The following is a 139,009-nucleotide window of genomic DNA, read 5'->3' on the forward strand; positions in this document are numbered from 1 at the left end:
CGTCAGAAAAGTTTTAATAGAGTTTATAAAATAAGAAGCACTTTGGTTGACTGAATAGGAAAAGATTATTCTTTCAGGTTGGGTAGCTGGTGATAAGCAGTCATCAATTTAAAATTATCATTAAGAATGAGGAGAAAGGTTAGGAGAAACATGTTTACACTGAGGAATATGGAATGAGTGGCATCCAATCGGCTGCCCGTTAAACACTGCTTTGTTTCCCTCTACATTGACTTCAATGGTCGAATCAATTTTCTCATTTGATACCCCCACCAAGTTGAACGTTCTGGTGAATGTTTTGCCACAAGGAATGGTTGAGGCACAGGCAGCTGCTTCCTTTCACAGACTATTGGATATTGGCAAAGAAATGGCTTTTGCGTGGATACAAGATACAAAGAGAGTGTACACAGTGGAGTTAATATGGTGCTGCTCTGGTGAAGAGTTGGCGCAGATATCTCTGTGCTGTCATACAATCATGAAATCATACAGCGCAGAAGAGGCCCTTCAGCCCATCGAGTCCACACTGACACACAAGAAACATCTGAACTCCCACCTAATCCCAACTGCCAGCACTTGGCCCATAGCCCTGAATGTTATGATGTGCCAAGTGCTCATCCAGATACTTTTTAAAGGATGCGAGGCAACTTGCCTCTACCACTCTCACAGGCAGCGCATTCCAGACCATCACCACCCTCTGGGTAAAAAAGCTTTTCCTCACATCCTCCCTAAACCTGCTGCCCCTCACTTTGAACCTATGTCCCCTCATGACTGACCCTTCAACTAAGGGAACAGCTGCTCCTTATCCACTCTGTCCATGTGTCTCATAATCTTATACATCTCGATCATGTTGCCCCTCAATCTTCTCTGCTCCAATGAAAATAACCCAAGCCTATCCAACGTCTCTTCATGACTTGAATGTTCCATTCTAGGCAGCATCCTGGTGAATCTCCTCTGCACCCCCTCCAGTGCAATCACATCCTTCCACTAATGTGGTGACCAGAACTGCACACAGTACTCTAGCTATTGCCTCACCAAAGTTCTGTACAACTCCAACATGACTTCCCTGCTTTTGTAATCTGTGCCTCGAGTGATAAAAGCAAGTGTCCCAAATGCCTTTTTCAGCACCCTACTAACATGCCCTTTCAGAGATCTGTGGACAAACACGCCAAGGTCCGTTTGTTCCACAGAACTTCCTAGTGTCCTACCATTCATTGAGTACTTTCTTGTCAAATTACTCCTTCCAATATGCACCACCACACACGTTTTAGGGTTAAATTCCATCTGCCATTTACCTGCCCATTTGACCATTCCATCTATATCTTCTTGTAGCCCAAGACACTCCGCCTCACTGCTAACCACCCGGCCAATCTTTGTGTCATCCGCAAACTTACTAATCCTACCCCCCATATAGTCATCAATGTCATTTATATAATTGACGAACAATAGGGTGCCCAACACAGATTCCTGTGGTATGCATTGGACACTGGCTTCCAGTCACTAAAGCAGCTTTCTGTCATCATCCTAGCGCTCCGAAAGCTTATGGTATTTGCTACCAAATAAACCTGTTGGACTTTAACCTGGTGTTGTGAGACTTCTTACTGTCCTACAACTGAGCCAATTTTGAATCCACTTTATCAAATTACCCTGTATCCCATGTGAATTAACCTTCTTTTCAGTCTCCCATGTCAAAGTCTTTGTTGAAATCCATATTAACTCCATCGACTGCAATACCCTCGCCTACATACCTGGTCACCTCCTCAAAAAATTCAATCAAATTTGTTCGGCATGACCTCCCTCCGACGAAGCCATGCTGACTATCCCCGATCAAGCTTTGCCTCTCCAAGTGGAGATAGATGCTCTCCTTCAGAAGCTTCTCTAATAGTTTCCCTGTCAACATGTATAATTCCATACATCTATAGTTAAATTTCAATATCCTATTAATGCCATTTAAAATCAGTTCCGGCTGTTAGCAGCTATCCAGATGCAAAGTGCATCTTATCTGTTGGCATTTTTAGCAATGGATTGTTGTCAGTGGAGATAAGTGTCTGTCGGTAATTTTGTGGCTGCTTCTGGCCACTAACATCACTTTTGGATGATAATGGTTTGTTTGGAGCAGGATTTTGGCACAATGCCTTTTATTTTTCTGCTACCACCAGCAACCATACAACCCCCTCACCCCACCCGCACAAGTTGCCCACTGCAGCCCACCTGAAATTGGGCAAGAAAACTGAGTAAAATCTGAATACCAGTTCCTCACCAGATTGTGACGTCTGTTGAGTTTTACTGTCAATGAATTCTGCTGTGTAAAGCAATGATATTTTCCTCCCTCTGACAGTACAGTGACGCGGAGGACAAAAAAAATCCCTTCACACGTGGCTGGAAAAAGAACTTTTTCAACATGTTGTGTGGTCGCATTGCGCCAAGGTGAGTTTATCAATGTGAAAATTTAAGAATGGTTTATCTTTTATACTGACAATATCTGCACAGCCTCTCTGCTGCTTTTCCCTATTGCTTCCACAAGCCTCCTGCCAGAATTACAGTAAGAGACTGATTAAACTATCGGGGAATTCCAAAGTTAGCGTTATGTCACAGGGTCTGCGCAATATGACATAATACCAGTCAGTGCTTTACAATAAACGCCAACCGCCTGACTTCATTCACATTGAGAGGAAGACCCTGATTACAGTCCCGAGATCTCCTAGAGTGGAAAGTTAAATGTGTCTTCAGTGGCTGCCATGGTTTACATTTTGACAGCTGAACAATGGTTATATAGGATCACCGTTCTTGAACTGTCCCCTGCAATTTAAATGGATGGTGGAAGGGGGAGTGGTGCAAGTTGGCAGTGGTGGGGATGCAAGGTGGTGGCGGCAGGGCAGGGTGAGGGTGGTGGCAATGGGAGGCTCTTGCAAGGGGAGACAGTTAGGTGAACAAAGAAAGGTGCCATGTTTGGTGGCAGGACTTTGGATTTCAGGCACCTTCTGCCATTTTCATGACAGCGGAGAGGCTGTCCATTGTTGTGAGAATCTAAATCTAACTTAAACTGGTTCACTGGAGATTTTGGAATGAAAGCAATCTAAAAAGTGATGCTGTACATATCATTACATGTTGACTTTGAATCTCTCCATTTATTTAATGTGCTGCAGATAATGATCAACATTAGATAAACAGGAAGGTGCTCTCAAGATTTGCTTGATTAACCCTGGAAGCATTGAAGCCAAATCTCTAGTGAACCAGTTTAACTTTGGTTTGGATCTTCACAACAGAGAGCCTCTCTGTCACTGCGAAAATGGCAGAAGAAACCTGAATCCCAAAGTCCCGCCACCCAACACGGCACCTACCATTTTCACAGGCACGGGAATGGGCTTGGATCAGGATTCACACATTTGATGGAGGCAGCTGCCCATAGAAATCAGTTTCACCCATGTGTGATTTTGGTGTGAGAGATATCTGAAAGCAGGCATGTGCAGATTAGACCTGGTAGGAGCAGGTCTGTACTTCATTTGTTTCAATAGCCATGGCCATGGTGCGTCTTTGTAGAGACGAGCTACCCCTTTGGATATGACACCTTTGGGGAATATCAGGTGTCCTTTGGGATTTCTCAAAGTAGGTATGAATGTGTGTGTAAATAATGCATAAACTCGTTGCGACTGTGAAGTTCATTGGAACTATCAAAATAATTGTCAAAAGTGTCAAGATGATCTGTCAAAGGGAGATGTCAAGCTTTCAAGGAATTTAAAACTCCTGCCCTTTAACTCTTTGAGAAATTGTCGGGAGCATAAGAAACTGTCAGTTGACCAAAGTCTTAGGGTTATCTTTACTGGGTTAGCGCTGCAAGATTGATTTGACAACTGTCAATTATCACAGTAGGGTGCATGCCATTTCATGGTTTGATTCAAGTGGTTATGGACTCTTAAAAGTGGGATTGTGAATTTCAGCGCTTGATTTTATAAAGGATTATGCAATTGAATGAAATGTTTGTTGTTATAAGGGATAATGTTATTGAAGGAACATAATATAGCAAATGGATTTTTATGAATTAGAGTGTTTTTTAAAAAATAAAGTCTGCGTTAGACATTTGGAACTTTATTTTATTTAATCTCAGCATGGATCCTGAGGTCTACCCATGGGAATTGGGTGAGAGACATAAGTTGGCATGGAGTGTGTGAGAGGCCTTGGGAGTAGAAGAGGGGGATAGTTGGCATGGTGTATATAAGAAGCTATGGGGGTTGGTGGATGGGCATGGATTGACATGGATGGGGCATAGAGAATGTGTGGGTGTTGATAAGTGCAAAGGATGAGGCCTGGGGGACTGTTTCATGATTTTCTTCTTTTTAAACTTTGATGTAGTGCCAGTGCAGCCGCGAGGGCCTTCCACCCAGCCCGTCACCACACCCAGAATCTTCCGCACTTATCCTGGGGTCACCTGCACTGACCTCCAGGGAATGCTGCCACCCCAGAATGCCAATCACTTTCTCCTGGGTTGGGTTTGCAGACCCAGGGAAAGTCCTGACTCTGCACTCCCGGCCCTGGAACGAATATCCAGGTCTGATAATCCAACATCATTCAATCTAGATCAGTTTTAGTCCACAGATGATGTATTTTATGGTGAAAGAACAAAATTTATAAATGGCGATTTTTAACCCTACTTATTGAGTATAAACTGGATGGGCAAGCAGTTTAAATCAGCCTTGCTATTCACCTGCTGACATCCCATCTGTCAACGTCCAAACTGATGTGGCCAAGCTCAATTTCAAACACATGCTGGAAACCAGCAGGCTCCTTCATTAACAATGCAGGCTCGGCCCCAATTATATTATTGGGACCCGAGCGTTACTTTAACCAGTGGACTTGGATTTATTTATTATATATATCGTGCTGGATCTGCGGTGCCGGTAAGATCGTGAGAGGTGAGAAACCGGGCATGAGCCTGATTTCTCGGCTCTCTCACGATCTTACTGGCTCACCCCGCCCATCGACTGGCGGGACACAATGGTAAGATCGCCCCCACTAACCTAAGATGTTTCTAGTGCCTGTGTTGCTGTTAAGTGTATCAGAGTTCCAGCATCACAGTGGATGAGCTGAAACTGTACAAATCAATAGACCTGGAGGAAGACGAGTTTCTAAGCATTGTGGTTTTCAAAAGATTAAAGAGGTTGAAATGTTTTTAATTTGGCAAAGTTAAGGAGGATTGTGGAACACAATGGATGATACTGCACTCCAGCCTAGTCTGGAGGAGCTGTCATTTACTTGGTTATTCTGTGATCCAATCTTTCAGATACCTTGGATCACTCGACAAGCTGGAAACAAAAAGGATATCAAGGAAAAGAGATGTACAGCAGGTTAGTGAAAACTCATACACATATTCTGCAGTATGTAGCGGGGGGATTTCCCATTGATTCCACGCCACCTCACCGGGAAACTCATGGCAGGGGAGTGCTGTCGGCGGAACCAGAAGATCCCACCGGCATGAAGAGCTGGAAAATCTCGTCATACGTTTCTATTTATAAAGCCCAAGATCCCATATACCTTTTCAATTACTTTCTCAATCTGCCCTACTATCTTCAACAATTTATGCATCGATACCCTCAGATCTCTCTGTTCTTGCAGTCCTTTTAGAATTGTACCTTTTATATTATAGTGTCTCTCCTCATTCTTCCTACCACAATGTATCACTTCACACTTCTTTACATTAAATTTCATCTGTCACATGACCACCCATTCCACCAACCTATGTCTTCTTGAAGTCTAACAGTATCCTACTTGCAGTTCACAATGCTTCCAGGTTTTGTGTCATCTGAAAATTTTGAAATTGTTCCCTGTACACCCAACTCAATCTGGGTCACTAATATAAAGATAGACAGATTTTTAATCAGTAAGGGAATCAAGGGCTATGGGGATAAGGCAGGAAACTGGAGTTTCATATTAGGATTATCAGATCAGATCAGTCATGATCTCATTGAATGGTGGAGCAATCTTGATGGGCTAAATGGCCTACTTATGTTCCCACGTCTTATGATCTTATTGTCTTATAAATCATGAAAAGTGGTCCAATGACGATCCCAGGGGAATTCCACAGTATGTCTTCCTCCAGCCCAAAGTACAACTATTCACCACTATTCTCTGTTTGCCAGCACTTAACCAAATACATATACATGCTGCCAGTGTCCCTTTTATTGCATGGGCTTTCATTTTGTGTTGGCAAATCTATTATATGGCGCTTCACCAAACTTGCTTCAGAAGTCCATATAGACCACATAAACTGCATTACCCTCATTGGCCCTCTCTATTACCTCTATATGGATGTCGTCTATATGGATTTCAGTACGGCATTTGATCAAGTCCCTCATGGCAGGTTGGTTAAGAAGGTTAAGGCTCATGGGATACAAGGAGAGGTGGCTAGATGGGTAGAAAACTGGCTTGGCCACAGGAGACAGAGGGTAACAGTCGAAGGGTCTTTCTCTGGCTGGAGGTCTGTAACCAGTGGTGTTCCGCAGGGCTCTGTACTGGGACCTCTGCTATTTGTGATATATATAAATGATTTGGAAGAAGGTGTAACTGGTGTTATCAGCAAGTTTGCGGATGACACGAAAATGGCTGGACTTGCGGATAGCGATGAACATTTTCGGACAATACAGCAGGATATAGATAGGCTGGAAAATTGGGCGGAGAAATGGCAGATGGAATTTAATCCAGATAAATGCGAAGTGATGCATTTTGGAAGAACTAATGTAGGGGGGAGTTATACAATAAATGGCAGAGCCATCAAGAGTATAGAAACACAGAGGGACCTAGGTGTGCAAGTCCACAAATCCTTGAAGGTGGCAGCACAGGTGGAGAAGGTGGTGAAGAAGGCATATGGTATGCTTGCCTTTATAGGACGGGGTATAGAGTATAAAAGCTGGAGTCTGATGTTGCAGCTGTATAGAACGCTGGTTAGGCCACATTTGGAGTACTGCGTCCAGTTCTGGTCGCCGCACTACCAGAAGGACGTGGAGGCTTTGGAGAGAGTGCAGAGAAGGTTTACCAGGATGTTGCCTGGTATGGAGGGTCTTAGCTATGAGGAGAGATTGGGTAAACTGGGCTTGTTCTTCCTGGAAAGACGGAGAATGAGGGGAGACCTAATAGAGGTGAACAAAATTATGAAGGGTATAGATAGGGTGAACAGTGGGGAGCTTTTTCCCAGGTCGGAGGTGACGATCACGAGGGGTCATGGGCTCAAGGTGAGAGGGGCGAGGTATAACTCAGATATCAGAGGGACGTTTTTTACGCAGAGGGTGGTAGGGGCCTGGAATGCGCTGCCAAGTAGGGTGGTGGAGGCAGACACGCTGGCATCGTTTAAGACTTACCTGGATAGTCACATGAGCAGTCTGGGAATGGAGGGATACAAATGAATGGTCTAGTTGGACCAATGAGCGGCACAGGCTTGGAGGGCCGAAGGGCCTGTTTCCTGTGCTGTACTATTCTTTGGTCTTTGTTCTTTGTTCTCTGCTAAAAACTCATTCAAGTTAGTTAAACACAACTTGTCTTTAACAAATCTGTGCAGGCTTTCCGCAATTGATTCACAATTGTCCAAGTGACTGTTAATTTTGTCCTGGATTATCATTTCTAAAAAGCATTCCCACCACCGAGGCTCAACTGACTGGCCTGTGGTTACTGGTTTTATCCTTACAACTGTAGTAGAATGGTCTGGCACATATGGTCTTAATTGTGGGACTGAGTACAGTACTGCCCACACAATGATGTAAGAAGGCATATGACCTTGATCTAGGGTTGGTGTGGTTGGCCAGAAATGTGCTAAGACCTAAGATGGAGATAGCTCCATGCCTCTACCCCTTATTGTATATTTGTATATAGTTACAAGGAATTACTAAAGACTTATGGTTAACATACAGAAGACTATGAAGACATCTTTAATGGATACATTCTGCAACCAAAACATCCCTTTTTGATCAGCGTGTAACATTTTAATCAACTAGTACAGTTGTTGTTTGTGCCATCGTTGTGAGTGTGCATTAATTGCACCTTTTTTTATTTATTCATGGGACATGGGCGTTGCTGGCTGGCCAGCATTTGCCCCCCATCCCTAGTTGCCCTTGAGAAGGTGGTGGTGAGCTGCCTTCTTGAATCGCTGCAGTCCATGTGCTGTGGGTTGACCCACAATGTCATTAGAGAGGGAATTCCAGGATTTTGATCCAGCAACTGCAAAGGAATGGTCAAGATGGTGGGTGGCTTGGAGTGGAATTTGCAGGTGGTGGTGTTCCCATGTATCTGCTGCCCTTGTCCTTCTAGATGGAAGTGGTCGTGGGTTTGGAAGGTGCTGTCGAAGGATCTATTCTTTTAGTTGATAGAACTGCCCTATATCCCTTTAATTTTCTTTATATTTGTTTTCCATTGCTACTATGATCGCTATATATAGAATTATGCATAATGAGCTGACCACATTCACACCTGTATCGAACCATCGGGATGAAATTACATCATAATACTGTGACACTGATTAAATAGATTAAAAATATAAATATTGCAAACAAAAAGAGTTGAAGCTTAGCTTCCCCAGATATTTAGGCAATATTCATGTGTTCGGCAGATTTGAACTTTTAAAAGTGGTTCAGCAGAAGAGAAAAGCTTGGCACAAAGGGCACAGCACAATGGTTAGCATTTCTGCTTCACAGGGACCTGGGTTCGATTCCCAGCTTGGGTCACTGTCTGTGCGGAATCTGCACATTCTCCCCGTGTCTGCGTGGGTTTCCTCCAGAAGCTCCGGTTTCCTCCCACAGCCCGGAAGACATGCCAGCAGGTGCATTGGCCATGCTAGATTCTCCCTCAGTGTACCCAAACAGGTGCCGGAGTGTGGCGACTAGGGGATTTTCACAGTAACTTCATTGCAGTGTTAATGTAAGCCTACTTGTGGCACTAATAAATAAACTTAAACTAAAAGAGGAAACCAAGCTTCTTGAGTCAGTTTTAGGAATGGGGGAGATATGGGGCTTCCATTTCAGAACAAAGGAAATATGCCAAGCGTGTCAATCGTTGAAGCAGTAAGATTGAAGCCATTAGGAAGTGATGCCAAGAATTGAAGAGTCAAAGGGAGACATATTTTCATTGCCCCATTGATAAACATGTGTGGGTAATAATCATTTTCATTGCATTTATAGGCTGAGAGAGAAACTGACAATCTAGTTACAAATAAAAAGACAATGAGAAAGGGAGGAATCACAAAGGCAGCACAAGGTATAGTAGCATTATTTAGCACCTATTAAAAACAATGCTGTGAAATTATTGCATTACTCTTTATTCCTTTTTACCCTCAGGTTACAATGACCGATAAAGCTGCAACACCCCATAATATTTTGGGGCAGAACTTAAAAGCAATGACCAAAATGAAATGGCTCCAACATATTAAAAACTCATGGTTTAAATCCGTTTTTATCTTTCTAGGTATTAAAGCAGAAAGTTGGCTACACTGAATTGAAAGTGATTACTTTTTGTTCTGCTTACATTCTACTTGTCCCTCTCCATCATGATGTCACTTCACTGCGGTGCACAGCAGGATTTCTGAAAGAACGTCCGTCATTTTGTGTTTATTTTAAGTGCGGGCCACGAGTTTGAGCTTTCTGCTGTGACTTCTCAGAGTGGAACTCGGTGATGATGGCAGGAAGATCAGTTTTGAAGAATAAAAGCAAATTGCTGTCGCAAATGAGCCTTAAACCTTTCTTTCTATCAAGGTTCAGAATAATGAGCAAAGAACATGTTTTACCTGCTGTGGTAAACCACTGTTAGCTTATTACCTGTATATGTGACAGCAGTATTTGGGATTCGAACCTGGGCCTCCGCAGCGCATTACCCCGGGCGTCTGGGTTACTAGTCCAGCGACAAAACCACAATGCCGCCACCTTCGCAAGTAAAAGCTTCTGCGGGTCTTTTCTCCTTCCACATCTACCCACACATCATGCTTCCAGTTCCATCAGCAATGAGATGAAAAGGAAATGAAACTCATTACAGAGTCATTTTCATGGAGCTGATGGAAATCCCTTTGGTTACCACTTGTGCTGTGGCCAGGTATTTCACATCCCTTTCTTTAATAGCTCAACATCAGCAAAGATATAATGCAATAACAGTAAGAATTTTTTATGATGGCATCATATTGTGTAGCCTCGAGTTTCATACTTACAAGCCAAATACTGCTGACACCATTGCTCCTTTGTGATCACCTTACTTAGAGAAAAACAGCAAATGTAATATCAAGTGATCCTGGAATTTTCAAGTGAGCAGATATCAAGGACTTATCACAGTTAAATTCGCCGGTTTAGGTATTTCACAGGGAAGCATTCTTTGCTGTTTTAATGAAAGAGTGAACACTGCCTTATTTCCCTTTATCAACACTCTTGCCAAAAATGTCAAACAGAACGAGGGCACAATTGGGATAGGGACAGAGGTGTCATCAAAAAGAAAATTCAGTGTGAAATCTTTCTTCAGTGATGCTGCAAAACACTGTACAATTTTTTACACAGTGAAATGGTAATGTACTCAACACTCAGAGCAGAGTCGCAGAACAAGACGAAACCTTACAATTTTAAACCATATGAGCATGGCCTGGATTTTAGCCTGGAGGCAAATTCCGTTTTGTGGGGTGGGGGGTGGTGGGGTGGGGGGTGGTGGGGTGGGGGGGTGGGGGGGGGTTCCACTATAAAGTGAAAAAACTCAGAAGAATGCATTACCCAAAGGTCCTGCAGCATTAATTGCAAGGCTGCTTTAAATTAACAGGCTGGAGGCCTTCCAGGAGGGAAGCCTGTTTCACAAGGCCAAGGCTTACAAAAACGGGTAAGTGTATTGGGGGAGTGAGAAAAATTGTGAGGAGAGGGTTTCTAGATCCTGAGGGTTTCCAATTTGGGGTTGCAGAGTTGCAGAACATGGAGGGAGTGGGGGACAGTTGCGTGTATGAGGTAGACTGTTGTCTGGATTGCAGGGGACGATCCCAGTCAGAGGAGTGGGCGATATTTGGATTGCAGGAATTAGTCTCAATCATTGGGGGAGGGGGGGCGGGTACGGGGGGTGGGGGATTCCAATGTTGGTCTGGGGTGGGGTGGGGTGGGGTGGGAGAGGTGGTCCTAATTTCAGGATTTATTCATGTAGGTTGGAGTATAGTTGGGGAGTTTCAGTGGTGGTCATGGGAGAGCAGACAGGTTGCAGGAGGGGTGGGGAGGATGATTGTGGTTTACCAGGTAATGGTACTCCTGCTGTCCCACAAACAGTGCTTAAAGGAACATACCTCCCTGCATTTTCTTAGCTGTCAAGTTTCTCTTGACCTGGGAAACCTGGCGTCTGTTATTAAAAACAGAATGGCTGTTAAAACAAAGTTATGATGTGGAGATGCCGGTGTTGGACTTAGGTAAGCACAGTAAGAAGTCTCACAACACCAGGTTAAATTCCAACAGGTTTATTTGGTAGCAAAAGCCACTAGCTTTCGAAGCGTTGCTCCTTCATCAGGTGAGTGGGATTTCAGTTCACAAACAGGGCATATAAAGACACAAACTCAATTTACAAAATAATGGTTGGAATGCGAGTCTTTACAGCTAATCAAGTCTTAAAGGTACAGACTATGTGAGTGGAGAGAGGGTTAAGCACAGGTTAAAGAGATGTGTATTGTCTCCAGCCAGGATAGTTAGTGAGATTTTGCAAACCCAGGCAAGTCGTGGGGGTTACAGATAGTGTGACATGAACCCAAGATCCCGATTGAGGCCGTCCTCATGTGTGCAGAACTTGGCTATCAGTCTCTGCTCAGCGACTCTGCGCTGTCATGTGTCGTGAAGGCCGCCTTGGAGAACACTTACCCGAGAGCCACTTACAGGCCGAATGCCTGTGACCGCTGAAGTGTTCCCCAACAGGAAGAGAACAGTCTTGCCTGGTGATTGTCGAGCGGTGTTCATTCATCCATTGTCGTAGCGTCTGCATGGTCTCCCCAATGTACCATGCCTCGGGACATCCTTTCCTGCAGCGTATCAGGTAGAGAACATTGGCTGAGTTGCAAGTGTATGTACCGTGTACCTGGTGGATGGTGTTCTCACGTGAGATGATGGCATCCATGTCGATGATCCGGCATGTCTTGCAGAGGTTGCTGTGGCAGGGTTGTGTGGTGTCGTGGTCACTGTTCTCCTGAAGGCTGGGTAGTTTGCTGCGGACAATAACAAAGCCTCATTTATAATATGCAAATAATGAGTGGATTGGTCACCCTTAAAGCCAGAAAAGAGAGGGTTCAAGGCAGGCTGCTCCTCTTCCAGGATTTTTAATCTTTGACCTGAGTCCAATCCACCCATGTTAGGGAATTAAGATTCAGTTCTATGAATGTCTTTCATGATTAATAGTTTGCTTATCCCACCTTGGAATAAAGAAGAACTGTAGCCCCTTATCTTTTACAGATGTTCAGAAGGTCAATCCCAATACAGTCACGGAGGAGGACAAGATGAAGATGAATGAAAACAAGTTAACTCCAGCCATCAGTTACATCCTTAATGAGAGTCATGTTTAAATAAGCCATGTTTCAGTGAACCCCCAATCCTTACTTTCATAAACTATTTTACTCAGCAAATGTATAATATCCATATTACTACTCAGAATGCAGCCCTAGAAGCCAGCTCCGAATCATTCTTTTACCAACTATTTATCTGTAAATTATTATCCCGCCCCTGCCTTCACTGATATTGGTCCTGACTTTCAACAGTGCTTCAAAACTGACCACACCTGAAACTTCTGAGTTTTTTCTGTGAATATTGGCAAAACACTCTTTCCCAAGCCTTTTTTTAGGCCCCATTATTCAACACAGGACTTCCTGAACATGAGACCCAATTTTTCTAATAATTCAGCTACTAGGAGGTGTGTGAGAGGAGTTCAGGCGACTGTTTCATTTCTCCTGCTACACACCTTTGGGAATTTGTCTAACCGTAATGTGGCGTCGACCCAAAGCCAACAACCTTCGACCCTGTATAACTTCATGCTTCTATGGTATCACTGTTGAGAATCACAGAGGTAAATCCAAATCCTGCCAGCCGTTCTGCCAATCTGCTGTTTTGAATACATCTTGTTGCACAGATGTGTTAATATAGTCATGTGCAAAGAATAGGGTAGCGATGTTACGAGTTAACACCATTCTCTTTGCCGGTAACATTCTCCCAGATCAGCAGCAGTCACTTGTAGTTTTTATGAACTTTTACTTACCGAATTTAGTCCCGCATCATTGAAAGAGGTCAAAAACTCCTCGAAACTATGTGAAATCTGACTGATATTGCTGAACTAATTTCAACTGTTTGTTAGTTGAAATAGGGGGATATTTTGACATTCCTCCATCTGTCATCCCCCTTAAAATGAAGACGTTACCTGTAGCAAATTTGTTTTAACAATAACAGTATTACAAAACATTTTTGCAACAAAAAAAAGTGTAAAATGCGAAACTCGGCACCCAATTTGGACCAAGGTCCTGTTTGTGTGTACAGGAATTACATGAATTACTGCAAGTGGTGATTGGTGCAGGACACAAACTAGAAGGCTTCTATCACACTATCCCTCTATGTTTAGTTGGCCATGTCTGATCATTTAAAACATTCTAGATGGTTCCTCTCAGTATCCGATTTGTTTTCTTTCTGTAAAGTGTATATAATTGAGTATATGTAAAGCTGTTCAGTTGGACAAGCCCTCCCAACTCTGAAAAAATTACTTGGAATTATGATACGCACTCCTGTTTAGTGGAGATGAATTAATGAGTGAATGAATAAATGTGTTTTCCTAAATATTCTACAACCATTTCTTTTCCATTTTTGTTGGGTAACGGGTGAGATGTTAAATAAAGACTAAAACCTTCTTGTTTATTAATAATTCCTGTACACTGCTTGTTAATGTATCATTTAAAAAAACACAACTTCTAAGACCCATAAGTTTTTATAGATTCAGAATATTTCCTATGTTGATAAAAGAGAACAGTTAATATCTCACCACGTAACTCATGCACTTTTCCAACCATTTGTAATTATAGAACATAGAACATAGAACAGCACAGAACAGGCCCTTCGGCCCACGATGTTGTGCCGAGCTTTATCTGAAACCAAGGTCAAGCTATCCCACTCCCTATCATCCTGGTGTGCTCCATGTGCCTATCCAATAACCGCTTAAATGTTCCTCAAGTGTCTGACTCCACTATCACTGCAGGCAGTCCATTCCACACCCCAACCACTCTCTGCGTAAAGAACCTACCTCTGATATCCTTCCTATATCTCCCACCATGAACCCTATAATTATGTCCCCTTGTAATAGCTCCATCCACCCGAGGAAATAGTCTTTGAACGTTCACTCTATCTATCCCCTTCATCATTTTATAAACCTCTATTAAGTCTCCCCTCAGCCTCCTCCGCTCCAGAGAGAACAGCCCTAGCTCCCTCAACCTTTCCTCATAAGACCTACCCTCCAAACCAGGCAGCATCCTGGTAAATCTCCTCTGCACTCTTTCCAGAGCTTCCACATCCTTCTTATAGTGAGGTGACCAGAACTGCACACAATATTCCAAATGCGGTCTCACCAAGGTCCTGTACAGTTGCAGCATAACCCCACGGCTCTTAAACTCCAACCCCCTGTTAATAAAAGCTAACACACTATAAATTATGAAATTTAAATTGAATATGTAGCTTATTGTTAATCAACTATTTATTATTATTCACGAGACATAAAAACCCTAGTAATTGAGAGGCTTTCGAAAGGCCATTTATTCTTACTGAATGTCTCATCCTTTTTTACTATCTTCCAAAGCTTCCCGGTCTTCCCTGGTAGGGTCCGAATAGCTTTTTGCACAATACAATATGTTATCATTCCTTTTTCTGCTCTGAGAAGATTCTTGTCTCACACGATAGTTTCTTCCTCTGCCTGAGTCTGCAGGCGAGGAATGAGTAAACAGAGCCATGGTACGAAGATAATGGGCGGAATTTAAAGGCCACAATGCGGGTGAACACAGAGGCAGGCTCCCCCACTTATCTTTTCAGAGATTCCTATCGGCCCTCCAGTTTCAACAACCTGCCTGCCATCCTAACTCGGATAGCGAGTCTGCCTACTGGTTGTTAAGTTGGGGGGAAATCACAGTGTAGGTTTCTGACCCCCCCCACCATTTAACCCCAATGGCGGAGTCTGGAAACATCTGCCTAATAAATTTCAGTGGAACACCTCGGAGTAAATTCTCATGCTATATAAGCAATTTTCCTTCTTATTTTTATTGATTCACCAGAATATTAGAAAATAGCAATCACAGAATCCCTACAGTGCAGAAGGAGGCCATTCGGCTCATCGGGTCTGTACCGACTCTCCAACAGAGCATCCCATGCAGGCCCTATCCGCGTAACCGCGTGTATTTACCCTCCCCAATCCCCCCCTAACCTACACATCTTAGAATGCTAATGGACAATTCAGCATGGTCAATCCACCTAACCTGCACATCTTTGAAAAATAGATGATGGGGAGGAAGGGGTAGGGGAGAGATAGAGAGAAAGGTAGAAATGTGGGAAAGGGAGAAGAGAGTGAGATTTTCCACGGGAGAAAGAGAGAGAGCATACATTGACAGGTGCACTGCTGCCTTTCAGCGCCAGGGTCCCGGGTTCAATTCCGGCCTCAGGTCACTGTCTGTGTGGAGTTTGCACATCTTCCCGTGCCTGCATGGGTTTCCTCCGGGTGCTCCGGTTTCCTCCCACAGTCCAAAGGTGTGTGGGTTAGGTTGATTGGCCATGCTAAATTGACCCTCGTGTGAAGGGATTAGCAGGGTAAATATGTGGGTTTACGGGAATAGGGCCAGGGTGGGATAGTGGCCGGTGAAGACTCGATGGTCCGAATGGCCTCCTTCTGTTCTGTAGGGATTCTATGATTCTAGGTGGGGTGATAGATTATGCCACAGGGAGGGAACGAGAAAAGAAAGAGATAGCACCAACAAGAGAGACGGCACCACATGGTGTGAGCCAACATCATTGGGAATAAAAGAAAGCTTGTCTGTGCCATAGGGAGGCGGGGGGAAGAGAGGGAGATAGTGAGAGTGAGTGTGAAAGGGTGCGCGAGAGAGAGAGACAGCAGGACAGGAAGATGGTAAGAGAGAGAGAGATGGAAGGTGTCACTGGGAAGAAGCAGGATGACACAACCAGACAGACACAATACCTGGGAGAGAAGGCATGGAGAATGAGAGATAGTACCATGTGTTACAGCTCAGATTGCCAGCATGTGAAGGAGAGAAACTTTGAACTGTACCCCTTGTCCCCAGGGCATCTGTTTCGAGGCACAAAGTGTTTAGGATGGGTTGACTGGCTCAGAATGAATGAATTATGGCCGTTCCGTGGAAATCATGCACACACCTACATGCTGATGTTCTTGTTGGACATGAGCTGCATGTTGATGGAATGGAAGCCTTTTCAGTTCCCCACCAACCCTGGGTGATCTGACGGTGACTTGGTTGCCACATGTGTGCAATTGGTGATGCAGTGGGAAACCAGTAAGTTCATCAAGTCTGAGCGCCTGCTGATTCTGACTGGCTCCACTGCTGGCAAAGTGATTTAATATCCAGACCTGGCAACCACAGTACAAATCACCAGCGTGAAGCATTTGTAAAATTCTGTAAAAATCTCCTTCAGATTCCTGGAAAGAGCCTGAGACAAAGAAGGGTTTGACAGCCACTGGCAAAGATTGATCACCAGGTGCTTTTTTCAGCATACCTTCGTCCAGTTGACTGTAAGTGCCTATAATAACCTGATAGGACAAGCAGAGCCTGCTGAGGCATTAATGCTCAGACATGATGAAGAACTTGATCCTGCATAGAAATATTCTGTGCGACTGGTATTACTTCCTTTGCCACTGGTGTCACTTCCTCATGCGGTCTGGGTTGCATGCCACTCCAGATCCACAGTCATGTGGTTGACTCTTAAATGTCCTCTAGTATGCCAATCCGTTCAAGGGCAATTGGCAATTAGGAAAGAGCAATGAATGCTGGCCCAACCAGCAATGTCCACATTCCATGAATGAATTCTTTTAAGAATTCAGTTCCATTTACAATTCCTCAGAGAAAGAAGCCAGTATGCAGCAAGAGCTGCTGAATTCCAGGAAGAACGGGAAGCCCATGCATCCACAGTTAAATTGAACACTCCTGTTCAAATTGCTGTTCCCCCCCCCCAGTACCTTCTCCCTTTTCTCAAACCTCTGATACATTGGGTATTGCGATATCATGATGTAAAAGGCAAGATTGCCAGCATGAATAACCTCAGCTGGTACAGGAATTGAACCCAGGCTGTTAGCATTACTACACATCACAAACTAGCTATCCAGCCAACTGAGCTAAACCAGCTTTCCTGAAATGGTATAGGAGCAGAAAGATGAGCCACTGATGGAGATAATGTGGCTACAATTGGATAGCTGGAATTAAGTGACAGCAATCCCATTTTGCAGGACAGCAAATTGGATGTATTAGAAGAGGATGGTGTGGTTGAAATTTTCAAAGCTACAGAGAGGTTGAGAATGATAAGAAAGGATAGTGCACCAATTGCAAGCATTGTCATTTGTGGCTGATTTGAAAAGTATGTTAAATTCTGACTACTTTGTCACTGTGCATGTATTTGTTTTTGAAGGGGCAGGGTAATAGAGGAGATATTCATAATCGAGATAACATTGAAAATTCCATTCATTCCATTCCAGGTCCTTCACCTTGTTTAGCACAATATCAAAAAAGCATTTTGTTTGTCTCTGAGAAAATTTAAATGAATGGACTTTAAGAATTTCGACCTTACGTTTGATTTTGGTTTGATTTGTTATTGTCACATGTATTAGTATACAGTGAAAAGTATTGTTTCTTGCACGCTATACAGACAAAACATACTGAGTCCAATTCTGGGTACCTGATGCGCGATTAAATCACTCGGGAGGCTAGATTGTACCCGGGAAATAAAGGCTTTTATTACTAACAAGAATGGAGCACACTATATACAATACAATCCCAGACTAAAGGGTCACCAGGCAGTGCAGTGACCTTTATACTTCCCCAGGTAGGCGGAGCCAACTGGAGTGTACCACAGAACAATATCAACAGGTAGAACAGCCCAACCCTACCCCAACAGTGACAACAGTAACATATCTACAAATACCCATAGCGCTGACCATCCATGGCTCAGCACTCATAGTGGTAACCAACTATGGCTCACCACAGTACCATACTTGAGGAAGGATATAAAGGCATTGGAGAGAGTACAGAGGTCATTCACAAGAATGATTCCAATGATTAAAAAACTGTAGCTTAGAGGGTAGATTGAAGAGGATGGGTCTGTTTTCCTCAGAGAAAAGTAGGCTGAGAGGAAATTTGATGAAGGAATTCAAGATCATGTGGGGTTATAGACAAGGAAATAATCAGAAACTGTTCCCTCTCAGGAGTACATCAAGAACTAGAGGGCACAGATTCAAAATAATAGGCAAGAGGAGTAAAAGTGATGTGACAAAAAGACTTCACCCAGAAGGTGGTTGGTTTTCGGAACAAACCTGTAGAAAGCATGGTAGAGGCAGGTTCGATCGAGGTATTCAGAAGGTAATTGGATTGCTATCTGAAAAGAAATAAAGTGCAAATTTGCAGGGATAAGGCAAGGCAGTGGGGCTAGGGAGAATGAGAGAGCAGGCCAGACTCGATGGGCTGAATAGCCTCCTTTTACATTGATTCTTGTGAAAACTGCTGAGCGAGTTGCAGCCGCAACTGTTGTACAACTTTGTTTTGTTATGGGCCCTAAAGGGAAGCACAGGCTTGTAATTCAATTCTCCAATTTCATGGTCTGGACTCCATTAGTACGAGAAGGGGTTAATGCTCCTCAATAGGAAGACAAGGAAATTCAGAGAGAAGGACTTCTTCCGGCTACTGTTTGAGGCTTTATCTGACCAATTCTCAGCAACATTGATCACAGTTGGAGTATAGCTTGGGAAGTTCAAAGGTAAAAAGACACAGTAAAGATAAAGCCTCAAAATAAATATTTTTCTGTGAATCAGGTTTCCTTTTTAGTAGTTCTGCTGTCCAATGACCTGAACTCATGGATAAGTGTGGTTAGCAGTATTTCGAAACTGACCTCAAAGTTCTTTTTGTGTAGAAAATTAGAGTGTTTCGAAGAAATTACACCCCTTTCGTGACGACAAATCATTTTGACACCGCAGCTCATATAAACCCGTTCAGCTGTATCTGAGCTGGTTTCAGTCAATACCCTGGTTATTTGAAATCAAAATAAAAACTACAAATGTTCAAACTTGTAAATAAAAACAGAGCCTTGGAGAATGACCCTGTCATCACTGGCATCTATACAGGGAAAAGATAGGGGACAACTTTTTCTGGCTTAGAGACTAAATGATACCACCTGGAGTCTGGGATCTCTCTCATGGTGGCACAGTGGTTAGCACTGCTGCCTCACGGCTCCAGGGACCCGGTTCGATTCCCGGCTTGGGTCATTGTCTGTGCAAAGTCTGTATATTCTCCTTCGCTGGGATTTTACAACCTCGCTCAGGTGAGGCTCGTAAAATCCCGCCCGAGGCCAACGGAGAATTCCATTCTGCGATCCTCGCTTCCCCCCGATTCCAGGGTGGGCATGGCGGTAAAATTCCGGCCCTTGTGTCTGTATGGGTTTCCTCTGGGTGCTCCGGTTTCCTCCCGCAGTCCAAAAGACGTGCTGGTTAGGTGCATTGGCCATGCTAAATTCTCCCTCAGGCGCCGGAGTGTGGCGACTAGGGGATTTTCACAGTAACGTCATTACGGTATTAATGTAAGTCAACTTGTGACACAAATTAAAACTTGTTGTGGGTTATCTTGTCCTGTGTAATGATAAATGGATTGAGTGCGAGCACTCAGTGGATGAAAGAGCAGTTCAGAAGCTTGCATACCTGTTGTGTGTACTCAGCCATCCCTAGTAAGGGATTAAATGCCGTTTGTGCAGAATCTTATTTGTGATGGTGAGTTTAAGTGGCTATGACAAGTGTGTGCTGATGAACCATGTGTGGATCATGTGGGATATCCATGTGAACTCTAACCCTTGGACCACCTGGTGCCCTTATGAGCATGTGAGTTTGCAATAAGTAGAAGTTTGACTTACCCTGGTGATGCAGATGGGGTTGTTCACCCGTTTCCTGCACTGCAGGATGGTCCTTCTTTGGACCCCACAAGCATTTATCTCTCTGGCGATCGCTTCCCAGGCAGACCTTGGTGGTCTGGCAGGAGGGCCTCCTGTTCCCATGCCTTGGAAAGAGGACCTGCCACTTTTCCTAGACAGTCCAGAGGAGAATCACCTGGTTGAATCATGGGGCTAAAAGTTGTTTCCTTCTTCTGGACAACTTTTTTTTACGTGATCTAGAGCTCCTAGCCTGCAGCGAGTGAATGTCTGTCTGGGCACCATTTAAATATGGCGCTTGGAGTTTGAAGCAGTTGATTCACTGCCCGTCCGGTCATGAGATTTGAAGTGCTCCTTGCGGATGCATCATTAATGAGTTAAAAGACAGAAGGTTGGGTGTGCAGTCACCCTGCCGCCCAGCGAGAATTGTGCTGACTTTCCCATCACCACACTTGGTCTGCAAATCAGAAAATGCTGTCCTTTATCTTTTCCCTGTATAGATGCTAGTGATCGACAATATAGTTCTCCAAGGCTCTGTTTTTATTTACAACTTTGAACATTTGTAGTTTTTATTTTGATTTCAAATAACCAGGGTATTGACTGAAACCAGCTCAGATACAGCTGAACGGGTTTATATGAGCTGTGATGTCAAAATGATTTGTCATTATAAAAGTGCAGCGTAATTTCTTCAAAATACCCTCATTTTCTACACAAATAGAACTTTGAGGCCAGTTTCGAAATACTGCTAACCACACTTATCCATGAGTTCAGGTCATTGGACAGCAAAACTACTAAAAAGAAAACCTGATTCACAGAAAAATATTTACTTTGAGGCTTTATCTTTACTGTGTCTTTTTACCTTTGAACTCCCCAAGCTATACTCCAACTGTGTTTGTGATCAATGTTGCTGAGGATTGGTCAGATAAAGCCCCAAACAGCAGCCGGAAGAAGTCCTTCCTGCTGAACTTCCTTGTCTTCCTATTGAGGAGCGGATCCAGACCATGAATTGAGTTACAAGCCAGTGCCTCCTTTTTGGTCTGCACAAAACAAAACAATGTTGTACAACAATTGCGGCTGCTACTCACTAAGCGGTTTTCACAAGGATCATTACAGTGCAGAAGAAGGCGATTCGGCCCATTGAGATTGCCCTGGCTCTCTGAAAGAACATGCCACCTAGCTCCACTCCCTTGCCTTATCCCTGTAACCTTGCACATTCTTTCCTTTCAGATAGCAATTCAATTCCCTCATCTCTAACTTCCACTTGTGATTTCCTACTTTCAAACATCACAAGAGCAGCCACCTGGCCAGCCACAGCAGTCCAAGGAGGAAGAGATGGAATAGCCTCGTCACTAGATGTGACAATCACAGCCACCAGCTCAGATATTGCGCTGAACATTTTGATTTGATTTGATTTGATTTATTGTCACATGTATTAATATACAGTGAAAAGTATTGTTTCTTGCACGCTATACGGACAAAACATACCGTTCATAGAGAAGGAAACAACAGAGTGCAGAATGTACTGTTACAGTCATAGCTAGGGTGTAGAGAAAGATCAACTTAATGCAAGGTAGGTCCATTCAAAAGTCTGACAGCAGCAGGGAAGAAGCTGTTCCTGAGTCGGTTGGTACGTGACCTCAGACTTTTGTATCTTTTTCCCAAAGGAAGAAGGGGGAAGAGAGAATGTCCGGGGTGTTTGGGGTCCTTAATTATGCTGGTTGCTTTGCCGAGGCAGCGGGAAGTAAAGACAGAGTCAATGGATGAGAGTATGGTTAGCGTGATGGATTGGGCTACATTCACGACCTTTTGTAGTTCCTTGTGGTCTTGGGCAGAGCAGGAACCATACCAAGCTGTGATACAACCAAAAATAACGCTCTCTATGGTGCATCTGTAAAAGTTGGTGAGAGTCATAGCTGACATGCAAAATTTCCTTAGTCGTCTGAGTAAGTAGAGGCATTGTTGGGCTTTCTTTACTATGGTGTATGTAACATGGCAGCTAGTATAGAGCTGAGATCAGTATTTAGTGTGTCACCCGGGCGTGAATGAGCTGTAGCCAGGGGAGGGGGAAAGGATGCTTCATTTGCCAGCTCCTCAGAGGACAAGGTTGTGGATGAGTTCTACTGCAAGGACTCAGATGAGGACCTCAATGGGGCAGCACACAGGGGACCACTGATGAAGAGACACACCGAGATGCCGAGTGCATTGATCGCCCTGCCGGACATCCTGCTGTCACTATCAAGGAACATGGAGGAGTCCAACTCCAATCTGGCAGAGGGTCTTGCTCAGAACTTCCACTCCCCACAGCTTGCCCTCAATCATCTTGTCGAATTTGTTGCCTGGACCTGTTTCAGGAAGTGGGCAGAGGTGCCTCACAACCCAACAAAGAAATTCTAGGCCTCCAATACTACGCCAATGAATTCCATACCCACAATAACTGATTTAATCCTGAACCAAATCTGCACATGCAGCGTGATTTAAGTGAGGTTTTGTTATAGATGGGCAGAACCATTCGAAGGCGATCAGGATGATCAAGCCAATCTGTTAGTGATTTGATTTGCATCATTACCTTGATCATTACTTGGATCTTGACGCCTATTGTGGAATAAATCTAAAAATTCAGGTGGGTAGGAAATAAGTGACAATGACACTATTAAATTAAAACTAATTGATGTGTTCCGCTTTTTCTTTCACGTACAAGGCATCTTTGCACAAGCGAAGGAGGAAATTGTTCCTGAGAAGTTTAGTCAGTCTGAGTGCTGCCTATTTGATGCCTTAGGATGTGCTCTGAGAGTCAAAATCTAACTGCTGCAGGAGGCAAACGAGGGTTTTAATTGGGGACAATTCAAAAACGTTGAACTCAGAAGGAACATTCCATCAGTAATTACCATAGAAACACCTAGCTTTACAGCAGGAGAAGAGAGGTCATTAGCCTATCGTGCCTGTTCCAGCCTGAAGGAAGTCAAAGTGAATCACGTTGCCCCCATCTTTCTTCAGATCTGCATTGTATCCTGATTCAAATGTTTATCAAATATACTCACCTGTCTACATGAAAAAACTTTCACACTGTTCATCAGTTCCATGACGTGTGCAAATTTCTCATGCGTGAGTTAACTGGATCGCTGTGAGCAGACCAGTTTTTCCTGTATGTTGTTTTCAAGCTAGCGACAGCATGGCAACAGTGAGTGCTGCCAATCCTCCAAAATTGCTCCGGAGTTTTCAGAAATGGAAGATTAATCTCCTAGATACCGCTGTAAACAGCCTGGAGGAAAAACCAACTGGGCACTGAAGAAAATAATGCATTTTCTTTTCACTTTTTGAACACTTCCATTATCAATCACTAACATTTGTATACAAATATTGGAAATTGGGAAAAATGTCTGTTTGGCCATGCAGGGTGGTTGAAGGCAGGAGGTGCTGGGGAATTCTGAGAAATAGAATTAATCCGCTTTCGGAGAGGCAGGGATTAATCAGGAACAATCAGCATGGTTTTGTTAAGGGGAGGTCAGGTCTGACCAACTTGACTGAATTTTTCAAAGAGGTGACCAGATGTGTAGATGAGGGCAATGCATTTGACATAGTCTACTTGGACTTTAGCAAGGCTTTTGATCAGATCCCACATGAGAGACTGACAGCGAAGGTAAGAGCCCATGGGATCCAAGGAAATTTGGCAAATTGGATCCAAAATTGGCTGGGTGGCAGGAAGCAGAGGGTGATAGTCGAGGGGTGTTTTTTGGATTGGAAGACTGTGTCCAGTGGGGTCTACGGGGATCAGGATTAGGACCTTGCTGTTTGTGGTTTATATAAATGATTTTGACTTGAACGTAGGAGGGTTGATCAGTAAGTTTGCAGATGATACGAAAATTGGAGGGGTGGCAGATAGTGAGAACGATAGCATTAGATTGCAGGAGGATATAGATGGGCTGGTCAGTGGCAAATGGAATTCTGTCCAGATAAGTGTGAGGTCATAGAAATAGAGTCATAGTGATATACAGCATAGAATCAGTGATGCACTTTGGCAGGACAAAAAAGACAAGGGAATACATGATGAATGGCAGGACACTGGGAAGCACCAAGGGTCAGAGAGACTTTGCATTTGCAGAAGTCCCTTAAGGTAACAGAACAAGTGGATGAAGTGGTTAAGAAGACATATAGTATACATCCCTTTATTAGCAGAGACGTAGAGTTTAAGAGCAGGGAGGTTATGCTCTCTCCTAAGTAAGCACTACATGGCTATGATGAGCAATTATCCTGCTCTCCCAGCTTCTGAGTTGCATTCCAACCAGACATACCGATTGCCTGCAGAAAAAAGACTGAGCTTTAAAACAGTCCCCTTAACAATAAAAAATATCAATAGCACAATATCATCACACAAGTTGAATGCTCGGTTGGAGGTACTTATAATCCTGTTCTCCAATAACGGAGACTGCAACTCCTGTGTTCACCTGTATTTCAAGGGATGGCCATTCACTAGTAATTCTGCCATTATCAGGACAACTTTGTTGTAATTGTACGATTCAGTTGTAGTGTCCCTGTCTCCGGAAGAGGAGATACCTGCATGATTCGCTCAGGCACTGGCCTCAGCTTCCTTCCTAAGCAGCACGCACTTTGCCTGTTCCTGAAGCTTCACTGTGGCTGTGTCCTTTGACAGTGCTTGCAGTAATCCGTCATCAGGCAATTGTACCTTTCTAGAGAATATTCTCTAATAGTCTCAGGGATGTCGAGACTTTCAAGGTGTCCAGATCACCAACAACCTGTCCTGGTCCCTCCATGTGGATGCTATCATTAAGAAAGCCCACCATTGCCTCTACATTCTGAGGAGAATAAGGAAATTTAGCATTTCCACTACAACTCTCACCAACTTCCACAGATACATCATAGAAAGCATTCTTTCTGGTTGTATCATAGCTAGGTATGGCTTCTGCTCTGTCCAAGACCGCAATAAACTACAAAGGGCCATGAAAGAAACCCAGCCCATCACTCAAACTAGCCTCTCATCCACTGACACCGTCTACACTTCCTGCTGTCTCGGAAAAGCAGCCCAGCAAAATCAAGGACTCCACGCACCCTGGACATACTCTCTTCCACCTTCTTCCGTGGAAGAAAATGGAAGAGATACGAAAAAGATACTAAAGTCTGAGGACACGTACCAATCAATTCAAGAACAGCTTCTTGCCAGCTGCCATCAGACTTTTGAATGGACCTACCTTGCATTAAGCTGATTTTTCTCTAAACCTAGCTATGACTGTAACATTACATTCTGCTCCCTCTCCTTTCCTTCCCTATGTACAATATGCTTTGTATGTTTAATACGCAAGAAACAATATTTTTCACTCTCTACTAATACATATGACAATAATAAATCAAATCACTAGAAATACATAACTTCAGCCTTACCTATTTGATCATGGATTGAGATTGTTGGAATTTAGCACCTTGGTTGAATTTGTATAAGTCCAGCACCTTTTTGAAACCATTGTTGATTGTCAGAAAAACCCATCTGGTTCACTAATGTCCTTTAGTGAAGGAAATCTGCCATTTTTACCCAGTCTGGCCTACATGTTACTCCAGACCCATAGCAATGTGATTGATTCTTAAATGCCCTCACAATTAGGGAGGGGCAATAAATGCTGACCTCGGCACTTTAAAAAATAACTGCCTGGCACATAAACAGTCACCTGGGAAAGAGACATTAAACAGGCACTGACTTTTAGTACAGACAGCCACCTGAGATTAAAACATAAAGGACAGACAGCTATTTAAAGTTAAACATGCAGGAATCAGATCCTGCAGGAAGCCAGCCAGGGCTTGAGGCACTCTTTAGGATAAGGACAATAGGGTTGGGTAAAGAGATTAGCTACAGGTGGGATCGGGAATACATAACTGCAGGAAAACCAATTACTGTAAATTACTATATGAATAGACTGAAACTAAAACCATTGATGGCCACTGACGTAGGAAATGTATCCATTCATAGAACAATGCGATGTTAACATGCTTATGTCTGTATCTGTCTGTATTTGTCTATAACGATGTGTTAACGATCGATCACCTACTTGATTACAATGATGTGATAATGCTAGATGTCCGGTCCATTTATTGTGTAAAAGGTATAAAGATGGATTGCTCCTATTGTCTCATTGAGAAAAGGTTTGCTGCTTGTTAGTGTCTTGTCTCCACGAATCTTCGTTAAAATAAAACTGTATTCTTGAAACCTTCAAGCTTGACTCAGTGGTACATTTCCCACAACACTATAAATGAATAAAAAATAAAATGATATAAGATATCAACATTATACAGTGCATTAATGTAAATAGTTGCAAATACTTCAGAGCACAGTCTATAGACCTGTACGGGAGTATGTTTAGTCTTGCATGAGTTTGTCCTATTGTTGTATTCTATGGTATTGATGGAGTTAAAGCTATGGAATCTGGAACATACCAACACGAGCAGCTTTCAAATTCCAAGCAGTTCAGAGAGCAAAGCAATTATTAATAAACCTCTTGTGATAGCATACAAATGCTTAACAAGGTCACCTTTGCAATCCTTCCACTTAATGAAGAGAAGGTTTACTTAGCTGCATTGTAAATTCAATTCCTTTTCCATTTAGAGACATGCTTATGGCCTTTTCTTGCAAAGAAAAAGGAAATTGTGCTTATATGGCACATGCCCTGAAAATGTCCCAAAATATTTTACATCATTGAAACACAGTCACTGTTGTTCTACAGATAAATGTAATAGCCAACAGCCAAGAGGTAGGCCATTTAGGATCAAGATGAGGAGGAGTTTCTTCAGTTAGATAGTGGCAAACTTTTTGGAATTCTCTACCCCAAAGGGCTGTGAAGGCTCAGTCATTGAGTATGTTCAAAGAAAAGTCAAAAGATTTCTAGACCCAATGATATTAAGGGGTACAGAAATAGTGCAGGAAGATGGCAGTGAGGTAGAAGATCAGCCATGATCTAGTTAAATGGTGGACAAGGCTCGAGGGGGCAAATGACTGACTCCTGCTCCCATTTTCCTGTGAAAACAGCAAGGTTGCACAAACAGCAGTGAGTTAATTAGCAGTTAATGTCTTTTTATTTTACTGTTTGTTGGGACACCAGAGAACTCTCCTGCTCTTCTTCAATTAGTGGCATGGGATATTTTATGCTTCTCAGGGACCCAGGTTAACACCTCATTTGAAAAACAGAATCCCTGATACAGTGCTCCCTCAGTACACAAGACCTGGATTCTTGAGCCACGTGACGTTCTGACCCGGAGTTGAGAGTGCTACCACTGAGGCAAGCTGCCTTGGGAATTAATTTCCAGGAGAGTTTTAGCAAAAAGCCAAAGAAATGGTCTAGGTGTCACATAATTTGTTTTTTTAAAGTTGGCACAGTTCTTCTACGGGAATCATAGTGGAAGAGAGGGAGAACTCCTGTGGAAATTCACCGTGTGATTTCCTGGTGGATTGAAGGGCTTGTAGCGTGTGCAACTAGCCTCTTTCAGTTTATTGATTCCAGGATGTGGGCATTACTCATTGGACTAGTATTTATTGACCATTCTTAATTGCCCTTGAGAGGGTGGTGGTGAGCTACCTTCTTCAGTACAACTGAGTGGTAGACTAGGCCATTTCAGAGAGCAATTAAGAGTCAACCACTTAACTTTGCATCTTGAGTTGCACATAAGCCAGATTGTGTAAGGATGGCAGATTTCCTCCCCTAAAGGACATTCGTGAAACAGATTTTTTAATCAATTTGTTCCATTGTCGTAGAGTCACAGATCAATACAATATGGAAACAAGCTATTTGCCTCTATCGATCCAGGCCAACCATGGTGCCTTCCCAGCTAGTCCCAATTGCCCGCATTTCGCCCATATCCCTCCAATCCTTTCCCATTCATGTACTTATCCAAATGCTTTTTAAATGAGACTAACTTTCTTTATTTCAGAATGTTTAAAATTTAGTTAACTGAATTTAAATTTCTAGCTGCCATAATGGTCTATCGATTATCCATCCAGGCTTCTGGATTACTAATCCAGTAACATAATCATTATACTACCTATTTTATTCATAAAGCCACGTGGGCTTCCTGGCCAGCATCTGTTGCACATCAAGAATTGCCCTTGAGACGGTGTTGGTAAGCTGCCTTCTTGAACCGCTGTAGTATATAAACCAAAGTTCTGTTTAGGAGGGATTTCCAGGGTTTTGCATTTACTGTGCAATTTACTGTGCAATCAGCATTCTTCTAATTGCACAGTAGAATATTTTCTGCTGTCCAATTATCCTCCTCCGTACTGCTGGTCAAGTTCATTGTTCTTTCTGTGCGATTAGCTTTAAGTCATTTTTTTTGGCATCCTAACTCTGTTAACATTCCATGAATGAACAGCTGAGTATACCCAAGAGGCAATGTGATTTTCCTGCTCAACAACAGCAACAAGTCACGTAGCGGGCGTACTTTCAAACTTTCTAACTGGGCTAGCCATCCGACTTCATATGATAAAAACAGAACATTTTGGAAATGCCTCGGCAGGCCTTTCCAGCATTTTCTGTTTTTATTTCAGATGTCCAGCATCTGCAGTGCTTGGCTTTATAACAGGATGTGGAGATGCCGGCGTTGGACTGGGGTAAACACAGTAAGAAGTTTAACAACACCAGGTTAAAGTCCAACAGGTTTATTTGGTAGCAAAAGCCACACAAGCTTTCGGAGCTCCAAGCCCCTTCTTCAGGTGAGTGGGAATTCTGTTCACAAACAGGGCATTTAAAGACACAGACTCAATTTATATGAATAATGGTTGGAATGCGAATACTTACAGCTAATCAAGTCTTTAAGAAACAAAACAATGTGAGTGGAGAGAGCATCAAGACAGGCTAAAAAGATGTGTATTGTCTCCAGACAAGACAGCCAGTGAAACTCGACAGGTCCAGGCAACTGTGGGGGTTACAGATAGTGTGACATGAACCCAATATCCCGGTTGAGGCCGTCCTCATGTGTGCGGAACTTGGCTATCAGTTTCTGCTCAGCGACTCTGTTAGGAAAATGTTCTTGGTTAATCGGTCATTAAATTTGGGCTCTTACAGTTAATCAGTCATATTTCTTTAGCAAGGTGATATTATTGTATGGCTATTACATGCTGTCATGTTCACATGATTATCGTTATACTCTCTACAGGGTCAAATATTCTAAGTTGAGCAACCTCACGTTATTCGCATAGGAGATGTGGTTGTGTAGTGGTAATGTCACTGGGTGAGGGATCCAGAAATCCAGAAATCCAGACGGCTGCTCTAGAGACAAGGGTTCAAATCCCACCATAGCAGGTGGTTCAATGAAAATTAAAAATCTGGAATTAAAATCATCGAAAATAAAAGGAAGAATAGGCCATTCGGCCCTTGGAGCCTGCTCCGCCGTTGATTTTGATCATGGCTGATCATCAAATTCAATATCCTGATCCAGCCTCCCCCCCCAATATTCCTTGATCCCTTTAGCCCCAAGAGCTATATCTTCTTGAATTGAAAGCTAGTCTCAGTAATGAATATGAAACTACCATCTGGTTCATGAATGCCCTTGAGGGAAGGAAACCTGGCATCCTTACCTAGTCTGGCCTGCTATGTGACGCCAGACCCACATCAATGTGGGTGGTTCTTAACTACCCTCTGAAATGGCCTAGCAAGCCACTCAATTTAAGGGTAGTTAGCAATGGAAAACAAATACTGGCCTTGCCAGTGATGCCCACATCCCATGGAAAAATAAATTAAGCTCGGTTACAAAAGCTTCATACAAGATTCTTCCATAATTACTAAAAGCAAAAATTGTGTTGCTAGAAGTAAAATCCTTGCTCTCTAAGTTATTGTTGCTGGAAGAATGAAGGAGACCATTCAAGATAGTCCAGCTTTCATTCCAGTTTAATATTCTGAAAGTTATCTGGATCTTATTATTATGTCTCGCAGAAAATATCCTTGAGTTCACTAAAATAATCCAAACAGCAGATAGCTAAACCCTTTCCTATCTGTAATATAATAAAGACTGTTACAAGGTTTTAACAACAAACTAAAATCCAATTAACATTCATTCGAACACCAAATAAATGTTGTACTTTACAATGCACATTAGACACAGAAAATACATGTGATGTATATCTACCCATAGTGTAAAAAAAGGTGTGCGGATCATTTCATTCTATTGCAAAATGCATTGAAAACTCCTACGTCACCCTTTTCTTTATGGTAGATACCATTTTAATGGTGTCATCCAGGTAGCCCTGGAGGTGGTGTTTTCAATGTTAACGAAGCTGGCCTTTCACAACACCTGGCCCAGAATTTGTGGTAAAAATAATGGTGAGGTTATTAAAGGATTAATTGGACAGCAGCTTTCGATGACCAGAGTTGCATTGTTAAATGCAGAAATCAAAACCCATGTTTGTAGTTACAGTGGAAGATGAGGTGTCAGCCAGCGCCTTTGACCTTTTCCCTCTACATGGGACTCTAGACTTAGTTTTGTTTTATTTTAAGGACAGCAGTGTTAAGAAAGTCTAGCTGGCTGGAGATAAATCCAGATGCAATGGGCGATCAGCACATCTTCTGTGTCTTTGTTGAGCACTACGTATTTCACCATTGGAATTTAGATTGGTCTCATCCACTGAAATCAGTCTTTGTGTGCCAGAGGTAGGCAAATCCCTAAGATAGCAAGGTAGGAGGCCCAATAGCTATCTGTCTGAGGTCATCATAGAGCATAGAACATAGAACATAGAACAGTACAGTACAGTACAGGCCCTTCGGCCCACGACGTTGTGCCGAAATTTTTCCGAAACCAAGATCAAGCTGTCCCACTCCCTATCATTCTGGTGTGCTCCATGTGCCTATCCAATAAACGCTTGAAAGTTCCTGAAGTGTCCAACTCCACTATCACAGGCAGTCCATTCCACACCCCAACCACTCTCTGAGTAAAGAACCTACCTCGTACATCCCTCCTATATCTTCCACCATGAACCTTATAGTTATGCCCCCTAATAACAGCTACATCCACCCGAGGAAATAGTCTCTGAACGTCCACTCTATCTATCCCCCTCATCATCCTATAAACCTCTATTAAGTCACCTCTCAACCTCCTCCGCTCTAAAGAGAAAAGGCCTAGCTCCCTCAACCTTTCCTCATAAGACCTACCTTCCAAACCAGGCAGCATCCTGGTAAATCTCCTTTGCACTCTTTCCAGTGCTTCCACATCCTTCTTATGGTGAGGTGACCAGAACTGCACACAATATTCCAAATGTGGTCTCACCAAGGTCCTGTACAGTTGCAGCATAACCCCACGGCTCTTAAACTCAAACCCCCTGTTAAGAAACGCTAACACACTATAGGCCTTCCTCACTGCTCTATCCACTTGAGTGGCAACCTTCAGAGATCTGTGGATATGAACCCCAAGATCTCTCTGTTCCTCCACATTCCTCAGAACCCTACCTTTGACCCTGTAATCCGCATTCAAATTTGTCCTACCAAAATGAATCACCTCGCACTTAACAGGGTTAAACTCCATCTGCCATTTTTTGGCCCAGCTCTGCATCCTATCAATGTATCTTTGCAGCCTACAACAGCCCTCCACCTCATCCACTACTCCACCAATCTTGGTGCCATCCACAAATTTACTGATCCACCCTTCAGCCCCCTCCTCCAAGTCATTAATAAAAATCACAAATAGCAGAGGACCCAGCACTGATCCTTGTGGTACACCGTTGGTAACTGGTCTCCAGTTTGAAAATTTTCCATCCACCACCACCCTCTGTCTTCTATGAGATAGCCAGTTACTATCCAATCGGCCAAATTTCCCTCTATCCCACACCTCCTTACTTTCTTCATGAGCCGACCATGGGGGACCTTATCAAACGCCTTACTAAAATCCATGTATATGACATCAACTGCTCTACCTTCATCGACACACTTCGTTACCTCCTCAAAAAATTCAATCAAATTTGTGAGGCAAGACTTACCCTTTACGAATCCGTGTTGACTATCCTGGATTAAGCTGCTTCTTTCTAAATGGTCTTAAATCCTATTCCTCAGGACCTTTTCCATTAACTTACTGACCACCGAAGTAAAACTAACTGGCCTATAATTACCAGGGTCATTCCTATTTCCTTTCTTGAACAGAGGAACAACATTCACCACTCTCCAGTCCTCTGGCACTATCCCCGTGGACAGTGAGGACCCAAAAATCAAAGCCAAAGGCTCTGCAATCTCATCCCTTGCCTCCCAAAGAATCCTAGGATATATCTCATCTGGCCCAGGGGGCTTATCGACCTTCAGGTTTTTCAAAATTGCTAAGACATCTTCCCTCAGAACATCTGCCTCCTCCAGCCTTTCAGCCTGTATCACGCTCTCATCCTCAAAAACATGGCCCCTCTCCTTGGTGAACACTGAAAAAAAGTATTCATTCATCGCCTTTCCTATCTCTTCTGACTCCATGCACAAGTTCCCACTACTGTCCTTGACCGGCCCTAACCATCATATTCACCACAATCAGCTGCTGCTGTTCCTCTGGCACCAGCCCTGCAAGAGAGAGAACATATCAGTTACTCACCTTCCTAACATACTGCAGCTGCTTCATCAGACATCTGGCACTGCATCAAATGAGAACTAATGGATCTGGCTACACAAATTATGGAGCTGCTCCAAGTAATATCCATGGAATATTCAATACGCTTTTGCCCTCTTTCTGCTGCACACCCTTCTTGCCAACACCCACTACCTGCACTGTAGCCACACTGCTGATGTCAATGTCCTCCTCCTCCTCTGTTGATGTCAATGCTGTGGAGATGCCGGCGTTGGACTGGGGTAAACACAGTAAGAAGTCTAACAACACCAGGTTAAAGTCCAACAGGTTTATTTGGTAGCAAAAGCCACCAAAGCCTTTTGGTAGCAAAAGGCTTTTGCTACCAAATAAACCTGTTGGACTTTAACCTGGTGTTGTTCGACTCCTTACGATGTCAATGCTGCCAGGTGGGTCACTGCATCTCTGGAATGATTGTTGTTATGGGTGTTGCGTGCTCTTTTCTACTGTAGGGTGAAGATGGACCAGTGGTTAGCACTGTTGCCTCACAGTGCCAGGGACCTGGTTCGATCCCGGCTTGGGTCACTGTCTGTGCGATGTTCTCCCCGTGTCTGCATGGGTTTCCTCCGGGTGCTCCGGTTTCCTCCCACAGTCCGAAAGACGTGCTAGTTAGTTGCATTGAACATGTTAAATTCTCCCTTGGTGTACCCAAGCAGATGCCAGAGTGTGACGATGAGGGGACTTTCACTATAACCTCATTGCAGTGTTAATGTAAGCCTACTTGTGACACTAAAAAAATAAAAAATTAAACACTAAAGTTGAAGAGTTGAACAACAGTGAAACTTCCCACCTGACCATCATGAAGCACATGTTCTAATCCTGGCATTGCATAGCCATTCACTTACATTGCCATCCTCCAAAATTTACACAGATGGGAGGAGCCCTTCCCTTGGGTGAGAGGTGGGACTGGACACACAGCTCCTCAGTCTTACACACTGGCCTGAATCTTCACACAGAGGGAGGGCTTCTCCATCAGTGTGGAGGTGCCAGCTAAGGCCCAAATCCAGCAGTCCCACACCCGAACTTGGTCTTCGCCATTTTTGCAGGGGGAGGAATGGCAGCATGTTCTAAATTGCACAATAATGGTTCCTAGAGACAGTTACCCATATAAATCAACAGCTGCCTCCACTCATGTCTGACTTTGATGAGGTAAATGCAGATTTGACCAGGCAGGAACATGTCTGAGCCTTGCGAATTTGCTTGGATAGCCAGGGTACCCTTTTGGAGCCGTCTTTGGATATGGTCCCAGGAAATACTTGAGAGAGGTCACTTACCCTTTGGTTGAAATAAGGTATATTTAGGTGAGGTCAGGTGCCCTTTGGGACTATTAAATGCTGACATTAATGTGCATTTAAAAAGTGCATCAACTCATTGGAACTGTCAAGATATGAAAAAAAGCGGTCAAGATGTAAAAGAACTGTCAAAGCTGGCAAAGAACTGTAAAAACTCATTCCAACTATCAAAACACATTGGAACTGAGAAAGCAGTCAAGGGATTTATTTTAATTTTATTAAGAAATGTATGGCAGTTAAAAAAATCAGTACTGGCTATTTCACTCCATTGACTTAACACTGAGGGTTATCATTAATGTGCATTTAAAAAGTGCACCAACACATTGGAATTGTCAAGATGTGAAAGAACTTCTGAATTACGGATATTAATTGGCTGGATATTGCATTGGGTAAACCACTAACTGGTCAATTCCAGCAAAAATCAAATGGACACTGCACAACACACGTGTCTGATGTGGGAACTGGAAATGGCCCGGTACAGTGGCACAGTGGTTAGCACTGCGGCTTCACAGCGCCAGGGACTTGGGTTCATTCCAGCCTTGGATATCTGTCTCTATGGTGTTTACCCTTTTGCCCTGTGTCTGCGTGGGTTTCCTCCGGGTGCTTTGGTTTTCTCCCACATCCAAAGATGTGCAGGTTAGGGGGATTGGCCATGCTAAATTGCCCCTTAGAGTCCCAGGATATGAAGGTTAGGGGGATTGGTGGGGTAAATACGTAGGGTTGTGGGGATAGGGCAGGAGTGGGGCTTGTGTTTATTTGTGTAGAATTTATTTTGGACATGTATGTAAGTATCAGTCACCCGGGAACGGTTCTGGGTGATCTTGGTGGAATTCTCCGGTCTTGTATATTCCGCTACCGCTGCCAGCGAGAACGGAGAATTTGGTTCAGTGGGATTGGAGAATCCCAGCCGCGGGCGATGCCCGAGAATTCCGGTCCTTATCTTTCACTGGGACCAATTTTCTGACGGACAGAAAGTAGCATCATGTTTCTGCCCACTTGATATTTCTCCAAGATGTCGGGAGTTTTCTTGGAGGCTGGATGGTCAGCCTGTGCCTAAAATAGGTGCAGGCTAAAGACAGTCATTTTTTTCAGGCAGCAGGAGGTGTTCTTGCCTGCTCATTTTCCTCTTCACAGGGGCTACTCCAATGGTTGGCTTTTTTAATTCAGTTACAGTCACCAGGACCTGTCAGTGAGAATGCTTTTGCTATAGTGTGAGACCATTGAAATTACCTGCTCCACCAAATCTCTGCGTTGATCCCAGGGCTGGCATACGTCCAGCACGTGGCCAGAGGGAATGGGAAATTGGTCCAGATTGTACAATCAATACTATAAACATAAATGGTTCGCAAGATGCTTAGGATTTCAATCCCAGTTGACCTGCCATTCACAAGATCATTTCAGATGAGGAAGACCATTTTGATCCTCTTAACTTATCTATCTTGAAAGACCCTCGCAGTCCCACGTTCTATGAACATCCTCTTCAAATCCATCAGTTTTAATTTTTCCTCATTTCTTCTAATCTGTTGTCTTTAAAGTAATAGACTTGGTTATTTGCTTTAGAGATAATTGAATGCTAGATCGGGTTAAACTTATTTGTTCATGCTCACAGAATTCCATGTCAAATTGCCTGCCCACTAACTCAGCTGAAAATAAGGTGCACAGAATCGAGTGTTGGGAGGAAGAAAGAAGCATACAATTATTAAATAGTCATACATATTGCAGATGATCAAATATTTAGTCATCAATCTGGTTTTAGATTAAGTTTTTCTGTAGTTACGTGTAAGAATACAATCAGCAAATCAAACAAAACTTTGAAAACTTTGCCAGTGTTTGAGAGTTATGAGATTCCATTTCCTGTATATAGTCTGGGCCATTTGCAAAGATTAGGCCAAGATAAGCACTCTCTCAGGGTTTTCCTTTGCATCAAGTCTTGTAGCAACATGGAGAGCTGGCGGCATAGTGGCCTAGTAATCAAGAAGCACAGGTTAATGGTTTGGGGACATGAGTTCAAATCCTGGCATGGTAGCTTGCAAAATTTAAATTAAATTTTTTTTTTAATCTGCAATTGAAAGCTGCCATCCTTACCTGGTCTGGTCTATGTATGACTCCAGACCACAGCAATGTGGTGACTCTTAACTGCCCTTGAAATGGCCCAGGGATAGGTAACAACTGCAGGCCTTGCCAGTGATGCCCACATCTCATGAAATAAAAATAAATCAGAAATTACATTGACCACTTCTGACTCTAACCCACTTGTGTTTCCCAAATTATGTTTGTTCTTACATAAATTTCTTTAAACATTTTCACAGAGCGGACTGCCTATTTTTGTTAACTTGATGATGTTGACATATTCCTGGCTTTAGCTTGCATTTTGTCACATTAGAGTTTGCAGTCCAAAGTAATTCTTTATGTAGCTTACTTCCTCCCAAAGGATCAATTCCAGGAATTTCCCTTTTGTCCCTGGTATATATGGCTGCCCTTTTTTTTCCTCTTCTCTCACTTAAATCCTTGAATGATAAATTAATTTCTATCCTTTAGCTTTTAACCGCATTCTGGTACTGTCACCACATCATAGTGGCTATTCCCCTGCAAAATAGATAGACCGTTTTGGATACTGTTGAGCGGAATGGCCTTTCAGGGGAAAACAGCAACAGCCAAATCCATTGCACCACAGTTGGTTCTGCTGCAGAAGGGAGGAGTAAAAAGTGTGGGAATGCAATAGTTATAGGGGATTCAATTGTAAGGGGAATAGATAGGCATTTCTGTGGCTGTAAACAAGACTCCAAGATGGTATGTGGCCTCCCTGGTGCTCGGGTCAGGGATGCCTCTGAGGAGCTGCAGGACATTCTGTAGGGGGAGGGCAAACAGCCAATGGTCGGAGTACACGTTGGTACAAACGACATAGGTAAAAAAAAGGGATGAGGTTCTAAAAGCAGAATATAGGGAGCTAGGAAACAAGCTGAAAAGTAGGACTTCAAAGCTAGTTATCTCAGGATTACTACCTATGCCACGTGCTAGTCAGAGTAGAAACAGCAGGATATGTAGGATGAATACGTGGCTGAAAATATGGTGTAAGGGGGATGGTTTCAGATCCCTAGGGCATTGGGATTGGTTCTGGGGAAGGTAGGACCTGTACAAACTGGACATGTTATACCTGGGCAGGATGAGGACTTATGTCCTTTGGGTGGGTACTTGCTAGAGTGGTTGGGGAGGGTTTAAACTAATATGGCAGGAGGGTGGGAACCTTTGTAAGGATTCAGAGAAGGAGAAATAAAAACAAGAGGAAAAGACAGTAAGGAGAATAAGGAAAATGATAGGAAGAGAAATCAAGGGCCAGAGTTAGATAAGGACTGAGTAAAAAATAGGAGGAAAGGGAAAAGAAATGTTAAAAGTGCCCACTTTAAGGTTTTGTACCTGAATGCTTGGAGCATCTGAAACAAAATGGATGAATTAATTGCACAAATGGATATAAAGAGGTATGATATAGTTGGCATTATGGAGATGTGACTCCATGGTAATCAAGGATAGGAACTAAATATTGAGGGCTCTTCAGTGTTTATGAAAGACAGAGAGAGAGGTAAAGGTGGTGGAATTGCATTGTTGATGAAAAATGATATTGATACGATATTGAGGAAGAGTATTAGCATAGATGATGTGGAATCTGTATGGGTCGAGTTAATAAACAACAAGGGGAAAAAAACATTTGTGGGGGTGGTACACAAACCATCAAACTGTCGTGGTAATGTTGGGAAAAGCATTAGACAGGAAATCAGAGATGCGCATGTTAAAGAAACATCTGTGATTATGGGCGACTTCAATCTACATATAGATTGGGAGAGTCAAATTAGTCACGGTGCAATAGAGGAGGAATTTCTGGAGTGCATATGGGATGTTTTCTGGAGCAATACGATGAGGAACCAACAAAGGAGCAGGCCATCTTAGACTGGGTGTTGTGCAATGAGAAAGGATTAGTTGGCAATCTAGTTGTGAGAAAACCCTTGGGGACAAGTGCCCATAATATGGTAGAATTCTTTGTCAAGGTGGATAGTGATGTTGTTGATTCTGAGACCAGGGTCCTGAATCTCAATAAAGGTAACTATGATGGTATGAGGCATGAATTGGCCTTGATGTACTGGGAAACATTACTGAAAGGAAAGACAGTGGACAGACAATGGCAGGCATTTAAAGAACGAATAGGTGAACTCCAAAGGTTGTTTATTCCTGTTTGGCGCAAGAGTGGTAAGGAAATTGTGGCCAAACCATGGCTTACAAGGGAAATTAGAGATAGTATCAGATTCAAAGAAGAAGCATACAAATTGGCAAGAAAAAGCAATAGGCCTGAGGATTGGGAGCAGCTTAAAATTCAGCAAAGGAGGACCAAGGGATTGATTAAGAAGGGAAAAAGTAAGTATGAAAGTAAGCAGGCGGGCAACATAAAAACTGACTGTAAAAGTTTCTATCGGGATGGAAAGGGAAAAAGATTGACAAAAACGAATGTAGGCCCCTTACAGTCTAAAATGGGAACATTCATAATGGGGAATAAAGAAATGGCTGAGGAATTAAATTTGTGCTTTGCTTCAGTCTTCACAAAGGAAAACATGAATAATGTATCAGACGTGATGAGAAAAAAAAGTTTCAGTGAGGAGCTGAAGGAAATCAGCATTAGTAGAGAAATGGTTTTGGGGAATTGATGGCATTGAAGGTGGATAAATCTCCAGGTCCTGATAATCTTCATCCCAGAGTACTTAGGGAGGTGGCCCTAGAAATAGTAGATCTATTGGTGGTTATTATCCAAAATTCTTTGGACTCTGGAATAGTTCCTACATATTGGAGGATAGTGAATGTAAGCCCAATATTCAAAGAGGAAGATAGAGAGAAAACAGGGAACTCTAGACCAGTGAGCCTAGCGTTGGTACTGGGGAAGTTGCTAGAGTCTATCATCAAGGATTTCATAACTCGGCATTTGGAAGGGAGCGGTATAATCAGACAAAGTCAGCATGCATTTACAAAAGGGAAATCATGCTTGATGAATCTATTGGAATTCTTTGAAGATGTTACTAGTAGAGTTGACCAAGGAAAACCAGTGGATGTGGTTTATTTAGACTTTCAGAATGCTTTCGACAAGGTCTCAAATAACAGACTACTATGTAAAGTTAAAACACATGAGATTGCAGGTAATGTCTTGAGATGGATAGAAAGCTGGTTAGCAGATAGGAAGCAAAGAGTTGGCATAAATGGGTCCTTTTCTGATTGGTAGTCAGTGACTAGTGGGGTTCTGCAGGGATCTATGCTAGGACCCCCAACTGTTCACATTATATGGTAATGATTTGGAAGAGGGAACTGATTGTGTTATCTCCAAATTTGCAGGTGATACAAAGTTGGGTGGGAGGGTGAGTTATGAGGAGGATGCAGAGATGCTTCAGTGTGATTGGACAGGCTGAGTGTGTGAGCATCTGCATGGCAGATGCAGTATAATGTGGATAAATGTAAGGTTATCCACTTCGGTTGCAATAATAGGAAGACAGATTATTACTTGAATGGGTGTAAATTGAGAGAGGTGGATACTCAACAAGACTTTGGAGTCCTCGTGCATCAGTCGCTGAAAGTAAGCGTGCTGGAACAGCAGGCAGTAAAGAAGGCAAATGGTATGTTGGCCTTCATAGTGAGAGGATTTGAGTATAGGGAAAGGGATGTTTTGCTGCAATTGTATAGGGCATTGGTGAGGCCACACCTGGAGTATTGTGTACAGTTTTGGTGTCCTTATCTGAGGAAGGATATCCTTGCTATAGAGGGAGTACAGCAAAGGTTTACCAGGCTAATTCCTGGGATGGCAGGCCTGTCATATGAAGAGAGACTAAGTCGGTTAGGATTATATTCACTGGAGTTTAGAAGAGTGAGAGGGGATCTCATAGAAACTTATAAAATTCTAACAGGGTTAGACAGGATAGATTCAGAAAGAATGTTCCCAATGGTGGGGACTAGGGGTCATAGTTTGAGGATAAAGGGTAAACCTTTCAGAACTGAGGTGAGAAGAATTTCTTCATCCAGTGGGTGGTGAATGTGTGGAATTCACTACCACAGAATGTAGTTGAGGCCAAAACATTGTCTGATTTCAAGAAGAAATTAGATATTGCTCTTGGGGTTAAAGGGATCAAGAAATATGGGGGGAAGGGGGGAATCAGGATATTGAATTCGATGATCAACCATGATCAAAATCAATGGCGGAGCAGGCTCGAAGGGCCAAATGGCCTACTCCTGCTTTTGGTTTCTATGTTTCTATGCTGCTAAATCTGACATTAGTGCTTATAGAATTTACATGTAAGCGTCTTAATGTAGATTTACCTGTTCTACGTGTTGGTGGACTCCTTTCCTCAACTCAAGTGCAATCTTGTTCAATGCTCTGATTGTCTTAAAGGTAATTTTAAAGATTGTAGAACAAACCTGGCAAGGAAATGTTAAAGCAGCTGTATCATTGTTCCTGGTTTGATAACAGAGTTCTTCCTTCGTCTTCCTGTTACGAGATTCCCTGCACGACAACCCTAGTGAGATGCCTGGTAACCTTGTCACAATCCTCTGCTGATAACACCATACAATTAAGTATCCGGAAGGAACACAATTCCAGAACATACTCTGATGGGGAAATTCAATGTGCACTACCAAAAGTGACTTTGTAATACTAAAACTGACCGAGGAAATCAAGTTCTAAAGAATATAAATTTTTAAGTTTATTTATTAATGTCACAAGTAGGCTTACATTAACACTGCAATGAAGTTACAGTAAAAATCCCCCAGTTGCCACACTCCAGCACCTGTTTGGGTACACAAGGGAGAATTTAGCATGGCCAATGCATCTTACCAGCACGTCTTTCGGATTGTGGGAGAAAACCCACGCAGACATGGTGAGAGTGTGCAGACCCCGCACAGACAGTGACCCAAAGCCGGGAATCGAACCCGGGTCCCTGGCGCTGTGAGGCAGCAGTGCTAACCACTGTGCCACCGTGCTGTAGATTTGATCCGTAGGAGTATGTTGAAAAACTGAATCAAGGAATAGACCTACTTGAGCATTTTCCACATCAATTTGACTAATCAGGCCAATTGCTAAATCATTAGCCTCCTCACACTTCAAGAGAGTGAGTTCCTCGGTTACCTCTGAGTCCCCAAAGAATTTAGTCTTTGCCTCCTTTTATTTGTTATCAACACATTAGCCCTCAGTGATATAATCTGAAAACACATCAGGTTTCATATGTATGCCGATGACACTCAGCTCTCTTTCACCACCCAATCTTTGGACTCTTCCAGTGTCTCTAATTGGTCACACTGCATGTCTCACATCCAATATTGAATGAGCAGAAATTTCCCCCATATTAAATGTTGGAAAGTCTGACGTCTTTGCTCCCTCACCACCACAAACTGCTTTTCCCGACTACTTTTGGCAACTGTCTCAAGCTGAGTATGGCAGTTTGCAAACTTGGTGTTGAATTGGAACATGAGATACGTTTCTGACCACATAATGGCAACATTATCAGGTCAGGCTATTTCTATCTCCATAACATTGCTCAACTCTGACTCTGCCTCAACTTATCTCCTGCTGAAACCTTCATCCATGCCTCTTGTTACCAATTGATTTGACTACTCTTGGCTGGCCTCCCCCATTGTTCACCCTATATCGACTTCTGCTTATCCAAAACTCTGTTGTCTATATCTTAGTGTCTGAACACGCTCTAAATCTCATACACCATTCACTGCAGGTCTGCTGCATACCTCAGCAATGAGCAGTGTTCTTGGTGGCACTACTGAATTTGATGAGCTGCTGGCTGTCTGATAAGGCTGAAAGCTCTTGGGAATGGGTGGTTGACCCACACCCTTCCTTAAATAAGGCAGCCAATAATGTACACATACTCCAGATGTGGTCTTGCCAATGCCCTGTATAACTGAAACAAAACTGCCCTACTTGTGTATTCAGTCCCCCTTGCAATAAACAATTACATTCTCTTAGCTTTCCTAATTACATGGATAAAATGGGTATAGAGGGATATGCGGGCCAAATGTGTGCAATTGGGATTAGCTTCGGGGTTTAAAAAAAAATGGTGGCATGGACAAGTTGGGCTGAAGGGCCTGTTTCCATGCTGTAAACCTCTATGACTCGATGACTCTGTGACTTGCTGATGCTGTATAGTAGCCTTTTGTGATTCTTGCACTAGGACCCATTGATCCCTCTGCATCTCAGAGCTCTGCAATCTTCCACCATTTAGACAATATACCTTTTTTTAATTTTTCCCGTTGAAATGGGCAATTTTACACACCTCACATTATACTCCATTTGCCAGGTTTTTGCCCAATCACTTTATCTATCTATATCCCTTTATAGCCTCCTTATGTCCTTCACATCTGACTATCCAACCTAGCTTTCTGCCATCAGCAAATTTAGCCCTTTGGTCCCTTCATCCAAGTCATTTCATACTGTAAATGTTGAAGCCACAACAATGATTACTGAAGGGCACACCACTCTTTACTTCTTGCCAACCAGAAAAAGATCAATTTTTGCCTAACTTCGGTTTCCTGTTAACTAGCCAATCTTCCATGCCATTTTGTTACCCCTACACAATGAACTTGCATTTTTTGCAGTCACCTTTGATGTGACACCTTATCAAATGCCCTCTGGAAATCTAAATGCCGTACATCCACCAGTTCTCCTTCATCCACAGCGCATGTTACTTCTTTAAAAAGTTCCAATAAGTTGGTTAAACATGATCTCCCTTTCACAAAACCATGTTGACTCTGTCTGATTACCCTGAGTTTTTCCAAATGCCCTACTATAATGTCTTTATAATAGCTTCTAACATTTTCCTTATGGCAGATGGTAAGCTAACTGGTCTCTAATTTCCTGCTTTCTGTCTCCTTTCAGTAGTTACATTGGCTATTTTCCAATCAAATGGAACCTTCCCGAAATCCTGGGAAGTTTGGAAAATTAAAACCAAGGCATCGACTATCTCACCAGCTACTTCCTTTAAGACCCTGGAATGATGTCCATAAGGTGAGGACCCAGGGATTTGTCAGCTCACAACTCCAACAATTTGCTCAGTACCACTTCCCTAGTAACTGTAAATTTTCCTGGCGATTGCAGTGCTGGCACTATCTCCTGTGCCTGAAGGCTTTGAGACTCCTCCAAGTGGCCTTGCAGCTGCTGGGATGTTACTGGCACCCCTTCCTGCCATTTCCAGCTCTGCTTTTGCCTTTCCAGCAGTTCTAGGAGAACCTTTTCCAGAGGCTTGGAACCTGGCTGGTGGCCAGCTATGTCCTGGGATCCAACAGACCTCCGCCTGCCTGATCCCTTGGATGTTCCTGCCTCCACCTGATGTGCATCAACAGCTGTAAGGTGCTTACCAGATAGTGACTCTGAAGCTTGTCTTCGCCCATCGAGGTGTGTGTCTCTGCGTTGGTCACTGGTGGATGCTGTGGGTAATGCCTGTGATGGCTTTTTGGTTTCCTCAGAGCTTTCCACCGAGGTGCTGGCTAAGGTCACGGGGGGAGGGGTGTGTGCTGTCCTAATGGCTCGGCCTCATCAGGTGTTGATCCTACAAGATTCTATTCATACGTTAGGAACAAAAGAGTTGTCAGGGAGAAAATCGGACCTCTCAGGGACAAAGGAGGGGAATTATGCTTAGAACCCAAGGGAATAGGGGAGATCCTAAATGAATACTTTGCATCGGTATTCACGAAGGAGAGGGGCGTATTAACCGGGAGTGTCTCGGAGGGAGGTGTTGACCCGTTAGAGAAAATCTCCAATACAAGAGAGGAAGTGTTAGGTTTTTTAGGGAACATTAAAACTGACAAAGCCCCAGGGCCTGATGGCATCTATCCTCGACTGCTCAGGGAGACGAGAGATGAAATTGCTGGGCCTCTGACGGAAATCTTTGTCGCTTCTTTGGACACGGGTGAGGTCCCTGAGGATTGGAGGATAGCGAATGTGGTCCCGTTGTTTAAGAAGGGTAGCAGGGATAACCCAGGAAATTATAGGTCGGTGAGCTTGACGTCCGTGGTAGGGAAGTTGTTGGAGAGGATTCTTAGAGACAGGATGTATGTGCATTTAGAACGGAACAATCTCATTAGCGACAGACAGCATGGTTTTGTAAGAGGGAGGTCGTGCCTTAAAAATTTGATGGAGTTTTTTGAGGAAGTGACAAAAACGGTTGATGAAGGAAGGGCCGTGGATGTCGTCTATATGGATTTCAGTAAGGCATTTGACAAAGTCCCACATGGCAGGTTGGTTAAGAAGGTTAAGGCTCATGGGATACAAGGAGAAGTGGCTAGATGGGTGGAGAACTAGCTTGGCCATAGGAAGAAGTTTAACAACACCTGCAGAGTTTCACTGGCTGTCTTGTCTGGAGACAATACACATCTTTTTAGCCTGTCGTGATGCTCTCTCCACTCACATTGTTTCGTTTCTTAAAGACTTGATTAGTTGTAAGTATTCGCATTCCAACCATTATTCATGTAAATTGAGTCTGTGTCTTTATAAGCTCTGTTTGTGAACAGAATTCCCACTCACCTGAAGAAGGGGCTTAGAGCTCCGAAAGCTTGTGTGGCTTTTGCTACCAAATAAACCTGTTGGACTTTAACCTGGTGTTGTTAAACTTCTTACTGTGTTTACCCCAGTCCAACGCCGGCATCTCCACATCTTGGCCATAGGAGACAGAGGGTAGTGGTCAAAGGGTCTTTTTCCGGCTGGAGGTCTGTGACCAGTGGTGTTCCGCAAGGCTCTGTACTGGGGCCTCTGCTATTTGTGATATATATAAATGATTTGGAAGAAGGTGTAACTGGTGTAATCAGCAAGTTTGCGGATGACACGAAGATGGCTGGACTTGCGGATAGCGAAGAGCATTGTCGGGCAATACAGCAGGATATAGATAGGCTGGAAAATTGGGCAGAGAGGTGGCAGATGGAGTTTAATCCGGATAAATGCGAAGTGATGCATTTTGGAAGAAATAATGTAGGGAGGAGTTATACAATAAATGGCAGAGTCATCAGGAGTATAGAAACACAGAGGGACCTAGGTGTGCAAGTCCACAAATCCTTGAAGGTGGCAACACAGGTGGAGAAGGTGGTGAAGAAGGCATATGGTATGCTTGCCTTTATAGGACGGGGTATAGAGTATAAAAGCTGGAGTCTGATGATGCAGCTGTATAGAACGCTGGTTAGGCCACATTTGGAGTACTGGTCGCCGCACTACCAGAAGGATGTGGAGGCGTTAGAGAGAGTGCAGAGAAGGTTTACCAGGATGTTGCCTGGTATGGAGGGTCTTAGCTATGAGGAGAGATTGGGTAAACTGGGGTTGTTCTCCCTGGAAAGACGGAGAATGAGGGGAGATCTAATAGAGGTGTACAAGATTATGAAGGGTATAGATAGGGTGAACAGTGGGAAGCTTTTTCCCAGGTCGGAGGTGACGATCACGAGGGGTCACGGGCTCAAGGTGAGAGGGGCGAAGTATAACTCAGATATCAGAGGGATGTTTTTTACACAGAGGGTGGTGGGGGCTTGGAATGCGCTGCCAAGTAGGGTGGTGGAGGCAGGCATGCTGACATCGTTTAAGACTTACCTGGATAGTCACATGAGCAGCCTGGGAATGGAGGGATACAAACGATTGGTCTAGTTGGACCAAGGAGCGGCACAGGCTTGGAGGGCCGAAGGGCCTGTTTCCTGTGCTGTACTGTTCTTTGTTCTTTGTTAAGACAAGAAGCATGGTTCAGTGCAAGGGAAGAAAGTGTCTGGGCGGATTGGGGCTCACTTGAGAAAGGTCATATGGATGACGGCTCTGTGCATCCTCACCTATGAAGCAGGCCAAACTCACAGGCATCCACAGCTCTCTCATGTGCTTCCCCTGCGATCTCCATCACTCTCTCTTCATAGGAGATTAGAGCTCACAACTCGGGAGTTCCCCCGGCCGTCTTATCCCTCTCGCTCTTATTATGGGCTATCATCTCCTGCGGGGATGAAAAGAGATGATTGAGAGCCAGAAGGTTGTCAGGACAGTATGGTGGCACAATGGTTAGCACTGCTGCCTCACAGCGCCAGGGACCCAGGTTCAATTCCGGCCTCGGGTGACTGTAAGTGTGAAGTTTGCACGTTCTCCCTGTGTCTGCGTGGGTTTCCTCTTGATGCTCTGGTTTCCTCCCACGCTCCAAAGATGTTGCGGGTTAGGTTGATTGGCCATGCTAAATTGCCCCTTAGTGTCTGGGGGATTAGGAGGGTAAATATATAGGGTTACAGGGAAAGGAGCTGGGTGGGATTGTTGTCGGTGCAGGCTCGATGGGCCAAATGGCCTTCTTCTGCACTGTAGATTTTGTGATTCTATGATTCTGTCAGGCCTTGTGTGGTGTGGTGTGGGGGAGGGGTGATGTAGATGTGTAGGTGGCACATGGTCACACCATGCCGAGGCAGGAAGGGGTTGTGATGAGGAGTGCCAAGGGGATTTGAAGACGATGCTGGAGGGTTCAGTGCTGGAAGGCTGCAGAGTGTCAGGGAGTGAATTGATGTGGACATTCCCGATGTGACAAGTGGGACTGATGCCAGGATGTGACAGATGGAAGTGCATCCTTGCTGCTCAAACGAGGTCATTCATTTTCTTGCAGCATTGGACAACAGTCCTCAGTGTCAGGCTGCGGGCACTGATTGCCACAGCCAATGTATCCCAGGCTGCATTGGCTTCCCTGCTCCAGGGTCATCGATCCTCTCGGGGGTACAGTGTGGCCCCCCTCTCCTCCACTGTATCCAGAAGCCTTGTCAGGACTGCCTCCACAGGCTGCCATCCTCTTTGCGTGACTGGCTGTGGGTGTAGAGGAAGCATTTAAATGTAGTTCCCCCTTGTTAACAGTGCACACCTGCGAACCAATTCAGGCGAGTCATGCGCCTGGGGACTCCAGACCGGCATGGTTCATGTGGGGGTTCGTTCTGTTTACTAAGTCTGGAACAATTGCAATCTGATTCATGTCAGAAATGCCGGTGTGAATCAGACCGGTTTCCTTGCCCAAAATGACAGAGGGCACAATCTTACCAGCCATTCACGCCCCGCTCCGGCTGCAGTGAAGACGGAGAATATGGTGCCCAGCCAAATCTCCGTTCACTGCAGAAAGACCAGAAAATCCCAGCAGCGTGAATGGAGGTAAGATTCCGGCCGTAGTAGTTTTTTGGGAAAATTCCACCCACTATGTCTTTGACTGTTATTCATGGTGCTGATATCCAACGCTGGAGGTACCAATGAGCATAAGGCCTTAAGAAAGAAGAGCCAGAATTTAGCCCCTGGAGTCTGCTCCAGCATTCAATAAGATCACAGCTTCGATTCCACTTCCTTCCCTATTTATCCTTGACTCCCTTGTGGATCAAAGATCTTTCTCATCCAGCCCTCAACACATACAATAATCCAGCCTCCACACCACACTGAGGTAAAGATTTTCAAAAATTAGCAGCCCTGTGAGAGAAAACATCTCTTCATCTTTGTCATTTGCAAGATGCTTTATTCTGAAACAATATTTCCTCATTCTAAATTGCCCCAGGAAGGAAACATCTTCTCTGAGCAGATTCGTCAGGGTTGATGCTGAGACATATATATTTAATAAGTCGGCAGCAAGCTGTGTCTTGGCTGGGAGAGCTCAGGTGTTAATTTGAAATGTATTTTCTGCTGTTTCCTTGAGGAACTGGAGAAGCAGCATTCTTACCTGCTTACAGTATCAGCCCCAGGCACTTAGCATCAAAAGAGTGGGTGTGTAGAGAGCAGAGGTTGCTCGCCCTGAGCTCTAAGTAAGCTGGTGAAGGGAATTCCAAGGCAAGACTGGGGAATCATAGAATCATAGAAACCCTACAGTGCAGAAGGAGGCCATTCGGCCCATCGAGTCTGCACCGACCACAATCCCACCCAGGCCCTACCCCCACATATTTACCCGCTAATCCCTCTAACCTACACATCTCAGGGGCAATTTTAACCTGGCCAATCAACCTAACCCGCACATCTTTGGACTGTGGGAGGAAACCGGAGCACCCGGAGGAAACCCACGCAAACACGAGGAGAATGTGCAAACTCCACACAGACAGTGACCCGAGCCGGGAATCGAACCCGGGACCCTGGAGCTGTGAAGCAGCAGTGCTAACCACTGTGCTACCGTGCCGCCCTAGTCAACTAGGAATCTAGTTGAGCAGTCCACACTTCCTTTTTGTGGCATAGAGGAACATACCTCCCCATCCTGTCCCATGAAAGGGAAGTTGTTAATCCTCAGACCAAGAACTAACTATTGATGCCAGTAACCCACTGATCATAGAAATCATCATAGAAACTTGACAGTGCAGAAGGAGGCCATTTGGCCCATTGAGTTTGCACCAACAACAATCCCACGTAGGCCCTCTTCCCATAACCCCATATATTTACCCCGCTAATCCCTCCAACCTATGCATCCCCGGGTACTAAGGGGCAATTTAGCATGGCCAATGCGCCTAACCCACACATCTTTGGACTGTGGGAGGAAATCGGAGCACCCGGTGGAAACCCACACAGACACAGGGAGAACATGCAAACTCCACACAGATAGTGACCCAAGCCGGGGATCGAACCCAAGTCCCTGGTGCTGTGAGGCAGCAGTGCTAACCACCATGTCACTGTGCCGCCCAAGAAGGCTCCACCAATATTTGAACTCAGATTGTTGGATTCAGAGTCCAGAGTGCTCACCATTACACCACAGAACCCAGAAAACATTTTGGTTATACATGGTCACAGGTAAACAATACACAAGGCCCTGCCTGATTCAGGCTGACATCGATATGCCTGAAAAATCGGGGATGTTAAAATTTGAGCAATGTAGAAACATGTCATCTACTCCATTTTAAAGAGGCGATGGCCTAGTGGCATTATCGCTAGACTATTAATCCACAAACTCAGCTAATGTTCTGGACCCTGGATTCAAATCCCGCCATGGCAGATGATGAAATTTGAATTCTTTTTAAAAATCTGGAATTAAGAATCTACTGATGACGATGAAACCATTGCCAATTGTCGGAAAAACCCATCTGGTTCACTAATGTCCTCTAGGGAAGGAAATCTGCCGTCCTTACCTGGTCTGGCCTATTTGTGACTCCAGAGCCACAGCAATGTGGTTGACTCTCAACTGCACTCGGGCAACTAGGGATGGGCAATAAATGCTGGCCAGCCAGCGACACCCACGTCCCACGAATGAATAAAAAGAAATTGTACACTCACCTAGTTTCAGCAAAATGGGCGGAAATTAAGCTTCCAAAGCTGTCAACAACGTTAGCACAGTCTAACAACTTATGAAATTCTCCTTCCCGCTATTACATCAACTGTAACTCTCCTGAGAACAATCTGCCAATTTGTACCTTTATTCAGATGTTTCTATTCTATAGTAACCTAACTGGTTGTATTGGCTGCGTTTCAATAAGGTAGAATATTCAGCAGTTTAAAAGCTCATTTTATGAAATTAGAATGATCCCTTCCTCACAAACAAAAATGGCATACACGCCTTTGAAAACTGTACTGCCCGGTCAGTATATGACTCCTTATTTGCAGTTTAAATTATTTTCAATGACGATAATATGCAGAGGATATCACCCAGCAAGCTATGTATACAGCAAGTATTACATGATTCCATGTGTGTTCATGACATTCTTTGAGGAAATTTTTGCTGAAGCATTTTACTTTGAAAAGTAATGGCTTTGGCCATTTTCTGATAACAAGTCAGAATCACAGTGCAGAAGAGGCCCTTTGGCCCATCGAGTCTGCACCGACAAGCGAGAAAAACCGAACCTCCCTCCTAATCCCATTTACCAACATTTGACCCATAGCCCTGAATGTTATGATGTGCCAAATGCTCATCCAGATACTTTTTAAAGGATGTGAGGCAACCCGCCTTCACCATCCTCCCAGGCAATGCATTCCAGACCACTTCTTCTGGGTAAAAGGTGACAAGCCACTGTACACTGGTTTCCAGTCACTAAAGCAGCCTTCTGTCGGCACACTCTGTCTCCTACAACTAAGCCAATTTTGAATCCACCTTGTATCCCATGTGCATTTGCCTTTCCCGTAAGTCTCCCATGTGGGACCTTGTCAAAGGCTTTGTTGAAATCCATATAAACGATATCAACTGCACCAGCCTCATCTACACACTTGGTCACCTCCTCAAAAAATTCAATCAAATTGGTTAGGCATGACCTCCCTCAGACAAAGCCATGCTGACTATTCCTGATCAAGCTTTGCCTCTCCAGGTGGAGATAGACACTCTCCTTCAGAATTTTCTCCAATAGTTTCCCTAAAAATAACGTGAGACTCACTGGTCTGTAGTTCCCTGACTTATCTCTACAACCCTTCTTAAATAGCAGAACCACATTGGCTGTTCTCCAGTCCTCTGATTCCTCCTCCGTGGCCAGAGAGAAATTAAAAATTTGGGTCAGAGCCACTGCAATCTCCTCCCTTGCCTCCCACAGCAGCCTGGGGCACAATGCAGGATGCCCTGCAGCCGTTCAGGGACCTCCCGGACCCTGGCACCAGGGAGGCAACACCACCCAGAAGTCACATTGACGGCCACGGTCACACCTATCTGGTCCCCTGACTATAGAATCCCCAATTACTATTGCCTTGCCTCTCATCCATCCCTCCTGTATAGACAGGCTGCTTGTGATGCCAGAAGCTTGGCTCTGTCTGCATGCCCTGGTGGAACCAGTGCCCTCATCAGCCTCCAAAATGGAATACTGATTTGCGAGTGGGACCCCAGGATACTCCTGAACTATCTGCCTGTTTCTCTGCCTGGTGGTCACCCATTCCCTTCCTTCCTCACGTCCTTTCAGCTGCAGTGTGACTGCCTCTCTAAACGTATTATCCGTGATGCTCTCAGACTTGCAGATACTCCACAGTGTCCCCAGCTGCCACTCCAGCTCTAAAATTCAAGCTTCCAGGCGCTGCAGCTGGACACACTTCCTGCACACATGCTGGTCCCGGGCACTGGAAATGTGCCCAGCCTCCCACGTAGAGCAGGTAGAGCAAACTACAGGTTTGTGCTCTCCTTGCATGACTAAACACTTTAAAACTTTAGAAGATGTTCTAAATAAAATAAATCAAGTAAGTCCCTACCCTTGCTTAAACAATGACATACGATGTAATATAGTTTGAAAATACCCACGAGGACTTAATCAGCTGCTCCCGTTGGTTCCCATCTCACTGTCTGAACTGTAACATCACCTTGGGACTCTGCCATCTGTCCCCATACTACTGCCAATTTACCCTGCCGCCACCACTGAAAAGGTAAGTGCAATAATCTAGTACAATTACTCAACCTTACCCATTACTCACCCAATCAGTTCCCTCACTCTGTTTATGAAGCTCTGCTTTACTCCACTCCTGTCCAGTCTGAGCTCCGCACTCAGTCTTTCAGCTTCACCTAACTCCCTGTATCCACCCAACCCCAAAGCACTCTCGTTTCATCAAGCAGCAATGCAGAGCAGTGGGCTGCCCAGCTTCACTTTCCTACCTATCTTAGTGCCATCTGCAAATGTAGTTACCAAGCCTTTGCTCCCCTTATCGAAGTCATGGATATAAATAGTAAAAGGCTGTAGTCCATTATAGACACCTGAGGGATTTCATTTGTCACATGCTGCCAATCAGAAAAAGACCCAATTATGCATACTCTCTTTTTTTGCCAGCCAGCCAATCTTTCACTCATGCTAATATGTTGCCCCTATACTACGAGCTTTTATTTTCCTCAATAACCTTCGATGTAGCATCTTATCAAATGCCTCCAGGAAATTCCAGTCCAGTACTCCTACAGGCTCCACTTTATCCATAGCGCATGTTACTCCTTCGAAGAAGTTTAACTTCATTTAAAATGACATTTCTCTTTGTGAAAAGTTTATTACTGTTTGTTCACTCAATTAGTTATGTGGATTAGAATCAGATTTATATTGAATTGCATTATTACAACAATGTGCATTCGTATCATGCTTTTGATGTTGAAGAAAATCGCAAGACATTTCACATTAGCAAAATCAGAAGTAAATAATACAGTTTGACTGAACTATTCTGTGTTGCTGTTTATCTTCCATGTGTACAGTAATCCAAATTGCATGTTCCTGCTGTATTCCCGTTTCCCTTTATTCCCTTTTCTTTCAGCCATTGTGGTAGGGTGTCTCTTTAAGGGTCAAGCTTTCAGGGATCTTGTGACCTGTTCAGCCAATCAGGCTGAAGCACGCAAATCCTGGAGCTGAGCATGGGTTTTCCTTGTCAGTTAGGAACCTGGATTCTTGGAGTACAGTAGCCTTTATATCACTCTCTGTACATAGTTACTTACCTTAATAAACCATTCATTTGATAATCTACTTGGTCGCCTGTCTTTGCAAGATACTACATTTAGTAATGAGAATCAATCGGAATGCCTTCCGACTGCTGCAGAAATTGGGAGAGCAGACCCTGTGTGGAAGCCTTTTTGAAGCAAACTCGTTCAGCAGTCTGAATCATAGAATCCCTACAGTGCAGAAGGAGGCCATTCGGCCCATCGAGTCTGCACCGACCACAATCCCACCCAGGCCCTACCCCCACATATTTACCCGCTAATCCCTCTAACCTATGCATCCCAGGACTCTAGGGGGAAATTTTTAACCTGGCCAATCAACCTAACCCGCACATCTTTGGACTGTGGGAGGAAACCGGAGCACCCGGAGGAAACCCACGCAGACACGAGGAGAATGTGCAAACTCCACACAGACAGTGACCCGAGCCGGGAATCGAACCCAGGACCCTGGAGCTGTGAAGCAGCAGTGCTAACCACTGTGCTACCGTGCCACCCCTATTTGAGTGTCTGAGTGTCAAAATGCCCCTATTTCGAAAACTAGACACATTCGACCCTAACAAGGAGCAGTGGGTGCAATATGTCGGATGCCTGGACTATTCTTTCAAGGCCAATTAAATCAGGGAGGAAGAAAAACGGTGGGGTAATCTTATTAACACCTTGCAGGGCTCCAACCTATAGTCTGATAAAGGAGTCTGACTTCTCCAAATGCCCCCGGTGCCAAAACCTTTCAAGGGCAGCACGATAGCACAGTGATTGGCACTGCTGCTTCACAGCGCCAGGGATCCGGGTTCAATTCCCGACTTGGGTCACTGTCTGTGTGGAGTTTGCACGTTCTCCCCATGTCTGCATGGGTTTCCTCTGGGTGCTCCGGTTTCCTCCCACATTCTGAAAGGCGTGTTGGTTGGGTGCATTGACCCGAACAGGTGCCAGACTGTGGCAACTAGGGGAATTTCACAGTAACTTCATTGCAGTGTTAATGTAAGCCTTACTTGTGACTAATAAATAAACTTTTACTTTAGAGCTTGTGGAAATAGTCAAGGGTCATTATCACCTGAAACCCTTGGTGATAATGCAGTGGCACAAATTTAATTTGATAACAAGAGGTCAAGATGAGCCAATAGCTGTGCTTGTGGCATGCCTAAGGCAAATGGCTGAACAGTGTGAGTTTGGGTCTGCACTCAATGACATTTTGAGAGACAGGCTAGTCTGCGGTGTTAACACGACTATACAAAATAAATTATTAGCAGAGGAAGAGATTACTTTAAATAAGGCATTAGAAGTTGTCAAGGCTATAGAAAGTGCTGGAAGGGGGGTGATGGACCTCATCTGCTTGCACAAATTTGGTGGGAAGCCACTGGTAGTCAAGGAGGAGGGAACAGAAAGTAAAGAGCAAAGAGGCTCGGAGCAAAAGAGGAGGTATAGGGAATCTGGTCAACGGATCAGGAGCTATGAAGAGTGCTCCCGGTGTGGGGGAGATCACCCCAAGGAGAGATGTAAATTCAGGGAAGTTACATGTTATGCCTGCAATAGAAGGGGAACATTAGGAGCAAATGCAGGACTAAGCAAAGCTTACTGGGGGCCAGCAAAAAAAATTACGACTCTAGTACACAGTGTTAAGAACAATCCTGAAAACAATTCTGAAGTATACAGGTTAAACCACATTAAGGTGGACAAGACAGACCCAATTATAATTGTGTTGATGGTAAACGATCAGCCGCTCACAGTGGAAGTGGACACGGATGCCTCTGCTAGAATTGTAGGAGAACAAACATATTGTTCAGCCCCTAAAGTTAGAAGGTACGATAGCCAGGCTAGCAACATACACTGGAGAAGCTTTAAGGATCCTTGGAACAACAATGCTCATAAGACACTGGCATCAGTCAGCTCATCTGCCTCGAATAGTAATAGGGCAGCACGGTGGCACTGCTGCCTCACAGTGCCAGGGACCTGGGTTCAGTTCCTGGCTTGGGTCACTGTCTGTGCTGAGTTTGCACGTTCTCCTCGTGTCTGCATGGGTTTCCTCCGCGTGCTCCACTTTCCTCCCACAGGCCAAAAGACGTGCTGGTTAGGTGCAATGGCCATGCTAAATTCTCCCTCAGTGTACCCGAACAGGCGCCAGAGTGTGGCGATTAGGGGATTCTCACAGTAACTTCATTGCAATGTTAATGTAAGCCTACTCATGGCAATAATAAGAAAACTTTAAACTTTAATAGTGGGCCAAGGGCCAAGTTTGATGGGCCAAGAATGGCTTCACCAAATTAGATTCCATTGGCTAGAAATCTTCAAAATCAACGATGGAAACTGCTAGGATATCTTAAAAAAATACCAGGAGGTGTTTCAAGATGAGCTAGGCTAGATACAGGGCCTCAAAACAAAAATTTACGTGGATCCTGAAGCCATGCCAAAGTTCTACAGAGCCTGAACTGTACTGGCCTTTTTTGAGAAGGTTGCATCTGAACTTAAGCGGCTGGAAGAATTAAGCATCATCAAGCCTGTACACTTTCAGAGTGGGCGGCTACCATCATGCCAGTGGTTATGCAAGATAGAAGCATTAGAATATGTGAGGGATACAGATTAGCTGTGACACAAGCAGCAAAATTGGATCGATACCAATAGCAAGAATTGAAGATTCATATGCCAAATTAGCCAGAGGCTTAACTTATATTAAACGTGATATCAACCATGCACACCAACAATTCAAATTAGATGAGGCATTTAGGGAATTGGTTTAAAATAAATAGTCACCAGAATGCTCGCCTACCCTTCGAAGTCTCATTGCCTTGTGCTATTTTCCAGAGCATGATGGAAAGCTTACTACAGGCCCAGGGATGCTGGGGAGGAAATTGCGGGTCCCCTAGCCGAGATATTTGAATCATCGATAATCATGGGTGAGGTGCCTGAAGATTGGAGGGTGGCAAATATTCTGCCTTTGTTTAAGAAGGGCTGCGGGGAAAAGCCTGGGAATTACAGGCCGGTGAGCCTAACATCTGTAGTGGGTAAGTTGTTGGAATGTATTCTGACAGACAGGATCTACAGGCATTTAGAGAGGCAAGGACTGATTAGGGACAGTCAGCATGGCTTTGTGAGTGGAAAATCGTGTCTCACAAATTTGATTGAGTTTTTTGAAGGGGTAACCAAGACGGTAGATGAAGGCAGTGCAGTCGTCATTGTCTACATGGACTATAGCAAGGCCTGTGACAAGGTACCGCATGGTAGATTGTTGAACAAGGTTAAATCTCACGGGATCCAGGGTGAGGTAGCCAGTTGGATACAAAATTGGCTTGATAACAGGAGACAGAGGGTGGTTTTAGAGTGTTGTTTTTCAAACTGGGGGCCTGTGCCCAGCAGTGTGCCTCGGGGATCAGTGCTGGGTCCACTGTTATTTGTCATTTGTATTAATGATTTGGATGAGAATTTAGGAGGCATGGTAAGTTTGCAGATGACACCAAGATTGGTGGCATAGTGGACAGTGGAGAAGGTTATCTAGGATTGCAATGGGATCTTGATCCATTGGGCCAGTGGGCTGATGAATAGCAGATGGAGTTTAATTTAGATAAATGCGAGGTGATGCATTGTGGTAGATCAAACCAGGGCAGGACTTACTCAGTTAATGGTAGGGCACTGGGGAGAGTTATAGAACAAAGAGATAGAGGGATACAGGTTCATAGCTCCTTGAAAGTGGAGTCAAAGGTGGACAGGGTGGTGAAGAAGGCATTCAGCATGCTTGGTTTCATTGTCAGAACATTGAATACAGGAGTTGGGACGTCTTGTTGAAGTTGTACAAGACATTTATAAGGCCACACTTGGAATACTGTGTACAGTTCTGGTCACCTTATTATAGAAAAGATATTATTAAACTAGAAATAATGCAGAAAAGATACACTGGGATGCTACTGGGGCTTGAAAGAGAGGCTAGATAGACTGGGACTTTTTTCCCTGGAGCATAGGAGGCTTAAGGGTGTTCTTATAGAGGTCTATGAAATATTGGAGGGCATAGATAAGATAGACAGTCAACATCTTTTCCCAAAGGTAGGTGAGTCTAAAACTAGAGGGCATAGGTTTAAGGTGAGAGGGGAGGGATACAAAAGGGTCCAGAGGGGCAATTTTTTCACACAGAGTGTGGTGAGTGTCTGGAACGAGCTGCCAGATGTTGTAGGAGAGGCGGGTACAATTTTGTTTTTTCAAAAGCATTTAGACAGTTCCATGGATAAGATTGGCATCGAGGGATATGGGCAAAACACAGGCAATTGGGACTAGCCTAATGGTAAAAACTGGGCGACATGACAAGTTGGGCCGAAGGGCCTATTCCCATGCTGTAAACCTCTATGACCTACTGAGGCTATTGTCTATCTAGATGATGTATTAATTACAGGAGGATCCAAACAGGAATGCCTGGCAAATCTTGAAGAAGTTTTAAAGAGATTTAGGAAGGGCAGAGTGAGGTTAAAAAGGGAGAAATTAACATTCCACTCCCAACGTAATGTACTTAGTGTTTAAAGTTGACTCAAAAGGGCTGCACCCTGTGGAGAAGATAAAAGCAATTAAGTAAGCACCGGCCCCCAGAAATGTCTCGGAATTGAATTTTTTTTAAGAATGGTGAGCTATTATGGGAGATTTATTGTAATCTTCTTCCAGAGTTGGCACACTTCCACACATCACTCAAGGAGCACCAGAGCTGGTATTGGAAAGAGCATCAAAAAGAAGCCTTTGAATAGCTTAAATGGGCATTAGAGTCATCCAGTCTCTTAGTTCATTTTGACCCCTCAAAAGAGATAATTATTGTGTTTGAGATCCATTTGTTGTAAAGCATTGCAAATAGTTCAATTGTTATTAAAATGTGTTAATCGGGAGCTTAAAGGGGGAGGGATGTGGCTTGCCTTTAAGGGCCAAGCTCATAGAAGGTCATGTGACCCATTTGGTCAATCGGGCCAGAGCATGCAAATCATTGAGCTGAGCACGGTTTTTTATTGCGTAGTTTGGAGTCTGGAGTCATGGAGGAGATAGCCTTTATATCACTCTTTGTAAATAGTTACTTACCTTAATAAATCATTCACTCGTTAATCTACTTGGTGGTTGCCCATCTTTGCAAAATACTACCACCAGTTTTCCAAGTTATTCTTACATGCTAACATGATCTTTGCTTTAGGGCGGCACGGTGGCACAGTGGTTAGCACTGCTGCTTCACAGCTCCAGGGTCCTGGGTTCGATTCCCGGCTCGGGTCACTGTCTGTGTGGAGTTTGCACATTCTCCTCGTGTCTGCGTGGGTTTCCTCCGGGTGCTCCGGTTTCCTCCCACAGTCCAAAGATGTGCGGGTTAGGTTGATTGGCCAGGTTAAAAATTGCCCCTTAGAGTCCTGAGATGCGTAGGTTAGAGGGATTAGCGGGTAAATATGTGGGGGTAGGGCCTGGGTGGGATTGTGGTCGGTGCAGACTCGATGGGCCGAATGACCTCCTTCTGCACTGTAGGGTTTCTATGATTCTCTATGACTTACTCCTGTTACGTGCTTCACGACCTCCTGTATAAATGTATATTCTAGCCACTGGCCTAAATCTCTTGGATTTAATCTTCTGCCTCTGTCCTTTTGTTCTAGAATACTGAAAAACTGAACACTAGACATAATTCTGTCCGCGAGAGTGTAAAACAAGTCAATTGCACATTTTACATCACTTCTAACTTTTAGAAGGGAAGTTTAATGGGTGACTGAATCAACATGATCCATTTTACACCATAACACAGAGTCAAAATGACCGTGAGTCTCATTTACTTACTCTCTCCAATCCCTTTTTAATTTTAAATTATATTGCATGATCTCTCTATTCCCATTGTGTCAATCACCGAAAGGACCATTTATGATCACTTACCCGAATCATTTCCATCCCCTTTTCCCCTTCCAATCATTTCCCAACTGTGTTCCCCTCTCCTCTCCACAAAGAAATCTCACCTCCATGTCACTTACAATATGGCACTTTCAAATTCCCAGCTGTCTAGCATTTGGCTCTCCATTTGCCACAACACGTCTACAGCTACTAATCTGCTCAATCACACTATCTTCAATTAAACCATTACTGTCTCTCACCATTTTCCCTGGTACTGCCCATGCTTCCGTAAGTCCACGGGGACTTGAATATCTGTGATGGACAATTGATTTAGCCAGTCATCGTCAGATCTAGCTGGGCCGCAAAAAGCACAATTGGGTCCTGCTATTTTCTGTAAAAGATACTCGCTATTTCCAGATAGTCCTGGAATGCAAAGGTCACCCAAGGAATTTTTCCTCCATGACAAACCATCTTCTGAATTCCCATTACCTTGCCTCCTCTATCAAGTAGGAGGGACTCATGGATTTCTTTGTCACTAAGATCGAGACCATCAGTTCAGCTGCCTCTGCAACTCCCTTCCCCTTCCCTAGCCCACCTTATTGTTAGATAATGTACTAAAGTGGTCTCTTTTTAAGGGAACATGTCATATTTTCATGGTGTAATTATGCCTAGTCACTCAAATCAATAGTTCACGACCCGAAGTAAGCTTAATCAAATTGTTTTTAAAATAATTTAATGAGGATAGCAATGTTACTGCAATGGTTCTCATATACAGCAATAAATTGATGTTCCATGTTAATGGATATAGGGAGAGCCTGGCACTTAAAAAAAATGAGTTTTTTCATTTCATGACTCAACAAAAGTAATTAGCAGCCCACTCGTTATCAGGAAATACCAAACCCAGGGTGTGTAACAGGCTGGCAAGAAGCCATTTGTTTTCAAATTGATACTTTTTGTTTAGCTTTTCTGAAGTCGACTTTTTTAATTAATAGAGTAGTTTTCATCCCTCGGGTAGTGGCTCCTTCTCCTTCAAATTTACCATCGTTATCTCCCTTCCTCAAAAAATGCCCCCTTGACCCACCTGTCCTTGAACAAGACCATCTAATATCTAAACTCCATTTCCTCTTCAATATGTTTGAATATGTTTGGAGGTAACAAAATATCCTTGAATATGTTGTTACCTCCAAAACCCATGCTTGTCTTTCCAACAATTCCAAGTTTGAATCCCTCCAATCAAGTTTCTGCCTCAGCTGTAATACTGAAACAGCCCTGATTAAAATCACAAATGGCATCCTATGTGACTGTGACCGTGTGTGTCTCCCACCTCATCCTTCTCAATTTGCATGCAACCTTTGATATGGTTAACCACACCATTCTCTTCCAATGCCTCTCCTCTGTCATTAAGCTTGGTACGATTGCCCTTGCCTGGTTCCATCCTTTTCTAATCTGAAGTCACAGAATCATCTCTTCCTACTCCTGCACCATTACTTCCAGTGTCCCTCACAGATCTAACTTTAGCCCCTTCCTACGTTTCATCTAAATGCTACCTCTCGACCACATAATCCAAAAGTGTAGCATCAATGTCCACATATATGCTGCTGACACCCCACCTCTTCACCCTGCCACAGTTTCTGATTTGTCACACTGTTTATCTGACATTCATTCTTTAATGAGCAGAAATTTCCTGTAACTAAATATTGGAAAGACCAAAGTCATTGGGCGGAATTTTACGGGCCTGCCCGCCCCAAGAGTTGTAGTGGGCGGGACACGGACCATGCAAGGGTCCCCTGACCTCAAACAGGATTTGCTGGCCTTGGGGCGTGGCCAGAAAATCCTGTCCATTGTCTCTCGCCCCCGCCACAAATTCCATTCACTAGACACCGACTCTATTCCCCTCCTTGGCAACTATCTGAGGTTGAACCGGACAATTTACAACTGTGATGTTGCATTTCTGTCCTGCGCCGTGTTTCTGACCATATATTCACTGGACCTCGAAGATGGTCTTCTTCCACCATAACATCAGTGATCTCCAGCCCTGCTTCACCTCACCTGCTGCTGAAACCTCATCCATTTCTTTGTCAGCTTTAGACTTGACTATTCCAATGCTTCCACAAAAGCAAAATACTACAGATGCTGGACATCTGAAATAAAAACAGAAAATGCTGGAAATACTCAACAGTTCTGGCAGCATAGAAACATAGTTAGAAACATAGAAACTAGAGGCAGGAGTAGGCCATTTAGCCCTTCGAGCCTGCTCCGCCATTCATTTTGATCATGGCTGATTTGTGGAGCATCTTTGGAGAAAGCAAAACGCTTAATGTTTCAGACCAAAACACTGTTTATTTCTCCACAGATGTTCCATGACTTGCTGAGTCGTTCTATCAATTTCTGTTTTTATTCCAATCATCTCCTGGCCATTCATCCATTTTCTGCCTTCCACAAGTTTCATCTCACCAAAATTCTGTCCTTATTTTCTAACTTGCACCAAGTCCTGTTCAGCCACCAATGATTTGCTCACTAGCTATACTGACTCCTGATCCAGCAATATCTAGATCATAAAAATTCTCATCTTTATTTTCAAGTCATTCCATGGCCTCACTCCTCCCAATCTCTGTAAGCTCCTCCTGACATACAACATGTTGAGATATCCATACTGTGTTTTTTTCCGCATTCTGATTTTCACTGATCCACCATTGAAGGTCATGCTTTAATCTGCCTATCCCTAAGCTCCGGAATTCCTTCCCTGAACCTCTCCTCCTCTCGACCTTTCTCTCCTCCTTTCTGATACTTCTTAAAAAACTAACTCTTTGACCAATCTTTCGGTCACTTGCCCTAATGTTTCCTTATTTGACCTTGTTAATTTTTTATTTGATAATGCTCCTGTAAAGCACTTTTATTGAAGGCACCAAATGAATGCAAGTTGTTGTTAGAAACAGTTCTATTCAATCACTGTTAATCTCCATTTTATCAAAAACAGCCCCTGATATAAATTGAAAGGTGGGGGACAGGTGGGGGGAAGGATAAGAAAAGTAGAGATGCAAAGATAAATGCAGGCAGAATGAAACATTTCGAGAATTTTGTCCCAAAGTATCTGCCAATGTAATTACCCAGCAAAAGTTAATGCAAGATTTATTGTATGTCTAATTTTTTTTTTAAATAGGATACTTCGCAATAAGTACTCTTATTTAGCATAGTACTAAAGAGGAGTTCAGCAATTGAACACATGGTAATACAATAGTCTTGATAATTATGATGTGGCAATTGAATTTTGGTGTAGGTTATATTATTATAAATTTGGCAAATAATTCTGGTGGGGTGGGGTCATATTCTTGCCTTTCATAAATGAGAAGTCATACAGAAATTTGTACAAAATTTCCAGCTGTCATTGTGAAAAAAATCAAAAGTTACATTTTTCAGGTTAGCATACGAAAGTTGTGCTAATTTGGCTTGCTCCAAATGCACAGTCAGATTTCAATAAAATGTATGTAGACTGTATGTAGAAAATATGAATTCCACCACCTTTTCCATATGCTCTCTGTAATCAGGAGAACTAAATTCTCTTCCAGTACTTGAAGTGCTATAGTGGATGATAATCAATAAAGTTTTATCTCTGAGAAGGTCGAGACATAAAATCTGAGGAAGAGCTTTCAATGTTTACTGGTTCTTTTTCAATCATTGGTGAATTTAACAGACATAACATGGTGATGCCTGGCTTATCTATTGCTTGAATGGACTATTTGTCAATTTAGCTCTCTTAACTTCAAGCAAGAAAACTGGTAGTTATGGGATGAACTCAAAGCCTTGCTCCTTCAATTTGGTTCCATAATGTAACTGTCTGAACTATAATGATATTGTTATTGATAGGAAGAGAGAACAGGAACAGTTTCACCTCATTATCATCAGTGCAAGCAGTACAATGCTGACACAATGCAATAGCATGGTGCAGTATCAATTATTCCAATGCATTGTGCATGTGTCCCATTGGAAATCAGTACAATTGTCATTAAAAACATTTTTGTACAATAATTGTACTTCCTAAATTATTTAAATTGCTTCCCCTCCACCACTACTTCACCCACTTTTATTCTCCCGAACTATGTTCCACAGGCAGAAGTCCATGTTTTCTATCTTGCTAAGTTCCCCGTATGAACCTGATCTGTCGTATTGACAGGCATTTCAACTCTGGAGGGCATCATTGTAAAGGACCATTTTGTCCCCAATCAATAGCTCCATGCATACTTCCAACAGGAGAAAATTGATCAGCAGAGAACACCACAAGATTTTCCTTCATTCATCCAAGTGGAGTGGATAGTTGTATGCCTGCTGCCAAACTAACTGAGATTATTCAATGCAGCACAGATGAAACCTAGGCATGAATTTTCACATCCCTGCCAACTGTGACGAGCCCACTGCCATTTTATGCTCAATTGAGTATTGATTGGCAGAGGCTAGACTTCTGCCCATACAGTTTGGATGGCAGCTCTTCCGCCCCTCCAGACAGTGCGCTACAGTGCCCGGAAGAGGTAGTGTAGCGCTGTGGCTGAGCTTAAGTCCCAGGACCACATTTCAGGGAAATCCCAGGAGTGTCAGAGAGGGGAGGGTTGGTGTTGCCCTTGGGGCTCTAAGAGGGAGACAATCTCAGTGGCTGGGGAAAGGCCGGTGGGGGAGGTAGGGCCACAGCCCCCAGGTCCCTGAGGGGAGGGTGCCCCAGAGTCTGAAAGGGCCTTCGATTGAGGCAGCCCTGCTTCTCGCCTGAGATTGAGAGTGACATTTTCAGTTTCCCACTTCCCACCACCACCCCTCCACACCCCCACATCATCAGGTACCCACGAGCCTAAGAGTTGGCTGGAGCTGGGTGCCAAAAGGCCCTTAAGTGGCCATTAAGGCATGGGGCTTCCTGTTTGAGGTCCTGCCTGCCCCATCGTAATACTGCGTCAGCGTAGTTGGGATTTTGAAAGGTATCTTGTCCGTGCAACTTTACCAATCCCCCCTCCCACTTCAGAAGCTTCGTTGTGTGGCACAGTGGTTAGCACTGCTGCCTCACAGCGCTAGGGATCCGGGTTCGATTCCCGGCTTGGGTCACTGTCTGTGTGGAATTTCTCCCCGTGTCTGCATGGATTTCCTCCGGGTGCTCCGGTTTCCTCCCACAGTCCAAAAATATGCGAGTTAGATGGATTGGCCACAGTAAATTGTCCATTTGTGTCAAGGGAATTAGCAGGGTAAATGTATGGGGTTGCAGGGGTGGGGCCTGGGTGGGATTGTTGTCGATGCAGGCTCCATGGGTTGAATGGCCTCCTTCTGCACTGTAGGGATTCTAGGATTCTATAAATGGTGAGGTGGGAGGTGCATAATTATTATAATAACTAAATTCAATAATGCTAGACATTGATTCTGATGGTCCTGCATTAGCTTTTTTAACCGTTAGAATTCAGTTATGCTTTTGGTTGGAACTTTTTGTAAGTCAGTTCCACATCATATTTACCAATTGAGCCAACTCAGGTGAACAATTTCGTGAATTTGAGTCTCTGACTTGAGAGGAATAAATGTTTGCTCAACTATAAAATCTACCATGACCCTGGTTAGTAGCCTATACCCTTCAGATGAACTAACCTGCAGCATTCTGATAAGTAACAATGTGCGAGCCTGTGAGAAGGGATAGACACTTTTCATTCAATGGATGTAGAATTCTTGGAGTTTGCTTGAATAATCTTTTACAAAAAGATAGAGTATCAGAACAGACTTTACAGATTGCTGAGTCACTGTGGCCAAATTCCAAACCAGCAAGAGTTTCTGTTGATAAGCAACTAATGTATTATGCTTACTCCTGCTCCCACCCATCATCTATCCAATAAGTGCTGGTAGAATCTCTAAATGGATGATTTTCTATTAAAGTGTGGAACTGAATATATTGAACCTAAAACGGGATAGAGACTCACACTCCTCCCGTCCCCGAAAGGGCTTCCTTGGGTTCTATAAACATGTTTGGGTTGTAGTTTGCAACAATTGTCTTGATGTTCCTTCTTGCATTTCTGCTGTTCATAGAATCATAGAATCTACAGTGCAGAAGGAGGCCATTTGGCCCATTGAGCCTGCACCAACAACAATTCCATGCAAGTCCTGTCCTATCCTCGTAGCCCCACATATTTACCCTCCTAATCCCCCTGACGTTAAGAGGCAATTTATCATGGCCAATCAACCTAACCCGCACATTTTCTTAAATCTAAATAATCTGAGGCAATCATCTAAAAATAAATTAGGATCAAAGTGCAAATAGTAGTCAGAACATGCAGCAGAAATTATTATATTTAATTTGTGTAACTGAATTAAAGGAATATTTTGCAAAGCTTTTGAAAATGTCTGAAGCCAGCATAAAGATATAAAAGTCTGTTCCTGAAGCTGCAATCTGCTTAATGTCTCCACTAAATTCAATAATGTCTGAAACCAAAAGAGAAAATGCTGGAAAATCTCAGCAGGTCTGGCAGCATCTGTAAGGAGAGAAAAGAGCTGATGTTTTGATTCTAGATGACCCTTTGTCAAAACCAAAAGGTATAGAAAGTGGGAGACCTGCTAAGATTTTCCAGCATTTTTTCGTTTGGTTTCAGATTCCAGCTTCCGCAGTAATTTGCTTTTGTCAAGAATGCCAGAAATTGATTCTGATGCTCATGCTGTAGGCTTTAACTCTTCGATTCTGTTATGCTTTTGAATTACATTTCTATTCTGTTGTATATTTGGTTCATAGAATTCAATATTAAGGGCAAATGGTCTGATTTCGTTAAACAATCAAGTATTCTCTAATTTCAGAGGAAATTGAGAATTGTTATGTCAATAAGACAGGAAATAAATCCAAAGTGTGTACATCAGGCTTTATTTTTTGTTGCTATTTTTAAATGGACTTTCTGCTGAACCCAAGACTTTCTGCTACGAGTCAAAAGATCAGGCTTGGCCCTTTGTTCTGAATGCTATCAACAGGAGTTAAAGGAACAAAAGAAGCACACACCCAATTGTAAGGACGTTATAATCACGAAACCATGAGGCTCGTAATGCCCTGGGGACCACAGCAATTTGAATTCAGTAAAAACATCTGGAATTAAAACTCTAATGATGACCGTGAAACCATTGTCGATTGTCGTAAAAACCCATCTGGTTCACTAATGTCCTTTAGGGAAGGAAATCTGCCATCTTTATTTGGTCTGGCCTTCATGTGACTCCAGGCCCACAGCAATGTGGTTGACTCTCAAATGCTCTCTGAAATGGAGGACAGTTAGGGATGGGTAATAAATGCTGGCCCAGGCAGCGACGCCCACATCCCATAAAAATGAATTTTAAAAAAAAACAATGGATATCATTTGCTTGTTGATAAGCTCACCACTCTAGCGGAATCAGAGGATCTGCCCAGACAATGACTTCCCGACACAAGATCCTCTGCATGGATGGTAACTCTTTCAAAAGCTAATGGTCAGGCCATTATTAGTCCTGAAACCAAAGCTAGTCCTGGACAGTAGATAAACATCTGTTTTGAAATCATCATGGAGAAAGTGCACATGACTTGGATGACCATTGTGAAATCTCCATATTCCTTTGAGTGAGAAACCCTTAGTCTGCTGAATTACTGGCTAATCAAACAGATCTCAGGAGGACTCCCCAGCTGACCTGCGGAGGAGGGAGAGGCTGGGTCTGTCGCTGTTCCAGAAGCAGCATTGCAGCTGCGTAGGTACCGGCCGAAGGTATTCCGACAACTGCAGATGTCGAAGATATGGTTAATATAGCTAACCCAACATTGTACACTTAATCATAGCACTGTCCTCGATACCATTTATATTGTACTTGCATACAAGAAATAATGGAAAGAATTTACATTTAAATAACCTTTCAAATTCTCACATCTCAAAATACTTTACAGCCAATGAATCAGTGAACTTTTGAAGAAGTGTAGTTATTGCTATGGGGAAAATACTGTGCAAATATGAGCACATCAAATAACTTGTTAATCTCCTTTGGTGTTGGTTAAGGGTAAATGCTTGCCAAGACTGAGGGTGAGTCAACTCACTTGTTTATCTCCTAATCATATCATAAAATCTTTTGCTTCATCCTGAACACTCAGAAAAGTCTTGATTTAACATCCATTCTGAGAGCTGGCACTTTTGACAAAGCAGTTTGGTATTAGCCTAGATTAAATCTAGCACCTGCTGCCTTATTCTCATGGCTGAGGTCATAGGTTTGAAAGGTGCCATCGAAAGAACCTTGTTGAGCTTCTGCACTGCGTCTTGTATATGGTACACCAAGCTGCTATGGTGCATCAGTGGTGAAGGGAATGTTTAATTTGGTGAATGGGGTGCAGATCAAGCAGGCTGTTTCAGTATGGATAATGTCAAGCACTTTGGGGGTTGTTGGAGTTCTATTTATTCATGACTTGTGCCTTGTAGATGTTAAACAGAGTTTGGGAGGCAAGAGGTGAGTTACTCACTGCAGAATCCCCAGCTTCGAACATGCATTTTGTAGCCACAATCTTTATGATTGGTCCAGTTCAGTTTCTACTCAATGGTAACCCCCAGGATTACAATTGGATTACCATAGATGGTGGGGGATTTGACAGTGGTAACGTTTATGAATGTTATGAAGAGATTTCCTCTTGTTGTGGATGGTAAATACCTGGCACTTGTGTGGCACTACTGTTACTTGTCACCTCTCAGCCCAAATCTGAATGTTGTTTAGGTCTTGCTGTATAGGTTAGGTTGATTGGCCATGCTAAATTGACCCTTAGTGCCAGGGGGATTAACAGGGTAAATACATGGGGTTATGGGGATAGGGCCTGGGTGGGATTTGTGGTCGGTGCAGACTCGATGGGCCAAATGGCCTCCTTCTGCACTGTAGGGATTCTACAAATCTATGATTCTATGAATATGGACATAGACTGCTTCTATATCAGAGGAGTCATGAATGGTACTGGATACTGTGAATCATCATCAAACTCCTCACCATATGATGGACGCAAGGTCATTGATGAAGAAGCTGAAGATGGGCCGAGGATATTGTTCTGGAGAACTCCTGCAGTGATGTCCTGGGGCCTCCAACAACCATAACCATCTTCATTTGGTCACAAATGAGTCAGCTATGACTCCAACCAGTAGAGTTTTGCCCCTGTCTCCCAATCACATCCCAAGGAGCTCGGGTTCCTTGATGTTATGTTCATTCAGATACTGCCTTGATGTCAAGGGCAGGCACTCTCACTTCTTCAACTCTTTTGTCCATATTTGGACCAATGAGATCAGGATCCAGACAGTCCTGGTACCCTAAACAGAGCATCGCTGAGCAGGTTATTGCTTCTGTGTCACTTGATAGCCCTTTCTGCACTTTGCTGATGATTAACAGTAGACTGAAGGAGAGATGATTGGATGGATTGGATTTGTCCTGCTGTTCATGGACAGATTATGTAGTTGGGATTTTCCACATTGTCATGTGAGCCTTATCAAGGTAAGGGTTTCTGCAGGAGGAGGAAGAGGCATAGGCCAGGTGAGGTCTATCAGGGGGAGAAGGGCCTGGGCCATGTGAGCTCTGCCTTTAGAGGAGGAAATTAGCTCTGTCAGAGGGTGGAGAAGGGTACCTGCTCATGTGAATTCTATCAGTGGGCAAATTGGATTTGGAACTGTATCTAAATTTGGATCTGGATTTGTATCTGGGATCTGGATTTAGATGAGGATCCATAACTAGATTTGGATTCCAATGAGAATGTGACCTGGAACAAGATAAGAATCTGGTTTAGATGAGGACCTGAATCTGGGTTTAGATGAGCACAAATAGAGACAAATGGGCATGATTTGGTGAGGATTACTGAAACATGGTTACAGGAGGACTGGGACTGGGAGTTGAATGTCCAAGTGTACTCAGTATTCTGAAAAGATAGATAGGATGGAACAGGAGGTGGAGTTGCTTTATCGGTGACATCAAGGCTGTTGATATTGGCACTATGGGCATGTTGAATCGATCTGAATGGAAATAAAAACCAAAGGAAAAAAACTCCTTGGTAGGAGTAATTTACAAGCCCCGGAGCAATACTTCCAAACTGGGGTATAGTATAAATAATGAGGGCTTGTGAGAAGGACACAATGGTAATCAAAGGTGATTTTAACATGCATATTGACTGGATTGATCAAATTAGCAAGGGTAGCCTGGAGGAAGATTTCATAGCGTGTATGAAAGCAATACGTTATGGAACCAATCAGGGAGCAGGCTATATTAGATTTAGTATTATGTAACAAAGAAGGGCTGATAGTCTTGCCTTTAAAGATCCTCTTGGAAAGAGTGATCACAGCATGCTAGAATTTGAAACTCAGATTGAGTGAGAGCAAACAAAGTGCCACACTAGAGTTTTAGCATTGGGCAGAGGTAATTATACAGACCTGAGGAAAGAGTTGGCCCAAGTAGACTGGGCACAAATAATTGAGGGTAGGACATTTGAGGAACAATGGTGATGATGAGGGAGATATTAAATACCTCTCAATTAAAGTATATTCCTGAGAGGAAGAAGAATTATAAAAGGAAGAAAAATGTTCCATGGCTAATTAAGGAAGTCAAAGGGGACATAAAGGCAAAAATCTAGGGCATACCAAGCTGCAAAAACTCGTGGTAAGCTGGAGGATTGGGAGAACTTTAAGGTTCAGCAAAAGGCTACTCTGAATAAAATCAAAAGCGCTAAGATGAACTACGAAAGGAAACTAATAGAAAACATAAACACTCATACAAAAAGCTTCGATAAGTATATAAAAAGAGAACAGCTAAAGTAAATGTTGGCTCTTTAGAGGACGATACTGGTGAGGTAATAATGGGGAACACAGAGAAAGCAGAGGCACTAAACGGTAGAGAACAGTAAAGAATTTCCAAAAACTGCAGTTAATACAGAGGAACTTGGTGCAGTGACGATCACGAGAGAGAAGGTATTGAATAAATTAATGGGATAAAAGGTATGTAAGGAGGAAATGAGCTCTGTCAGAGGGTGGAGAAGGGTACCTGCTCATGTGAATTCTATCAGTGCGCAAATTGGATTTGGACCTATATCTAAATTTGGTATCTGGATTTGTATCTGGATCTGGATTTAGATGAGGATCCATAACTAGATTTGGATTCCAATGAGAATGTGACCTGGAACAAGATAAGAATCTGGTTTAGATGAGGACCTAATGACCTGCACCCTAAGGTATTAAAGGAGGTGGCAGCAGAGATAGTGGATGCATTAGTTGCGATATTTCTCTCTCAGTCTAGATGCTGATCTGGATTCTCTCTCTCAGTCTAGAGGTGGATCTGGATTCTCTCTCTCTCTCTCTCCAGAGGCTGATCTGGATTCTCTCTCTCTCTGTCTGGAGGCTGATCTGGATTCTCTCTCAGTCTAGATGCTGATCTGGATTCTCTCTCTCTCAGTCTAGAAGTTGATTCGGATTCTCTCTCTCTCTTTCAATTTAGATGCTGATCTAGATTCTCTCTCTCAGAATAGAAGCTGATCTGGATTCTCTCTCTCAGTACAGAAGCTGATATGGATTCTCTCTCTCTCTCTCAATCTAGAAGCTGGGTGGATTCCCTCTCAGCCTAGAAACTGATCTGGATTCTCCCTCTCTCAGAATAGAAGCTGATCTGGATTCTCTCTCTCAGTCTAGAGGCTGATCTGGATTCTCTCTCTTAGTCTAGAGGCTGATCTGGATTCTCTCTCTCTCAGTCTTGAGGCTGATCTGGATTCTCTCTCTCTCTCTGTCTGGAGGCTGATCTGGATTCTCTCTCTCAGTCTAGATGCTGATCTGGATTCTCTCTCTCAGTCTAGATGCTGATCTGGATTCTCTCTCAGTCTAGAGGCTGATCTGGATTCTCTCTCAGTCTAGATGCTGATCTGGATTCTCTCTCTCTCTCAGTCTAGAAGTTGATTTGGATTCTCTCTCTCTCTTTCAGTCTAGATGCTGATCTAGATTCTCTCTCTCAGAATAGAAGCTGATCTGGATTCTCTCTCTCAGTACAGAAACTGATCTGGATTCTCTCTCTCAATCTAGAAGCTGGGTAGATTCTCTCAGCCTAGAAACTGATCTGGATTCTCCCTCTCTCCGAATAGAAGCTAATCTGGATTCTCTCTCTCTCTTAATATAGAGGCTGATCTGGATTCTCTCTCTCAGTCTAGAGGCTGATCTGGATTCTTTCAGTCCAGCTGCTGATCTGGATTCTCTCTCTCTCTCTGTCTGGAGGCTGATCTGGATTCTCTCTCTCAGTCTAGATGCTGATCTGGGTTCTCTCTCTCTCAGTCTAGATGCTGATCTGGATTCTCTCTCTCTCTCTCAGTCTAGAAGTTGATTCGGATTCTCTCTCTCTCTCAATCTAGAAGTTGGCCTGGATTCTCTCTCAGCCTAGAAACTGATCTGGATTCTCCCTCTCTCAGAAAAGACGCTGATCTGGATTCTCTCTCTCTCTCTGGGTATAGGAGCTGATCTGGACTTTCTCTCTCTCTCTCTCAATCTAGAAGCTGACCTAGATTCTCTCTCAGCCTAGAAGCTGACCTGGATTTTCTCTCTCTGTCTAGTAACAGATCTACATCATCTCTCTCTCTGTCTCGAGGCTGATCTTGATTCTCTCTCTCTCAGTCTATAGGCTGATCTAGATTCTCTCTCTCTCTCAGTGTAGAGGCTGATATGGATTCTCTCTCTCTCTCGCTCTCTCAGTCTTGATGCTGATATGGATTCTCTCTCAGTCTAGAGGTTGATCTGGATTCTCAGTCTAGAGGCTGATCTGGATTATCTCGCTCAGTCTAGAAGCTGATCTGGATTCTCTCTCTCACTCTAGAAGCTGATCTGGATTCTCTCTCTCAGTCTATAGGCTGATCTGGATTCTCTCTCTCAGTCTAGAGGCTGATATGGATTTTCTCGCTCAGTCTAGAGGTTGATCTGGATTCTCTCTTCAGTCTAGAGGCTGATCTGGATTCTCTCTCTCAGTCTATAGGCTGGTCTTGAATCTCTCTCTCACTCTAGAAGCTGATCTGGATTCTCTCTCTCACTCTAGAAGCTGATCTGGATTCTCTCTTTCAGTCTAGAAGCTGATCTGGATTCTCTCTCTCGGTCTAGAGGCTGATCTGGATTCTCTCTCAGTCTAGAGGCTGATCTGGATTCTCTCTCTCAGTCTAGAAGCTTATCTGGATTCTCTCTCTCAGTCTAGAGGCTGATCTGGATTCTCTCTCTCAGTCTAGAAGCTGATCTGGATTCTCTCTTTCAGTCTAGAAGCTGATCTGGATTCTCTCTCTCAGTCTAGAGGCTGATCTGGATTCTCTCTCAGTCTAGAGGCTGATCTGTATTCTCTCTCTCAGTCTAGAGGCTGATCTGGATTCTTTCTCAGTCTAGAGGCTGATCTGGATTCTCTCTCTAACTCTAGAAGCTGATCCGGATTTCCTCTCTCTCTAGAAGCTGATCTGGATTCTCTCTCTCACTCTAGAAGCTGATCTGGATTCTCTCTCTCAGTCTAGAGGCTGATCTGGATTCTCTCAGTCTAGAGGCTGATCTGGATTCTCTCTCAGTCTAGAAGCTGATCTGGATTCTCTCTCTCAGTCTAGAAGCTGATCTGGATTCTCTCTCACTCTAGAGGCTGATTTGGATTCCCTCTCTCAGTCTAGAAGATGATCTGGATTCTCTCTGTCACTCTAGAAGCTGATCTGGATTATCTCTCTCAGTATAGGAGCTGATCTGGATTCTCTCTCTCAGTCTAGAAGCTGATCTGGATTCTCTCTCTCACTCTAGAGGCTGATCTGGATTCTCTCTCACTCTAGAGGCGGATCTGGATTCTCTCTCTCACCCTAGTGGCTGATCTGGATTCTCTCTCTCAGTCTAGAGGCTGATCTGGATTCTCTCTCACTCTAGAGGCTGATCTGGATTCTCTCTCTCAGTCTAGAAGCTGATCTGGATTCTCTCTCTCACTCTAGAAGCTGATCTGGATTCTCTCTCTCAGTCTAGAGGCTGATCTGGATTCTCTCAGTCTAGAGGCTGATCTGGATTCTCTCTCTCAGTCTAGAAGCTGATCTGGATTCTCTCTCTCAGTCTAGAAGCTGATCTGGTTTCTCTTTCAGTCTAGAGGCTGATTTGGATTCCCTCTCTCAGTCTAGAAGATGATCTGGATTCTCTCTCTCACTCTAGAAGCTGATCTGGATTCTCTCTCTCAGTATAGAAGCTGATCTGGATTCTCTTTCTCAGTCTAGAAGCTGATCTGGATTCTCTCTCTTACTCTAGAGGCTGATCTGGATTCTCTCTCACTCTAGAGGCTGATCTGGATTCTCTCTCACCCTAGTGGCTGATCTGGATTCTCTCTCTCTCAGTCTAGAGGCTGTTCTGGATTCTCTCTCACTCTAGAGGCTGATCTGGATTCTCTCTCTCAGTCTAGAAGCTGATCTGGATTCTCTCTCACTCTAGAGGCTGATCTGGATTCTCTCTCTCAGTCTAGAGGCTGATCTGGATTCTCTCTCACTCTAGTGGCTGATCTGGATTCTCTCTCACTCTAGAGGCTGATCTGGATTCTCTCTCTCACTCTAGAGGCTGATCTGGATTCTCAGTCTAGAAGCTGATCTGGATTCTGTCTCTGCCCTAGTCCCGCCCTTTCCGGTGCTGCTGCCAGATGTGATGTGTGTGTGTGGGGCGACTCTGTTGCTGGGAGCAGCTGAAGGTCGCTCACTCTGTTCCTGTGAGCGGTGCTGAGGTAAGGAGGCGGCAGCGGGGGGATAGCTCAGGCACCGGCTCCCCGCTCGGGACCTCGGACTCTTGTTACCGGCTCGATGCGGGGCTCCGGGCCCTGGTTACCGGCTCGGTGCCGGGCTGCTGGCCCCGGGTTACCGGCCTCGATGCTGTGAGGCGGTTCCTGGGCCCTGGGTAACCGGCCTGAAGCTCAGTAACTTGGGCAGCAAGGTCAGTATGAGTGAGGGTCAGACTCTACCCCTCCATTACTGACCGCTCCCATCCCTCAAAATCTACCCCAAATCGCCACGACTTTATCCAGTCTAATCCAAGTGAATCAACTGTCCTCCTGTTTTAATTTGATTCTGTAATTCCCCTGTAATTTTAAGATAATATTGAGTTGCACAGTGTACATTTTGCACTCTACTTTCCTTCTCTATGAATGGTATGCTTTGTATAGCGCACAAGAAACAATGCTTTTCACTGCATACTAATACATGTGACAATAATAAATCAAATCAAATTGGGTGAAGGCTGGTCATGGGAAGGACACTGCACCTGTAAGCTGCTGGGTCACACCAGATGTTCAGTATTGTGAGCTGGATCTAAGTAGCAAAAACTGGAACATAACATTTCCAATACGAAGTTGTCCCCACTGTTAAAACTCAGGTGTATTAGCTTGGAATTGCAAATGCATACAACTTATTTGTGTTGTGGTTGAAGAAAATGTGCATTTCTTTGAGTTTCTACATAAACTGTTCTTGTGATCAATTTTATTCCCCCCCCCCCCCCAAACATTTTGGTGAAGTTACTTTTGGAAGATGTTTCTGATGTCATTTGAATGTCATAATTGATTTTCTCCACATTACAATTGTTGATTCTCTATGCAACTTCATTAGAACACGGAAATAAAAACTGGGGATGTGAAAGAACACGTTTCCAATTTTCGCAACGACAGGATGTCCTGGGGCATGCCATAGCCATGTATTACTTTTTTTAAAGTGTTAAGCAATGCACCAGCAGGTTCCTCAAGCAACAATGTCATAAATAACTTGATAACCTGCTTTTCAAAGTAGTTAAAGAAAATATGGTGGCCAAGACATATCCATAAGAAAGACCCTGGAAATAAGGCTCTTTTATATCCAGGTGAGAAGGTGAACCCAGGTCCCTAGATCTTGCTGTGGTTCTCTGGATTACTAGTCCAGTGACAATACCACTATGCCACTGCCTCCCCAGTTCCGTCAGTTTTTTTTATTATTTTATGGGATGGGGGCTGATTAAGCATAATCTTTGTTGCCCATCGCTAATTGCCCTGGAGAAGATGGTGGTGAGCCACTTTCCTGAACCGCTGCAGTCCTTGTGGTTCAGGTACATCTGCAATGCTGTTAGGATGGGAGTTCTCAGATTTTAATTCGGTCGCAGTGAAGGAGCAACAGTGATAGTTCCATGTCAGAATGGGGTGTAGACTGGAGGGAAACCTGCAAGCGGTGGTCTCCCCACACATCTGTTGCCCCGTGTCCTTCTAAGTGATGGAGGCTGCTAGTTTAGAATGTGCTGCCAAAAGAGCTTTGATAAGTTGCTGCAGTGTCAATGGTCAGGTTTGTTAATATTGGTGGAAGGGGAACAGACCAAATGGTTGCTTTGTCCTGGCTGGTGTTGAGCTTGTTGTGTGGTTGGAGCTGCACTTATCTAAGCAAGTGAAGAGCATTCTATCGTGTTTCTGGCTTGTGCTGTGTCGATGGACAAGCTTTGGAGAATCAAGAAGTCAAGTTGCTCACTGCAGAATTCCCACCTTTGACCCTGTCTTGCAGCCAAGGTGTCTAGTCCAGTTGTTTTGTGGTCAGAATATTGATAGTGGGGGGTTCAGCGATAGTAATGGCATTGAATGTCAATGAGAGGCTGGTTATATTCTCTCTAGTTGGAGATACTCATTGCCTAGCATTTGTCACAAATGTCATAGTAATTTGGAAAAAGGTGACAGTTTGGAAAAAGGGCAGCATGGTAGCACAGTGGTTAGCACTGCTGCTTCACAGCTCCAGGATCCCGGGTTCGATTCCTGGCTCAGGTCACTGTCTGTGTGGAGTTTGCACATTCTCCTGGTGTCTGCGTGGGTTTCCTCCGGGTGCTCTGGTTTCCTCCTACAGTCCAAAGATGTGTGGGTTAGGTTGATTGGCCAGGTTAAAAATTGCCCCTTAGAGTCCTGAGATGCGTAGGTTAGAGGGATTAGCGGGTAGATATGGGGTGGGATTGTGGTCGGTGCAGACTCGATGGGCCGAATGGCCTCCTTCCGCACTGTAGGGTTTCTATGATTTCTATGATCTATGATTTCAAATGTATACTGCTTTTAATTAGATAAATAATGAGCCATTGTCTCAGTTTTGACCCATGGGAACATCAATACTGTAAGAGTTTTAACACCACCAAGTTAAAGTCCAACAGGTTTATTTGGTAGCAAATGCCATTAGCTACCAAACGGCATTTGCTACCAAATAAACCTGTTGGACTTTAACCTGGTGTTGTTAAAACCCTTACTGTGTTTTTACCCCAGTCCAACGCCCGCATCTCCACATCATATCAATACTTGCATTGCTCCAACGTATAAAACATCATTACTGAGTATTTTCACTTTTTTCGGTCAACTTTTTAAACCATGCTGACCAAATTGCTAGTAACACCCTGTGCATCAATTTTATGTCTAGGCACCGTTTCAAACGTCCTTTGGAAATGCCCAAGTCCGTTGCATTTTCTTCTTCTGGCTTGTACGATTTGGAAAAGGGATCCAGGAATTTCCTGGTGTAAAAATACTACACTATTTAGAATGGAGAGCCATTGCTAAAGCCACGTAATGTTTAGTTACCATTTCGAATGGTGAAATCTGTTTTTGAAGTACATACTTTTGCTCCATTTTAATATGAAACAAAATCACATTCTGTTTGGGAGGCTACATTCACTCTCTCGGTAGAAGACTCGAGCTTTCTTTCATTGCTTCTATCTGCAAGTCCAACCACTGTATAATTAGAGATTTCAATTGGGAGGGGGAGGGGGAAGTCCCTTTATCAGGCTCAAGATGAAACACCGCCTCCAATGTAAGGATGGTGCATTTAGAATTAATGATCATTTGGAAGTGATTTGAATTGCTTCCCGGGTCACAGTTCCGGTCTTTTAGTCCATGCGCCCGCAAAAGGAAGTAGCGCCTTATTGCCTTAAATTGTATTTTTAACCAGGGGTAAGTGGCATGTGCTGTTCTGGTGAATGCACAGTTGTGATAATTGATTTTGGCCTTTTTACGACGGGGAATTTTATTTCTAAAAGCTGAATTAAGCACGCGCGTGCTTAATTCATTCGGCCGACGTCGAAACGTGGCTTCTTTACGCTTCAAGCTGCAGTTTTCTCTCGCCCATCTGCAGGCCCGATTGTGGATAGCCGGCCGGTGGCACAGCTCAATTCATTTGAATAGGAATATGGAATTTATTACCCATTGATCAGTGGGTTGTCAAATGCTTCCGTGTATGTATGCTCCATTCATTCTCCAATCCCAATAAGAAAACTTGGGCTTTGATATCTGGAGACTTCCCCTCCGCTTCAGACAGGAAAGACGTGGGGTGTCTCAGATGCGGCAACTGGGCAGATATATTCCCCAAGAGATTGGTAGATTTTCTTAAAATGGCGATGTATTGTTTTAGTCTTGATATTAGATTGGGGGCTTTATCTGAGTGTTCTTATATACTTTTACTGCTGTCAGACAATGTCTTGATGTTGCACCTACTTGTATTTGATGCTTCCAACTTTGGGTTGTCCAGCTTAACGATTCAAAACTCCACCCCTCAACATACTAGCACAAGCATTGAATTTTAAATATTCCAATCATTCACTTGGTTATTTGTTGGAAGTGTTAATCGTTCCCGAGGTAAACGTTGTATTCAAGCCCTGCAGCACTCGCTCTCTAATCTTTGCTATGTTGTTGGATTTGCCGTCCTTTAAGTTAGATATTGAAATGAAATCTGGTATGCCAGTTTATGTAGCTTAGGTGAGTGTTAAAGATCCTAGACACTTTTAAAGAGAATAGTTTCTGTTACTCTGGCCAATGTTCTTCCCTCTGCCAAAAACATCAACTGTGTACAGTTCTGGTCACCCTATTATAGAAAGGATATTATTAAACTAGAAAGAGTGCAGAAAAGAGTTACTAGGATGCTGATGGGACTTGATGGTTTGAGGAGAGGCTGGATAGACTGGGACTTTTTTCTCTGGAGCGTAGAAGGCTGAGGGGTGATCTTATAGAGATCTATAAAATAACCGAGGGGCATAGATCAACTAGATATCTTTTCCCAAAGGTAGGGGAGTCTAAAACTAGAGGTTGTAGATTTGAGGTGAGGGGGCGAGATACAAAAGAGTCCAGAGGGGCAATTTTTTCACAAAGGGTGGTGAGTGTCTGGAACAAGCTGCCAGAGGTGGTAGTAGTAGAGTCGAATACAATTTTGTCTTTTAAAAAGTGTTTAGACAGTTACATGGGTAAGATGGGTACAGAGGGATATGGGCCAAATGCGAGAAATTGGGACTAGCTTAGTGGTTTAAGAGAAAGGGGGCAGCATGGACAAGTTGGGCTGAAGGGCCTGTTTCCATGCTGCAAATCTCTGACTCTGTAATTCAAGATTCGTAAGTTTGTTGTTTCTTAAATGCCCACAACGTGCTGCTGCATGTGCCAAAATTTGTCACTGCAATTCAAACTAATCAATTAGTCCAAACACTGAATTAAATTTGCCCTTGCTTGTGGGGACTAAATGGACAAGTTTCTGGAAGTGAGATGGAAATGGTGTGCCCTCTAGAGGGCACCTGGGACCTGAGTGAGCTATAATATAATACCAAAGTATCTCCAAAGAAGATTTCATGGTCTGCACAAGGCAGTATAATTTAGAATATGGAATTGAACTTATATTGTTCAAGTTATTTATTCCTCCAGGTTCTCCTATTGCTTGCAAACCTATTTTGCCACTTGATTGCAAATGAGAGGGGTGACAATATGTTAAACTGGTTCATATTTTGACATGGAAGCAGATGGTTTGTGGCCCTGCATTTGTCAAATCTTTGTTTTCTATATACCTTTAATCTTTGTCATGTTATATCTATTGTCCTTGACATTCACCTTAATAAATACAAAAATGTCCTTCCCTTGTGCTCCCTTGCTGTGTTCACTCTCTTGAGCAGCTTCAATTCGTTGACATTCTGAAATAAGCACATTAGTCATTGGACTACAATTAGAAAATGCTTAGTGCTACGAGCCCATGGGAGTTGCTTTTAAATTGTGCCATCTGGTGTAGCTATTGTGTTCTAAATGTCCAGACTCAATATGTCTTGTTTATTTTAATCTGTTTCTTAGTATTTTTGTCAAAAGATAACAGATATAAAGCTGAAATTTAGATAAGAGCAACTTTATTCATGAAAATTAACAAACCATGATTCCTGTTGTGTAAACTTTGACTTTCACCTGTTCCAAAATGCTTGGCTTTTCAGCCAGCTACTGAATCAAATTTAGGATACGGTTTCATTCTTCATATGTGACCTTTCTATTGTAAATGACAATTTTAGTCATTTTATGATGCTGACTGTATACTTTGTGCTGTTCCTGCTCCAATATGTGCCTTGCTGTATATGTAGCATATATAGTTCCCTGGTGTTTAAAAGTGCAAGCACGACCCTTGTTGCAACCTTTGCACATGTAGAATTTTACTGCACAGAATGAAGCCATTCACCCTGCTGTTTGTGCTGGCTTTCAGCTAGTACTACTATTCCCCTTTTAAAAATGTTCTTTATCATATCTTTATCCACTTGCTTTTTAAACACTATTATGGATACTTTCACCATTGTGACTTTTAAGGAATTTTGGGTCCTAATATTATTATTAGATAATATTATTATGCTGTCAGCATTCTCCTAATCTTTTGTTTTATTTTTATGATCTTAAATTCATCATCTTTATTGGTCAATGGCAATGGATATTTCTGCTTTAGTTATATAGCCAAATTATTGAAAAACTGGTGTTGGAAATAGCACCAGTAAAAAAGGATGAGTGGCTTTGTTAATGCAGAATCAGCTGTTTTGTTTTACTTGGCTTCATGTCAAGAACAGTTTGGAACACTAGGAAAGAAAACAGAATACTTCAGGAACAGGGTTATTTGATGGCCAGGTAACTGCTTTCATAACAGATCACCGGGGATCAAACCATTCCATGTTCTGCATACCATCCAATAACAATTATTCTAATTTCAATTTTAGTGTTGACTAACTCGTATCTCTTGCTCCCTGTTTTCTAACCTTATCCATGGCTTCTGATAACATCTGTCCTGAATGTTACCTTGATAATCATGCCTGGCGATAAAAGGGTTTTCTGTGCAAAGTTGAAGGTCGAGGAAACTAAGTCTTACTAGACAAAATGACAGCGTATGGTATGAAAATTGTTAAGTCGGTTTATCAGCTCATTTCCTCATTGCACTTTTAACTTTCTCAAGTTAAAGCAATTCATGTTAAAGCTTTTATACGTGCAATGTAGAACAGAAGTATGAGGAATAAACAGGATCATTTGATATGGTAAATAGTGAGCTAATTGACTGCTGTGACGTTTGTGATGAATCTGTAATATAATCGATCCAACGTGAAGCTTGACTCTTTAAATAGAGAACCACTTGTATTACAATAATGCTGCGCTAGAATAATTACTGACGGGATAACTGATTTAGTTACAAATAATTAAACTCAACTTGAATAGCAGTTAATTTGATACCTGATTTGGGCACTGTACCATAACAATTCTGTGAAATCTTTCCAAAATCCCATAGCAGGCGGTAAGAGTGGGAGAGACTCCTGGTCAGCCATCCTTGATACTGAGTGGTGTCCCTCGAGCTGTAATCTCTGACTTCAGACTAGTGACCTACGGGAAAAACAAGTTATGAAAAACATACTTATCCTGCAGAGATTTTCTTGCCTACCTCTTTCTCCCTATTTCATATGGCATAGAATGAAACTTAATGAAGCTCCTGGCGATATTGCTTGAATCGCAATTATGTTTTGGATTATCTTGGATTTAGAAATGGGAGACCGACTGAAACCCAAAAAATGGTTTTCTTTTTTCTACCAAAAAAGACAACATTGGGAAAAATTACTTTTTGATCTTTTCAGCTCAGTTCTAACTTGGTTTTAGATATTTTGATTTATTTACTGGTGGGGGATTGGGGGGCAGGAGAAAGAAGTTGTATGAATTATTCAGGTAAAATAATAAGTGGAGGACATTGAACTTCTTGGTAGAATGTAGAATATTGGATAGTATAATACTGACTTTTGCTCCTGATGTTTTTATTTCCTCTTCAGCCATCTAAATCTCATCACATCCCACAATGGATCGTGCTAGAAATGCCATTTCAAGTTTGGTAAGAAGATACTATTTTATGTCCTGTTTTATTGCATGATCACGCAATTGGGATTGTATTTCATAAAATCATAGAATCCAACAGTGCAGAAGGAGGCCATTTGGCCCATCAAGCTTGCACCGACAGTAATCCTACCCAGGCCCGATTCCCATAACCCCACATATTTACCTTGCTAACCCCCCTGACAGGGACAATTTATCAGGGTCAATCAACCTAACCCGCACGCACATCTTTACACTGTGGGAAGAAACCAGAGCTCCCGGAGGAAATCCACACAGGCACGGGGAGAATGTGCAAACTTCACACACACTCACCAGAGGCTGCAATTGAACCCAGGCCTCTGGCACTTTGAGGCGACAGTGCTAACCAGTGTGCCATCCTATTTCAGTGGCCTTGTGTAGTCCAGTTTGTTACAATCACTAATGTATTGTTGTTTTTGAAAGGTAAGTATTATTCCATATTGGGATTTTGCTCTTGCAAATTGGGCTATATCACAAACCTCGTGTGTCATATATGCAAGTTGTTATGAGCTCATTAAAATGGTGAGGGTGACATGCTATTCAGCAATAGCTTGCATTAAAGGCACTATATATATCCCAAGGCACTTCACAAGAACATCATAAAATATAATGTGACACCAGGCCACAGAATATACTAAATCAAAGGCTTAGTCAGAGCCAGGAGTAGGCCATTTGGCACCTTGAACCCACTCCATTTAATAAGATCATGGCTGTTCAGATATTAACCTTGAATCTGCATCATGCCATCAGCCTGCAGTCTATCATGAATACTCGACGACACTCAACCCTCAGAGAAAAAAATTCCGCCTCATCCCCGTTTTAAATGAATGGCTCTTTGAACAGTGACACCCCCCCCCCCCCCCCCGGAAACCCCTGTCCCCTCCACCACCAACCTGTCAAGACCTCTCGGGATCTTATTTCAATCGACTTGCCACCACCTCTTCTCGGTAAGTTTTACGGCGTGATGGAAAGTGAGGCAGAGAGATGTGGCGGGGGGGGTGGGGGGGGGGTGGATTCCAGAGCTTGAGACCTAGGCAACTGAAGGAGCAGCCACAAATGGTGGAGCAGTTAATATCAGGAATGCTTGAGGTCAGAATTGCATGAATGCAGGTATCTTGGAGAATTGTGGGACTAGAGGAGATATGGGATAGAGGGATACATAACCAGAGTTGCTAATGGATGGTCTTGATCTTGGTGATGAAGGCCATAACTTCCTCACACATTGTTGAAGGTGAGGATGGAGATAAGAGGGGTTTAAGAAGGTGATTTGCAGTAGAGAAAAGAAGCTGGGTTATATTTGCAGTCCAGGATCTTCCTGGATTAATGTGCAGTTATATCGGATGAGCGTAACAGGTCAAACCAGATCTGGCAATGGATGGCTTGTTGACAATACCGTTGCAAGTCTGCATCCCATAGACTTAAGGGATTGGAGATCAGAACAATGCTAGGGGAAACGGACAGGATGCAAGAGAATAAGGGTTCCTTTGGGGACCAAGGCATCAAAGATGGAGATGAGTGCAGTAAAACAATAGCTGCAGGTATAAGGTGAATACTGGATGGTTGGGATTTTAAAAGTGCAATTATAAGTGAATTAGGGGGATAGTTATTTTTCCCAGGTATACACAAGGGGGGGGGGGGGTTAGAGCATGGAAGTGAGTGTTGGTGGAGAGTGATACAAGTTGGTGAGTTGACATTTTTTGTGATTGATACTGTGGAATGAGCAAGACAGATGACAAGGTCATGTCGGTGGCCATGAAAGTGGGTTGGAGAGGCTTACATAGAGGGGCGGGAGAAAGTGGGTGGTGATCTTGAAGGAGAGACAGCATGATGAGTTGAGATGGAGATTGAAATGAGGATGAAAAGTTGTTCAGTGCAGAGACTGAAGGAGAAAGGCAGTGAAGTATCTGATTTTATCATACTTGGGAAAGTGGTAGAGAATGATTTTAAATGAGGCAAGATGCTCAAAGGAGGAGGATTGGAGGAGTAACTGGTCAGGGCAAGATACAATCTGTTAATAAGTGCCATACTGCATCAAAATGGTCTTCATGGGGCATGTGTTGGAAGATGCAACGAGACAGAGTGGCTTCATTAAGGGTAGCCAGGTTTCCTTAAGATTGTCAATGCAATCTTGAAAAAAACACATGTTTGGCAAGGGTCTTGTTCACAAGTTAATTAAGATTCTGGTAAAGTAGGCGGATCATCTATTTGCGTGCAGCTGTTATTGAACCTAGATTATTCCAAGATGGGCCAAGATTTTTCTTTAAGTTTTCTATTGAGCTAGCTAGTTGTTTCATATCAACATGCGTGCAAACATGTTTTTGAATCTACATTGTTGTGGAGTGTGTTGCATATTTACAAACTATAATCACCTATAACATTTCCTCTTTTAGTTTGGAGCTGAGGCAAGATCATATACACGTTTCAGTCTAACGCGCCGAACAGATGGGGATGGCAGCAGAGTCGAGATGAAATTAGCTGAGAATGAGAATGATGAGGAGATGGGAGATGCAATGGCAGATGGCATGGAGACTCAGATAGAAAAACCTCAGAATAACTATAAACCCCTGTGCTATTTGATGGCTGCAGTATTACTTGTTCTAATAGGTAAGAATGAACCTTTCCTGTCTGATTTGAATATCATCATACAATTTTCCTCTGTCCGTTCAAAAATACTTGCTGAGTGAGGTGGAGGGAAACCATTATGGTTTGCTAATGGTATAATCATAGAAACCCTACAGTGCAAAATGTTGCGTCAAAAATGACTTTTATGCCTACATTGAAGTTTCTAATTGTTGGTTCTCTACCAGCAACATTGAATTGATGTCAAATCTTGTGTGCTTGTTTTGAATTGCAGCAGGCATTTTTTCCTAGGTACTTATTGACCCAATTAAATTGCATTGAAGCGACTGTGGCTAGCAAACTTTAAGATTTTAACTTTTGTATTGTTTTTCTGGGGCTCTGTTGTGTATTTAATTTCAAAACAATAATGCTACTGTGTAACCTCTGCAATAATCTTGTAATGAAGTTTCAAGGCATAACTCAACCCCAGAGTCTTTGCACAATTCCTAATTTCTTAGAATCCCTACAGCACAGAAAGAGGCCATTCGGCCCATCGAGTCTGCACCGATCACAATCCCACCCAGGCCCGACCCCCATATCCCTACATATTTATCCACTAATCCCTCTAACCTACGCACCCAGGACACTAAGAGCAATTTTAGCTGGGCCAATCAACCTAACTCGCACATCTTTGGACTGTGGGAGGAAACCAGAGCACCCGGAGGAAACCCACGCAGACACAAGGAGAATATGCAAACTCTACACAGACGGTGACCCAAGCAGCAGTGCTGACCACCGTGCCGCCCATAATTTGACCTTGTACGTGCAACCAAATTCAATGCAAAGTGAAATTTTTTGATACATTAGTCTGCATTCGTTTACCCCCCCCAACACACACACACAAACACACACACACACACACAGAAATGGTGTGAGCAACAGATTTTGGAGCAACTTTCATGGTCCTTGTGCCTTTTGCATCCCTTTCTAACTCTGAATCTACAATCATAGAATTCGCATCACAGTTCCACTCCTCACATCTCTGAGCGATTCAAATAGTCTATAATGTTGGTATATTTTTGAATAAAATGACAGCTTTTGCTTCTTGTAGAGTCATAGTTGTACAGTGCAGAAAAGGCCCTTCGATTCTGCACCAGCAATAACTAGCACTAAAGTGCGCTAATCCCATTTTCCAGCACTCATCTCATATCCTTGAATGTTATAGTTCATGTGCTCATCCAAATACATTTTAAAGGTGGTAAGCTTACTGGCCTCCATTACCTTCCCAGGCAGTACATGCCAGATTTTCACCACCATGGCTAATCTCATCTCGGCTTCAGCTCCCCTTTCCTGCTGTCCTCCATAACCCTTTAACCACTACTCATTACAAATCTGTTTATCTCAAATTTACTCAATATCCTGGCATCCACTGCGCACTGGGGTAGTGAATTCCACAGATTCATTACTCTTTGAGAGAAATAATTTCTCCCTGTGTCTGTTTTAAATCTGCTACACCTTGTCCTAAAACTATGACCTCGCGTTCTAGATTGCCCCACAAGATGAAACGCCCTCTCGACGTCTTACCCTGTCAATCCCCTTTAACATCTTGTATATCTCAATTGGATTTCCCCTCATTCTTCCCAACTCTAGCGAGTATAGGTCTACACTGCTTTATCTCTTAAGACAAACTCATCATCCAGTGAACCACCTCTGAACTACTTCTAAAGCAACTACATCACTGCTCAAGGCAACCAAAACTGTGCACAATACTCCAGGTGTGGTCTCACTAATGCCTTGTACAATTGCAGCAACACTTACTACTTTCATATTCCAGTGGCTTTCCTTATTGCCTGCTGTACCTGCATACTAGTTTTCCTCAGTTCATACACGAGGGCACCCAGATCCCTCTGCACCAAAGCACTCTGAAGTTTCTCTCCATTATGATATGCCTATTTTTCCAAACAAAATGGATAACCTCACACTTATCCACGTTAAGCTCCCATGTGCTAAATTTTGGCCACTTGTCTAACCTATCTGTATCCATTTGTAAATTGCTTACTTTTTAATGCAACTTACTATCCCATCTATTTTTTGTATCATCTGCAAATTAGGCTGTACTATCTTCTACCCTTGCATCCAAGTCATTAATATAGATTGTAAAGAGTTGGGGCCTGAGGACCAACCCTGTGGTATCCCACTAGTTACATTTTGCCAACCAGAAAAAGACCCATTGATCCCAACTTTCTGCTTTCTATTGGTTAGCCAGTTCTCTATCCAAGCTAATAAATGACCTGTAACCCCATGTGATTTTATCCTGTGCGTTGATCTTTTGTGTGGCATCTTAGCAAATGCCTTCTGGAAATCCAGATATATTAGAATCATAGAATCCCAACAGTGTAGAGGAGCCCATTGAGCCTGAACCGACAACAATCCCACCCAGGCCCTATCCCCACTCCACCTATTTACCCTGCTAATCCCCCTGACACAAAGGGGAAATTTAGCATGACCAATCAACCTAACTCGCACATCTTTGGAATGTGGGAGGAAACCAGAGCAGACACTGAGAACGTGCAAACTCCACACGGTCACCCAAGGCTGGAATTGGACCCAGGACCCCGGCACTGAGGCAGCAGTGCTAACCACTGTGCCACCATGCCACCCATCTAAAGGTTCCCCATTATCCACTTCACTTATTACATCTTTGAACTCAGTCAAACACGATTTCCACTTCATAAAACCATGCTGATTCTGATGGATTGAGTTTTGATTTTCCAAATGTCTTGTTATTACTTCCTTCATAATGGATTCTAAACTAACTCTTCTATAGTTTCCTACTTTCTGCTTCCCTCCCTTTTGAATAAGGGTGTTGTATTAGCATTTTTCCAATCCACTGGAACCTTCCCTGCATGCAGGAAATTTTGGAATATTATAAAGCTGGGATAGACATGTATTGAATGGCCCCTGTGTTGTAAATGTATATTTAGAATATTACTATGAACACTGAGTTATGATCAGTGTGATAATTGACTTATAAATTTTGTATGGAATTCAATGTCTTAAACATCTGACATTTATTCTGGCAATGTTGGTTAATGCATGTCATCTAATATGCATTTCAAAGTGTGTTGATTGGCAAACTCTGTGTCATGCTGCTAAAGATTAACTATATTTATCATTCCTTTGGCCTTCAGGGTTTCTCGTTGGTTATCTGGCATTTCGTGGTCAAACACCAAGGAAGGTCCTTCCTTCGTCACAAACAACTGGAGAAAAAAGTCCGGCAGATAACGATAAGGATGAGATCACTGAAATTGAGACAGAATTTCAGCCGCTCTATTTCTCTGATCTCAAGAAAATGCTACAGGAGAATCTGGGCTCTTCAAGCATGCTGTCTAAAATTCGGTAAGCAGGCCATGACTACCCGATAAGATACTTTGTCACAGGAGAGTTAAACCAGTTGCTCAAGTCTGATGTCTGTTTAGAATGTCTGTTGTTCCCTAATTTAAATGTGAACGAATGCTGCATAGTCACAACAAATGAGTAGTAGTAAATTCAATAAATATAAGTTTCAGATATTCCAATGAAAGATCATTAAATGTTAACTGTTTTTCTCTTCACTGATGCTGCCTGATCTGAGTATTTCCAGTATCTCCTCTTTTAGTTCTGCAGCATCCACAGTAATTTTGTTTTAATGTTTATGATGACCAACCTCCTTCCCTTGAGCTTCAGGATTTCCCACCCTCATTTATTGTTAATTCCTTTTGGTAATCTTGAGCATTGTGACTTCAGCTGACGTGGCTAATGATTCCCTTTCCTTACACATCGCCACTTTCTCCCTCAAAACTGCTTTTGTCCATATGCTCCCCCACCCACCATGGCCAAAGAACATTCACATTTGACTCATTTGTGCTTACCAAGCACTACTTCGTTCCCAACTTTTGGACTTGCCTTTTACATTAAATGTCCTATATAAATATAATGTCATTTGTCCATAATGCCTGCTGCTGCTCACCAAATCTGTCTCTTGTCTTGACAGTGAGGTTTCTGAGATTAACAATCGTGTAACTGGATCCAGTGGAGAATTGACTGTCACTCAGGCCATCCATCAAGAGCTTTTGAAGACTTTGGGCCAGCACAATGTCTGGTTTGACACTCACTATGTATCACTGCAAGTTAATGGGTTAGTGTTGTAAAAATTCTACTTTAGCAAATTGAGAGTTTATCGCATAAGCAGAAAATGATGCATTACAGTTGTGAACTTGTATAAGATTCAAGATATTGTGATGTACTTTCACTAAGGAGTGTACAGCCACTTTCAACAGGATAGAATGCTTTGCTTATAAAAATTTTAATTTTTGTTGCATTCAACTATAACGTATTCGGTACCAGAGTGGGAGTTTGTATTATGAAAAAGTATTTTCCATCCATGATTCTCATGGGAAAATATATTTTGGAAATGCACATGTGTTTCAAATTATTTGCTGCCAAAGCAGTATCCATAAAACCTACTCACTGAAGAACAATGGATTGTTGCTTGTCTCTCACAAAATAGACCCGCTGTTAAGTTATTCCTGACTGAATTCACTTGGAAAAGGTTAACCCTCATGACCTGTGAAGTTTTGCATTCAATTGTTAGTCTACATATTTGTATTTGTGTGCACTTAAGCTTTTTGAGTTTTGAGAGAAAATATATTTGGGTTGTTTGCCAGTTGTAACTGAGGTGTATCGTACACAATAGTTCATTGGCGACAGAGTGAGAGAACTGAGCTTTGAAATGAGGTTCAGTTTCCTTATTTCGTGCAAGTTTTTATGCATTCGGTTTGAACTGAAGGTCTGAGTGAAAACCGAACAGTTGAAATAACAAGAACATATTTTTGAGATGATTCAGAAGAGGTAAATTGGTTGGAAAGATTACTTGTTCTTGTGCAAGGGCTGAAGGAACATCAAATTGATCTAATGTTTTGATTTCAAATTGCTTTTTGAACAATGTATAATTTCATTTGCCATCGATCACTTGCGAAATAAGTTGGACAATATTGGTATCTTATCTGATTTGCTCTTTGCAGCTCTCCATAGTCTTTGCTCAATTCTTACAACTGAAATGTGGGAACACTAGACTCTGGGTTACATATGCATTCATCATTTCTGTTTTCAGATGCAGACTAATGGGCAAAAGCATTGCCTCGGCCCATCTTCAGTGGCAGAGACACTCGACTGTACTTTAAGTTATATGTCAAGTTAATAAATTTTGTTGTAGCTTCTGTATGTTCATCACATGATGTGGAGATGCCGACTGGGGTGGGCACAGTAAGAAGTCTCTCAGTGCCAGGTTAAACTCCAAAAGCTCGTGCTACCAAATAAACCTGTTGGACTTTAACCTGGTGTTGTGAGACTTCTTACTGTGTTCATCGTACATGTTAGTAATGTATATACTATAGTATATAATAATGGTTGCATATTACAGGTCAACATAAATGTGAACATGTGTTTTTAATGCACTTTTTTAATGTATTCTGGTACATTTCAGCCAAGTTGACAAAAGACTTGGTGAAGCCCCACTTTTAGTCTCTGCAATCTTTATTTAATCCTCCATAAGGTCTGAGCATCGCTGCAGTAGGTTTTAACGCCCTACAGATTTGTTTCAAAAACTGAAAGACTGTTTGTAAATTACTAATAAATGATGATGCCCTGAACAGTGACAGTTATCTATAGGACAGGCTCTTATCATCTGCTGACTCGTTTTGTTCAGATTGTTTTGAATTTAATTTTAATCTGCATGTGTAAAAGTTGTCTGCAGTTAATTTCTACATTTTCAGCCAATTTCTTCCACTCCCCTGCTTAGTCCACTCCCATCTTTTGCTGAACTCCATATTTTGAATCCTTCCAATCAGGTTTTTGCTCTTGCCATGGTACCAGAATAACTTTTATTAAAGTCATGATTGTGACAAAAGTAAACTATCGCTCTTCTGCCTGTCTGCAATCTTGACTTCATCATCCTCCTCTTGCAGTTCCACTGTTTCCCCAGCTGGGTGGGAATACATGATTCCATTCTTATCTATCCAATTGTAGCCAGAGAATCACTTGTCAGTGGCTTCTCTTCCCACTACCATTATCTTTGTGTTTTCCCCCATGGATCTATCTTTACTATTTTTCCTGTATGGTGACCTTTTGGTGATGTCACATAACATCAGTTTCGACTTGTATGCTGCCAATACCCAACTCTACCTCACCACCATAATCCTCCACTGTATCTAATTTGTCAGGCTGCTTGTCTGACACTCCATATTGGATGAACAGAAATTTCCTCCAGCTTGGACATTGAGGATAGAAGTCATTCTGTTTATTCCTTATCACTAAATCCCTTCCTCTCCCTGGCCACTGTCTTGAGGTTGAACCAGTTTGTTTGCCAGCTCAATGTCATATTTGATCCAAGGATTAACTTTTGATCACATCTATACGATCACTAAGATTGCCTATTTCCACCTCTAGTATCACCCAACTCCACACCAATCTCTGGATTGACTCTGGAATTATTTTCCAAAATCCAGCTTTGCAAAAGCATTTGGTCATGTGCCCAATATCTTGTGTTCCAGTGTTAAATTTTGTTTTGCCATGCTTCAGTGGAACACCTTTAAATGCTTTACTATGTTAAAAGTGCTATATGAATGCAAGATGTTGTCAGTTGCTGTCCCAGTGCTGATGAAACCCATTATATATCCTGAGTTTAGGAGCAGTCATGATTTCAACCCACCAGGGAACTTTTTCAAGGGAAAAATTCCCTGACATCTCTGCCAAACGATTAAATCCTCTTTTCTTGTGTTCAATTTCCCAAGTTGCTATAATGACATGTATCATTCCAAACTGTTAGTCCAGTACAAAAACCACCACCACTGTACTCTAAGACAAAAAGTTAGCATAATGTTAAATATAGTTTTTTTTTCTTTTTCATCTAGTAAGTCTATAAATAAAGTCTCAATTGTTGGAAGTTCAAGCAATGAAGAAGTAAATCTAGGAAACAGAAATTCAAAGATCTACTGTCCATACAGTGCAGTTGATAACTTCATGGTAAGGCTGAAAATTTCAAATATTTGAGTTATTCAATGTGTTATTATGAATTTGTAGCTTGCTCGAAACTAGCCGCTTGAAAATATTTTTTCTATTTTTTAGTAGTCAGGTAACTAATGTGGAGAATTTTCAACTCAACATTTATACAGGGAATATATATATGCTCGATCACTTCAAATTTCTCGTTTTTGCATAGGTCCTGACGTGGTTGAGATGTACACTTGCTTTTGTACAAAGCTTTGTCAATTTTGGTAGTCCAAATATTTATTGTATTCAGCATTTTATAGCAATGTCTGATACATATGCTAAAGAATTAGTGGTCATAGATGAACCAAACTGTCTCTGCCTGAGATCCCAGTCATCACATGCCAGTGTTCAGCCAATTCGATTCACTCCACATGATATCAGGAAATGGCTGAGGGCACTCGGTGGATCAAAAGCTACAGATCTTAACAACATCCCAGCAGTAGTTCCAGTACAGCTACAACAGTAGCATCTGCCTGATGATGTGGAAACTTGCAGATATTTTCTGTTCACAAAAAGTCAGACAAATCCAATCCAGCCAATTACTGCCCTATCAGAATAAAAGCAAAATATTGCAGATGCTGGACATCTGAAAAAAAAAGAAAATGCTGGAAAAACTAAGCAGGTCTGGCGGCATCTATGGAAAGAGAGAAACAGAGTTAGGGTTTCAGGTCCGTGAGACTCTTCAGAGCCCTATCAGTCTAATCTCATTCATCAGCCAAGTGATGGCAGCGCTATCATGTGACACTTGGCAATAACCTGCTGACCTTTGTTCAGTTAGGGCCAAACTTTCCAGACCTCATTTCACCCTTGATCAAATATTGATAAAGTGCTAATTCAAAAGATGATGTGTGAGTGACACCCTCTTGACATCAATGAATCATTAAACTGAATATGGTATTCAGCAGCTTTAGCAAAATTGAAGTCAATGGGAATCGGGGGTGGGGAGGAAGGCTCTCCAGTGGTTGGAGTCATGCGTAGCACAAAGAAAGATGCTTGTGTTTGTTGGAGTCAATCACCCCAGCAGCACTGCAGGAATTCTTCCAGGCATTGTCCTATGTCCAACCGTTTTCAACTGCTTCATCAGTGGCCTTCCCTCCACCATAAGTCAAAAGTGGGAATATTCCCAGATGATTGCACAGTGTTCAGTACCATTCGTGACTCCTCAGATACTGAACAACCTATTTCCATATGCAGTAACACCAGGATAAAAGTTCAGGCTTGGGTGGCAGGTAATATTTATGTTGTGTTTAGCAATGACCATCATATTTAGGAGAGAATCCAACCATATCCTCTGGACATTTAATGGCATTGCCATCGTTGTGTCTCCATGAGCAGGTTAAAGACTGCAATTTCTGCAGTGACTAACTCACCACCTGACTCCCCAAAGCCTGTCCACCATGTACAATGTACAATTCTGGATTGTGTTGGAATGCTCCTCACTTGCCTGAGTGAATGCTGCTCCAATAACACTCAAGCACACCCTCCTGTTTCTCAGTAGGTGCACTGTAAAGGGAATTCTATTATTAACATTTCCACTATCCTGTAATGGTTCTAAAATCACCCTCATTGTTCTATTGGGTGATGATTGTAAGTGATTTTTTAAAAATTCCTCTGAAATTTCTTCCTTGACCTTCATAATTGGTGTTTGGGTTTTGCCCATCAGCAAAACCTAACTGCTTTTCAAAATTAGTCCACTTTAGCCTAACCCACTTTTGAATAGGTGTCTCACTCCTATTTTCAAATGGTGCACTTACTGTGTTCACTGATTTTTTTTTTGCTTTAACTAATTCTACAGTGTAATCCTAGAATAATACAGCACCAGAAAAAGCCATTCTGCCCATCAGCTTTGAACCAGCTCTTTCAATGAGCAATGCAGTTAGTTCCACTCTGCCACTTTTCTGAGGAACCTGAAAATGTGGATATTTTTTCTTTCAAATTATTCTTTCAATTGTGCTATGACTATACCAATTAATGTTCTGCATCTATTGATTCTTCATTATCAATATCACAGATCTTTCTTGCTTTTCTCCCCTGAAAGTCCTGCACAAATAGGAGAATCGTTATAATTCTTGGCAGCAAGGGTGCAGGCTGTAGTAATGACCCATTAATGCCTTGTCCCTCAACTAATGCATTCTGTGCTCTATTTCAGGGCAAACTGGTGCATGCCAACTATGGAACTGAAGATGATTTTGAACGCTTGACTGACAGCAAGGTGATGGTCAATGGCAGTGTGGTCATTGTTCGTGCAGGAAAGATTAATTTTGCTGAAAAGGTAAGTGTTCTGGATAATATCCAATAAACCACAGTTAACTTTTCATTTTGCTGTTGTTACTCTGCCACATGCACTATATTTATTAATAACTAAAATGATGGTTGAAAGTCAGATAGGTGATGTTATAAGCTGTGTATTGCGACATGTTAAACTGGCAAATGATTTTTAATGCGAGGTCAGCCACCTACCTAAAATGGATAGGACTTTAAATGTGTAAAAGTCCAGAAGCAGTTGAGATCCAGAGAGGCTTTGGGGTCCAGGTTCATCCCTCATTACAATGTTATGGGCAGATACAGAAAATTCAAAAATGCTGATGAAATGCTGTCCTTTTATATTGGGATGAATGGAATATAAGGGATGGAAGTCGTGCTTCAGTTACACAAAGACCTGCTCAGACCATACCAGAATAATGAAAGTAGTTCTGGACGCCACATCATCAGACTGACGTGTTGATCTTGGAGGAAGTGTAGCACAGGTTTATCAGAATGATAAAGGATTAAATTTTGAGAAGAGATTACGCAACGTGTTTCAACTAGCTGAAGTGTAGAAATTTCACTTGTTCCTTTTTAACTGGATTGAACCATGTGTTGTTCCATTTTATTAAACTTGTCCTAGGGTTTAATTTTGTATATAAAATCATTAGGCAGTTGAAAGTTAGAATTTAAATGGGATGTGAAACAATGTTTTACACAAGTCCATCTGCTTATTAAATAAGTATTCTCATGGATATGATTTTACCGTATAAGATTAATGAAAGTGAATGACAATGTAACGACTCCTACCACAGACACAAATTTTCAACTATGAATATTGGTTTTTGTATTTGTTTTCGCAGTATGTATGCATCATTGGAAAATAAGCCCATTTTGTGGTTAGCACTGCTGCCTTACAGCACCATGGACCTGGGTTCGATTTCCAGCTTGGGTCATTATATGTGCGGTGTCTGTACGTTTTCTCCGTGTCTGCGTGAGTTTCCTTTGGGTGCCCTGGTTTCCCCCCATAGCCCAAAAGACATGCTGGTTAGGTGCATTGGCCATGCTAAATTCTCCCTCAGTGTACCTGAACAGGCGCTGGAGTGTGGCGACTAGGGGATTTTCACAGTAACTTCAGTGTTAATGTAAACCTACTTGTGACGCTAATAAATAAACTTAAAAACTTGTCTAAAAATTAGAACCAGACCTTTTGGGAGTGAAACTAGAAACAATTCTTCAGGCAGAAGAAGTTGGAACTTTATTTTGCAAGCAGCACATGATGCTTGATGAATTCGTTTTAAATTTGAATTGATAGATTTTTGTTATAAGAACATAAGAACATAAGGAATAGGAGCAGGAGTAGGCCCTCGAGCCTGCCCCGCCATTCAATAAGATCATGGCTGATCTGACGTGGATCAGTACCACTTACCCGCCTGATCCCCATAACCCTTAATTCCCTTACCGATCAGGAATCCATCCATCCGCGCTTTAAACATATTCAGCGAGGTAGCCTCCACCACCTCAGTGGGCAGAGAATTCCAGAGATTCACCACCCTCTGGGAGAAGAAGTTCCTCCTCAACTCTGTCTTAAACTGACCCCCCCCTTTATTTTGAGGCTGTGTCCTCTAGTTTTAACTTCCTTACTAAGTGGAAAGAATCTCTCCGCCTCCACCCTATCCAGCCCCCGCATTATCTTATAAGTCTCCATAAGATCCCCCCTCATCCTTCTAAACTCCAACGAGTACAAACCCAATCTCCTCAGCCTCTCCTCATAATCCAAACCCCTCATCTCCGGTATCAACCTGGTGAACCTTCTCTGCACTCCCTCCAATGCCAATATATCCTTCCTCATATAAGGGGACCAATACTGCACACAGTATTCCAGCTGCGGCCTCACCAATGCCCTGTACAGGTGCATCAAGACATCCCTGCTTTTATATTCTATCCCCCTCGCAATATAGGCCAACATCCCATTTGCCTTCTTGATCACCTGTTGTACCTGCAGACTGGGCTTTTGCGTCTCATGCACAAGGACCCCCAGGTCCCTTTGCACGGTAGCATGTTTTAATTTGTTTCCATTGAGATAGTAATCCCATTTGTTATTATTTCCTCCAAAGTGTATAACCTCGCATTTCTCAACGTTATACTCCATTTGCCATATCCTCGCCCACTCACTCAGCCTGTCCAAATCTCTCTGCAGATCTTCTCCGTCCTCCACACGATTCACTTTTCCACTTATCTTTGTGTCGTCTGCAAACTTCGTTACCCTACACTCCGTCCCCTCCTCCAGATCATCTATATAAATGGTAAACAGTTGCGGCCCGAGTACCGATCCCTGCGGCACGCCACTAGTTACCTTCCTCCAACCGGAAAAACACCCATTTATTCCGACTCTTTGCTTCCTGTCGGATAGCCAGTCCCCAATCCACTTTAACACACTACCCCCAACTCCGTGTGCCCTAATCTTCTTCAGCAGCCTTTTATGGGGCACCTTATCAAACGCCTTTTGGAAATCCAAAAACACCGCATCCACCGGTTCTCCTCCATCAACCGCCCTAGTCACATCTTCATAAAAATCCAACATGTTCGTCAAGCACGACTTTCCCCTCATGAATCCATGCTGCGTCTGATTGATCGAACCATTTCTATCCAGATGCCCTGCTATCTCCTCTTTAATAATGGATTCCAGCATTTTCCCTACTACAGACGTTAAGCTGACCGGCCTATAGTTACCCGCCTTTTGTCTCCTTCCTTTTTTAAACAGCGGCGTAACATTAGCCGTTTTCCAATCAACCGGCACTACCCCAGAATGCAACGAGTTTTGATAAATAATCACTAACGCATCCACTATTACCTCTGACATTTCTTTCAATACCCTGGGATGCATTCCATCCGGACCCGGGGACTTGTCCACCTTCAGTCCCATTAGTCTACCCAGCACTGCCTCTCTGGTAACATTAATCGTATTAAGTATTTCTCCTGCTGCCAACCCTCTATCGTTAATATTTGGCAAACTATTTGTGTCCTCCACCGTGAAGACCGACACAAAAAACTTATTTAAAGACTCAGCCATATCCTCATTTCCCACTATTAACTCCCCCCTCTCGTCCTCCAAGGGTCCAACATTCACTCTAGCCACTCTATTCCTTTTTATATATTTATAAAAACTTTTACTATCATTTTTTATATTAATTGCTAGCCTAGCTTCATAGTCTATCCTTCATTTCTTTATCGCTTTCTTAGTCTCTCTTTGTTGTTTCTTAAATTTTTCCCAATCACTTGTTTCTCCACTATTTTTGGCCACTCTGTACGCAGCTGTTTTTATTTTAATACTCTCCTTTATTTCCTTCGTTATCCACGGCTGGTTCTCCCTTTTCTTACAATCCTTGTTTTTTGCTGGAATATATTTTTGCTGAGAACTGAAAAGGATCTCCTTAAAAATCCTCCACTGTTCCTCAGCTATCCTACCTGCCAGCCTGCTCTCCCAGTCTACCTTAGCCAATTCATCCCTCATCCTATCATATTTCCCTCTGTTCAAACAGAGGACACTGGTTTGAGACCAAACTTTCTCCTCTTCCATCTGAATCAGAAATTCGACCATATTGTGGTCACTAGACCCAAGAGGGTCCTTCACAATAAGATCCTTAATTCTACCTACCTCGTTACACAATACCAGATCCAAAATAGCTCGTTCCCTCGTCGGTTCCGTAACATGCTGTTCAAGGAAACTATCCCGACAGCATTCTAAGAACTCTTCCTCCATTCCACCCTTACCGACTTAAGTCTGCCAGTCAATGTGCATGTTGAAGTCCCCCATGATTATTGCCGTTCCGTTTTTACACGCATCCCTTATCTGCTTGTTTATAGCCCTCCCTACCTCAACATTATTATTTGGGGGCCTATATACCACACCTACTAGTGTCTTTCTCCCTCTACTATTCCTCATCTCTACCCATAATGATTCCACGTTTTGTTCCTCAGAGCCTATGTCATCCCTCAGTACTACCCTGATATTATCTCTTATTAATAGCGCGACCCCACCACCTTTTCCTTCCTGTCTATTCTTCCTAAACGCCTGATACCCCTGGATATTCATCTCCCAGTCCTGGTCACCTTTCAGCCACGTTTCTGTAATGGCCACTAGATCGTACCCACTTGTGCTGATTTGCACCATCAACTCATTCACCTTGTTCCGAATGCTTCGTGCATTCAGGCAAAGTGTCCTTATTCCAGCTTTTATCTGGACCCGCTTTGATGAGTCGCAAACACCCTCTCCCTCTATTCCCTTATCTAAATTACCGCCTTCATTCACTTGCACCCTCTCCTCTACCATTAATTTTGTAATTCCCCTTACCCCTGCATCCTCCCCCCCCATCAATTAGTTCCTTGATCCTAGTCAACTCTTCTAGCTCCCCTCCCCCCAACCTATCTAGTTTAAATTCTCCCCAGTAGCCTTAGCCAACCTACCGGCCAGGATATTGGTCCCCGTGTGATTCAAGTTCCACCCGTTTTTTGTATACAGATCACCCCTGCCCCTAAAGAGGTCCCAATGGTCCAGGAACCTGAATCCCTGCCCCCTGCACCAGTCCCTCAGCCACACATTCATCCTCCACCTCACTCCATTCCTGCCCTCACCTTCCCGTGGCACAGGCAGTAATCCTGAGATTACTACCTTTGCTTTCCTCTTTCTCAGCTGTCTCCCTAATTCCCTGTACTCCCTTTTCATGACCCCTTCTCCCTTCCTACCCACATCAGCGGTACCAATATGTACCGCTACCTCAGGCTCCTCTCCCTCCCACCTCAGGATTTCCGGGACGCGACTAGCGACATCCTGGATCCCGGCCCCAGGGAGGCAGACCACCATGCGAGAATCCCGCCTACCTCCGCAGAAACGCCTGTCTGTCCCCTTCACCATCGAGTCCCCAATTAATACCGCCTTCCTCCTCTTTTCCTTAGCCCTCTGAGTTACAGGGCTGGACTCCACTGCGGAGACACGGCCACTGCTGCTTCCCCCAGGCGGGCTGTCCCCCCCAGCAGTACTCAAGCAGGAGAACTTGTTGTGCAGGGGCAAATCCACCGGGGTGCTCTCAACCACCCTAGCCTTACCCTTCCTGGCCGTCACCCACTTGGCCTCCTCCCGTGGCCCTGGTGTGACCACCTGATGATAGCTCTTGTCTATCACCTCCTCATTCTCCCTCATCAGCCTAAGATCCTCGAGCTGTAGTTCCAGCTCCCTAACACGGTCCCTCAGGAACCGCAGCTCGACACACCCCTCACAGATGTGGATGTCCGGGAGGCAAGATGCCTCCAGGACCTCCCACATCCTACACTGGGAACAACACACTGGTTTCACACTCATACTGGACACTTTATGTCAAGTAAGACAGTGAAAAGTTAATAAGAGTGTAAGGAAACAGAAACTCACCCCTGCTCATCCAAGCCCTGTGAGCCAAAGCCCTGACAGCTCACTCAACTTCCCACTCACTCTGCTGCCCGCTACGATGCTGCCCGCTGTATACTTTGGTGCACTTTTAAACCCTCCAAAAACTTCCCCTGGCCTCTCCTGGCCTGACTTCCGGTTTTGAAAAAAACCTCCGATTTTAAACCCAAAATTAACCTCAGCCTGCTCCTGGGAACAATGAAGCTGAACCTCCAAGGTAAGCCCTTTTTAAACCCTCCAAAAACTTCCCCTGGCCTCTCCTGGCCTGACTTCCGGTTTTGAAAAGGCATTTGGCTATATGGGCAATGACAGGGTCAGGTCACAGATCAGCCATGATCTTATTGAATGCCGGAACTGGTTTGAGGAGTTAAATGGGCTACTTGTATTCCTATGACGAATAAATTATTATTTTCAAGAATTACTTGCATCATGAACTTGTGATTTTTTTGCATGGGTGGAGCTCTAATTGCCAGAAGAATTCCTAGCAGTTGAAAGATATTTGCTTGATTTTACTATAGTTAGTTAAAATGCTGCAATGTGTTCTATTCTGTTTCCAAATACAATTCTGTGGCAGGCAGGAAATTTGATATGGAGTGCCTAATTTTATTTACTGACCACTCTTTTTTGACTAAAACGGTAATGCTGCAGTGGTATCCTTACCACCTATCCTGCTAGTTGTATGATTCTGAATGAAACTTCAGTGAAGTCTTAAATGGCTTTGTATTTCTATCTGGAATGTTTTGCATTTTTTTTAGTTACATTTTGCTGGTGGCCTCTGATTTCTCCATGAAGTACAAATAAATAGTGTTGCAAAGAGCGGTGAAAGTACATAATTTTTGATATGTAACCAGCCTTCATAGGGTTAGGTGGGAGGAAAAAGAAAATAATGCTTCTGTGATATGAGGTTTTTATAATGTCAAATTTTTAGACTAGGTAGGCATGTTTTCCAATGATGCATAAATGCTGCTATACAGAATAGTGAAAACTTTACAGTGAAATAGTGAAAATTTTCGATTATGTAGCCAATCTTCATGAAAGGAGAACAATGCCTATGTGGTAAGAGATCTTTACATTGTTATTTGAATTCATGAATTTTAGTAAGTATAACTCCATCCAAGAAAACATTCATTGAATAAGCAAAACGTTCTCTTATTTAGCTTCTAACTCCCTATCTATCTTGTACAATGATTTAATTATATATATCTCAAGGTTAAGAAATTTTGGTGAAATCTGTTTCCAAAGAAACGAGCAGAATTTGGGAACCGGGGTTTGTTGGAAAGACGAGATGTTTCTTGGTAACAAATATAAAGAAGTCGGGCAATGCAAAGCACATCAGCATTGGTAGAATGTATAATTGTAAACGACTTTATAACTGAAGGAATTTGTAAAGATTGATGCACAAAGATGATAAAGGTAAATGTTAAATATTTTAATATAGTTGTAAACGTTTATGAAGGGTTTTGTGAAGGGTAGGTCGTGTCTCTCAAACCTTACTGAGTTCTTTGAGAAGGTGACCAAAGAGGTGGATGAGGGTAAAGCAGTTGATGTGGTGTATATGGATTTCAGTAAAGCGTTTGATAAGGTTCCCCACGGTAAGCTATTGCAGAAGATATGGAGGCATGGGATTGAGGGTGATTTTGTGGTTTGGATCAGGAATTGGCTAGCTGTAAGAAGACAGAGGGTGGTGGTTGATGGGAAATGTTCATCCTGGAGTTCAGTTGCTAGTGGTGTACAGCAAGGATCTGTTTTGGGGCCACTGCTGTTTGTCACTTTTATAAATGACCTGGATGAGGGCGTAGAAGGATGGGTTAGTAAATTTGCGGATGACACTAAAGTTGGTGGAGTTGTGGACAGTGCAGAAGGTTGTTGCAGGTCACGGAGGGACATAGATAAGCTGCAGTGCTGGCTGAGAGGTGGCAAATGGAGTTCAATGCGGAAAAGTGTGAGGTGATTCACTTTGAAAGGAGTAACAGGAATACAGAGTACTGGGCTAATGGTAAGATACTTGATAGTGTGGATGAACATAGAGACCTCGGTGTCCATGTGCATAGATCCCTGAAAGTTGGCACCCAGGTTGATAGGGTTGTTAAGAAGGCGTACGGGGTGTTAGCTTTTATTGGTAGAGGGATTGAGTTTCGGAGCCATGATGTCATGTTGCAGCTGTACAAAACTCTGGTGCGGCCGCACTTGGAGTATTGCGTACAGTTCTGGTCACCGCATTATAGGAAAGATGTGGATGCATTGGAAAGGGTGCAGAGGAGATTTACTAGGATGTTGCCTGGTATGGTGGGAAGGTCTTATGAGGAAAGGCTGAGAGTCTTGAGGTTGTTTTCGTTAGAGAAGAAGGTTAAGAGGTGACTTAATAGAGGCATACAAGATGATCAGAGGATTAGATGGGGTGGATAGTGAGAGTCTTTTTCCTCGGATGGTGATAGCTAGCATGAGAGAACATAGCTTTAAATTGAGGGGTGATAGATATAGGACAGATGTCAGAGGTGGGTTCTTTACTCAGAGAGTAGTAAGGGCATGGAATGTCCTGCCTGCAGCAGTAGTGGACTCGTCAACATTAAGGGCATTTAAATGGTCATTGGATAAACATATGGATGATATTGGAATAGTGTAGGTTAGATGGGATTTAGATTGGTTTCACTGTTCGGCGCAACATTGAGGGCCGAAGGGCCTGTACTGCACTGTAATGTTCTATGTTCTACATTCTAAAACATTGTATACAGTTGGGTAAAGTCATTAATGATGTAAAGTTTCTTCTGCATTCCTTTTTTCTCAGGAATGCACATCACAAAATTAAATCACAATCTAGATTCTACCCCCATCCCTCAAAAACCCAGCCCCAATCTATTTAATCTTGAGCAGTTAAACAGAACTTGCCTGTAGGAGAGATACAGATACAAACACATTGACAGCATGTTGCTTGGAGTGGGTGGTCCGAAGGGAACAAAAGTATGATGGATATGATATGGTATGATCAGGATATGATATGGTATGATCAGGGAGGACAGTGATGTTCAGAAACTGGGAGGGGCGGATTTTTGGGCATTGAAATTTGTTAAGAGCCAAAGGTAATTTAGATGCTAATCTCTGGGCCTTTTGCCCCCGCTAGACTTGCCTTGCACCTACATACCCAAGAACATCACCTTGGAAGATTTGCCAGTAGTAAATTAATGACCCATATTTCATGTTTAAAATAGGTGATCAAAAGTTGCAAAATGATTAACTGGTGGTTATGAAATTATTAAGTAAACATTTTTTTCTTTGAGGTATCTAATGCTGAGAAGATGAAAGCGGGAGGTGTTCTAATCTATCCTGATCCAAAAGATTATGATCTGAATGAAGACTTGGCCATGTTTGGACATGTAAGTATGTATAGGGAAAATAGAGTAGTGACATTGTTACTGGACTAGTAATCCTAAACTAATGCTCCAGAGACAAAAGTTCAAGTTAGGGGCGGTGGTGGCATGACCTAGGGTAGTGCTTGTGGTCCCGGATTCAAATCCCACTATGACCGGTGAAATTTGAATTCATTTTTTAAAAATCTGGAATTGGAAGTCTAATGGTGACTGTGAAAACCATTGTTGACTGTCATTAAAACCCATCTGATTCACCAATGTTCTTTAGGGAAAGAAATCTGCCATCCTTACCTGGTCTGGACTACATGTGACTCCAGATCCATATAATGTGGTTGACTCTTAAATGCCCTCTGGCTGAACAAGCCACTACAGTTCAAGGACAACTAGGGATGGGCAATAAATGCAGGCTCAGCCAGCGACATCCACATTCCCTGAATGATTTTTTTTTTAAATCCCATCATCTGGTGGAATTAGAGTTCAGTTAATTCAAAGTCTGGAATGAAAAGATGCTCTCAGTAATAGTGACCATGAAACTTCTGGATTATCATTAAAAATCCATTTGGTCCATTCATGTCCTTGTAGGAAATGAAATCGAGACTACATGTGACTCCAGAATAACAGCAGTGTGGTTGACTCTCTTTACTAACTTCTAAAATAGCCTAGCTGGCTACTCAGTTGTATCAAACCACTGCAGAAAAGTTGTAAAAGAATACGCATGACTTAAGCACCATAGACAGCAAAAGCACGCCCTGCCCAATGCTGCAAAGTCTCCCTCGCTAAAATCTGGGATTGTTGTCCCACAGACAGTTGAGCACAGCCTGATGTATTTGTAATTACAAAATCATATCTTACAGACAATGTCTCAGACTCGTCTTTCATTATCCTACAGTTCAACCAGGCATATCTATGGGGAGTTGTCCTGAGAGTCGTCAACATTAACTCCAGGACCCCATTGAATCTCATGACATCAGGTTTAACATGAGCAAGGAAACCTCTTGCTAATTCATCGCCTATCGCCTTCGCTCAGCTGATGAATCAGTAGTTTTCCATGTATAACACCACTTGGAAGAAGCACTGAGGTACAAGGGCACAGAATGTATTCTGGTGGGCTACCCCAGTACCCATAACCAAGAGTGTCTTGGTAGCACCACTACTGACTGAGCTGGCAACGTCCTGAAGGATCTAGCTGCTCAACTGGCTCTGCAGCTGGTGGTGAGGGAACCAGCAAGATGAAAGTGTGTATTTGACCTCTGCCAATCTACCTATCACAGATGTATTTGTCGATAACATTTGCAGAGATGAAATTCAATCATGTGGCACTACCATTGCAGAACAGACCCAGCAGCTCAAAGCAAAGTATCCATGAGGCACTGTGGGCCACCAGCAGCAGAATTGTATTCAACCATAATCTGTAACCTAATGGCCTGGCATTTCCCTTACTCTACCATTACCATCAAGCCAGAGAGCCAACTTTAGTTCAGCAAGGTAGTACCAGACGTGCCTGCAATTAAGGTATTGAAAACAAACTAAAAGGACAAAGGAATTCACCTCAAATCAAAGCTCATCTACAATCCAATACACTTCCCTATAAAATGTTTATTTTTGCTGTTAGGTAGTTGATCATTTTGGTGACTGTGTATAGTTAATAAGTGTATTTTTCTTTCTAAAAGGTTCACTTTGGCTTGGGTGATCCCCGGACTCCTGGATTTCCATCCTTCAATCACACACAGTTCCCCCCAACTAAATCATCAGGGCTTCCTGGAATCTTAGCTCACTCGATTAGTGCAACTGCTGCCAATTATCTTCTTGGGTAAATATGCAACACATGAACACCGATCCATTGAGTCCAAGAACTATTGCTTTTGGAAGCATTAGAAATGGTAGGAGGGATAAACAGCACCAGGATATTTACATTCCTGTGGTGGTCTTTTTCCCCTCGACTTCATTCAGTGACTGTTGCAGCCTCTTTATTAAGCCAGGTTGCTGGGACTTGTTTTGTTGTCTTGATAAAGATCAGCTAACCTGGCACAGAGGAAGGCTCAAAACTTCAGAGCTGTCTGGTCTGCATGGTTCAACAGCATAACCGCCTGCTGAGCTGTCATGGCCAACTTTAGTTATGTGGCTGATATTTACAGCTTTAACATATTCATGCAATGGTTTGCTGAAAGCCTGTTTGTATTGCACGCTCTATGTATGCTGTGTATTTAGAATTCTTAACCTCCTTTTCAAAGTTGACATTGGTTGCATTTCAGAAATGATCAGTTATGCAGGTTTTCTATATCTAATTAGGCCTCCTAGATTTATCCAGTTGTGGTTATGCAAGAAATGTCATAATTTGAAGCCTATATCCTCTTAGTGATGTAGCTGTCTTTTATTTTAGTAAAATAGGTGCTGCTGGCGCTTCACTTTGGGACAGCGCGGCATCCAAAGTTGCCGATGATATGCAAGTAAGGATGGAAGTCAATAACGTTGAAGCAGTGCGAGAAATGCACAATGTCTTTGGCATTGTTAAGGGTTTTGAAGAACCGGGTAAGTTCTGATGTCTAGCAGTACCTTGCTTGTGTTAGTTTGACAATTTGCCTACAACAGTGCATATTTTAATTTGCCTGTGACCTGGGGATAGTTTTTAATATTTGTATATTTCCCAATATAATGCACCTGCCTTTTTTAAAATCTTTTGTTCCTCCCTCGTAGATCATTATGTTGTGATTGGTGCTCAGCGTGACTCCTATGGCCCTGGTGCAGCAAAATCTGGAGTGGGAACTGCATTACTATTGGAGCTGGCTAGAGTCTTTTCCAAGATGATTAAAGGTGAGAATATAGATTTTTTTCAGGGATATAAAAATCCAATGGATCTGACTGTGCAAATTACAGAGGGACATGGGTGAAATATCATGCCTGCATAAACCTATTTATATGGAAATAGAAAATGTGTATTAGTGTAAAATAATTAGTGTCCACATGGCAAATGTGGCGGGGTGGCGTGGTGCCGCGCTTGATTCCAGCCTTGGGTGATGGTCTGTGTGGAATTTACACATTCTCCCCATGTCTGCATGGGTTTCCTCTGGGTGCTTTGGTTTCCTACCACAGTCCAAAAAGGTGCAGGTTAGGTGGATTGGCCATGCTAAATTGCCACTTAGTGTCAAAAGATGTGTAGGTTAGGTGGATTAACCCTGGTAGGGAGGATCTGGGCAGGATGCTCCTTTGGAGGGTCGATGCAAACTTGATGGGGCTGAATGGCCCCTTACTGTGCCGTAGGGATTCTTGGTTCTATGGTTTTCGACGCCTAGAAGTGTGGCACAGATCATTTGAATAGATCGAAGTTATAAAATCAAACTTCTGTTGGATCAAGAATACTTTTCCTTTTTGAAAAATCAGTTAAATCAATAAAACTTGATTTGTAACTCCAAAATTTAAGCAAACTTAATTTTTGTCCATTTTCATTGTTCTATCAAGATGAATAAACTCCACATGACTACTTGGGTTGGGGGAAGTCCACCAGTATAGTTTGCTTAATTTTCTGTCTGTACCTATCTTGTCTATTGTGAAGCTCATTTCCATGAATGGCAGTATGACTCCCATTTATGAGTAAGGGAAGGAGAGTGTGGAAGGTCAGCCAGATTTCACTTGGTGTTTATATGTCAGTAACAATCACCTGGATTGCCATTGGGAGTGGCAACTGCCTTCACTTAATTTCTCCTTTAACTGATCAATTTCATTGCTCTTACTATAGGTCTGTTTAATCTGCTCATATCGAAACAAGCACGACGCATGCTTCAGTGCCATGTTACTTGCATCTGTTGAAGCTATTGAGAGCTGAGTTAGTGTGCTGCAAGACTTTTCAAATGTTTTGATAACTGGTGAATTTCCTGTGGTTGTTTAATGCTATCTGTTTTGCTACTTAGATGGTTTCAGACCCAGAAGAAGCATTATTTTTGCAAGCTGGAGTGGTGGTGATTTTGGAACAATTGGAGCAACAGAATGGCTAGAGGTAGGAAAGTTTTGAAGAACTGCTTGAGCACACTGATCTTTGTGAATAGGTTACTTCAAATCCACAACTTCATAAGAATCAGAAAAACTAGGAGCAGGAGTAGGCAATTCAGCCCCTCGAGCCTGCTCTGCTTTAATATTTAATATGTTCATGGCTGATCTCATCGCGGCCTAAACTCCACTTACCTGCCCATTCAACATAGCCCTTCAAACCCTTACTAATTAAAAATCTGCCCACCTCTTCCTTAAATTTACTCTCAGTCCCGACATCCGTTACGTTCTAGGGTAGTGAATTCCACAGACTCGTGACCCTTTGAGAGAAATAATTTTTCCTCGTCTCTATTTTAAATCTACCCATTGTCCAAAAATTATGACCTCATGTTCTAGATTGCACTCACTATAAGAGGAAACAACCTCTCCACCTCTAGTTTGTCAATCCCCCTTATCATCTTGTACACCTCAATTAGATCGATCTTCTAAACTCTAGGGAGCACAAGCTAAACTGCCCAATCTCTCTTCGTAAGCCAAAACCCTCATCTCTGGAATTCATGTAGTGAACCTCCTCTGCATTGCCTCCAATTCAACTGCATCCCTCTTCAAGTAAGAAGACCAAAACTGTACATAACTTGTTTAGATGGACCCTGGGCCACTCAAACGTGTTGTTTTGTATAAAAATATTTTTTTCTTTCAAGGTATGTTAAAGGAGCATCATTCCAAGCAAGTCACTCAGTTGTAACATTGCTTTAAGTAGAAAACTGCAACCATCTTCAGTGCTAAAGGATAGTCAATGTTGGTTTGCCAATGTCATCCTTATTGCAAGAATGAATAATAGTCACATCTTCATTTTGAAAATGTGAAAGTATTAAAAGCATTGCACAAATGTCATGGTAATGTTCTTCTTGCTCCAGAAAAAATCCTCCTTTTGTTAAACATCCCCATGTCTTCTAGTCTTATCTGATGAACAAAAAAATGTAATTCCTCCTGAGCTTGTGCACTATGTTTGTAAAAGAACAATAAAATGAACATTTCTGTAATAGTAGCAGAGATATGAATCATAATTTATGAAGAGAGGCTGCATAGACTGGGACATTTTTCCCTGGAGTGTAGGAGGCTGGGTGATCTTGTAGAGGTCTATAAAATAATGAGGGGCATAGATCAGCTAGAAGTCAATATCTTTTCCCAAAGGTAGGGGAGTCTAAAGCTAGAGGGCATAGGCTTGTGAGAGGGGAGAGATACAAAGAACAATACAGCACAGGAACAGGCCCTTCGGCCCTCCAAGCCTGTGCCGCTCCCTGGTCCAAACTAGACCATTCTTTTGTATCCCTCCATTCCCACTCCGTTCATATGGCTATCTAGATAAGTCTTAAACGTTCCCAGTGTGTCCGCCTCCACCACCTTGCCTGGCAGCGCATTCCAGGCCCCCACCACCCTCTGTGTAAAATATGTCCTTCTGATATCTGTGTTAAACCCCCCCCCTTCACCTTGAACCTATGACCCCTCGTGAACGTCACCACCGACCTGGGGAAAAGCTTCCCACCGTTCACCCTATCTATGCCTTTCATAATTTTATACACCTCTATTAAGTCTCCCCTCATCCTCCGTCTTTCCAGGCAGAACAACCCCAGTTTACCCAATCTCTCCTCATAACTAAGCCCCTCCATACCAGGCAACATCCTGGTAAACCTCCTCTGTACTCTCTCCAAAGCCTCCACGTCCTTCTGGTAGTGTGGCGACCAGAACTGGGTGCAGTATTCCAAATGCGGCCGAACCAATGTTCTATACAACTGCAACATCAGACCCCAACTTTTATACTCTATGCCCCATCCTATAAAGGCAAGCATGCCATATGCCGCCTTCACCACCTTCTCCATCTGTGACGTCACCTTCAAGGATCTGTGGACTTGCACACCCAGGTCCCTCTGCGTATCTACACCCTTTATGGTTCTGCCATTTATCGTATAGCTCCTCCCTACATTATTTCTACCAAAATGCATCACTTCGCATTTATCAGGATTGAACTCCATCTGCCATTTCTTTGCCCAAATTTCCAGCCTATCTATATCCTTCTGTAGCTTCTGACAATGCTCCTCACTATCTGCAAGTCCTGCCAATTTTGTGTCGTCCACAAACTTACTGATCACCCCAGTTACACCTTCTTCCAGATCGTTTATATAAATCACAAACAGCAGAGGTCCCAATACAGAGCCCTGCGGAACACCACTAGTAAGAAGTTTAACAACACCAGGTTAAAGTCCAACAGGTTTATTTGGTAGCAAAAGCCACACAAGCTTTCGGAGCTGCAAGCCCCTTCTGATGTCTGTAGGAAGGGGAAGGGGTAGTGGAAGGGGCTTGCAGCTCTGAAAGCTTGTGTGGCTTTTGCTACCAAGTAAACCTGTTGGACTTTAACCTGGTGTTGTTAAACTTCTTACTGTGTTTACCCCAGTCCAACGCCGGCATCTCCACATCATGAACACCACTAGTCACAGGCCTCCAGCCGGAAAAAGACCCTTCCACTACCACCCTCTGTCTTCTGTGACCAAGCCAGTTCTCCACCCATCTAGCCACCTCCCCCTTTATCCCATGAGATCCAACCTTTTTCACCAGCCTTCCATGAGGGACTTTGTCAAACGCTTTACTAAAGTCCATATAGATGACATCCGCGGCCCTTCCCTCATCAACCATTCTGGTCACTTCTTCAAAAAACTCCACCAGGTTAGTGAGGCATGACTTCCCTCTCACAAAACCATGTTGACTATCGTTAATGAGTTTATTCCTTTCTAAATGCACATACATTCTATCTCTAAGAATCTTCTCCAACAACTTCCCCACCACGGATGTCAAGCTCACCGACCTATAATTACCCGGGTTATCCTTCCTACCCTTCTTAAATAACAGGACCACATTAGCTATCCTCCAATCCTCTGGGACCTCAACTGCGTCCAGTGACGAGAAAAAGATTTGCGTCAGAGGCCCAGCGATTTCATCTCTCGTCTCCCTGAGCAGCCTTGGATAGATTCCATCAGGCCCTGGGGATTTGTCAGTCTTTATATTCTCTAACAAACCTAACACTTCCTCCCTTGTAATGGAGATTTTCTCTAACGGGTCAACACTCCCCTCCGAGACACTCCCAGTCAACACATCCCTCTCCTTTGTGAATACCGACGCAAAGTATTCATTTAGGATCTCCCCTACTTCTTTGGGCTCCAAGCATAATTCCCCACTTTTGTCCCTGAGAGGTCTGATTTTTTCCCTGACAACCCTTTTGTTCCTAACGTATGAATAAAATGCCTTGGGATTCTCCTTAATCCTGTCTGCCAAGGACATTTCGTGACCCCTTTTTGCCCTTCTAATTCCTCATTTGAGTTCTTTCCTACTTTCTTTGTACTCCAATACAAAAGGATCCAGAGGGGCACAGGGTGGTGAGTGTCTGGAACAAGCTGCTCGAGGTAGTAGTAGAGGCGGGTACAATTTTGTCTTTTAAAATGTGTTTAGATGGTTACATGGGTAAGATGGGTATAGAGGGATATGGGTCAAATGCAGAGAATTGGGACTAGCTTAGCGGCTTTTTTTAAAAAAGGGGGCAGCATGAACATGTTGGGCCGAAGGGCCTATTTCAATGCTGTAAACCTCTGACTCCAAGGAACACAATCCACCAATGCCCAAGTGCTTGCCCTTGCACTAGTTGAGCAAATTGATAGTGTTGTTTGATTTTAATAACTTTGTTTCATTAAAGGGAAAACGGTAGTAATACTACTGGATTTGTAATCCAGAGGTCCAGGCTAATTCCCTGGGGACATGATTCAAATCCCACCACAGAAAGTGGATTTGAATTGATTTAATGAAATCTGGAATATAAAGCCAATCTCAGTAATGGTGACCATGAAGCTTTTCATAAATTGTTGTAAAAACCAATCTCTGCCATTGTTATCTGGTATAGCCTTTGACAATGTGGTTGAATCTTAACTGCCCTCTGAAATGGCCTCGCAAGCCATTCAGTTCAAGGACTATTAAGGATGTTAATTTTGTTGATTAAGGTGGAGAGGGATGTAAACAAGTAAAGCAGGCCTTACCTTGGCACCACAAGTCAGTTTAACTGATCCTCTTCTTTTTTCAGGGGTACATGTCTGTGTTACATCTGAAGGTCTGTGCCTACTTTGGCCTTGATGGAGCTGTGCTAGGTAAGTTAGTAATGTTGTCTCATTCTTATCAGAGTAAATAAATGGGTCAACTATGTTGAAAAATGGGTTTTCTCAGCCATTGAACCTGCCTCAATTAGGTGGTGAGCTGGATTGCTGGATGGAATGTTGCACTGAGGCTAAGCGGGAGGAATTTTTTTAATATTGCGATTTGTGAGTTAATCCTAGAGTTAAGCCCTGAGTGGATTTGTGGAGGGCATATCCTAAACACTGTTTGAAAGTGAGTTAATTTGCAATGGGCAAAGAATGTTCATAATTACTTCAATTGGCTCAGTAGACAGAACATCAGTAACCTGTGAGCATTCATATTTAAACCTGGATTGTGAATGTTCTCATCCATTTGATTTTTGACTTGAGATTTTTCTGAAGTGTGTCAATCATGGTGTGCGTTCTGTTCCAGGAGCCGAAAATTTTAAAATGTACGGCAGTTCCATGTTACACAATCTAATTCGAGAAAGTATTTCCGAGGTGAGAATTCCATTTAATGCTGACTGTTGTAGACTTTTTAAAAATTTCCAATCTGCCTTTAACTTCAAAGGGCCTGAATTATCAACTAAACTGCAGCATATGTGAACATGCAGTTGACAGTAATACTGCTGGAGAATGGTGCCAAGCAGATGCAAGATACCCAAAGACCCTGACTGCTTCTTTCATGGCTGATTTAATAATATTTGTGTTTTGAGAGTACCATATTTTAAAAATATGACCCTATTTAAATTGACATTGCTGAAACTGAAGTCTGCCTTTTTGGTAAGATCATGGCTGATCTCATTGTGGCTTTAATTTCACTTTCCTGCCTGCCCCCATAACTCTTAACTCCCTTTGCTGATCGCATCTATCTAACTCAGCCTTGAATATATTCCATGGCCCAGCTCTACTACTCTCTAAGTGAATTCCAAAAGGTAATGATCCTCTGAGAGAAGAAATTCCTCTTTTTAAACTCTGTCCCCTAGTCCTAGATTTCCCCCCATAAGAGGAAACATCTCCCAGCATCTACCCTGTCAAGCCCCTTACTGAAGTATGTTTCTAAACTCCAATGAGTATAGGCCCTATTAGCTCAACCTTTCCTCATAAGACAAGCCTTTCCTCACAGGAATCAGACTAGTAAATCTTCTCTGAACTAATTCCATTGCAAGTATATCCCTCAAGTAAAGAGTTGAAAACTGTGCGTAATGCTCTAGGTACAGCCTTGCCAAAGCCCTGAACAATTGTTGCAACTTACCTACTTTTGTATTTCATTCCCCATGCAATAATGTAATATAAACATTGCAATAATGGCCAATGTTCCATTTACCTTAATTACTAGATGTACCTGCATGCTAATTGTTTGAGATTCATATACAAGGACAGCCAAATCCCCCTCTACCACCAAGTTTTTGTATAGTATGCTGTATTTCTATTCTTTCTGTCAAAGTGGACAAGTTTGCATTTCCTCACAATATACTCTATCTGCCAATATTTCTCCCATTCACTTAACCTGTATATATCCCTTTGCAGGCTCTTTCTATCCTCACAATTTGCTTTCCTATTTAAATTTATAATTTTTTAAATTCATTCATGGGACATGGGTGTTGCTGGCTGGCCAGCATTTATTGCCCATCCCAAGTTGCCCTTGAAGATGGTGGTGAGCTGCTTTCTTGAATCATTGTAGTCCATGTGCTTTGGGTTGACCTGCGATGCTGTTAGGGAGGGAATTCCAGGATTTTGACCCAGCGACTGCAAAGGAATGATGATATATTTCCAAGATGTGGAGATGCCGGCGTTGGACTGGGGTAAACACAGTAAGAAGTTTAACAACACCAGGTTAAAGTCCAACAGGTTTATTTGGTAGCAAAAGCTTTTGCTACCAAATAAACCTGTTGGACTTTAACCTGGTGTTGTTAAACTTCTTACTGGATATATTTCCAAGTCAGGACAGTGAGTGGCTTGGAGGGGAAATTGCAGGTAGTGGTGTTCCCTTGTCCTTCTAGATGGAAGTGGTCGTGGGTTTGGAAGGTGTTGTCTAAGGATCTTTGAATTGCTGCAATACATCTTGTAGATAGTATATGCTAGTATGATAGTATCATGAGCAAAGTTTACTACAAGGCAGTCTGTTCCTTTATCGAAGTCAGATTGTAAATAGTTGAGGTCCCAGCACTGATCCCCGTGGCACTCCTCTCGTTAGTTAGTGAACCTGAAAGTGACATTTTTTCCAACTTATCCATGCTAACATATCACCCCAAACACCATGAGCACTCCTCTTGTGCAGTAACATTTTATGTGGCACCTTTATCAAATGCCTTTTGGAAAACTGAATATGCCATAGGCTGGATTTTGGTGAGGACTCTTGCAATATATGTTTGGTGGCTAGCCCACTGCGTCTCATTCACCCCTTGATCCAGTTTGCATAAAACAATAGGTGGGCAGGTGATGATAGTCAGCCTTTTAATTTTAAATAATAGATAATTGAACTTGTTAATCAATTCACCCAAATATTACTGTCCACACCATAATAATGCAAGCAGGAGTGGAGGAATGTTGCCAAGACAGTGTTTACTTGTGTGTTCTGACCAAGTGGGTCCTCTTAGGTTTTGTAAGACCGTTTTAATGTACGACTTTAATCTTGTATACTTAAGTTTTCTTGTTAACAAATCTTTTTAAAATCCAAAATGTTTTTTGTATTCTATGCTTCTGGGATCTCTAGGTGTCTCCTTGTTTACAAAAAAATACGAATAGAGAACCATTTGGCTTGCTGAGCAAATAACATCTGCTGTGGTCATAACAGTAGCTACTTTCTTTAAGGCTTGAGGATGCAGGCTGAAAGGTCCCAATGACTTTTCAGCCTTTCATCCCATTAGTTTTCCTAGTCTTTTTGTCTAGTGGTAGTATTTGTTTTAAATTCTTCCCTCCCTTTTGCCTCTTGTTTTCGTAATATTCTTGGAATGTCATCTGTGACTTTTGATCTACTATCTTTATCAATTACTCTTGCAATTGTCTTCATTTAAGTCCAGGGCTGTAGTTTCAAACCCAAATTTCTCACCTCAAACTGAATGTGAAATTCAATCATGTTATGATCACCGTTACCTAGAGGATCATTAATTATGAAGGCCTTAAATAACCCTGTCCCATTACGTATTACCAACCTGTTCTCTGGTTGGTTCCAGAACGTATTGTTCTAAGAAACTAACCAGAATGCATCCGATGAACTCGGTCTCAAGCTATTGCCAATTTGATTTGTCCAATCTATATGAAGATTAAAATTTCCCAGGATTATTGCACTAGCTTTCGAACAAGCTACCATTATTTCTGAATTCATATTCTGTCCTACAGTGTAGCTGCTGTCACGGGACCTTTAAATGACTTCCTCCGGTGATTTTCCTTGCTATTTCTTATTTCCACCCAATTTATTCTACATTTCATTCCTTTGAAATAAGATCATTTCTCACTGTTCACTAAATGGCGAATGAAAGACTGCTGTGTTATCGTTGTTTAATTTTTTTTCCAAAAAATGTTTGGCAAGAGTGAAAGTCTGAATTGGCTTTACTATTGCTGTAGCTATGAAGCTGTTCAGCTTTGAAGCAGTTTTCATAAAGTCAGCTGCTGAAAATTTTTTAAGTAATAGCTTAAATTTGTATTTAGAAATATCTTGATATTAAACTACAGCTTTTTAAAAATGTGTTACAATCCCCATCTTCCAACAGGTAAAAAGCCCTTCATCACCTGATCAAACCATCTACAAAAAGGCTGAAGCAAGTGCTGGTGACTGGTTGGAAGCAATGTAAGTTATTTTGTACATCATTTGAATTTAGCAGTGACTTTTTTTCTGTCATGCTTTTGCTTTCCCACTGGGAAACCTTGAATTCTGGCCCAGTTTATCTATCCATCTCCAAGTGAGGAGACTTATTTGCTTGCAAAGCAATCATTACTCCATCTTAAAATAATGAATTGGCTATGAATTAGTTTGCAACTTCAAAAGACATCTGTTAAAACATTTTTTAAATATAAGGTACATGTGTAAGTACAACTTCTTGAAGCCTGAGTGAACGTTTTATTCCAAACTGCTGGGAAATATCAGGGAAGATTTACTGTTGTGCTGTGCTAATCTCATTTCAAATGCACTTAACTAATTTACTGTTATGTGGTAGATATAACTTTTTGTCACTGAACTATGGGATCAGCTGCTTGGCTTCCCTGGGCATGTTAAATAAATTTCGTCCCTCAAAAATGTTGAAAGAATTGGCATTTGTTTAAAATACCTTTAAAATTGGCGTGTGTGAGTTTCTTTGCAGTTCAGGGTTATATATTTAAGGGGAAGTGGTTACATAGTGGTATTGTCACTAATTTAGAGACCCGGGGTAATGTTCAGGTGACTTGGGTTCTAATCCCACCAAGACAGATGGTGAAATGAATTCAATAAAAATCTGGAATTAGGAGTCTAATGATGACCATGAAACCATTGTCAATTGTTGTAAAAACTCATCTGGTTCACTAATACCCTTTAGGGAAGGAAATCTGCCATCTTTACCTGGTCTGACCTACATGTGACCCCAGACCCACAGCAATGTGGTTGACTTTTAAATGTCTCAAATGACTTAGCAAGCCACTGAATTGCATTGAACACATTTTAAGAATTGTGTTGAGATTTAGTTGCTTGGTCATAACAGGGAAACACAACTTTAATGTAACAACTCTTCCATACTGTAGAATTTTGATCTTTTTTTAAATCTTGGCATCCCTGCAGATTCTCTTCAAACAAGAGAAATGGAGGAAATGAAATCCAGAAATGTTTGGGAAGTAAAATGAATGCTGGGGAAGAAATCTGTTAGGGACAAAGATTGCACAAGGGGGTTGAGGAGATGACTTCATGTCAGCTCTGCCTTGGAAAATTAATTAATTGTCAAGAGATCATTTTTCAGAAGAAACTACTTGCACTTGAGGCATCTCTATACAAAATGGGATAAGTTGGATCACAAACCCAACTCCAGTCAAAGAAAGTACCATTTCCAATAACAGAAGTATTTTACAGATAAAACATTGCTTCTTGCAGTTTGCAGCCGATGCCTATGGATACCAGTGTTTATGCGTTCTTGGCAATTGGTGGGATCCCAGCTGTTGGGCTCAGTTTTACTGAGGTAAGTGGACTCTGAAATTTCTGTCGACACCTTGAGAGTTAGACCTGGATTGGAACACAACTTTCACTTGACTATGTCATTGTCATCACTGGAGTTATGTTAATGGAAATATTTTGGTTAGACCTTTACTGGTTCTGTAACCAGTGGAAAGATTGCGCTGGAGGGTTTGCCACAGTATTAAGAGAGCCCATCTGGCTCTGGGGCAGTAAAATATTTTTAAATTGCCTGATGGGGCTTTTTCATTTCAGGCAAGGCTGTTGTTTTTTAAACTGATTATGCCTCTGGTGCCCAACTTTAAGGCATAGGTGAGGCATCTGCGTTGCATATGATGTATTTCCTTCACGTGTTATGAAGTGGGTGCTCTCTGGTGTTTCACTATCCATTTTGCAAATTAAATGCAGGACATGAGAACACATTTTTATGATTCGGAAAGTGCTGCCTTAAAAGCATTGTGGAGATGGATTCAATATCAACTTCACATAATTATCTAATTGCCTTTTGGAAGAGAAGATTAGCAGGGCATGGGCGAAAAGGCTGGGGAATGGCAATAACCGAGTTACATGATTGGTTGCATTCTGTGCTGTATTCATTCATGATTCTATTGAGTTTCTTTTCGGGGTTAGGGACCTGTTGCGCCATTAGGTATGCCTTTGTGAAACAAAGTACATTGATAACATCAGGCATGTACTAATAATGTATTAGTTCAGGACCCTGAGAAATGTATTGCAGTCTGCCAAATGGTTTCTGTGATGTCCCAAGTGGAAAATTGTGGCATGGTGGTACAGTGGTGAGCACTGTTGCCTCAGCGTGCCGGGCGCCTGGATTTGATTCTGACCCTGGGTGACTGTGTGGAGTTTGCACGTTCTCCCTGTGTCTGTGTGGGTTTCCTCCGGGTGCTCCTGTTTTCCTTCCACAGTGCAAAGATGTGCAGATTAGATGGATTGGCCATGCTAAATTGCCCCTTAGTGTCAAAGCGTGTGTATTAGGGGGATTAGCAAGTAAAATGTGTGGGGCTACAGGAAAAGGGGGAAGGGAGTGGGGGCATGAGTTGGATGTTGTCAGAGCTGGTACAGACTCGATGGGTGAAATGGCCGCCTGCACTGGATTCTATGAAAATTGCTATAGCCAATGAGATTTTACAAATAAGATCAAATTACTAATAGTGAAATTAACTATCCAATGTTGAAGAACTCCATTGACAATTATTTTCAGAAACTTTGTAGAGTATTTGCTTCTAATTCCTGTTAACTGAAACCAGAGGGGGAGAACTTTGGGAGTGTGTGCATATGTTTGGTATTTCTAATTGGTTTCTTTTGTTGCAGAATAAAAATTACCCATTGAATACAGAAGATGACACACTGAGCACACTCAACAGGTTTGCTGCTAATAAACTAGAGATTGTTTGTCGTGCCATGGCAGAAGTCATTGGGATTGCTGTAATAAAGATAATCAATCACCATCAGCTTCCACTTAATTACCAGGAGTATGCTAATGATTTGTTGGTCTACACGACTCAAATTCAAAACTATACATCAGAGCTACAGGTAAACAAAAATTATATAGAATCTTAGCTAGTATGTAGGGTCTGACTGGCAGAAGTATGAACAAAAATGGTTCAAATGTACCAATGCTATTCAAGGAGTAGAGTTTGCCGCTCTGTGGCATATACCAGGAATGTTAAAATTGCTTACTTATCAAGGCTGTCTACACAGAAATAATCTATTTGGCCAGTTGTATGCTGGGGTTTTACTCCAGTCCAAAATAATTTTCCAGTGTCAGCTTTGTTGTACAGTTGGTAGCCTTTACGTTTTGTTAAAACTTGTGGGCACAGGACCGATTACAAAAGAACACCAAGCTGGAATTTGAGTCACAGAATGTCACAGTGCAGAAGAGGCTCTTCCGCCCATTTGAATCTGCTTGACAAGAGAAACACCCTACCTGCCTAATCCCATTTACCAGCACTTGACCTATTGCCTTGAATCTTATGATGTGCCAAATACTCATCCAGGTACTTTTAAAAGGATGTGAGGCAACCCTCTTCACCACCCTCCCAGGCAGTACATTCCAGACTGTCACCACCCTCTGGGTAAAAATGTTTTTCCTCTCATCCCCCAAAACCACCTGCCCCTCGTCTTGAATTTGTGTTCCTTTGTGACTGACTTTTTGACAAAAGGGGAACAGCTGCTCCCTATCCACCCTGTTCATGTCTCTCATAGTCTTGTACACCTCGATCAGGTCGCTTCTCTGCTCCAATGAAAACAGCCGAAGCCTATCCAATCTCAAACGTTCCTTCCCAGGCAACATCCTGTGAATCTCCTCTGCATCTTCTCCAGTGCAGTCGCATCCTTCCTATAGTGTGGTGACCAGAACTGCACACAGTACTCCAGCTGTGGCCTCACCAAAGTTCTATACAATTCCAACATGACCTCCCTACTTTTGTAATCTATGCCTTGATTGATAAGGGCTCGTGTCCCCTATGCCTTTTTCACCATCCACAAACATTCTTATTGCCTTCAGAGATCTATGGACAAATACACCAATGTCACTTTGTTCCTATCTGTCCATTTGACCATCGGTTTATATCTTCCTATGGCCCAAAAACTCATCTCACTATTAATCACCAAGCCAGTCTTTGTCATTCTCAAACTTACTAACTCTACCCCCCCCCCCACCAAAGAAAAACGTGGTCATCTATGTTGTTTATATAAATGACGAATAATTGAGGAGCCAGCACAGATCCCTGTGGTATGCCACTGGGCACTGGCTTCCAGTCATTAAGTAAGAAGTCTCACAACACCAGGTTAAAGTCCAACAGGTTTATTTGGTAGCAAAAGCCACTAGCTTTCGGAGCGCTGCTCTTTCATCAGGTGAGTGGGATTTCAGTTCACAAACAGGGCATATAAAGACACAAACTCAATTTACAAAATAATGGTTGGAATGCGAGTGTTTACAGGTAATCAAGTCTTAAAGGTACAGACAATGTGAGTGGAGAGAGGGTTAAGCACCGGTTAAAGAGATGTGTATTGTCTCCAGCCAGGACAGTTAGTGAGATTTTGTAAGCCCAGGCAAGTCGAGGGGGTTACAGATAGTGTGACATGAACCCAAGATCCCGGTTGAGGCCGTCCTCGTGTGCGGAACTTGGCTATCAGTCTCTGCTCAGTGACTCAGCTCAGCTTCCAGTCACTAAAGCAGCCTTCTGTCATCATCCTGTTAGTGTTGCATTGTCAGAAATGAAATCCTTCTCATGAAGCACTGACTGAGACCTCTTTCCAATTTGGAAAAGGGCTTTTGGCCTATGGGGCTCATGGAAACTGCGGGGGATCTTCCTGCCAATATTTTATCATGTAACCAACAGAATTACAAATGGCTCATCTGGACAGTTTTTGTAGCTTCGTGGGATTAGTCATCGCTGATGAGGCCAACATTTGATGTCTATCTCTAATTACCCCCGAGTGGCTTGCTAAGCCACTTAAGAGTCAGCCACATTGCAGTGGATCTAGAGTCATGGAGGCCAGACCAGGTAATGATGGCAGATTTCCTAAGAATAATGGTGAACTGACAATCGATATTTTCATTCCTGAGACTAGCTTTCAATTCCAGATTTTATTAATTGAATTTAAATTCCGTTGGCTACTGTGGTGGGATTTAACCTGTGTCCCCAGAGCAGTAGCCTGGGCCTCTGGACTAATAGTTCAGTGACATTGCTAATACACCGCCGCCGCCTCTTGAGTTGAAGTCTGTGGAACATATACTGCGCACAGATTGGATGTTATGTTTGCTTGTGTTTAAACAGTGTAATTGATTGGAAATCTCAGATATAAGCCATTGTATAAATACAACTTAATTTCCCCTCTTGATGTTCCCATGTAGTAATGTTGGGAGCATTCAGTGACAGTCAGTTTGGATTCCTAACTGTTGACACTATTTTATTAGATGTTGCCACCAAACATCAGTCATTTTGACACCATCTTCATTTTCTTGCTGTTTTTATTGTTGTACGGCTTGTGTGTGCCATTTCATTCTACGTTACAGACTAGTTAATACGAGGATATATTTTTAAATCCATGGACAAAAAATGTATTAAAATCAAAATCTGATTTTTTTTTTCAAGCAAATGCTTTCTGAATTATTAAACATGTATGATAAACTGGTGTTTGGGTGGGAGGGGCGGCTGTTAGGAGTTACAAGTAGTTTTAATTCTAACATTTCCTGGGTAACTATTCTGTTAAGGGAGTCAGAACCATCTGAAGCGTTCAGTTTGAGTCTCAGATGGTTCCTGGTGCAGGGTAGGTCCCCATTTGTAGTTTAAACTTCCCAGGTAGTCCCGTGCAGCTCCTTGCTTGGGGACTTTGGAAATGGGGGAAGGATCTCCAGGACATTTTCAGGCTTACTCTGGGGTAAGCCCCCGCCCCAAGTTAGATAAAAGAAGTTCTGGGTCGTTGCATTGTCGGTTCTCTGGCTGAGCAATCAAGTTCATGTTCCGTCTGGTATAAGTAGAAAACCCTTCACTTGATGCAGCGAGTTGGACCTAAAGCTAAAAAAATTTTTTTTTTTTTTTTTGCAGGCACGTGGACTGACTACACAGTGGCTGTTTTCGGCACGTGGTGACTTAATACGTGCTGCCAATCGTCTGCAAAATGAAATCGACACCTCTGATATGAATAATGTATTGCTCTGCCGGACCTACAATAACCGAATTATGAGGGTAAATTGTTGTACTCGTAACTTTGATCTGTTCCAGATTTATTTTGCTAAGGGTTAAGATGAGAAACAGAGTACGTTTACGGTCTGCCAGGTTTTGATCTGACTTGAAGCGTACTGCCCTGTTTAAGAATTTCCAAACTGGCTGATAATGCCAACAAAAGTAAAAACACTAATAAAAGCATGCTGAGTGTCTTTGAATAAACAAAATTCTAAAGGGGCTTAATTGTCTAGATGCTGGAAGGATGTTTTCCCTGCCTGAGGAGTCTGAAACTGCATCACCTTCTCAATAAGGGGTTGACCGTTTAGCTTTGAGATGAGGAAGAATTTCTCCAAAATGGGTTATGGATCTTTGGAATTATCTATTCCAGATGATTGTTGATGCTCAGTTGAACCTATCAAGTGGCAGTGCGGGCTCGGTGGGTCAAACGGCCTATAGCTTCTATTACAGTTCCTTGCTTGAAGTTTTATTTGACTCTTTTATACAGGTCAGAATGTACAATTCCATGCACATCTATCTAAATAGATGTGATTTGTAAACAGCTTATGTAATATGACCCAATACAATGTAAGTGAGTAAAAGAGGAAGATGTCACTATATTTGTAAGTAATAACCTCCTGCGCACTTCAAGGTAGAAGTTTTTAACCACCTGCAGGAATTAGTGCTTTGCACTAGAGGAATGGAAGAATGGTATAATGGATATCAGCTCACTCCTCTGCCCCATAAAGCCCCATTTTCACTGGTTTGGACAAAATAATCGGTCTAGAATATCTAATCCTATTAAAAGGGGTTGTTCCCAACAAGCGTAATTTATCCAGTTTGTGCTTGATTAAAGAATTAAATGAAATTCATATCCATTTGTTCCAACAGGTGGAGTACAATTTTCTTTCTCCATATGTGTCCATAGAGAGTTGCCCATATAGACACCTGCTGTATGGCAAAGGAAACCACACTCTTGCTGGTATTGTGGCGCAGCTGAAACTTCTGAGGATGAACCCTGACCGTGTCGATTTCAATATGACCCGTAATGATTTGGCTTTTGCTACCTGGACCATCCAGGGAGCAGCCAATGCACTGAACGGAGACGTGTGGACCAGCAGCAATGGTTTCTGATCCAGTGACACCCGCAGGCGCACACGCTGGTTTGACTGCAAACATTGCTTTAACTTTTAAAATACTGAGATATATTAATGCCTTAGCACTTGTCACTTTGGTTTAACTATTCTTATATGTGATAAATTAATATCCGTATTTAAATCATACACGAAATCTGTTTGTGAAGTGCTAACCATTTTTATTGTATAAAATTGGGATTCAAAATGTCAGCATAAACTTGCAAACGTGTATTCAGGTACTTTAAAGAACAGATATATTCCAGAAGTGCAAGTGAAGAGACAATAATATCTCAGCTACATTTAAGTCATCTACAATCTTTTGTATTCAATAATGCTGCCACTTAAGCTCTTGAAACATCAGCCTTAGAGGGGTGCTTGCATTGCTTGTTCCCAATGAATAGACAGTGTACCCAGCAGAGCCCCCTTATCAACAAATTACAGTCTACATTTACTGTTCATTTAAGAACAGGTCCTGGGAAGACCAGCTTTCACCAAGTCTTTTGAGGAACTGATCTTGGCAAATTAACAAATTTCATTAGTATGCAAGAACTGCACATTGTAAACCTGATGGTTTATAAGTACCTCCTCGGACCAATGGAGGCACAGCTGTGTAATGTGTGCTTTCGTAGGTGAGGTGACTTATCCTGTGCTGTTCGTGCATTGTATAGTGATGAGCAAAGGAGTACATTTAAATTTGGAAATATTTATAGGGAAACAAATATGTGGGGAAAACATGAGATGGTTAAATGGCCCAAGTGATATAACGAGGGATAAGAAATCAAATAAATACAAAACTAATATGAAATGTGAGAGTATTTGAGGATTGAATACTTATAATGTGACCAGCCAAGTTAGGAATTCACTTTTTCATGTGCTCATTGCAATTGATGGAAAACTGCAGCTAAGTCATAATGTCATATACTGATAAACCTGTTGACCCGATGTCCAGTTTCTCTTCTCAAAACATTTTGTGAGGTGTTAAGTTCCTGGGGCATCACACATGGGGAGTGAATCTGTATAATGTTAAATATCTCCATAACCTGAAAGAATATACTGACATCACTCCTTGAAGCAGTGAAGCACAGAAGCTACTAGAAATATAGTGTGGACACCAAAAAAGAAACTAAGGAGCATTGCAACTTAATTCAGTCTAATATAGAAATTAGATTTGCTATGTTACAGACACAATTTCTAAAATTGTGCTGGTTTCTGAAAAGTGTACAAACTATTAATTAAATCTAATTATTACACCAGCAGAATTGAGATGATCCGGGGAGAGCAAGAAGTGGGAAGATAGAATACTGTGCATTAACAGCGATTCTGTGGCACCAGTTGAAATTTAATAAGTAAACTTTCTCATCTAGTGGGTAGATCTGGAAACTAATGAGGCATAAAGCACAATTAATGGTGCTTAAAAGAATTGCTTTAAATCCATTGTGTTTGTGTCTTTATGAGGCAGCATAATTTTGCAAAATGTAGCGCCATTTACTGGTGAGAGGCATGAAGCAGTGTAAGGTTTCTTGCAGAGTAGGGAGGGTGTGTTCAACAACATTAAGGTTAGGTGGATTGGCAGTGTTAAATTGTCCATTAGTGTCCCAAGATGTGTAGGTCAGGGGGATTAGTGGGGCAAATGCGAGGGGTTACGGGGATAGGGCAGGTGGGTGGGTCTGGGTGCTCAGAGTTGGCGCAGACTCAGTGGACTGAATGACGACCTTCTGCACTGTCGAGATTCTGTTACAGTAAGAAAATGTTCAAAACAAAATTGTCGGGACCAAAAGTGAATGCAAAATTAATAAATTGGGGTAAAATATTTTAAATTTTTTCCATGCAGTGCAGAGGTTTAAGTAGAATGAAGGTAGCTAGGAGACAAATTCTAATAATGGTTGGGAGGTTGCAAATAAGTACAGGTAGAATGGATGAACAGGGATTTGCTCATTCAGAAGTAAAGTAAAAGGGCATTAGCTACTTGTATTAATTCATCATAATGCCGTGTGATTAACTGAAGCACATGATCAATTGAAAGCGTGTATGATTAATCTCCAGCCTTACTTGAATGAGATTAAAACAACTGGCTATCATTTTGAAGAATTCGTTACACTCTTTCTGGATGAAGGATAGCAGGCGTTGGTGTTAATTGAACATTATCCAGTGTGGCAATTTGACGAACTCAAACCGAAATGAATATAATCTCTAACTCAATTGGCTTCTTCGACCTGGAATTTTTTTCACTGTTCTCAAAAGGATAATAGAATTTAAAGGGCTCGAAGTAGTGGAATGTTCACATGGTCTTTTTGAGACCATTGTATGTTTAGGTTGGGCTGGAGATGGCTGCATACTTATTGCCTTTTCCCTCACCCAGATTCGGCTAATGTGCAAATTGGGTAACATCAAGGACAGGCTTCAAAAACCTTGGCATATAATCGACATTTAGATGGTACAAAAATTAGTACAGTTTGCATTTGGCATCTTTAAAACATTAACTTTTGCCTTGCACTTTAGTGCTGATTAGGAATTTGACATGCTTGATAACAATATAACAATATTTTTACGTATTTTGTTACAATTGTCTACACTTCCAATTTATAGGTAAACCTTTGCTCATCACCTCTTTTACCATTAATTATGCTGTGAAGGATGGCTTGTCCAATGGCCTATCCCAGATAGTTTGGGTCAGTTATTGTGCAAAGTACAATAATCCCATTTTGAGTAAGGGATAATTTGTCAAATTACAAGCTGCCTTTGAGCTATGGAAAAATTTACGAAATTAGTACAGCCAGTTTATATCTTGGTAAATTTCTCGAATTTTACTGGTGCAGGGGTTTGCACATGCCTTCAAAGCCCAGATTTAGTGGCACGAAAAGAAACGTCATACTTGGCTTAGTTATCTTAATCCATTCAACACCTGTACAAGTACCTTACTGCTGCCTGCCTATTTATCTAGAATATTGGCCAAAGTGACAGGGCTCAGTGCTTTCTTTCAAAATAATACATAATTATTGTCTGGTAAGGAACTTCTAAAGATGCTGAAATTGTCAGTTAAAGTGGCTGTATAACGGCAACCACTTAGTAATACGGCTTCTATGTGCTTGTCACTTGAGCATCTGTTGAGCCAGCTATCATGTCGATACTTTTTTTTCACCAATCAGCACTGAGATATTTATTTTTATTTATCAGTGACAGAGTTCACTATAAATAGTGTTTTATCTTTTTTAAAATAAGATAATTATCGGAAGCAGTGTCTTCCATAATTATGACGGTTATACTGTCGACAATCAGAAAGCAGCATCTGCTACTAAGAAATGAAAGCCTATGACATTTCTACAAGTTTAAAAAAACCTCATTATCGGGAGCAGTGTCTTCCATAATGTCATGAAATAAGGTAGTTTTTGCCTACCAAGGTGTATATCGGAAGCAGTGCCTTCCATATGTTTCACCTAAGGTGTATAAAATTATCGGGAACAGGGATTCCCATAATTTATTTGTTTTGTTTGAATAACAGTTGTGGGGCGGGGTGGGGGTTTGTGCTAATTGCATGTTTATGATCAACTGCAATCATGTTTTATTTGCTTAACTGTGTATAATGTTAGCTTGTGGTTAATGTCCTCATGTACAAGGACCTTGTGTCAATTTGTGTTCAGTTATTTAATTGTTGTTTTGGGTGTGGAGCAGGGAGAAGAAATCCATGGACCAGTGGTAATAAGAGGGCAATAAGACACAAAATTCCATAATATCCTTGCATTCAATATAGAATTACGGATATCATTGATTCTTTTATATAACTTGCTGCTGTTTGTTAAAACACTGGCCATATCCTGTTCCTGGTGCTCTTTGCCTTTAACTGGTGGAAGTGCTACATGACATTTGATCCATAGAATTGTGGCAAAGCACTTGGTTGTGAGAAGCTTCTAGTGCCTACGGTCCATCTGGTAGTGGCTCAGACCCAAGCTTGTCAGTTGTCACATGACTGTTTTGGGGTGGAAGTAATTGAGTCTCTACTGTTCAGTTGGCTCCAAGGTGGCATGTCTAGTAATGGAAGTTTGTAACTGAGTCAACATAATCCAGGTCTCCAGTAAATCAGTTGATTGACTAGCCAGTTTCGTTTATGATGGGAACCTTTCTCTGGAAACTGGAATTCTTCTAACTGCTCCAACACTTCTTGACCAGTGCCCTAATAGTTCAATCCTTTGAGCTGTGCTAGTGGACTTTAGATGCTATAAAGTTTCAGCAGTATCCATGTCCAAACTTGTGATTCCCTAAATTTTGGTTTTGATAATCTCTACCTAAGCACTTTGGTTTTGGTAAGTGAGTTATGTTCTTATGTATGATGGCGTGTGCACTCCATCCTGGAGGCAACACTATTGCAACTTCTTCCAGGGTGCAAGAACAAAACACTTTAAACCAATATCTCTAACTTCTTGTGGAAAATTAGCAGTCCATCCACCAGGTAAAAAGTAGAAATCTTGCATGTTGGTATGTCTTCAATCAATGTTTATAGCTTCCCCAATTATTATGCCATTTTTATCGGAATAGATTCTGCAGATCACATTGCAATGAGATTGAACTGGGCTATTGTAAAATGCAGGGGTGAGAATGTTTATCTGGTTATGTTTTCAGTGCAGGCTCAATGGAAGAGAAATGTTGCTTCAGTTTTTTTTAAAGAAAATTTGCAATACACATTTGTCGTCAAAAGTGTTCGGGTCAGGAAAAGGACTGTTAAACTAAATTGGGCTGACCGAGAACATGGAATGAGTAATTCCAGGATTCTCTGTGGATATTGAGAGCCAATCTTTGGCTATCCTTATATTTAGCTTGATGCGTATTCTATCCGCTCTCCAAAACACTGAAATGTAACCTGTCCACAGTTTTGATTGTGGTACCTGGTACCTTTTAAATATTCTGTTTGAATTGTTTTTATCCATGAGCGATCTGATGCCATTTGGGCCTGCCTTTACTTATTTTGCTCTTTTTGCTACTGCAGAATATTCTGGAAACTATTGGATGTCTGTTGTTTTGTGTTTTGTTAAACATAGCACTTGTGTAGTCATAGTTTTAAGCAATTATAATTGTATTAATTAACAATGATCTAAAATGTTTGTTGGTACAAGACTAATATTTGTTCTGTCATGCACATACGCTTCAAATAAATCTTAAAACAAAGTTTTTGGATTGCTTAGTGTTTGTGGCATTAAAACAAGCTGTTCAACTCCAACAAGTCTTCACTGTTCCTTTACTTTTCCAACCAAAATGTCTGAATGATGGACACCTACCTATATTAAGGTTCAGTTGCCAATTACATGCCCATTCTGCAGATTTATTAATATCTATTGGTTATATCCGAGGGTGAATTTAAATTTTGGTCAATGTGTGAAGATGCAGAACTGCCCTTTTAAATTGGCACAAGTCAATGAAGAAGTACAGCACCGAAACGGGCTCTTCGGCCTTCCATGCCTGCGCCAATCACGATGCCCGCCTAAACTAAAGCCATATACACTTAGAGTCCATATCCTTCCATTCCCATCCTATTTGTCTAGTTGCCCCTTAAATGATGCTATCGTACCAGCTCCCACCATCTCCCCAGGCAGCGTGTTTCAGACATTCACTATCTTCTGTTTTAAAAAAAAATTGCGCCTCACATCTCAACTTTTCCCCATGCACCTTAAACCTATGTCCCCTAGTACTTGACTTCTCTACCCTAGGAAAGAGCATCTGACTATCCGACAACAGTTGTAGCAACTGTACAAAGCTGTTTGTAAAGCTATGACCTTTGCTTGGATCTTGAATAATTAAGTCATTAACAGACCAGGACTAGCAATTAAACAGTAAAGATTTGTGATTGGAAAAAAAAGTACAAGATATGAAATGGGTTGGAATGTCCTCTCAGCTGCGATACTGAATAATTGTCCAAAAGGCAAGCAAAGTGAGTATAATTGAAGCAGTATTTGGTGTCTCCCAAGTCCCAATAGCAGAGAATTTGTTCCAAAATGTACAGAAACACTTGTGCATACCAAAACAGTAGGACACAATATAAGGAATTGAACCATAGTAGGTCATTCAGCCCTTGAGATTTGCCATTCAGTGAGATCACAACAGGTCTTTGCCATCAAACCCACTTTCCCATCCGATCCTTATATCCTTTTATTCTCTTCGTCCAAAAGTCTGTTGATCTTGGTCTCGAAAATGCTGTCAGCTTGGCTTCTGTGACCCCCTCAGTGGGGTAGCAAACAAAAACATCCACAACCCTTTATGAATGAATAGGTTTTTTTCCCCCTAACCTTGGTCCTATTCTGGAACTACAACTAGTTGTGGACTCGAGCAAAGGAAATGACCCTGGCACCTTTTCTGTTAAGCACTGAGAACTTTACATTTGAGGTCACATCTCATTCTTCTGAATGAGGGTAAAGGCACAATCTACTCAGTCTCAGGACAACACACTCCCCTTAATCACCAATCCTTTTGTTGCACCCCCCTGTCCCTTAAAGCAACCATACCTTTCCTTGGGTATAGAGATCATCTATATATTTATATATACACACTACTCCAGTCCTGAACTTGATATGACAGTAGTCAATACTATAGGGAAGGGTGATCATAATGTGACGTAGTACATTTTGTGTTATGATCCCAGTTAGTGTTACTACTGGACAGGAAGATCCCCGAATGGAGGTCTGGCTCAGCAGATAATTTTTATTTTTTTTAGCAAACATGGAGGAAGGGAGTCACATTGCAATTAGCTTTTAACAACAAAAAGAAACATTTATTAAACATGAAATGTTTGACTACAATACAATATTCCTTCACTCCCACTTATTTTCACGAATGTACTGATTTCAAGATTAACAGGTTACACAATATATCTTGTGCTATAATGTTTTTGATAAACAGTCCTTTTAAAGCCACAGGCTGACTGGTCAATGCGCTCCACTCTGAAATCAAGTTGCAGATGCCACTGAATTGATCTGTGGATTTCTCCTCAAATTCCCCATCTTTGAGAGTTCCACTCTCTAAGGTGCATTTTAATATCTTCTTTCAACCAATACTCTTCCTCCGCTGTTTTTGTCAAGGATCCACATCCAGCTTTTCCAACTATCCTTTCTAAACAAGGCTTCCTCTCCACTGTTGTAATAAGGATCTGCCTCCAGGTTTTTCAACTCACTTCAGGACTCCTTTGTCTTGAATGCTTTTGCACAAACTCCGATTCAGTTACTGATTGCTCCCCAATTAGTTCACTTATCACTCCATAGGCTGTGGTAAGATATCATAACTTTAAAACCACTTAAGATATCTCACTAGCCAACTCCTAGCTCTACCTTTGACTTTAATGAACAGTACCCTGTTCTGGTTCCAGTTTTCTCTGTTCCTTTAACTTTAGACATCCTGGAAACTCCTCATTTTTATAGTTTCTTTAACTAGTTTTTTAGATTTCTGGCATTTGCTTCCTTGTGCCTTACACCATTGCATGTGCTTTCTTCTAGCAAAGCTGAGAGATTTCCACCTTTAGCTGTGAAGCGCCTTCTCTGGCTTTCGCTTAAAAGTAAACTCGAGGTGTTTTCCCTAAATGTGGCCCCTGGTTGCTAAGCAACATAGTAAGAGTTTTAACAACACCAGGTTAAAGTCCAACAGGTTTATTTGGTAGCAAATGCCATTAGCTTTCGGAGCGCTGCTCGTTCGTCAGATGGAATGGATATCTGCTCTCAAATGGCATAGAGACACAATCAAGATTCGAGAGCAGATATCCACTCCATCTGACGAAGGAGCAGCGCTCCGAAAGCTAATGGCATTTGCTACCAAATAAACCTGTTGGACTTTAACCTGGTGTTGTTAAAACTCTTACTGTGTTTACCCCAGTCCAATGTCGGCATCTCCACATGCTAAGCAACATCTCATCCTTTCCACAATCTCTTAGCTACACATTGTAAACTCTGAACACAATAGAAACATGGTTTGAATATAATAGTATCTTTGGTAAGATGTAGGAGCAGAGGTAGGCCATTCAGCCCATCGTGTCTACTCCACCATTCAATGAGAGTGTACATGCAAACAACTTTGTTTAACATGAAACAAACTAGTTTTACTCTTTCCTCCACAAAAGCACTAAATTATAACACTTTATACCTTATTTCTAATTAACAATACAAATCTAAATCACTTAAAACTATCTGTTTTCCTGGCAACTGAAAAACAGCCCAAAACAGTTGAACTATTGTGCATCCAGGGAATGTACCCCTCATCCTCCAGTGAATAAATGTGACCAGTATACTTGCATAGATTCTATGTCTTTAAGTAGTCCTTAAATAGTGCTTTGCAAAGCCCTAGTACGAAGGAAAATCATTGACCTCTGCAACCCCTGTGCCAAATTAGTATGCTGAGGGGCACTGAAGTTTGCTAGTGCTGACCACTCAATGGTCCGAGAAGTAATTTTTTTGATGTGGAGATGGATAGTAAATCATGTCACATTAGGAAGTAATTATGTATGGGTAAGTGTAACAAAGAATGGATATTCTGCCAAGTAATCTCATCAACATGCCTCAACTCTTCTGTGCCTATTTCTGTCATTTTGTGATACAAGTAGATTGTAGTAGAAAATACATTTTTCATAATGTGGATCAAAAGAAGCAAAAGTCAAATTCAACACCTTTTGCCTTCTGCCACCCTTCCACTTGGGCAAGATTGGTAACTATTTTCATATAATTTCAAGATAGGTAATACTTTGTATACGCTGAATGCAATGTTAATTTGATTGGCTGTGCAAATCTTCCAGCACCACCTCCTCTGTTATATGTACACTCCTCAAGTCATCACTATTTATTTCCTCAAGTTCCCCAACATCCATGCTATTCTCAACAGTGAATACTGATGAGAAATATTCATTTAGGATCTCATCCATCTCTTGAGGATCCGCACACAGATGATCTTGTTGATCCTTAAGAGGTCCTACTCTCTCCCTAGTTACTCTTTTGCCCTTTTATGTATTTGTAGAAGCTCTTTGGATTCTCCTTTGCCTTATCTGCCAAAACAATCTCGTGTCCCCTTTTTGCCCTCCTGATTTCACACAAGTGCACAGCATGGAAGTCGTACCACCTCTGGTCAATGATGCTGCACAGCGATGTCTAGATACTATTGAGATTTGCCTTGCACCATTATCCCATGTCATTTGATCTCTCCTGCCTTCAACCCCCATAGTAAGAAGTTTAACAACACCAGGTTAAAGTCCAACAGGTTTATTTGGTAGCAAAAGTGGCTTTTGCTACCAAATAAACCTGTTGGACTTTAACCTGGTGTTGTTAAGCTTCAACCCCCATCACAGACCTTCCCTTCATCTCCCTGTTTACAACCCATCATCAACCTGAAACACTGTGTCTCGCTGAACAGATGCTACCAGACTTGCTGAATATTTCCAGCATTTTCTGTTTTTATTTCAGATAATTCACATAGCTCCTTTCACTGATGCCTCAAAACACTTCACTGCCAAATGATTATTTTTGAAATGCAGTCATTGTTATTTGTGGCAGACACTTTGCATACAGCAAATTCCAACAAACAGCAAAGAGATAAATGACTGCTAATCTGTTTTGGTGGCAATGGCGGAGAGAGAAATGCAGAACTTTCCTGCTCTTCAGTCTCGTGATCTTTTACAGCCACCACAAGCAGGTGTGTCCTAAACTTCTGTCTCATACAAAATACAGCACTGCCAACAATAAGGTGTCAGTCTAGGATGAAGTGTTTACGACTCGGGGCAATAAATCAAACTGATACTTTTATCCTTTTAGTTGGTATTTTAAGCGTTTTAGAAGATGCTAATCACTTTTTATTTATGACAATGACATTTACAGTTATAACTTCAGTATAAGACTATTTTTTCACAACATGAATATTTTTGCAACAAACATTATGATCATAACATAACGGCAAGTGACTGCAGATGCTGGAATCTGAAACAAAAACAGAAAATGCTGGAAAATCTCAACATGTGTCACACTGGCAGAATCACATCAGTGAAGCACACACCAGTACTACCACTTGAAATGTCTTATCTTTTGTTTGATGCTCTCACTCAGTTATTTATTCAGTTAAACAATGGTTTCACACCTGTTGTCATCCAAAAGAAGCGCCCAAGTATATTGCAGCAATTCCTGTGGTGTGCAGTTTCATTCAACACAAAAGGTTTGCAGCCATAAAGCACCATGGGGTGGCACGGTGGTTAGCACTGCTGCCTCACAGCTCTAGGGACCCGGGTTCACTGTCTACGCGGAGTTTGCACATTCTTGTGTCTGCGTGGGTTTCCTCCGGGTGCAGGTTAGGTTGACTGGCTATGGTAAACTGCCCTTCGTCTGTGGTATTAGCAGGGTACAATATATGGGGTTACCAGAACAGGGCCTGGGTGGGATTGTGGTCGGTGCAGACTTGATGAGTCGAATGGCCTCCTGCACTGTAGGAATTCTATGATTCTGTAATTTTAAATGGCTTTCTCCGGTCGTATTTACTGCATGGTTTTCATTTCCCATCCTCACAGTATCTGGAGCTCAGCAATCAAAATTGCAGAATGATCAGATGATTGAGGCCCATCTTCCTGAAAAATTAGTCTTAAACTAAAATTATGGAACATGTGCCAAAAAATACATCATATCATGCAACCCTTTTTGAACATTAACATGTGCAAGTGGATAAATATCATGATATTGGTTCCAGTAACAGTTCGGTCATGATTGTGGACATCTTGGGGTATTACTGGAAGGTTGTATGCCCCTTAGCTGAGGCATGCATAACCCAGGGATGGAACAAATCAAGAGGAATTTATTTTTCACCGAGAGGCAGGTGCATGGGGAATCTGGAACTCGCTGCTTGAAAGATTGGTAGAGGCAGAGACTTTCATAGCACTTATATATTAAAAAAAACTTGAAGTGCCATAACCTATCACATTATGAACCAGAAGCTATAAAGTAGAATTGCCACTGTGCTCCTACTTTCATACCTGAAGTTATTTTTTCATCCTAACTCGCCTGACTTTCTAACTCAGGCAGGCCTAGATCCGTGCAGTGTAGCATAAGCCCAAGGCTCAACGTTGAGGGCAGCTCTGCCCAAGACCGCAAACAACTACAAAAGGTCGTGAATGTAGCCCAATCCATCACGCAAACCAGCCTCCCATCCATTGGCTCTGTCTACACTTCCTGCTGCCTCGTCAAAGCAGCCAGCATAATTAAGGACCCCGCGCACCCCGGGCATTCTCTCTTCCACCTTCCTCCGTCGGGAAAGAGATACAAAAGTCTGAGGTCACGTATCAACTGACACAAGTACAGCTTCTTCCCTGCTGATGTCAGACTTTTGAATGGACTTACCTTGCATTAAGTTGATTTTTCTCTACACCCTAGCTATGAGTGTAACACTACATTCTGCACTCTCTCGTTTCCTGCTCTATGAACGGTATGTTTTGTCTGTATAGCGCACAAGAAACAATACTTTTCACTATGTTAATACATGTGACAATAATAAATCAAATCAATCAGACGTAAGGCACTAATCATCTCTCTTATGGAACTAACTGTAACCAGGTAAGTTTTTTTTTTAAAAAGTCCAGCCAAGTTTAAAGATCCTTGACCAGCCAAGGAGAAATTGTGTATGAGTAAGTGGGTAGGATTTGAGGAGGGGGTGGTTGGACTGAGCCTTGGTGGGAGGGGAGGGGGGAGTTGGCGTGGGGTGTGTCAAGTTATGCCTTGGGGTGAGGTGGTTAGGTTGGTGCAGGTCAAGCCTCTGGCGAGTGAGGGGGTAAGAGATGGGGGTTGGGTGAGTCAGGCCTTGAGGGGTGGGGGCAGAGGAAGTGGTGAAAGTTGGGAGTCTTTTTCTGGGTAACAATGGATGTAACACAGTTGGAACTATCTGAAGTTTGCTATTTAACGTGCATTTTTGGATGGCTTTCACTGCAGGGCAATTACCCAGGGAAATTTGCTCTTCCCTTGAGCAATTGCTGTGCAAACTGTAAAACAAAATAAGCAAAATAGGTGCCGGAATCCGAAACAAGAACAGAGAATTCTGGCAAAAGCTAGTGGGTCTGGCAGCACCTGTAAAGAGAGGAAACAGAGTTAACATTGTGAGCTTCATAGAAATCATAGAAATCATAGAAACCCTACAGTGCAGAAGGAGGCCATTCGGCCCATCGAGTCTGCACCGACCACAATCCCACCCAGGCCCTACCCCCACATATTTTACCCGCTAATCCCTCTAACCTATGCATCTCAGGACTCTAAGGGGCAATTTTTAACCTGGCCAATCAACCTAACCCGCACATCTTTGGACTGTGGGAGGAAACCGGAGCACCCGGAGGAAACCCACGCAGACACGAGGAGAATGTGCAAACTCCACACAGACAGTGACCCGAGCCGGGAATCGAACCCGGGACCCTGGAACTGTGAAGCAGCAGTGCTAACCACTGTGCTACCGTGCCGAGCTTGTTTGACTCTTCATAGAACTAGAGGGGTAGAAATGTGATGGGTACTAAACTGTAGTTGGGAGAGACTGCAACAAGATGCAGCAACTTTAGAAACAAGAGACTGATGGTCTGGTGATGGGAAGGCTGGGGGAGGGGTTATTGCAGTGAGACAATAAATGCATGGGATACTGGAAAGAAAAGGGTTTAAGATGGAGGAGAAAGGTCAGTTTAAAGTTGTTGAATTCAATGCTGAGTTCTGGGTCCATTTTGAAAAAGCAGAATTTAAACAAGAAAATATGGAAGAGGGACATTTTTAAAAGATTTTCTTGCTTCATCTCTTGTTGACATGGTAACTTAGCTTTTCTGCACTTTTTTCTTTACAAAGTGTCATGGTAGATGATATTTTGTAAAGTGGCACTTCCAGTTGTCAATATCGCTGAATTTGTCAAATATTAATGTTTCCATTGGGGGGAAGGAGAGGATCAGGACATTGAATTCGATGATCAGCCACGATCAAAATGAATGACGGAGCAGGCTCGAAGGGCCGAATGGCCTACTCCTGCTTCTAGTTTCTATGTTCCTGACTCATCGTACTTTGTAAATATTTTTTAACTCTTCAATACAGAAAAAGAATCTTCGCCAGAAGCATTTGTGACAGGTATTGTTAAAAATATTTTCAGAATGGTTTCCACATTTGGAAAGGTTGCCTGTTAACCATCACCAGTCTGTACAAATCAGCTGGTGATCTCAAAGCACAGAGCTCATCATTTTCGACAAGATGAATGAATTGTTTCACTCATCTTCAAAAACGTGTGTCCATGTCCTCCTGTTAGAATTCACTTAATTTCTTTTCTGCAGTGGCTTTTAGCATTTTTGTCCATACATCTGTCAAACAGGATGCAAAATAAATCAAGTTTTCTTCAGAGATCCACCTCTACTCTGCAACATTATTGTGTCACCACAAATAATATTGACAGTCTCAATGATGATCTTCTCTTTCCCTTTTAAATTGATTTCATTACCTATAGTTTCATTGAAAAATGACATCTTGCATCTTGTACACTTCTCATCAGATATACCAGAGGAACATATATTGTCTGTTAATGTTGGTGCCTCTACTTCCATCGAGCTAGAGTCATTTCAAATTTCCATTACAAAAATGTTAACTGAGGCTAACAATTATGTAGCGTTCAATAAATTTGTATAAATCTTTAAAATGATTTGCTGATGGCGTTAATTCTTTGAAGTAAACAATTCCACAGAAAAGCAAAAACAGCAATATTGTACTTTTCAATCTTCTCTGCTAAGGATTTTCGCATATGGTTTTTCTGAATTTGATGAGGCTATGTTTAATAAGGGTTTCTTTATATCAGCAAAGTTAATTTTCAAAGCCTAAATGGCATTTGCATAAGGCTTGGAGGGCCGAAGGGCCTGTTTCCTGTGCTGTACTGTTCAGACTACCTGGAGTCACAATTCTTTTGACTGCCAAATGTTTTTCATTTGCCTGCTCCAAGTGTGATTGCAACATACTCCACCGATGCATTTTAAACAAGAAGTAAGCATACATGTTTTGATTGGAGGCAAAAAAAAGTGTAGCTCGCTCACAGGATTCTGCTGTAGCATTGAAGATTAAATTAAGGAGTGACTGGAAAGGGGGATGAAGAATGCATAAGGGGCTGGCATTGCTTAGTCTTGCTTGCAATCCTGAATATTTTCCTGCCATATTTGCAGCATTATCAAAGCTCTTGTTATTCTGCTTTTAATTTAAACATTTTGCAAGCATTCCAGTTTAATGAGACAAATAAGAAGTTATCGACTCCTTAATTCAATCAACTATTTCTCTCTCTATTTAACACTTCAGGTACCAACTCAAACATGAACAGTTGCAACTCATTAACTCATTTACTGAACTTTAACTCTTAACTGAACATCAACCCTGAACTGAACTTTAACTCTTAACTGCACATTAAGTTTAACTGAACATTAAAATTACCGAGTTTAGGAAAAACCTTGCCCAAGAATTATCCCCGATGTAGAATCTATCTTCTTCTCTGGAGCAACCTTCAGGGTACATGTCTTACAATGGTTAGTCTCTATAGAGTTGTCACTGGCAAACAAAAGACTGCAGTGTCTTTTATCCATAAATCCTCCACTTGCTTCCAGAAGATTCTGTCATCTGGCCAACTGTATAACCACACATGGCTTGAACATCCAATGAAATTACTTGTGAACGATGCCATTATGCTTACTTCACATGACATGTATCACACATAACGACAATAAAATTTGAGGCCACGATGTCTGAATCAATGTAAACAACTTCCCCTATTCAGCCAATACAGGAAGCTTCAGATCACAACTCCCAGACCAGATACCTGACTCAGAATAACTTTACGACCTGCATCTGGTTTTAATTATAAATTGACCAAAAATCCCAGCATGCTTAACTCTCAGCCAGAATAACTCTTAGCCAGAATAGTTACTTTAAAGCCACTCTGTCCACACCAATTGCTGATATCCATACCTAAGTTTGCAATGATTTCCAAAATAGTTGCCTCTAGATATTCAGAAGTGTGGGACTTTGGCTGGACAAAACAAAGAAATTGCTCTACAACTGCAACATCGCCGGTCACATATCTTAAAATTAATGTTAATTAGTCTACATGACTCATAGCAGATGTTGAATGAACTATTATGGAGCAGTATTTGGCATTTTTTACTTCAACAGTGAATTCCTGGGCCATTCTGCTATTCTCGTGATGAATTCATTATAGGTTTGGTGTGTTAAGAAGCTGGCCCTCCTTGAGCCACAATACTGACAACTTTTCAAATGCAAGGCAGGCTAGAAGAATACCTTTTCCATTTGACAATGATGACTCATCATTGGAGGTAGTCCTAAAGAGGACAGCAGTTTGACTGTGGCAACAACACTTTCCTCCAACAAGTACACTCCTTTTCAAACTGAACTGATAAACTTAATCAATTCTTGCAGATAATTTACATCTTTGAACGAACACACACATAGCTTTAATATGAGCCTTGGAAGTTTTATGATCAGCAATTTCTCTTCCAACATTTCTCCAGCTAGAGTACCTGTCAACGAATGCTTGTTTCCTTTTACCAGCGTCAGGGAATAATTTGCAAACGTAACAGGAGACTGCCTTAGGTTTCTGAAAAAAATCAACCAATTTCTCATTTCTGTCATCCCATTTCTTTTCATCTGCAGAAAATGGGACTGATGAAGACTTCTAAATTACTTTCGGCCTCCAACCTCATGTTCTTTTCTCAAATTTTCCACATTAGCTACATTTTCCGGTTTATTTAGCACAAAATATTCTAGCATATCCAATGAAACAGACTTTGACCATACTGCGGTGTCTTCAGGGTAGGTCTCTTCCCCTACCTCGACGATATAGAACCATAGAATCCCAACATTGCAAAAGGAGGCCGTTCAGTGCATCAAGTCTGCACTGACTCTCCGAAAGAGTATACTTTGAGCTTATCGAAATAAATTAGTCTTTTTTGTTAGCTTTGTCCTTTTGCCTTGCCTTCATTTTTCTGTGTTTTTCACTGCCAGGCTCATAGTGTCACTCAATATTGCTAAAGAAACTGATCTTGATCTTAGGCAGCTATTAAAGTGTCTGAAAGAGCAGGTGTTCACACAGTCAATTTTTATCAGGTTCTCGCTCTGCAAAAATGGGATTCATCTTTCAACTAAAAAGCTGTGATTCTGATCATGGAGTTCCTACAACATTCATTCTCCTCCCACCCGTACCGTTCCCTCACACATCCTCCCTCCTCCACCCCCTCTCACATTCTCCCTTTCCTCACCCATTCACATTCTTCTCCCATCACCTCACATCTCACCTTGCTCACCTGGGGTCATCAATCTGCCTACTGCCTCACCTGGGGTCCTCTGTCCACCCTGCTGCCTCACCTGGGGTGCTCCCTCCATCCTACTGCCTCGCCTGGGTTTATCCGTCTGCTCCACTGTCTTGCCTGCTGCTGGGCAGGGTTCTGTTGCCTCTCCAAGTCTGGCCATGGCCACTCTCCAACATATCATCTGAAACTCATAATGAGGGTTCTGGAAATGCCTGTGTGTCTCCTTAACTATGGGATCTCCAAGAAGAGCTGTGCTTCTTCGGTTTGTCATTTCCTCCTGTGCAGTCTCTTGTTCATTGGTCCCATGATTTGGACCTTCTCTCCTTCAACTTACAGTTTCAAATGCTGAGTACTGGTTTCAGAGTGGCACACACCCTGAAGACTCCTGAGTTTCCTGCCACTTCCTTCCCTTCCATATGGCTACACAGCTACTCTCTGAGGTCTCGCTCCCAGTGGAGTGACTACCTCTTGGAACATGTAATCCAGAAAACACTCATCCTCCCGGATGTTCTGTAGTGATTCTAACTGCCCCTCAAGTTTGGGAATCTTGAGCTTGAGCCAATTACTTACGTATTGTTCTTTGACATAATTACTCATTGTCTTTTTTGAAAAGGATCATAAAAGGTCCATACAACTATCACAGGGCATGAACAAGGAATGCCAGACAAGAGTTAAGAGGCAACGTGGAGGAGAGTAAGAATTTCAAAGCCAAATTTGGATTGCACTAAGGATCAGCATTGGGTCCCTTCCTCTTCCTGATTGTCATGGATGTTCTAGCTGAGCATGAGACACAGGACTTGCCATGGTCAGTGATATTTGCAGATGACATTGAGCTCTATGGTGAGGGTGATAAAAATATGACTGAGTATCTGGGGAACTAGAGAAAAACTCTGGAAGACAGGGACATGATGACTGATAGATCAACGATCCGATTTATGGACTGTCAGTTTGAGCTGAAGGAAGAGAAGAAGAGTGAAGGGGAAAGATCCTGGGTCAATACTTGGAGAAAGTGAACTGTTTCAAATGCTTGGGGTCAGTGATGACAGAGGATGGAAGTCTAGAAATGGAAATTAGGCAACAGATTACTCTGAGTGGAGTAAATTGGAAGAGATGCATGGAGTGTTATGTGATAGAAAAGTATCACTGAAACATTGGTGGCACAGTGATTCGCAGCACCAGAATCCCAGGTTCAATTGCGGCCTTGGGTGACTGTCTGTGTGGAGTTTGCACAGTCTCCCCGTGTCAGCATGGGTTTCCTTCCACAGTCCAAAGATGTGTAGGTTAGGTGAATTGCCTACGCTAAATTGCCCCTTAGTGTCCCAAGATATCTTGGTTGGATGGATTAACCATGATAAATGTGTGGAGTTACAGGGATAGGACCTGGGTAAGATATTCTGTCAGAGAGTCAGTGCAGATTTGGTGGGCCGAATGGCCTCTTCTGCACTAGGGATTCTATGAAACTGTTAGGAAGAATCACAATCAGCCATGAGACCAGCCTTGTGATACAGTGTAGGAACTTGGACAACACCAAGAAGAGGGAAACAATCCCTGGATTCTCATGAGATGCAGATGCTGAGATGGATGTGTAGAATTACAAGAGAGGGCAAAATCAGAAACCAGCACATGAGGGGGTCAGTGAAGATTGTGGGAACATCAGAGAAAATAATCAAGAAGAGAGTCATCTGTTGTGGAGACAGAGAGCGAGGAAATGTGAGGTGAGTAATGAGATGGGACTGCCAAGAAGAAGGAGAAAAGGAAGGCCTAAGAACAGATGGAAAGATATGTAAGAGGAATGGGTGGCCAGGAGGAGAGCAGATACATTAGCAAAAGACACAGTGGGATTGGAAGAGGAATGGGTGGCAGGAGGAGAGGAAGAAATGGAGAAGGGTGATCAAGCAGCACTGTGGAAACCCAAAGTAGAAATGGAGATGCCAAAAGGAGAAGATGACAATTGTGGAAGATCTCAGCTGCCACTGCTGCCTCAAATCCAAAGACTTTCTGTAAAAGGCATATGGCCAGCTGAGCATGTTGCCGCTCTCCCTCACCAACTCCAACCTTCCCTTTCCTGAAACACATTGCAGTTCTGTGTTCTAACCATTTCCTATTTAAAAAAACCTTCCAGTACCAACCGACTCAAGAACAACGTCTTCCCTGCTGCCATTAGACTTTAAGTTGATCTTTCTCTACACCCTAGCTTTGACTGTAAAACTATATTCTGTGCTCTCTCCGTTCCTTCCTATGTATTGTGTGCTTTGTCTGTATGGCGCAAGAAACAATACATTTCACTGTACACTAATGCATGTGACAATAAATCAAATCAGTCCAGCTTCCACCAGGCTTTGCAGCGTATGTATTCATGTTTGACCACTAGGTGGGGCAGATGGCTATAGATTTTACTCACAGTAAGCTGTGAATTGTCCTTGTTCAGTACATTACATGCTTTTGATCTCAACACTTTTATTTTTGAACAGGATTTAGATCATGCAGATGGATCAGAAGTAAACCTGTTTCTCTCACCACAATAGTTTTAACGATCATCACTTCCACTCTTCATCTTAGATTGTTGGATGTTAGTGGTTTGTTAAGGATAGTTACTTTATATTAGTTTCTGTTGCACAATTTGAAAATAC

The 139,009-nt window shown here is 42.4% G+C and overlaps 1 protein-coding gene across 3 annotated transcripts; it reads left to right on the plus strand.

Moving 5' to 3' along the window:
- Positions 1 to 72,762: 72,762 nt before the first annotated feature.
- On the plus strand, positions 72,763 to 121,453 carry LOC144488545 (transferrin receptor protein 1-like). Of its 3 annotated transcripts, none has more exons than XM_078206607.1 (19): positions 72,763 to 72,852; positions 80,187 to 80,245; positions 82,656 to 82,869; positions 86,016 to 86,223; positions 86,858 to 87,001; positions 89,775 to 89,886; positions 92,063 to 92,185; positions 100,873 to 100,968; positions 102,633 to 102,772; positions 103,343 to 103,491; positions 103,657 to 103,773; positions 104,868 to 104,953; positions 109,067 to 109,130; positions 109,549 to 109,616; positions 112,829 to 112,905; positions 114,175 to 114,259; positions 115,582 to 115,803; positions 118,824 to 118,964; positions 119,832 to 121,453. In XM_078206607.1, exons 2-19 carry the CDS (start codon positions 80,213 to 80,215, stop codon positions 120,072 to 120,074), a joined length of 2,322 nt encoding a protein of 773 aa, XP_078062733.1. In that variant the 5' UTR covers positions 72,763 to 72,852; positions 80,187 to 80,212; the 3' UTR covers positions 120,075 to 121,453. The 3 variants fall into 3 exon arrangements, with proteins under 3 accessions (XP_078062733.1, XP_078062740.1, XP_078062746.1); XM_078206614.1 differs by lacking the exon at positions 72,763 to 72,852 and adding an exon at positions 72,943 to 73,058 and having other exon boundaries at positions 119,832 to 121,016; XM_078206620.1 differs by lacking the exon at positions 72,763 to 72,852 and adding an exon at positions 75,984 to 76,053 and having other exon boundaries at positions 119,832 to 121,016.
- Positions 121,454 to 139,009: the final 17,556 nt, after the last annotated feature.

This window comes from Mustelus asterias, chromosome 3, assembly GCF_964213995.1.
Source record: "Mustelus asterias chromosome 3, sMusAst1.hap1.1, whole genome shotgun sequence".
Lineage (NCBI taxonomy): Eukaryota > Metazoa > Chordata > Chondrichthyes > Carcharhiniformes > Triakidae > Mustelus > Mustelus asterias.

Coding starts and splice junctions, on each gene's coding strand:
- LOC144488545 (XM_078206607.1), top strand. CDS start 80,213: ATGGATCGTGCTAGAAATGCCATTTCAAGTTTG. Junction 82,870..86,015: donor AGTATTACTTGTTCTAATAG/GTAAGAATGAAC, acceptor TTTGGCCTTCAG/GGTTTCTCGTTGGTTATCTG. Junction 89,887..92,062: donor GTGCAGTTGATAACTTCATG/GTAAGGCTGAAA, acceptor GCTCTATTTCAG/GGCAAACTGGTGCATGCCAA.